The sequence below is a fragment of the Amborella trichopoda genome, chromosome 3, assembly GCF_054954075.1.
Source record: "Amborella trichopoda isolate Santa Cruz 75 chromosome 3, AtrichopodaSantaCruz75HAP2 v2.0, whole genome shotgun sequence".
In the NCBI taxonomy this organism is placed as follows: Eukaryota; Viridiplantae; Streptophyta; class Magnoliopsida; order Amborellales; family Amborellaceae; genus Amborella; species Amborella trichopoda.
Window position 1 is genome coordinate 11,793,555 of NC_142338.1, and position 144,179 is coordinate 11,937,733.

The following is a 144,179-nucleotide window of genomic DNA, read 5'->3' on the forward strand; positions in this document are numbered from 1 at the left end:
CCCTCAAGAAAAGGGGCTCTATCCCATGTTATGTGCAAGTAACTAGCAGGTCATGTCCAACTCATGTCCAACGTTTGGGGATTTATGTAGTGAATTTGTATGCTGGTTTTAGTAACTATAAGGCAGACCTGAGGTTGTGATCATCAAAATCTTGTCTCCTAAAAGGGAGACACACACATGTAAAAGTAAGAGAAAATTCATAAAGAGGGTGATCAGGCTTCAAAAGGTATCTAATTCTCATATATTTTGTGTGTCTGTTCACCCATGAACTCCAATTTATTGGGAAAATGGGTGAGAACTCGGCCACCAATTACATAAATGATTTTCTGGACATGTTGGCTGCTTTTTTTAATCGAAAATGATTCTAACGATGTGAGTGATATGAATAATTTCCTCTATGTCGATTTAAAGGCTCACTCGCGCCATTGTTACATGCATAATTGATATATAACAAAGTTTTACGTGATCAATGGGATGCTCTAGTCGTCCAATTTCACATCCAACCACTAGTATAATTGTGACCTTCTTGTACCAACTATAAACAACACTATTAAATACTTTCCCTTTCTACAATGGAGGTGACCACCATAATTTTTTTATTTACCCCGGTTAATCTTGAGCCTTCATCATTGAAAATGGATAGTGTATGTCTGACATTATGTCATATACCCTTGTTCTACATGCATGGTATATTTTTTCTTCCATATTGTTGCTGCTCCAACTACAACTTCTATCTTTCGTGATAAGAATAGAATTCAAGATATCATGTTATGGTACCCCACCACTTTGATCACGGCCCATTCTTAGAAAAATGAAAAATAAATTTTAAAACCACCTTGATCACGGCCCATTCCTATAAAAATGAAAAAGAAATTTTTTAAAAAAATCATAATACAACCCGTGATAAGAATGAAACTTAAGATATCACTTTAAGGTACCCCACTACCCATTCCTAAAAAAATACAAAAAAGAAAAAAAGAAAAAATTGCCTTGTTGAGTGAATCGATGGCTGTTGTCCTAGACTACTTTGTCCAAGAGGGAAAGGCCAATCCATACTTGGTTTGCAAGGACGCGGTTCTACAGGAGAGAAACATTCCGTGATCCCATTTGGGTGGTCATTAATGAGCTCTCCAAAAAACGCGCCCTGCGTCCAGTCCATCTCTCGAAAAGCAATCTTTATGTAATAAGATCCCGTATCGAATGTTCTCGAGGGATTATATTGTACAATTATGCCCTTGGATAGAAGAAGAGGTTTTTGTAAATCTCAAATTTTTGGATCTCATTTAAAAATATCTGGATGATAATTTTCTAAAAATAATATGATTTTCTAAATATAATTTTCTAAAATTTGCTTTTAGTCGTAGGTTGTTTTTTTCCTCTTGAGCGTACGTGGAATGCGTCTGAAATTTTCTTTATGAGGTTAGTTGCTCTGTCCGGAGAAATTAAATTAGTAAAATATGGCCAGGAAATATAGTATTTTTCACTAGAAAATACTCTAGAAGTATAAATTTTCTATGGGGTGATGTTTGTGTAAGGTGCCTATCTTGTACTATACAAGTAAGGCCTACATCTAATTTTTGCTGAAAGATCTAGTTTGGGTATCGAAAAACTCATAATAGCTTGAGAGTTATGTTCAAATCTAATTATAAAATTTTAAATTTTAAATATGTTGTAGATCGAGCGTATCTATAAATACTTAAAAATATTAAAACAGATTGTTCAGTTATAATATTTATTATTTTTAGGATTTAAAATTATTTATCTTTTTTAATATATATATATATATATATATATATATATATATATATATATATATATATATATATATATATATATATATGTATGTATGTGTGTGTGTGTGCGTGTGTGTGTGTGTGAGGCCCTAAGCAATCAAATTAAGGTACATCTCAAAAATTCACTAGAAGAGGTTGTTTCAATGCCCAACAATTTTCAAATCAATCATCTCAGCCTTAAGATGTATGGACATGAGAAAAAATGGATTTCAAATATTGGAAATAAGGCATCTTGTAAATTTGCAGTGCATTTTCTGAACCGTCAACTTCAAGATTTTCACGTGTTCATAGGTCTGCTCCACCTACATTATTTTTAAAGCTTTAGATTTTTATAATTAGATATATAAATAAATTTTCAGGTCATCACAAAGATTTCCAAACATCTTTTGACACTATTTGAATGTGAGCTTTACTTTCATCCTTTAGGCCGTGCTCTTGTACAAACCACACCTATGTCTTTATATTCGTGCATATCTGGTCATATTTTTTAAGGGTGAGGTCCGTATAAAATGTCAAATTTATACTATTGAATTAAGGTGTACCTCAAAACTATACTAAAAATGCAGTTTCGGTGCTACAAAGCCTTGCAATGATATGAAAAATTTATTGTTTCTCCAAATTATGAAATTTAAAGTTTCAGAAATGGTAACGATCTAGTAGATCTATAAGCTATTGAAAATATTGAAATCGGACGGTCCAAATAATGTGTTAGAAGATGAACTATTTTTAGTAATAGAAATCACCTTTCTTTTTCATGTCTATGAATCTCAAGGTCGAGATGATCTACTTGGGGGTTTTCTAGCACGTGAACAACCTTTTCTAGTGGGATGTTTAAGTGCACCTTACTTATAGAGTATAAGGTTGACATCTTATAAAAACTTTTTCCATTTTTTAAAGAAGAAAATTTATATAGAGTCTAGGATCTAAACAATCAAACTATAGCATACCTAATAAATTTCACTAGAAGAGGTTGTTTTGATGTGTAAATATCCTCAAATTGATCATCTCGACATCAAGATGCATGAACATGAGAAAAAAATATAGATTTCAAGTTTTGGAAATAGTGCATCTTGTAATGTATTTTTGAACCGTCAATTTACAAGATTTTCAAGTTTTTATAGATCTGCTCGATCTACACCACTTTTAATTAAAAACGAAAATATATTTTAAATCTGTCACAAATATTTCCAATATTGAAACGGCATGTCTCAAGACTATTTGGAGGTAGGCTCTAATTTGATTGTTTAGAGCCTGGCTATATACAAACCCCATCCTTTTTTAAACCCTCTTTTCTTCTAAATGTTGGCGCACTGTACAAAGTTGTGGCCTTATATAGGCGTATGGTTTGCATGCTCTAAACAGTCAAATTAGAGCCCACCTTCAAATAGTATCGAGAAATGTAGTTTCAATTCTAAAAATCTTTGACTAACCTTAAAATATATTTTTATCTTTAATTATTAATTTAAAGCTTAAAAAATAGTGTAGATTGAGCAGATCTTTGAAAATTTAAATAACTTAAAAAATTGACGGTCCAAATATATGTTACAAGATGGGCCATTCCAAAACTTGAAATCCATTTTTTTCTCAAGCTCATGCATATTGATGTCGAGATGATCAATTGGAAAATATTTGGTCATCAAACAACTTCTTCTAGTGAAATTTTTGAGGTACACTCTAATTTGATTGTTTAGAGCCTATGCTATATATAAACTTTTGCCCTTTATGCAAACCTTTCTTATGGCAGGAAAACAAAAAAAAACCGCATTGTCTATGCAATTTACCCCAACCAAATTTTTTCTCACACCTTTTTTCCCAAAAACAATCTTTCTATACAAATTCTCATACACAAAAATCATTTTGGACCCAATAGCACAAGCAAACAATCACACCCTCATAGCACCCAAAGTGCTGAACAGCCTTAAGACAACTACCATATCGAAGCACACTATCACATTGTCGGAGCGCCCAAAGTGCTAAACCACCTTAAGACAACTACGGGATCGAAACTGAGTATTGTCGGAACACCCTCTTGATAGTGTCGAAGCCGTGGAATCTAGTAACATCTCCTGTCGGACCACCTTTTGTATTTGCAAATACCAATCCGAACTTTTCATATGCCGGAGCCCTATTATCGTATCGGACCGCACTTTACATACTATTGGAGCCCTATTGCCGGATCACATTTACACAGGGCTGGAAAGCTACGGACCGCATTTACATGATGCCGGAGCCTCTATTTTGGTGGAATAGAGGAGAGATGCATAAGGTAAAAGTACGGGAGGGTAATTTCGGTATTTTTTATTTTCTATCGTAGAAGTATTTCTATAGAAATTGTATTTTGGGGGAAAAAGTGGGAAGAACAGTTAGATTGGAGGCAAGTTGCATATGGTTTGAGTTTTTTTTCGTAATTGTTTTTTAAAAAAAAAAAAAAAATCTCCTGCCTCTCTTTCTCTCTCTAAATAAACTTGGCACCATTCTATCACTCTACACGGTAAACGGAACATTCATTTATTTTTACCACCAACCAATCGTATTCAAGACCATAATGGAGGAGGTTGCCCACCGCTGGACCCGCGGTTGCCTCCCTTAAAAGCCGCTTCTGCAACCCACCCTTCTTTCTTCCCCTTCCTTTAAACCGTCATCACTCACCACTCTCTCTCCCCCCTCATTACTTTCTCTCTCTCTAAAATTCCATGATGGGCTCCAGGAGGCGCCTGGCTCCCCTCACAGAGGGTCCTTCCGACCAGGATGATCCCCTGGACCACGCCCCATATGCAAGCAGCTACCTGAAGAAGAAGCAGAGCAGCTCGAGGTCTTGGATGGAGTGGCTCAAAGAGCAGTTACCACTTCTCTCTCACAAGAAATCCAACCTCAAGATCCTCTTAGCCGTCTTGGGTTGCCCTCTCTCCCCACTTCCGCTCACACAAAGGAAAACCTCAGCGGTGGTTGCGCAGGTGAACTCTTCGGCGCAATACATAATCCGGCAGTTTGAGGCGGCGTCCGGGTGCAAACGGGCGGAGGAGGCTGTCAAGAACATGTATGTAATGGGGAAAGTGAAGATGGTGATGGTACAAGTAGAATGTGGGGCGAATTCATCGTATACGTTGTCTTCTTCTTTATCAGGTAGTGGTGGTGGGGTGGTGGAGGAAGGGTGCTTTGTTATATGGCAAATGGCGCCAGAGAAGTGGCTGATGGAGCTGGATGTTGGCACCCACAAGGTAGTGGCCGGCAGCGACGGCAAGATCGCGTGGCGCCACACCCCTTGGCTTCCCTCTCACGCCGCCAAGGGTGGCGTACGTCCCCTCCGCCGTATCCTTCAGGTATGTTATTATTTACCTACTTGTATGAATGGTAAATAGTCTCATTGTATACAATCTTTTTTTTTTTTTTAATTGGGTTTCAAACAGTATGCTTAGCTCCCTCTAAGTGCACAAACCCTCGATCAGCGCACTGGATGGTCAAGGGTCTGCTAGCATACTATTAGAAGCACAAATGTTATACCCTAGTTTAACATTCACTTTAATCTTCTGAAAGTGTTCTCCCCGTGAGCCACAAACCGTACAAAACGGTCTGAGGTGGACATTGGATGGTTGAGGGCTGGCTAGCATACTATTTGAAGCACAAATGTCTTACCATAGTAATAAGATTCCATCAAAGTGTTGTAAAACTGTTTTGAGATGAAAAAAAGTACATGATTGATTCCTTTGGGAATTTTCGAGATTCTTTTGCTTTGGCTGGTTCGGCTCTTGGTTCGGTGGTTTGGGCACAAGGACTTGCAGCTTAGGCTTCAAGGTTCGGACCCTAGCTAAACCACCCAACAAAAATAAAAACATCTTTTTTGGGTAAATAAATAAAAACAATGTTTTGCCTCTCTATGTATTTTAAATGAGAGCAACTTTGAATTTCCTTGAACTTATAAATTTATGTAAGATTTTTTTGTCCCGCAGGAAGATACTATCTATTTCCTCCCTTGGGAAAAATATATCCTGCTGACATTTTTTTTTTATCTCAAATAACATATCAGCACAAAAAAAATCCGAAATGAACTCTCTATGTACTCTATGTACTAAAAAATCCGAAATGAACTCTCTATGTACTAAAAAAAACTAATGCCTCAAGATTGAATAGAGACCATCTAATTTTTAAAAAGTTAGATCTAAGTATAAAAAAACTTAAAACTTTTAAAAATAATCTAGTAATTATTATGAGTTTCTCAAAATTTTAGACTAAAATAATTCCCCCAAGTAGGTGTTTTGAGTGAGGGAGGAGACGCACAGTATGCTCCCACAGGAACATAGGATATGAGCTGATTATATTATTGGTTAAAATAAATTCCTTTAGTTCGTTGAGATTACCCCAGCTGGGGAACTGTCCAACAAATGTAAGATACCTAGGTGCACATGCAGTACTTCTCTTTTCTAAAGCTTTTTCTTTTTTCTTTTTTCCTTTTTTTTTTTTTTTTCCTTTTTAAGACAGTTTTCAGTTAAGAACTATAATCTATATCATGAAAAAGGCACCTTTTTTATAATTTTACTGGGGAAATTCCTGTGGAAATAGTTCCACCAACCTCAACTTTTTTTTGTTAGATAAGTTCATTAAGAAGGCTTTTCTCTTTCTTTCCTTTTCTTTTCTTTTTTTTTTTTTTTTAAATGAAAAAGTCACCTTACGTTCATTAGAATTCTGTCCTGTAATGAAAAAGTCGCCTTTGATCATGTGTGATCATTCCCTCACGTGAAGAGATACCTCTCTTTCTTCGGTCGATTCAAAACCCGGAAATAGGTTTTGCTTCATCCGATTAGCCAAATCAAGCGATCCAGATCGAGTTTGACAAGTGTCCAAGTCGGGTTTGGGTTCAAATGACTTGGACTAGCCCAAGTCAAGTCTAAGTCGGGTTCGGTCCAAATCACTTGAACCCAACTCAAGTTTAGGTTTGGTCCAAGTCCATGTGACATTCAGTCAGGTCAAGGTCAGGGTCCATCTTGACCTGATCGGGTACTACCCCTACAGTCCACTTGAACTAGGACACTTCAACAAATCTATTTATTGGCCGACCTGCTCATTAAAACAAGGAATCCTCACGTGCAAAGAGCAGTAGATGTAGGGTAATAAATTGTTTGGTGTTTTGTATATTAATATTGTTGGAGTTTTTTTTTCACCCATCATTATTGCATAAAAGAGTCCCCCCGCGATATGTTTGGTCAGTTTGTGCATCATTTCGACTTCGACAATTATAGAATTGAAAAAGAGTGAGGAATTGTTGAGGTTTATATAAAGCACCTATTTTGTAACCGTAGAAATAAAGCACATCTTTAAATTTTATCTAGAGATGTGATTCTATCCTTAGTTATGAAATTCAAAATTTTAAAAATAGTATACTTCAATCCGATTTATAAATGCATAAAAATCTTACAAATAAAGGTTCAGATAACTTGTAACGAGGTGCATTAATTTAGGACTTAAGTTTTTTTTTTTTGTATATTCATACATCTCGAGGTCAAGATGATCAATTGAAAGAATTTATAATACTAAAACACTCTCTTCTAAAGGATTTTTTATGTGCACATTGCTAAATAGTATAAGGTATTCACCTTACTAAATAATACAAGGTTTAGACCTTATATAGACTTTGTCTCTTTGGAAGGGTAAAGGTACGTTGCAAATCCTAAAATTAGTGTACACGCAATAGATAGTCGAGTATTTACAAATCTGCCAAAATTTGCACTATTTTTGGAGTACAAATTTCATTATCAAGGAATTAAATAGATTCTCAAGGCCTAAAAGAATTTTCTCGCACCAAAAGAGCATTTAGCGGAGTTTCGAGGTTCTATTTATTTTTCAACATAAACAGACCACAAATACCCTTGTAGATCTCAAAAATAACATTAACAAAAAGTTGCTTGAGCATTTAAAAAAGGGCTCGATTTCTATGCGGCCAAACCCACATATATAGAAATGGGGGCGTTTTAATAAATCTATTTTTGAGATGGATTTTTAGACATAATGTAATCTCTAACATGGAGATCATGAATATGAATATGAAAAAATTAATAAATTTTAAAAATTAAAAATAATAATCATAGTAAGAAAACATTTGGACCATTAATTTCCATTGTTTTTAGATGGAATACCTACTTGTATCCATTTTTAAGATGGATGCTTTACACTTTCTGGATCGCATATGTAGAAATGCGGTCCAGCCAGCATAAAATAATTTTCCTTTAAAAGAATGATTGTCTACAACGAGATCATTTACTTTTTGTACAAAGAGGTCGCACTCATTCTTGTCCCTTAGATTTCAAAATGGGTGTTTGTAAGAGTGGCATTGAATAGACACAAAGTTCCACAAAAACAATTATCGAGCTTAATTACTCACCCTGAACCATCCAATTTGACATTTCATAAGTGAGAACAATTGTAACCTCTTTAAAATAAAGATAAATGATTTTTTTTTAGACAATCCCTTTAAAAAAACAAAGGCATATTTATAAGTTTAAATTATCTCCAATATTTAGGATTAAACAAGATTTTTTAATATTTGAATATACTTTTCAGAGTTTTTATGAAATATGGAAGTACTCTTCTTAGAATACATGGACAATATATAGTCAAAATCATTTTTTTAACATATAAAATTTTATGATCGATAAATTTTGGAGAGATTTCTAAGTTAACATGAGAGAGATGTATCTACAAGTGTATATATTAGGAAATTTATTTAAAGACCATGAAATAATGCGGAAGTATTGCATGTCCCACAACTTCTCAAATTTTACACCGAAGTCCTTTTTTTTTTTTTTTCGGTTCTAGTTGTGCCTCCATTTCGGTACTGCAAATATCAAGCCATCCTTTTTGAACTCTAGGGCAGTATGATGTCCCAGATATTGGAAAGCTCGGCAGTCTAATATTAAAAACATCATACTTCCTTTATGTTGGGGCAATTCAATAGTTCATATATCAGACCGCTCCATACTTATAACTTTTTTAAAAAAAAAGTTTGTACAGGGCTGATATATAGAACATAGGGCTGCATCTCATCTTTTCTTTTCTTTTCTTTTTCTTATATATTGTCAAAATCAAACCGCAATGGGAAATTAGCACTTAAAAGCCCCATTCAAATTCCTACTATCGCAACCTTAGGGCTTTTAAGCCCCAATTATTGGGCCGTTCGATTTTAACAAAATTGAGCTGCATTTAAATAAAGAAAGATAGAAAGATGAAATGAAGTGATCCAATATTGGAGACATCGGACTATTTCATATTTAAAAAATAAATTCATAAGTGGGGAGTTGTCTAATGTTTGGAACATCAAACTACCCTTATCTTAAAAGGGTGTACAATATTTTTAGTATTAAACAATTCTATAAATGTGGCTTTTTCCAATATTAAGCAATTCTAGCAATGTAGTTTTTTAGCATTTGGGGCATCATACTACTATAAAGTACATAAAATCAGAAGAACAAAAAAATTTAAAAATGATTTTGATGTTTGAAATATTGAACTTAGGGCAAAATGAAATACAAAATCACAAGAAAAAAGACATTGACTAAACTGTGGAACCTACAATAATTTCACATTTATTTTATGGGATTGTATACAATGAGACCATTTACCTTTTATATGAGGTGGTCACAATTATTATGTACAACCATCCGAAATGAAATCTTATAGCTTGGGTGTGTCACAAAATTCGAAAAAGAAAATTTAAATTTTGAGCTTGGTCAATGGAATAAATGCAGTCATCTAATTTCACATCCAATAGTCAAGATTAATTGTGACCACCTTGTACTTAAGATAAATGGTCTCATGTATATTTTTCCTTATTTTATGGTTCCTACATAAAATTTCCTATATATTACACCCTCCTCACAACCGTTCACTCTTTTTCATTTCTGTTGGGTGATTATGGTGCCTACGTGGCTCAAAAAATCCATTTTCAACAACAAAGTGTCCCCACCAAGCAATGCGGTTGATATGTCACCAAATCTTTCAAGTCAGGGTCCTAACTTAACATTATTACCATGAGGAACAAGTATTATTTCTTTTTAGGAACAAATTTTATAAAAATAAAATATTTAAAAATATTTACTTAATACCAAAAAGATTCAGCAAGAATTATAGCACGTTTGGTACGCATGAAAATCCTCTCGTGAAAGTATTTTAGGTGAAAATCTTCACCCAAAAAAACTCTTGATGCGTTTAAGTGTGTGAGTTTTTTCATACCAATTGGTCCCTCAATATTTTTTCACGCAAGTTAATGTGAAAAAACTCCCACACCTAATCATACAGTGGAGTTATTTTATATGAAAATAGTCTTTCATGAAAATAAATATACCGTTAATTTCTTCTCCTTTAAAAGACTGGACATATATTTGTGTAGAAAATCCCTGGAAACTAACACAAAGGCAACTTGATTAGGGACTGGATCCTTTTACAGTGGCGTCCACCTTCTTAGGGGCCGATTATGTCGGAGAGAAGCAGATTTCTGATGAGGATTGCTTCATGCTGAAATTGGCAGTTGATCGAGAAGCCCTTGTGGAGCGTAGTGACAGTGCAGCAGAGATCATCAAGCACAATCTAGTGGGTTACATGAGCCAACGAAGCGGGTTACTAGTTCACTTAGAGGACTCCTACCTCACTCGAATACAGCCCCCGGGATCTCAGGCTACATACTGGGAGACTACGATTGCTTCCTCAATTGGGGATTACAGAGCAATCGAAGGCATCATGGTTGCGCACTCAGGCCACTCCTCTGTGACCATAACAAGGTTTGGAGATGGTGTCAAGGTTGGAGGCGCAACCACACGAATGGAGGAGGCGTGGGCTATCGAGGATCTCGTCTTCAATGTGCCCGGCCTCTCAGTTGATTGCTTCATACCACCAGCTGAGGTCCACAAGGAATCCCTTCCTGATATAACCTCATCATCCTATCCTTGTTAGCTCCTCTTCGTTACTGAATGCTTGGAAGCTCCATGAAACAAGGTTCCTAGCTTATTAGTTCATGGGATATCCATCTAACAGGTTTTGGATTCAATTTCTTCATACAATCCCAACCTTCTATGCTGCATGTGCTCAAGGCAACCACAAAAGGCACTATTGTGAAGCCCCTAAAGGGGAGATGCTTTGATGTGCAAAACCTTGCACATAAGCATATAGATGTTGAATCTACACACTAGTTATGAACTTAGGCTGTACCCTTGTATCATTAAAATAAGGGGTGTAACTTTTAAGCATGTGTTTTAATGGAAAAGCATACATAAGACTATTTGTTTGTTACAAAGATGTCACAATCAACTATGATTGTTGGATGTAAAATGGGGTGGCTGGGGTTATTGCAATGATCGAGCTCAAAGCCCAAAGAAGAATTTTTAAACTTTAAGATACACGCTAAGGGAGAAAATTTTCGATAAGGTGTCGAGAAAATTTTCGAACTTTATGACACAGAGCTATCAATTTGTTTTTTTAACTTTATGACACACTCTGAGCTGTTGAATTGAAAGCGACTTGTTGAAGCGAGAGTGAGAGCCAAGCCTAGATATGAAAAGAGGTAAGTCATGAGACTGGTGATCACAAAGCTCAGATTTTGACTTATAAAACCCTATTTTTTTTAGAGAGAGAGTCAGCTTTTTGAAAACACGGTTCACGGTGTAACCTAAAAAGCCCCTACCACCCCTAATGCATCTATCCTTGTAAAACCAATAGATCCATACCCCAAACTTCTCATAAATTTGTTTTCTTCGCAAATCTCCTGTGCCTGGATATTCCAACTAATAATCTCTATTATAAGTAGAAGTAGACTCATGCCAAGCGGTAAACTCCTCCCTAGGGGTGGCAATAGGCCACCCTTGGTCCTAGCCTGGCCGGCCTTGATAGGGCCAAAAAGTCCCTGGCCTAAGCCTATAAAGGCCGGCTGAACCGAGATGTGCCAAACAAAATTGAAAACAAAACAAAAGAAAAAACAAAGAAAAAGACGGTCAAGCCGAGTCAGGCCCCGTATGGCCTTACCCTTGAGCCATGCTTGCCTAGCCTTGGCCTGGGCTTTGGGTCACGAAGCCCCAATTTTTTAGAGCCAGACTGATCGGGCCAGGCCACCCGGTCCATTGCCACCCTTACTCCTTCCCGACAGATGTAGAATCATCATCATCTTCTTCTTCTCTTCTACTTTCATCACTAATTATCAAAAATGCCCCCCTTCCTTTACATGCTCACCTAGCAGCTACTCTTGCTAAAGAATGAGTAGGCCGAGCAACGACCCCCTTTGACTATGCATCATCCTTCATCCCATTTTTCTTGACTATAGTATCCTTTGCTCTGTTTTCTCTTTTGAAGCCTGGATACGGTCCTTAAAAACCTTCATCACTTGAACAAGGGGTGTACCAAAGGTCAACCTCATGTATCATAAAACATGGATTCAATAGTCTTGTGTATTGCACAATGTGCACAACACAAACCACTCAATCTGAGCTATCTATGTACAAAGTGTAGCAATGATGCCCGCATTTATGATGAGCATTGTGCACCCGCGCGCCATACAATTTACACTACATTCTCCGAAATATATGTGCACAAAGCACTACATAATTGCAATTAGTACTCGGTCTTATATATTATGCACTGTACACAACACAAACCACTCAATGTGCACTATTCGTGTGCAAATTGTAGCAATGATGTCTGCACTTAGGACATGTGTTGTACACCTACACACCATGCAATTTGCACTATGTTCTCCAAAACATATGCGTACAAAACACTACATAAGTGTACTTAGTACTCAGTCTTGTGTACCGCGCACAATAGTTGCTGAGCCAATGGTCCTTATCAATAATTACTGAGCCAATAACTATTTCTCTTCCATTAAAAAAGAAATCCTTATCGATATTGTGCAAAATCTTCCCAAGGACACAAGCCTCATATTCTCTACTACTTGCATGGAACCCTTACCTTATTTTTATATCTATCCCCCCTTCTGAAACCCCGTTCCTTCTTTTTGTACTACTTCCTCTTTGATGTAATCTACTTCCCTAGACACCACCCACCTCCATCTTAATTCTTTTTTGAGAATTTTTTTTTTTTAATTTACTTTTTAATTCTTTAAAAGATAACTTTTCCTTGCTAGTCATATCCCTATCCCTATCATCATCAACTCGTTTTAGTGGGACTTGTAGAATCTTTTCCAAGCCCTTATAGAGTAATTTCCCCAATCTAACTCATTTGAAATGGCAAAAGCCCTATCACGTGATTGGTTTCTAATTGAGGAATTAAATTTGGGGCAAAGGAGTCATTAGAACATGAAGTAGCACTAAGGGAATCGTTTTCAAAACATTTCATGAGCCTCTATATCTGTTTGAATTTTAGAAAGGAATTTTAAAAGTTTGACCTGGAACCACTACCTCTGTTCAGCGGTCCATGTGTCCCTCGGAAATTGACAATCGGTTCATACACAAGATTCCATGCTCTTTTTGCCTAGTCACCCAGACCAAAAATATCATTAAAAGGAGGTTTAGAAGGACCCAACAACAAAAGTGGACATTCGTTTCGAAAGTATCTTTCAATATGCCTTCATCGACAAAAACTGAAAGAAGATCATCAAGGGTCATAACCTTAGTAATTCCACTGTATCAATGGTCATTTAAAAGTTCAGCGGCTGTAAAAGTGTGTAATACCATCATTCATTGCCCTTAAAGAAACTTAGACGATGTTGTGTTTGAGTACTATGGAAAAAGGGAGACACAAGAGAAAAAGAAAGGAAAAAGTAAAAGGGAATGACCTCAACTAAAACATAGCATGGTCGAGCCCAACCACATGATGAAGTGTTCCAGACCCACAACTTAATTTGAGAAGGATTTTCTTTATCCAAAAATTTTATATCATGATTCACTTTGTGAATAGTTACACGAAAAACGTTGCTGAGATATTGAAAACTTATAACTTACGGAAATGGGCATTTGAGAGTCCATTTCCGAGAAAGGATCGATTTGGAGCATTTATGTGCTCTAGATCAGTTTCTTTTTCAAATGGAATTGATCTTCAGTGACTAGTGTTGGCTTCAAAATATTCACAAATTATTGTATAGCGTTTTCAAACTCAATTTCAAACTTAATATTTTGTTTCAAAGAGTCTCTTGGGTCTCTTATTATTTTAGTCAACAGAAATTTACTATGATGTTGCATTTTAGTATGTCAGAACTAGGAGGCACACTTGAGTTGTGCTGGTTATTCCTAGCAAGGTTTGAGGTATTATGATCTTTAGGGAAAAGATGAATGTGGTTTATTAGGGAGTAAAAAATAAGCCTAATAATCTCTATATAGGGGGGTCAATCCTTTTAGTTGTCACCATTTGGGAAAATGGTAACAGGGATCTCCAAGAGAGAGATAAATCTTTTATAGAGAAAGGCATCAGCGAGATAAATCTCCAAGAGAGAGATAAATCTTCTATAGAGAAGGGCATCAGCAAGATAAATCTCGTATAGAGAGGGGCATCATCTCCGCGAGAGGCAATTTTTCATGGGGTTTTGGATTGGTTAGTTTTTCGCTTTTAAATAAAAAAAGTCATCTGATTGTGGTCAATGTTGTCTTCCAATAATGCAGCAGTCAAAAGATGGAGATTGATCAACATTATTGATTGGGGGAGCGGGTATAGAGGGAAAAATCAGCAAGGCTTTTTGCCGATGTTCAGAGAGAGATATGCATCTTGTGACCCCAAAATTATAATATTTTTGATAGTGGAGTTCGACTTGATGAGTCTATGATGTAACTCTTTTGAAGTGGTGAATTATGTAAAATATTGTCATATTATGGTGTTCTTTTGTTTTTACTCTTTATCTTGCAGGTATTTTATTGTTGAACTTGTCTATTTCACATTTAGAAGATTTTTTGACCATCTTGAATGAGATCAATGTATTTTGGTTTCTAGTTATGCAAATGAGGGGAACCCATGAGCCTAAAATGGATTGGCTTTTGTCCTTTATTGTCCCATATGCAGAATTGTAGTATCTGGATATCCTATACAATAGATTGTCTTTGTCCCTTGCAATTTGAGCAATTCCTGAACCATGGCAATTTGAGCAAATTTATATCACTTAATTGCTTCCTCAAACATATCTTAAAAATGCTTAAATTGCCATGATTCAGGAATGCGAAACAAGAACAAGTAGGGACATTTTAGTGATGCGATTGATCCTGAACAAGTAGAAGTACTCCGTCAAATTATTAAAATACCCTTGTTTGTCTATTGTTTTCAACTCTGTATATGGCAATATAGATATTTTTAAGGATATTTTTGAGAAAATACCTGAATTAAATGAAAATTTTAAAAACCCCATAGTGTTAACTAGGCTATTGTCACCCCCTCAATGATTTTGTCGAGGGTAATGACGATATTTTTGGAATAAAATATTTATAAATGTTTGTCCCATGAATCCTGCATTCTGAAAAGGGAAAATTAAGTAAAAAAATTCCTGTATATTTTATATTGAAAAATCCCACATATTTTATAATTTATATTGTAGTCCCATTTTGTCATAATTTTTATATTTCCAAACTACCCCTTATCCAGACCTTCAAGTTCCGAACTGAAACATTTCCTATTATTACTTTCCAAGAAAAATCAGTCTCCATGTATAAGCCTTTGCCATCCCTGAAAGAGTGGAAGTGCTTCTAGTAATAGGTTAGGTTAAGGTTGGAAGTACTTTTAGTAATAGGTTAGGTTAAGATTGCCCTAAGCCTAGCTAGGGGCTCTAGACGCCCAACCCAGACAAGAGCCGGTCCAAGGGGACATAGCCTTGGCCAAAGCTTGGGCTTGCTCTTGGCCTACACTGCCCGTTCCAGACCTAGCTGGGCCTAGCATATATTAAACTATTTCTACCATTGTTTTCCAGACCTAATATGAGATCGGATCGATAGGACTGTCGATCGGTTGTTTCACTGCAAATCTAGTTTAAGAAAAAATCGGTAAGAACTAATGTTTGATTGCTCTCAGCCGGTTCGACATACTGATTTCAACTAGTTCGACATGCCAACAACATTGGGCAATTTTTAATGTATTACATATTATGAAACTATTATTTATATATAGGGAAAAGTTTATATAGAGATGAGGCTCTAAACAATCAAATTTGAGCCAACCTAAAAAATTTCAATAGAAGAAGTTGTTTTAATGCTCAAATATTTTCAAATTGATCATCTCGACATAAAGATGTATGGACATGAGAAAAAATGGATTGCAAATTTTGAAAATAGTGTATTTTATAAAGCATTTTAGACCGTCAATATTTAAGATTTTCAAGTTTCATAAATATGTCGACCTACACTACTTTTGAAACTTTAAACTTTAGAAATAAACATAAAAATATATTTTAAGGCTATCACAAAGATTTTCAATATTAAAACCATATTTCTCGACACTATATGATGGTAGGTTCTAATTTGATTGTTTAAAGCCTAGGCTCTATACAAACCCACCTTTTATATATATATATATATATATATATATATATAAAATCTAATAAAATTTTTTCGATTAATAATTAATTAAACCTATTTTAACTAGACTAGACCGCCGCTCATTCGATAGCTAGTACAATCCTAATAAAACCTTTTTTTACCACTAGGTAGGCCTACGTAGCCGAAGGGAAAATTTAGCGGTCGGGTCATGCAGACCCGCTTGGCCCATTCTCCTCTACACCTCCATTTGCTTGCCGCCTTTCAATTTTGGTTCCATTTAAAGTCATAATCCTACTTGTCTCTCCGTCCCAGATCTCTCTCTCTCTCTCCATTTGCATCTTCCCCTTTCCTGCAGTCCCTGCTGATTTGTTTTGGTGGAATTAAGGCAAGGTCTCCACCACCCACCTGCTTATACATGGTTCTTTCTCTATCTTTATCTTTTTCTCTGTTGTTTTTATGGTTTCTATTGCAAATCTCTGTTGTAATAATTATTCTCGATTGAGCTTGAGCTGGTGAACCAATATCTGAATGAGTATGATTATTTCAAGTTCCTATTTGATATTAAACTCCGGTTTTATGAAACCGAATGTTATTTCTGTTCTTCTAATTCTATTTTGTGGTTTTATGAAACCGAATGTTATTTCCGTTGTTCTAATTCTATTTTGTTTGTGAATTTGTTGGTACCTTTTAATAGTAGAACCTTTGGTATTTTGATTATGTGAAGAGTATAAGAAGCATTTGATGTGGTCAAAATTGTGAAATTATTTCTAACATGCAACAGCTATCCTCTTACCAGAGTAGTACTCATGTTCTATTTGATGTTTGAAGCTTATAGACTTTTCCAGGCTCTGAAATGGAGGTACTGTTGCTTCTGCGCATGCTCATCGCCCTTTACTGAGGACTTCTGTCTCTTAAGATTATTTTCATTTTCACTTCAGTTTAGAAATTGGGTTCTAAGATGGGCTGATGGGTTTGTAAGATAAGATGTATGTTGTTGTATCTGCATGTTATGATGATTTTCAGGATTAACAGTATCGTTTTATCTGTGGGTGAACCCAAATTAAGATTTTTTATCATTTGTGTGGATGATAACATTGTTTACTTATGAAACTTATAGTAAATCAGGCTCGGTGAACTGAGAAGAACATAGGTTATTTGGAAATTTCACAGGCAATTGGAAATGAAGAAATGTAGAACTTTAACGCATTCATATTCTATTATTTGTGAAGTGAGGGGAAATGTAGAGTCAATTTGGTTCACGCTAGAATCTATATTGGGCCTGAAGATTTTGCAAGATTTCCTTTAGAAGCTTAAGAATTTATTGGTCTATTCTTATTATTGGTGCTTCTCACTTACCAATTCGGTTGCATTCGAGAAACTGGAGGATGGTTATTTAATCCCTATTCACACAAATAAATTTTGACGTACAAACTCAAAATGGAGAAAAATTCCCAGAAAGAGATTTGTTTGATGTGGGAAGAGCATCCTGCTGCTTCCAGGAAAAGCTTTTGTCATAAGAAATTTATTTCTCATTATAGTAGTGATAAAAAACTCGGCTGATTCCATTCGGACTCGACAGAGTTACTTCGACTCGACGCCTTTCTGAGCTGAGTACTCGAATTTTATTTTTAGGCCCTTTTTTTTGGTCCCTGAACACTGCCCAGGCAAATCCACTCAGACCCACCTGACCTACTCGGCTTGGGCAGGGCTTGAGTCAACAAGCCTGAGCTGAGTTTTTGAACCTTGCATTATTGGAAGCTCATTTATTGCTTCAAGCTGGTCATGATATCTCGTGCTCTGATGCTCATATATAGAGAAAATAGACTACATAATTTTTGTATATGAACATCCGGCTTGTGGGTGCTTCAATCTTTTGTATATCCATTTCATTAATACAACAGTTAACAATTTTAAAAAAAAAGACAAAAAGAAAAGAAGAGAAGACTGCATAACTTGCTCCATCAAGGAATGATGTTGGGAGTTCACGAATCCTTCCTTGGGAACAGGCCATGGGGTGACCTGTTGTTTGTGCCAAGGGGCACATTCTTGACTGTTGATTGATTACATTACCTCCTCACTGTTTTGCAAAGTGAGATTGTTTCATGGTAATCGTCTTCTTCCACTTGTACTTTTACAGCACTGTCTTGATTTATATTGGATGAAAGGATCAGTGGCCAGGCCCTTTTTGTTTTGTCAAGATTATGAAATACCCATGGTTGAGGCCTCAGCTAGAACTATGGATGCTTTGCCAATGAGTCAATCCCATCATAGGCCTATGCCTCTTTTCTAAAGAGGATAAACAGCTGCATCGAGAGTCTAAAGGATCACTGGAGGACCAGCTTTTGTTGTAGCCAATGTCCTGCTTTATTAAAGAAACAAGTATGGTGTACTTTTTTACTTTGTTGAACAGCTGCTTGCAGTTGAGGCTTTGGCAGGTTTACTGAAGGAAGCGTTAGATTGGAGCCTAGGCTAGTTTGATGTTTTCTCATCCTTAACAAATTTTTAGAGGCCATAAGGGTATTTTCATATCAAGTATCAGTTGATTTAATGAGGTAAAGGAGAAGACATCACGAGCGTGGTTGGTCTCCTTTGGACTGTACTATTACCTATATTCTTGAATTAAACTCTGTATTCTTAGTCTTCAGCTGCCAAGACAAACCTTAGAGCCTTGCATTTATGCATGAATAGAGATGAGAGAAATCTATTTGAGTGTTTTATAACATGCAAAATAGAACCAAAATAAACGAAATGGCTCCTCCAAAATCAATGACTTTGGGGGGTAGCTTTAGAAAGGCATAGTTTCAGTAAGTTAAATATAGAAGTTTTCATTTTCCTTTTTTTCTCTATGTGCCTAGACCATGGAGAAACGCCCCAACATTCTCTCACTGTCTTGTCAAGATTTTGGTTTTATATATCACTCACTTGTTAGTACAAGGAGCTTTCTCATGATCACTTGAGCTGTCCATCCTCAACAGTCCATCTACTCATATGATCCATCCACTTAATCGCAGCAACCACACACTTTCTCATGCTCATTACTGTCATGATGTAGTGCATGATCAATTGATCATGAACCACCTCACGAACTTCATGCAAATGCTTTTAAATCAAGGAATTCCCTTACAAGTATCCAACAATAAATAGTGTCCAACACCCCATATTAGTAATGCTATACATCTGCCGTTGCCAAATGGTGAATCTCCATCAAGGAAGTGAGCCATACTGAGAGATGCTGAGCTGCACAAATTACCTGACTAGCACATCGACTTCCTGCGGCTAGAGATAATGAGTAATATGTGTGCTAATGCACTCTAGTTGATGGTGGTTCAACTATATAACACTCCCTCCAAGGGAGTGTCACCACTTGTGCTGAAATGACCTAACCTTCTCAATCTTGGAGGCTGAAACTATCAGCTGCAGAGGCTAATGATCATTAAGAAACTACTCCATCACTAAGATACCATTGCATCACTAAGATGCTCATGCAACTAAGGCTATAGGCTCACTAAGATGCCACTTGATGATTAATATTTCATCTGACCGTAGAATGGTTAATGATTGCCGCACTGGGTTCATCTGAATAAAAGTCCAAAGTGCCACATAGATGTCATCAACTTACAAAGACTCGGAATCCCATAGGGGCAGGTAATGGCATGAGGTGTCACACTGGCACCAGTGCCATGAATGCGGGTAATATCACCAAGGATAGAATATACATTATGCCACAAAGGCTAGTGCAAGCACAAGGGCTACTCACGAAATCCTACAGTCATCATAATCATAAAGACTCTCCAAATGGGTAGCAAGGCTCCAATATGTCACTATGGCCTGCCACTAAGATTGGTATCATAATGACTTAGAAATGCGCATGAATCCATGGCCACTACACTCCTTTCAAATGGGTCTATATGAGTACCCTTTATTAGTGGATTAGTAATCACTAGTTTAGTAGGAGCCTAGGAGGATAGGTGAATCCTGTCTCCTTGTTTTCCACTTTGACTTCCACGGTACAATGGGTGTTTAGAAATGACTTTTGCCACTGGATCATAATGAATTATTATAGGCACATGTTTGACCTCGCTAGTGGCATTTTTACTAAGAAAGCGCCTTAAGAATATCTCTTCTCTTGAAACATGAAATAGTACAATATATTCTAATTCCATAGTGGAGTTGCTTCTTACTTCCCCTTGGTCACATGCCCAGCAAAGCTAAATACCCATCTTGGTGTGAATCTATATTCATCAACTTCTTCCAAATTAGCATCAGTAATGCGTCCGAGGATTAGATCCTCAGTGCCATAGCATTTATCAGAATGGCAAAATAGGATCGTGTAGCCGACCCTAATAGTTGGGATAAGGCTCTGGTGATGATGATGATGATGATGATTGGTAGCCTTAAGATATCCAATTACCTTCTTACAAATTCCCAATACTCCATTCCAATATTGCCATATATAGGCTAGCAACTCCTATTGTATAAACTATATCGGGTTTAACACAATTCATTAAATAATTAAGAGATCCTACAGTTTTCATCGGGTCTAAAATACTCATCATTAGCAAATGACCTATTCATTCTATTATCAAGATTAAGTTCGTACATGTTACCAACCAACCTTGATGGTGCCTTCTCCAAGAATATTTATGATAGATGAGCTGTCCATATAAAGCTTGCTGGCTTCCTCACTCTCCTCTTTGAACTCTATGATGTTGTTGTTCTTGGTGTTCATGATGTGCCAAGTAGCTCTTGAGTCCAACCACCATTCATAGGGGAGTTCACCTTCAGGGAGTCTTCAACAACACAAGCTATTAGTTTATTCATCATCTTTCTTTTTCTTTTTTTTGAATAAGTTGATTTTTGTATTAATGTCTAAACAGTTACAATCAAAGACTAGGCACAAAATATAGGCAAACCCAAAGAATGGGTGCCTTGTACAAAAGGCCCATGGGGCGCCCAGAAAATGCTCTACACCAATGATGATAAAAGGTGGGAAGGAAGCTTAGGAAATGCTTGCGGTCCCCTAGGGGGTGTTGAGGATAGCTCTTGCCCTTGCTAGTGCATCAACAACGTGATTGGCTTCCCTATGGATGTGACTCCAGGAGACCCTAGTAGTGCTGCAAATGTGAGCTATCTCCGCAAAAATGTGGTCTAGTCTCTACGCTCATGGGGCTACTCCAGAGGCCCCAATAATGGTGTTTCTAGAGTCTCCCTCAACCATTAACCGAGTACTCCATTCTGTGTCAAATCTACAAAGCCCTTCAAGAAGGGCAACAGCCTCCACAATAGTGGAGTCTGCAAAACCAATCGGCGAGGAGAAAGATAGGATGTTGAGACCTTCGGAATCTCAAAAAATGCCTCCAACACTTGAGGGGCCCAGGTTGCCAAGCGAGCAACCATCGAGGTTCAATTTGATATCCCCAAACTCAGGCAGCCTCCATAAAGAGGGTCAGTGAATCCTTTGGGCTGTGAAATTGAACAAGGTCTCCCAGTGATGGTGTAGGTCGGTGAAGGAGTAGTTGGTGAAAAATTTATGGTTGAGATCCCAAAAAGTAACAAGGGATCATTTCTTCTTGATGAGAACATAGATGATTCTCCCCTCTAAAGGTCTTATAATTTCTTTCTAACCATATGGTCCATAGAGTGGCTAAGATGGAGGCCCTTCAAAGGAGTTTCCCGGATTTTTCCCAAGGGGTGCCAAGGCAAGTAGAGAAAAGATGAGGGATGGTTTGAGGGGGTAACCCAAATCATAGTTGTTGGAAACGCTTGGGAACCCGAATCGTTTTAGGAATCGGAATCGCGGAATCGCAGTCGGCTAGAAGATTCCTGTCTTAGGAATTATTGCCCGTACAATAGGAATCGCTAGGAATGAGATTCCTAGTTTTTGAGAATCGTGTTTTGATGGAAATCGATTCAAGTCTCATCCACATGGAATTGAGATTCCGTCCTCCTTGTACTCAAGATTCCCATACCATTGGAATCGACATTCCAGAAGTCAAGATTCATTAATATACGTGATCGAGTTTTCGATATTTATGGAATCGAGTTTCTGACATATGTGGAACAAAGATATATTGTTGCTTCAAATCGTGATTCCAACATATTTGGAATCAAGTTTCTGAATTATATGGATAAGAGATCCATTCCAGTTTGAGATAGAGATTTACAATAATATGGACTATGGAATGTGTTTGACGACCCCTATCAGGAATCAAGATTTCATTTTTATGGAGAAGGAAGCCACAAGCATATCTTGAGCCTCATCAACTTTAAAACCTGTATTGGATGTCTCTTGTTAGAGGTTTCCCAAATTTTAAAGTGATTGTGTTGACTGTTGAACTTATGGTCGTTGAATACAAAAGACACGTATTTCTAAAGTGTGATTTTGACTTCATTATTATAAAGACAAAATAGGATTATGTCTACGCCATGGTTTTACTTTTAATTGTATGTGTTGTATATACCAGTTATATTTTAATAGCCATCCAGGGTGGCACAAGTAAAATAATGAAACCTTGCAACCACTAGAAGCATTCAAAGGAAGATTTCTATTCCAATTGACGTGGAATCAAGATTTAATCCTCGATGGAATCTATATTCCATATATTTGGGAACTTCTACCCACAATTAATGGGTTCAACTTTCTAAAGATGTGTTGGATCGAGATTCCAAAATTAAGGAATTAAGTTTCCTTGGTTCCGATAATGGTTTCTAAAGATGTGTTGAATCAAGATTCTGAAATATAGGAATCGAGTTTCCTTGGTTCCAAAAAATGGTTTCTAAAGATGTGTCGAATCGAGATTTTGAAATTAAGGAATCGAGTTGTCTTGGTTATGAAAAATGGTTTTCATGGAGATTCCTTAACGGAAGTGCGGAATCGGATTTCATAACCGGAAACACAAGGTCAGTAGAGAGATTCCGGTAACTATGACCCAAAGTACTGAAAAGGGGGAGCATGTTGGTCCACAGGGCTGTTGCGACCTCACAATGAAGGAATAGGTGTTGATTTGTCTGTTCGGCTTTCAAGCACATGGTGCATTTGTTTGGTAAGGAAAAGCCTTTGCGCTGCAGCTGGTCCAATGTAAGAGCCCTCTTGTGGAGGATAATCTAATTAAAAAATTGGATCTTGGGAGGTAAGAAGGAAACCCAGGCCTTTGCTATTGTTTGGATGCCCGCCTTGGTGGCGCCCCATGACAACTTACGGGCGGTGAAAAAAACCCTTGGGTGACGGTAAAATATGTAAATTTTCCCCCTTTTAGGGGATATTCTAAACCCCCAATAGAAATTCCATGGCCTCTAGTGTGAGAAAACCCCCTCAAAACCACTATTTTGTGATTTATTGAAAGATCGATAAATTTTTTATTTTTTTGGTTTCTTTCCAAAACGAAGGCAATAGTTCTTGGGTGGATTTGAAGCTTCTAGTAGTTGATTTTGAGAACTTTTGGCGACCCAATAGATGTGATTGCCCCGACATCGATTTGATTTTGATATTTTTTTAAATATTATCATTTTTTGTTTTTTTTGATAAAATAAAATATTATCATATTTGAAAGAGGGTTTTGATTTTATTTTGCTACAACATATTATGTTATGAATCATGTGTTTTTTCTTTTATTTTTTTTTTCTTTTAGGATATATTTACATGTTTGTAGTTAAAAGATTGAGTTTTTCGGTGATTAATTGAATTTTCTGACTTGGACGATGTTTGGGGTAATTGAATTTTTCTGACTTGGACGATGTTTGGGGTGGGGTGGCGTGGGGTGGCGTGGGGTGGGATAGGGTGGGGTGGGGTGGGGTGGGGTGGGGTGGGGGGGGGGGGGGGCGTGGGTTTGATTTTGGTGAGGGCACCCTGTCTCTCTGGGTGCCCGCCTAGGCGGCCAGGCACCCAAATCGCCTAGGCGCTCGAATCCATTTTTTTGAACATTGGCCTACTCTAATATAGCCGTCTGTTCCTAAGGCCTGCTTATCTGTTGTTACTCATACCTTCTTTGTTAGAGGCTTTTGTTTATGAGATTGCTGATTTGTCGTTGTTCAGGCTTGCCTTCTGTGTTCCAAACTCCAGCTGCTCTCTCTTAAAGCATCTTGAGTTTGATGGGGAGTGTGGAGAGAGAAAGTTGTATTTGACCTGTGCAACCTCTTCTGACAGGCACACCCTGACATATTTTACTTGTGCAGATACGCATAGTTGTATGCAGGTTGTACCATAGTTTTGTAACCCTATAAAATAGGGTATTATACACACATCTAAAGTGTGTTATGTAATACATCAATCCATGTGAATTGTTATGTAGCTTCTTCGTGAGATTGATAAAATACTTACAAAAGATTTTGAATTTGAATTCCTAACAATCAATTGTAATCCCTCTTGCCTCTTATGTTCGAATGAGTCCTTGTTGAATCTTTTCCTAGACTAGGCAGTACTTGAATTCAATGTGCTTTGTTTGCTCATAATAAACGGGATTTGTAGCGATGTCAATGGCAACTTTGTTATCACAGTAGAGTGTCAGGATCTTTTTAGTGAATACATAGATCCAAAAGAAGATATTTTAGCCATGTGTTGCTTCTTTGTTTTCCAGGAGATTGGATTGTCTCCTAACATTGTGCAGTACCCATTAGTCGAGCGCGAGTCATGGGATAACTTACCCAATTGGATTCGCAATAAGTTGTGAGTATGTTAGATGCAGAAAGAAGAACACTCTGACGTGGAGTGCCTTTTAAGTAACGTAGCACATGGATTGCTGCATCAAAATGTGGTTTTCGCTCAGTTAGCAAATCGGCAATTAATAGCCGATTTTTTGAAAAAATCGGAGATTTTTTTAAAAACGTTAAAAACGGCATTTTTTTGAAAAGTTCGTAAAAAAAAAACGTGTTTTCCATAATAACGTTAAAAACGCATTTTTTTTGAGAACGAATAAAACAGGCCCAAAAAAAATTCATTTTCTTGCTGATTTCCCAGAAAAAAATGCAAAAAAATAAAAAAAGCCATGTTTCCCTCTCTAGAACCACAAGCTTTTGAAACATGCAACTTATAGAGAAAACCCCCATTTAACTACAATCTTTTTCCTGATTTTACAGAGAAAAACCCAAAAGAATGAAAAGGGCCATGTTTCTCTCTCTAGAACCTCTGTGAAAAAATGATCTTATTTTTTTAACCTTTGGAAGAGGTACTTATGTGGCCGATTGATTCATGGAGCGTCTATGGATGCATATTATTTTCTTCTGAATTTTGATCCAAAGGAGATAATAATTATAAAAAGAACGCATGAGGAGCAGGAAGCTTAGATGTTCTAAAGCTCTATTTTCATGGGAGGGATGGGGAAGACGGTGTTGTTCTCATAAACATTGAGCTTCAATTGGCAGTTTAATTCCTTGTAATGTTTGTTTGCATTCATCAAATGCTACTAGCCCTCAAATGCTACTAGCCTTTTGGGTCTACTAGGTTTAATGGTTTATCAAGCACCTATCAAAAAAAGAAAAAATGGTCTTATTTTAAGAAGAAAAATTACATATTACAAAAGAAAAAAAATCACCTCTTCCTTTTCTCTCTCTAAAATCAGCTCCACCATCTCTTCTTGCCTTTTCAAATCTTGCTCTAGCCTAAAAAATACCCAAATCACTACAAGCAGAGCATTGATTAGGGTTTCTTTCTCTAAAATCTCTAAAATCAGGTCCACCATCTCTTCTTGCCTTTCCAAATCTTGTCTGAGCTCGGGATTTCTTTTTCTCTATAAAAGCAATGATCGCAAAATTTGCCCCATCCTGGTTAAGGTTTCTTTCCCACCCTTGATACAAAGCAACGAAGTCCAATGGTTTCCCTACTCGAGCCCTGTTTTAAGCTTCTTTAATACATTGTATGAGAGGGCAGGAGCCTTTTATATTACTCATTTCACAGAGATGAGGACAACAAAAATTATATACTCTAAGGATCACAGTGTACTTGTACACGAAAACATTATTGGGATTATTGTTAAGCTACCATTCTATTTTATGTTATTGGGATTATTATTAAGCTACTATGGTAGAAAACTAAAATCCAAATTATACATATATTTATTCGATTTTTTGACTCCAAATTTTTTAGCCTAGTCTGATATATTGGCGATATCTTTACATGAAGTATTTTTGCCGATCCGTATTTTTTATCCGATGTTTTCATTCGACTTTTTAAAATAAAAATGAAATTTTCCCGATCTTAAGGTAAGCCGATTTATTGAAAGTCCCCGACTTGCTAACTATGGGTTTTCGTGGTTGACTCATGAATTGGCTGTGAATATGGATTGAATATACAATATCAGGCCGAGTGATGGTAAGGTATATGCGACGTCCAACCAACCGGCGATAAGAAGTGGGGTCTTCTAAGCAAGGACCATCTGTAGAATTTAGTTTGAGGTTTTGTTCCATTGGAAATGCCATGGGGCGAGCAGCAAGGAAACCCATATCTTGAAGTATTCCAAGGGTATATTTTCATTGGGTAAGTACAATACCTTTTTTGATATGAGGACCTGAATGGCTAAAAAATATCGCAGAGGAACCAAATCTTTAATGTGAAAATACTTTCTGAGAAACTCTTAGAGAGAATCAATAGCAACTAAATCATTCCCATTAATCACAATATCATATGCGTACACAAGGACATAAGTTGCAGATGAGCCATTGTGACGAGTAAAGAGGGAATAGTTTGCTTTGGATTGAGTTTAACTAGCACTTAGTAAAGCATATGAAAACTTGGCGAACTACTGGTGTGAGGCTTGTTTAAGTCCATTAAGGCTTGTTCAAGCGACAAACTCTGTGCTCCCCCTTAATGTGAAAAAGCAAGTGGAATCTTCATGTAACCCTTTTCCTTCAAATCACCATGCAAAAAGGCATTTTGCACATCAAGTTGATGAAGGGACCAATCTCTGATAGTTGCCAGTGCAAGAAAACATTGAACGGTGTCCAGTTTGGCTATTGAGACAAATATCTCGGGATAATCAAGGCCTTCTAGCTGGTTGTAAGCTTTGGCAACTAGGTGAGCTTTGTAACGTTCCATAGTCTTGTCGGCTTTATACTTTCTTTTGTATATCCATTTGCAGCCAATGGGTGTTTTCCCAACTAGTAGTTCCACAAAAGACCATGTGTTATTTGCTTCAAGTGCAGAAATTTCATTGCTCATAGCTTCCCTCCAATGTGGATCAAGTGATGACGTATGCTCAATGGAAGAAGAGATGATAGCAGTAAAAGTGCTTCATGGCTGTCAGAGTTTGTCATAAGAAAGGACAACACTTAATGGATGACGACGAGTTTGGACCTGTTGCCAAGAGGACGTTGCTGCAACGGTAAAGCTCACAACAATGGAGCAATGATAATCCTCAAAATATGTTGGCTTTTTACGGGTTCGATCAGAGTGACGAAGAGCTGGAGGCATTGGTGCATAGACAGCAGGTAGAGCAATGGATGCATGGGGATCGACAGCTCTTGTAAGTTGTTGTTCAGGGGTGAGGGACTGTGTAGAGGGGTTGGGTGGAATGAAGGTTGAAGGAGTAGGTTCTCTATGGTTAATGGCATAGGTAGATCTGGTAATGGTAGAAGTATAACATTTTTTGAGGGATTTGGTGGTGGATCATTTTGAAATGGGATAATATGTTCATGAAATACAACATCTCGACTAGTAAATTTTTTATGATTGTCGAGGACATAAAAATGATAGGCTTTCTTGGCCATGTGGATAGCCAACAAATATGCATCTTTGAGCACGAGTATCAAACTTGTGTGATGGTGTACATTGTTTGTGTAACAAAGACAACCAAAAACCTTCAAATATTTGTATTTGGGTGGTGAATTGAAAAGAACTTATGAGGGTTTTTGCCATTTAGAATAGGAGTTGGTATCCTTTTGACTAAGTAAGCAAAAGTTAAGATGCAATCTCCCCAAAATTGAAGAGTTAAATTGCAATTGGAAACGCAAAGCCTCTGCAACCACAAGGAGGTGGCGATGTTTTCCTTCAGCAGCACCATTTTGTTGTGGTGTTGTTGAATATGAATGTTGATGGAACATACCTTTAGTTTGCAAAAAATGTTATACATCATTGGAGAAGAATTTAGTTCCATTGTCGGTGCAAAGGGACTTAATTGAACAATTAAATTGAGTTTTAACCAAGCAAAAAAGACTCTCAAGTGCTGATTAGTTTCAGATTTATGTCGCACTAAAAATACCCAATACTACGACTAAAATCATCAATTAGGGTTAAAAAATAGTGTGTGCCACAAAGGGATGGGGTAGCATAACCTACCCATACATCAAAATGAATGAGTTGAAAAGGTGCAGTGGTAGATCGTGAACTAAATGGTAAAGATAGCCGGGATTGTTTTGCCTTAGGGCATACATGACAATGGCAATCAACATAATAAAAAATATCAGAATGTTAATAAGAGTTTGTAACCGAGCATTGGACAGGTGGCCAAGATGTCAGTACCATATGTCCTTGGATTGTGGGTGTTGGGTAGCGGAAGCAATCATATTGTTAAAAGATTGGAGCCGATAAAGTCCAACCTGTCCTCTTTCGGCTGCAATTGTCTTCCTCGTTAACTAGTCTTAAAAAATACTATAGGATGCAAAAAATGTTGCTGAACAGTTGAGATGGAAAACAAGTTTCTTAACAGATAATAGATTGAATTTGAATGAACACATAAAACATTTTGTAAGGAGATCTTATCAGATTGGATAACTTACCAATGTGTAAAATAGATGCCATGCTACCACTGGGTAGTTGAACAAGATGGGTGGGTGATGAAGATGTTGATGAAATAATATCGTCTGTAGCACCACTATCAATTATCCAAAAATCATTGGAGGAAGGAAACTTAGAGCAACAAAGTAACTTACCAGCAAGAGTGGCCATAGTGGGTGAGCGAGAAAAACGGACTTGAGGAGAGAGTGGTTTATTCTAAAAGGAGAGATCTCACTCTTGCAGGGCCATGAGGGAGGAGGCGCAGGATACTCAGGCAATGCCTGCTCTGATACCATGTGAAAGTTGAAAAACTCCCAAGATGTGAAGATTGGAAAAACTCCCAAGAGATGTTTTGTTTTTATTCTATAATGCTTGTTTATATAGAGGTACAAGAGTTGTAATCCCATAATTGTAAGGATGTAATCCCTTGATTGTAGGGATTGAAAGTCAATAATAGAATCCCTTGATTGTAGGGATTGGAGATTGATACAATATTTATGAAATTATTTGAATTTGAATTCCTAACAATCGAATGAGTACAATCAAGGGATTCTAATTCAAGGGGGCTTAAGGCCCAAATATACAGAAGTACAATCTTCCTCTGCCCCTTCGTGGGTTTAACATGGTATCAGATTAGTGGAATTGACTTTCAATTCCTACAATCAAGGGATTATATTTGATTGTTAGGAATTCAAATTCAAGTCATTTGTAACTATTGTATCAATCTCCAATCCCTACAATCAAGGGATTCAATTATTGACTTTCAATCCCTACAATCAAGGGATTACAATTGACTCCCAATCCCTACAATTAAGGGATTCCATTATTGACTTTCAATCCGAACAATCAAGGGATTACAATTCTTGTACCTCTATATAAACAAACATTATAGAATGAAATCAAAACATATATTGGGAGTTTTTCCAATCTTCACTTCTTGGGAGTTTTCCCAACTTTTACATGGTATCAGAGCAGACATTGCCCGAGTATCCTATGCCTCCTCTCTCATAGACCTACAAGAGTGATGTCTCTCTTGGTCTCTTCTCTTAAAGTAAGCCAAAACCTCAAGTCTGTTTTTCTCATTCACTCACTATGGCCAATAATTCACACAACGAAATTGATGGTGTTCCTTCGTCAAACAACAATGTCAACACTCCATTGTTTTTACACCACTCTGATAGTCCAGGCACTGTCCTTGTCTCTCATCCTCTCACAGGTGATAACTATTCTACATGGTCTTGTGCTATGCGCATGGCCTAGGAGCGCCAAGAACAAATTGGCTTTTACTGATGGAATTCTGTTAGAACCAGAGCATTCTTCTCCTTCATTTTCCTTATGGAAAAGATGTAATGACATGGTATTGTCATGGCTACTTAATACCTTGTCTAAAGACCTCCATGAGAGTGTTGGTTATGCATCTACTGCTTTTGAAGGTTGGTTTGATCTACGAGACCACATTTCGCATGGCAATGCTCATCGCATTTTTCAACTCAAACAGTTTCTTGCTACTTTTCAACAAGGAGAGTTACTTGTTGGCAATTTCACCATGCTGAAACATACATGGGATGACTTATCTTCTCTCCATTCTTTCTCTCCATGTTCTTGTGGTATTATGAAAAATCTAACGGATTATCTCCAACAAGAATGCTTAATTCAGTTTTTGATGGGCCTAAATGACTCTTACAAATTGGTTTGCACCAACATCCTTCTCATGGAACCACCACCATCTGTTGCCAAAGCTTATTCTCTTGTTCTTCAAGAGGAAAGGCAAAGTGAGATTTATCTTACTGCATGGAGCACTAAGGCTAGCAACTCGAAGGGTGGGACCCATCCGCCATTACATTGTGATTACTGCCATCCACACAAAAGACCGTTGTTACAAGCACATTGTCTATCCCAAAGGCAGCCCAAGCCTCGTGCAAACAACGTGCAATCAGCCACACTTCCACCTAAGCAACCATCCCTACGTAGTGCACCACAGTTCACAGTCGAACAACATCGCCAATTGTTGAATCTCCTCCGAGCAGGTCATTCCAACCATTTGGCCGGTCTTGCTGGTAAGTTTCTTTGTTGCACGACTTTTCTTTCCTCCAATGATTTTTGGATAATTGATAGTGGTGCTATAGACCATATTATTTCATCATGATCTTCTTTTTCATCCATCCAACCTTCATCACTCACCAATCCTATTAAATTACCTGATGGAAGCATGGCATTTGTTTTACACATTAGCACTGTCGTCCTTTTTGATCAGATCTCCTTACAAAATGTTTTATGTGTTCCTTCACTCAAATTCAATCTATTATATGTTAAGAAACTTGTTTCTGATCTCATCTGTTCAGTTACATTTTTTGCCACCTACTGTGGTTTTCAAGACCAGTTAACGAGGAAGACGATTGGAGCGGGTAGAGAACAGGGTGGACTTTATCTGTTTCAATCTTCTAACAATGTGATTGCTTCCTCCACTCAACACCCACAATCCATGAATCTATGGCACTAGCATCTCAACCGTCCAATTCTAGGTTACAATCTCTTATGAAGAAACATTTTGATATTTTTTATTCTGTTGATTGCCATTGTCATGTATGCCCTAAGGCCAAACAATCTAGACTATCTTTTCCATTTAGTTCACGTTCTACCACTGCACCTTTTCAAATTATTCATTGCGATAGATGGGGAGGTTATGCTACCCGATCCCTTTCTGGCGCACGCTATATCTTAACCTTAGTTGACAATTTTAGTCGTAGTACTTGGATATTTTTAATGCGACATAAATCTGAAACTAATCACCACTGAAATTTGTTTTTTGCCTTGGTTAAAACACAATTTTATTGTTCAATTAAATCCCTTTGCACCGACAATGGAACTGAATTTTTCTCCAATGATATGCAACATTTTTTGCAAACTCAAGGTGCTTCCATCAACATTCATGTACATCAATACCAAAACAAAATGGTGTTGACATCACCACTTCCTTGAGGTTGCACAGGCTTTGTGTTTCCAAGGCAATTTACCCCTTCTATTTTGGGGAGATTGCATCTTAACTGCTGCTAACTTAATCAACACGATACCAACACCTATTCTAAATGGCAAAAGCCCTCATGAAGTTCTTTTCAATTCACCACCCAAATATAAATATTTAAAGGTTTTTGGTTGTCTTTGTTACACCCACAATGTACACCATCAACACAAGTTTGATACTCGTGCTCGAAGATGCATATTTGTTAGCTATCCCCATGGCCAAAAGCCTATCGTTTATATGACCTCGCCAAAATTTTTACCAGACGAGATGTTGTATGTCATGAACATATTTTCCCATTTCATAATGATTTGCCACCAAATCCCTCTAAAAATGTTATACCTCTATCATTACCAGATCTACCTAAACCATACACCACAGAAAACTCTACTCCTTCAACCTCCATTCCACCCAACCGCTCTACACAGGCCGTCACCCTTGAACACCTAACCACAAGAGCCGCTGACCCCCATGCATCCATTGCGCCACCTGCTGTCTACGCACCAACGCCTCCACCTCATCACTTTGATCGAACCTGTAAAAAGCGAACGTATTTGGAGGATTATCATTGCTCCATTGTTGTGCACTCTACCCTTGCTGCAACGTCCTCTCGGCAAACAAGTCCAAATTCCTCATCATTCATTGAGTGTTGTCCTTTCTTATGACAAACTTTCACAACCATGTTGCATTTTTGCTGCTACCATTTCTTGTTCTATTGAGCCTACATCCTTTAAACAAGCATCAATTGATCCACATTGGAGGGCAGCTATGAGCAACAAAATTTCAGCACTTGAAGCAAATAACAAATGGTCTCTTGTGAAACTACTTGTTGGGAAAACACCCATTTGTTTCAAATGGGTATACAAAATACATAGTAAAACGGACGGGGCTATTGAACGTGACAATGCTGGTTTAGTTGCCAAATGTTACAAACAGCGAGAAGGCCTTGATTATCACGAGACATTTGCTGCAGTAGACAGACTGGCCACTGTTTGATGTATTCTTGCATTGACAGCTATCAAAGCTTGGTCCCTTCACCAACTTGATGTGTAAAATGCCTTTTTGGATGGTGATTTGAAGAAAGAGGTATACATGAAGATTTCACCTGGTTTTTCACGTTAAGGGGAAGCACAAAGTTTGTCGCTTGAAAAAGTCCCTTTATGGACTTAAACAGTCCTCACGACAGTGGTTTGCCAAGTTTCCAGATACCTTATTGGGCACTGGTTGTACTCAATCCAAAGCTGACTATTCCCACTTTATCAGTCACAATGGCCCATCTTCCATGTATTACATTGTGTACATTGATGTTATTGTGATTATTGGGAACAATCCAACAACTATTGATTCTCTCAAAGAGTTTCTCAAAAAGGATTTTCACATTAAAGATTTGGGTCCTCTACGATATTTTTTAGGCATTGAGGTTCTCAGATCAACAAAGGGTATTTTACTTACCCAACAGAAGTATACCCTTGATATACTTGAAGATATGTGTCTCCTCACTGGTTGCCTCGTGGCATTTCCAATGGAACAAAACCTCAAACTAAATTCTACAGATGGTCCTTGCATAGAAGACCCCACTTTTTATCGTTGGTTGGTTGGACATCTCATACCTCATCATCACTCGGCCTGATATTATTTAATCCATTTTCTTAACCAGTTCATGAGACAACCACAGAAACAACATTTTGATGCAATCTGTGTACTATGTTACTTAAAAGGCACTCCAGGTCAGGGTATTCTTCTTTCTGCATTCAATACATTACAACTCGCTGCTTACTACGACTCCAATTGGGCAAGTTGTCCCATGACTCGTCGCTGGACTACTGGGTGTTGAACAATGTTGGGAGACAATCCAATCTCCTGAAAAAGAAAGAAGCAACACACTCTCTTGATCTTCTACTGAAGCTAAATATCGTTCCATGGCAGTCGCTTCTTGTGAATTAACATGGCAAAAATATCTTCTTTTGGATCTCAGTATTCACCACAAAGATCCTATGAGACTCTACTGTGATAACAAAGTTGCCATTCACATTGCTGCCAATCCCGTTTATCATGAGCAAACAAAGCACATCGAATTCGACTATCTTCTAGGCCTGGAAAAGATTCAACGGGGACTCATTCGAACAACATATGTTCCAACCAAGCATCAACGTGCCAACATCTTTATGAAAGCGCTAGGGAAAGACCAATTTCATTTTTTAGCATGCAAGTTTGGCATTCTTGATGCTCATGCTCCAACTTGAGGGGAAGTGTTAGCAATTCAAATTCAAATCTTTTGTTATTATTGTATCAATCTCCAATCCCTATAATCAAGGAATTCCATTCTTGTCTTTCAATCCCTACAATCAAGGGATTAAAATTGACTCCCAATCCCTACAATCAAGGGATTCCATTCTTGACTTTCAATCTGTACAATCAAGGGATTACAATTCTTGTATCCCTATATAAATATTTATCATAGAATGAAATCGTACATCTCTTGGAAGTTTTTTCAATCTTCACATCTTGGGAGTTATTCCAATTTCCATGCTTCTTTTGTTTCCTGCAATATATGACAATATTGCAGTTGAAGTTGAAGAGTCTTTTTAAACTTCTTTGTAGTAAATTTTTTCTCATTCCTTTTGGTCATTGCTAAATAGGCTTGATTTCTAACCTTTTCATTCTTCTCCATAGCTCTTATCATTTTTCTCCGCCTTTAAGTGTCCAAAGTCACCTAAAGTGTCAATTGCGCTTTTATGGAGCAATTTTTCTTTAATTCTTTCTAAGAGTTATAAAGGTTTTCTATTATCTTCATTTGTTGATGTTGACTAATGGGTTCATCAAAACCAGCAAGTTAGTTAGCCAAAAGTGTCAATTGCGCTTTTGAATAAAATTCGGAAGGAATAAATTTTGTAGTGGCCTTTTAAAAGAAAACTGAAGCTTTGGTACCACTTGTTGGAACAATGTAGAAATGGCTATAAGGGAATTAGACAAAACAAAAAGTGCAAGAAATTTAGTTCAATTGCCCACTTAGACGTATGATCAAACAGGTATGATGTGGACGGTGCAGCATAAAACAAAATCAAAGAAGCATCCATCTAGCATCTAAGGGCTCCCCCAAAGCTACTCAAGTATGACCCAATTCACACTCCCACCTTTTCATCGCATTCCAGTCATGTAGAATAAGCAAAAGGGGAAAGATGGTATGTGCTAACCATCAAGCTTGGTAATAGAGGCATGGGCACAATAAAATACTGCAATTTGATCAATTCGCACTAAGCTACAATTTGGTCGATCCACACTGCAATACACCTTGTATGCATGTAGGGAGAGAAGGAGATGAGGGAAGAGTGAGAGATAATGGCGGCATGGCTTCGCGTTGCTTGTGTCAAGGTGCTCCTTTTGGGGCTTTGGTGCACCCCATGTGACCAATGCACCACTGATTTCTAGTGAGAAGGGACAAGGGTGAGGAGTGTGGAAAACAAGTGCCCAACCTTCAACCCCAGCCCCTTACTTATAGAGCTTCTTTGTTCTAGCAATTGGAATTGGAGGTGTGAGTTTTCTAACACATGTCAAAGGAACCCATGCAAAATATTGCCAAAATAAACAAAATGACTCCTTCAAAATCAATGACTTTGAGGGTTTGTTTTGGTCATTTCGAAAGGGAAAATTCCAATAAGCAAATGATGAAAACTTTTTTTGTATATGTTCCCAAATCCCATGTCCCAACAATTGGCCCCCACAGATGGTGAACACTATTGTGCCTAAAGATTATATATGTTCAAGGACATGGTGTGTCAATAAAGTTTATGAAACTAGGCATATGTTGGCATGCCCTTGTACTGACACAAACTTGCACCATCTATTTGTTTATCCACCCCCACCTGTGTTTGTTTGACATGTTGTTGTTTGTGTCATTTGTATGGCTTCCCAGCTGAAACCGTGTTGAGCTGATACTTCACTTTTTATTATGGTTTTTCTTGTGAGTTTTAATTATTTTTGCTACAGTTACTGATTGAACATACTAGGTTTTCTTCATTTATCAAATATAGGCATTTGAAATCCAATGGATTTTTGGTTTCTTTGAAATATGATTATTATATTGCTCTTGTTATGGTTCCGGTATTTCCACATAAATTATGCTTGGTATGGCCTAAGTCATGGGAAGTTGGAAGTTGTCCATTTACAGACAACTTGCATGTTCATTGTTGCATTTGTGATCTAATTAAGAGTTGAGACCAACGATTCCTAACCTCTAAATACCATTTTGAAAATTGCAGGAATGGTACTACTGCTTCCATTAAAGCCTTTATTTCCTTTATTGAATGCTAGTTTGATTAAGAAAGAGTATGATACTTGTCCTATATTGGAAGATAAATTGTTTACAACTCTCAGAAGGTCTTTGCGTGGAAAGAGAGGAATCCACAAGCAAATCCGTCGGCCTCATTGCTGGCCTCTTTGTTCAAAAGCATTAGAATTTCAAGGTAATTCTCATCTCATGACATCTACTTGTAGCGCAGATATTTTTTTAGGTTAGTAGGGTTTGAATTTCGAACCCACAAACATGTTGCAACATTGACCCACGAATTTGAATGTATATAAGAGTAGATCTGATTGTAAGCATATCTTCTAAATCGTGTAATGAAGCTTTCTCCTTTGTTTTTGTTTCTCACGGGAAGGCATCAGTTACATATCTAACTTAATTCATGTATGACAAATTCTTTTATTCTCCATCAGCAAGCACTTCAAAAGGCTCTTAAGTTATATTTGCTTCTCTTGTTGGAGGTTTTTTGCTTTATTTTCCAATTCCCACGACTTCACTGGAAGTGACTGTATAACTGTATTCATGGGTAGTGGACACTGAGCTGGCTTGATGTCATGGTAATGTGGTTGTTCTGCTTTCCTGCATGAGTATGTGTTCTCTCCTTCATGACCTGGCTATTACATCTGCTAGTCTGTATTTTGATAATAATGGTGCCATCCATGTTACTTATAATCCTCTCCTTGACAAGAGTTAGGTAGATAGGTAGTTATTATGTGAAAGGTATTGTTTGTTCCCTGTCCCTGCATATCATCTGAGCAGTGTATCACCTACTTCTTTTTAAGGCAATGGCATGGATCTTTACTTTTTTATTCAGATTAATTTTTCTCTGATTGATCCATATGTTCAACTATTTAAGTGAGAATTGCATGTTAGCCGGTTTTAATGAATGTAGAAATACAATTTTGCATGCACATAACAGAATCCCTCTAGCCATTACTCATTTGTTTATCTAAGTCAACCGGTGTTCGCAAAATCATACTGGAATGGTTAACCGAACATGGGCCCGAAAGCAGTTTAACCAGCCTAATTGGTAAACTGGCCAATTCAACCGCTCTAACTGGGCAAGCTCTGGGCGATCAAAACAGTGTTGAAAAGAATAAAAAAGATACAAAAAAAGATCTACTAAAATATGAAAAGCATATAAAGAATGATTAAAACAAAACACATTCAAATGAGTTTGAAAATTAATAAAAAAAATGGATTTTAACGAATCAATTTGGGCCTAGGCGTATTTTTAAATATTTTTTGCAAAAGATGGGAAAAAAACAATTTTTAATCTTTACCATAATGTAAAGAATATTAAAAAATGCATTACAAATCAAATTCCTTATTTTTGGTAATTTATATACATTTTTTTTTTTTTTTTTAAATACTGGTTGATCACCAAAACCGCCCAAAACAGGAACTGGCCAGTTCCGATCTAACCTGGCGGTTAGCGGTTAGATCGTCTGGTTTTGCGAACACTGAAGTCAACTATTTAAGGTACCTCATCTTATGTTCTTCCTTGATACATTAATGAAACTCATAACATTCATTCTTGAACAAAATATTACTTAAACAGAACAAAATATTACTTAAACAACATGGAAGGAAAAAAGGATATTTGTTATTCATTGTACCACTATCGCTATTCCACTTCGTGAAGGTTCATGTGCTGTCAACAACAACTCTTTCAAGTACATGGGAAATTTATGCACCAGTTTTGGTATTTGATCGTTCTGAACTGTATGAATTTTGACATTTATGTCTGGATTATTATATTCTAATAGAGCTTTGTGTGGATGACTCATATACGTCAAATGACACTTGTCAAGCATATTGCTCTGTTGGTAGAGACCAAATACTATTATAACCACAGCATGTAGAAATTGAAAACCATCTCTTGAACAATTTGAAGATATATTTTGGAACCTTTACTTTTCGCCTCTCCATGAGCTGGAGGCATGTACCTGAACCTGATATGGTGTGCAACCTGGAAATTGAAAATCTTTGAAATTAAAGGTTTTCTTTCTTTTAGCAAAATGACTGACTGTTCTTTGCTTTTCACAGACTTCAAAGGCTTTGCAAAACCATTGCGTCTTTTGCCAGCCACAGGGGCGACTATTTGTACTGAATTGCCTGTAAAAGAACTATGTACATACTTGGAAGCAGAGCCATCTAGTTCTTTCTATATTGTGCAACTGAGTACAAGCAACGATTATGGCTCAGGTTTGAGCAGCCCAAATTCTACCATACTACTCTGCCTGATAGCTGAAGATGGAAATTCAATATTACAGAGGATACCTGCGGCCTTGCCTGTTACTCATGGGCCATCCGGGGACATGGTCGCCTCAGACTATCTTTGCTTCCAAAGAGGCTCTAATGATATGATATCCTTCAGAGGACCTAAACTGGGAGAAATTGATGCACTCTGGATTGGCCTTGAATCAGGTCGGTCTCATCTCAGGAAAGCCAGGAAAACATTCCAACTTTTTTCCATTGTGCAAACTCTATCATGGCAACCAATCTTACAAATATGTCAAAAAATGCTTGTCTTTCTCTAAGGCTCTCGAGTTCTAGAATAGTTATAAATTCTACAATGAATTTCAACATTCCAAACTACTGATCTTCTCTTTTGAGGCTCTCAGGTTCTTGGAGACTAGGAAGCCTCAGCTTAAGAGTCATCTTCTGCTCGAGTCAATGCTCAAACACTTCTTCAGAAGGAGAAATGGGCTCATGCATGGGATTTGAGTATGGCTTTGAGAGTCGGGATATATTGCTTGGAGATGCTGGTGTGTCCATGACCGAACTTAGACCCTGCCTCAAGAAAGAATTTTCTGGTATGGATGTCCCCAGCTTTCTCAACTCAGTTTCGGATCTACCAACATTGCAAAACTATGTGGCATCATTAGATGAAAGCATGAAGGAGTATGCAGATTTAAAGTTGTCCTTGTTATTGTATGATGCTATGCTCATCTTATTTGGTACATCAGCCATGGCATTATCTAATAATGAGAGGATTGCTTCTTCTTTCTTGGTTGGTGGGGTATGTGGCTTCCTATATCTCTTATTATTGCAGAGATCTGTTGACAAATTGCCTGGGCAAGGGGCTACTTCCTCAGTGAACAGTGAAGAGTCAGAAAAAGAGTATAATGCAGGCCAAGCAGTCCAAGGATTCAAGGGGCCATTAACAAGCCTGGCACTGACCTTGGGATTGGCCATAACTGGGACAAAATTTATCGTGTCAGGGAGCACATCAGTGGTATTAGCCCCACAGGAACTTTTGGTAGGCGTTGCTGGATTTCTTGCTTGTAAGATGGCTGTGGTTTTAGCAGCCTTCAAACCGTTGCAAACAGGATGGAGAGAGAATAAGTGAATGTGTGTATTTCGTAGATATACGGCTCTTTCAGCTTTGGTTATTGTTGTGGAGAACTAAGCTTCATTAGATTCTCACCGAGCTTTGAACATTGGTTCAAAAAAATTCAAAATGAGATGCACCCAGCTTCACATCCTCTTGTAAAAGTCTCAAAGCGCATTTCTCTACCTTGCAAAAATTATGTATGCCAAGACCCTGCTTTTCTCTCCTGAGATCTTTTGTTGCTAAATCATGTAGCCCCTACCAAGCTCCTTCATTCACTACAACCAAATTTATGCTTTCATCCTTGTTTGTATTCCCAAACAATTTAAAGCTTGCATCCTGGACTTCTTTCATTACAACTAAAGCCCTTTTGAAACTATGAGCACGTCATCTAACCTTCCAAATCTTAAAAAGAAAGTAAATTTGGTCTTCAAAATCTTGCACATGCCTCACATTTTTTTGGTCATTTTAACCATCCTGTTTACATTCGTATACAAACTAAGCCCAATCCAATCAATTTATGCATTGAATTGCTTCCCATTGGTGTCAAACCCTTTTCACATGCCTTCTATGCATTTAACCATGGTCTATGTTCGCATATATAATATGTAGCACTGTTATTAAGAATCTAACTTTAGTAGTACATGGGATCACATCCTGCAATCAACACCTCATCTCCAATGTAATTAGAAGTCAGATTCTTCAATTTGGGAAGCTTTGTTCTTGCATCACCTTGACTTTCCATTCTTGAATCATAATATTGTAAGGAATTTATTATTATTTTTTCTCAATGATTTGCTTTACATGGCTAGGTTTTCCACAAAACAAACTTAAAACTTCTTTCACTTCATCGAACTTCTTTATTTGAGCACGTAACCTGCACTTTTCTTTAAATCATTACATACTTCCCTTGAACTGTTGTCCCACTTGTTTGGAGCCAATACACGTTTGCTCTTTGTTGTAGTGCGCCTCCTTACTTCAATATTTCCGATATCTCAAAATCAACTTACCTATCATTTACAAATCAATTTGAAGAAACTCAAATGCCCAAGAACAATATTCATTACAATAAAATTGGGAATAATGAAAAAGGAGCTGAACAGAAATAATTAAGAAAACTAAAAACACAACAAAACACTAAAAACTATAACAAAAATGCCTTTCACCCTAATTGGGTTACATCCACCAACTATAAGGGATATGGATTTGTTTATTATTAGAGGATTACAAGATTTATGGCACTGCCGATTCCCCTCTCTAGTGCCATGAAACAACTATTGAACCGACATCTATTGTCAACTCCACGCAATTTGCCAATGAAACTATCTAACAATAGGGAACTTCTTAGGCAGGGTTTTGCGAAAACCCCCCATTTCAACCTCACTCAAAACTTCAAAAGTTCTAGGATGAATAAAATACAGGTACCCAAAACTTCCTCAATCCAGCAAGTAATCAAACACAAGTACCCAGAACTTCTTTAAGATTCTAGTAGATTACCGAACACAAGTACCTGGAACTTCTTTAAACCTTTCAGAAGATAACTTCTCAACAAAGAAGAACTTCCTATTTTCAAAAAACGTTTATCTTCCAACAAACAAACACACCCTAAGGTTATGACTCTTGATAGAGTGAAATAGTGAACGGAAATTTGTGCAGCTAACCCTGAATAGTTCGGGTAAGCTTGGATGATGATGACGATGGCGGTGATGATGGAGGATGATGATAATGACATTGACGATTTTTTTACTAACCCAAGTTATTTGAAGCTCGGGTGTGTAGTGTACTCCCTGTAAACTCACTTCTTCCATAAGTCGAGGTCAAGCAATTCGGCCGAGTTTGAGTGGACATGGCCCAATACCGCCACACTGATTTACATGGATTACATAACACAGTTATTTTCAAAAGATATATTTAGCAGCCAACATGTGTGTTTTCTACCTCGTATGATGTACAAATTGTTCATAATTGACAGGTCTATATGGAATTTTCACTCTACTGTCTTATATCAGCAGTGAACTTTAATTCCAAATAATTTGAAATAAGAAAATGTTGGTTACCCGATTCCTCCGTTAAATATTTGGTTACTAATAGATGCCAAGTTCCCTCACCAATGCCATTGAGCAGTACATGTCGTAAATTGAATCGGTAAGCGCATTGAGTATATCAGCCTTGCAAATATAATCATCCTCTATCCACTTCTGACGATATTTGGTTAATTCAGGAGTATTCTGCTTCATGTGGTGATAGTAACTCCAGTGTTTGTTCTGTGATTACGTATGCAACTTTAAGCATGATCAACAATAACATAAGGTTTTGTTGCCACCTCTTGAAAATAGTCCCATCAAAGCGAACAAGTATGCAAAATTCTGGTTTATAACTTTGATGGAACTCCCACTTGTTTCCATTGTACAATCTTGAAATGTTGGAAATTTGATGAGTGAAAAGGGGGCGGAAGTATTTCATAAGGAAATAATATGAAAATGAAAATAGGGATGAAAGACCTTGTTGTTAACGATCACGTTAAAAAATCACACTCTCAAAACTATATTTTGCCCCTTACTGTTGTTCATGGATGATATAGTTTAGATCAATGAGACCCGAAATGGTGTCAACACAAAGTTAGAAGTTTGGTGGGATGCTTTAGAATCTAAAGATTTTAAAATTAGCTTGACATGAATATAGTATATGGAATGCAAGTTTAGTAATAATAAGAGTAGAGACGAGGAAGTAGTTAAGATTGACGGTCAATGAACACTAAAAATAGCACACTTTCGATATCTTGGGTCAATAATCCATGAAAATAGAGAGATTGAGGAAGATATCGCACATTTAATTAGATATGGGTGGGCAAAGTGGAGATGCGTAACCGGAATTTTATGTAATCGCCGCATACCAATGAAGCTGAAGGGTAAGTTCTATAGGATAGCTGTGAGACCAACTTTACTTTGTGGGATGCAATGTTGGGGGCTCAAAAAGCAATATATCCATAGAATGAGTGTAGCTGAGATGATGATATTGAGATAGATGAGTGACAAGACAAGAAGGGATAGTATTCAAAATGAATATATTTAGGAGAATTTAAGTATGACACTAATAGACAATAAGCTGAGAAAGTAAACTTAGGTGGGCTGATCATGTGTGGGGCAAACCCATCATAACTTTTATTAAAAAGTGTGAGTTAGTTCAAGTGGAAGGCTAAAAAGTGATAAGGGATAAACTCAAAAAAACATGGTTGAAAGTAGTAAAAAAATATATAAGAATATTTGATCTCATTGATGCTACGACACTTTAAATAAAGCAGAATGGCATATCATGATTCCATTAGTTGAAAAAAAGTTTTGATGATAATGATGACTAGTGTAAAGTTATAAGATGCAAAAAAAAAATCAAAGATGCAAAAAAAAGTCAAATACTCACCCATTATTGTATGTTATAAGCAAACCTACGGAGCACAAGAGAGAGAAAGTAAGCTCATGTTTTTTGTAGAGAGAGAGAGAGAGAGAAGAACAAGTATAAAAGGTGCATAGAAAATGGGGAGTTCGACCCCTATGTCTAGAGTGAAACAGTGGATCTTAGAAGTGGCTATTATTCATGTGAACAATCACTACTGTTCAACTATGTGTCTTTTGGGTCTCCAACCGTCACAATAATCCAACAGCTATTATAACACCACACAGGAACAACCAATGGCTATGCATGCACCCCAATAGTCTAGTCTCAACGAGACTAGTATCAAAGCCGCCGTTGGACCACTTGCGTGCACGCACACAGCGCTTGCTGTACTCTTTATAAGTGAGCTCAGGGCTCCTCCTCTCCAAAAGTCTGACTGCAAAGTGCACCCTAACGTACGCACACATGTATGCACGTGTGTGTTGCACGCTTCTTGTCTTCTCGCCCTCTCCCTCTCTTTGTTATATATTAAACATGGGGCATGATAGTATTCCTATATAAAAGCCAGTCTAGCTCTATAACTATTATTCAATGTGGGACTAAAACCACCACTATCTATCTAATTACTAAGAACTTACGAAAAAATGCATTTGATACTATATTATTTTGCAATACTAACTAGTGTTTTTTCGTAACTAAAAATATTAACACAATAAAACATCATTTTGGATGGACCATTGTTTCGTTTTTTTGCATTTTTGTATTTTACTTAATTGTAATCATGTACATTGAGTTACAGTTCTTTTTTATTGGCTCATGTAGTACTTGTATTTGATATTGTTGCTTCATTATATGCTCTTAATAAATCTATTGTATGTTTTATATCTTGACGACATAGTAAGCATTGTTATTGTATTTATTGGAAATTCAAACAAAAATTTGTCAAGTACTACACTAATTATAATAGGTAAGGATATAAAATTATTGTACAATAGCTTTAAGTGAAAATAACCTCTACCCCTTTCTCCCAAATTTTCATACCATTAGTCCTTTTGGTTCACCAAAATCCCTTGTATCCCCTCAAGTTTAAAACTTTTGGACCGTTAGCCATCTAATTATGCTTTTATTTGTTCTTTTTACATATTTGATCTTTTTGTTTTACAAAATTGTAAAACCATACATTAGTCATCTATATATTTTTTTTGTCTTGATATACAAATTTTATTGACGATGACGATGATAATACAACAATATGTTAATTGTTAAATAGTTAACAATTGTGATAAAGATATTGATTAATTGCGATAAAGATCATATTGCAAGTTTAACAGATATTGATGCAATTGTAAAATAGGTCATAATATTAAAGAAAAAGTTATTTTCTTTCCAAGTTTAAATTTGTAGAGTGGGGGTCCACAAAAGTAAGATTGGTTTGGCGCAAAGGAAAGGAAAGGGAAGGTAGTTGACTAATGGATGAGTTTGACATTTTGTAAAACAAAAAGATCAAATTTGTAAAAAGAAACAAACAAATGTTTTTAGCTGGATCCAAAATGTTCATTGTACTTTAACTAACCTAATTTTTGGCAATCCACATTCCCGACCCGGTTTTTTTTTTGCATAAGACTTTTAACATATTTATTATGGATATTTTGGTTCATCAATATATTATTATGGAAAAGGTTTATGTAGAGCCAAGGCTATGATTTGATGCCCACATAAAAAATTTCACCATAAAAAATTTCACCAGAAGTGGTTGTTTTGATGTTAAAATTTCCTCAAATTGATTATCCACATCAAGATGCATGGACATGAGAAAAAAAAAAGGATTTTAGTTTTGAAAATAGTGCATCTTGTAACGTAATTTCCGGACCGTCAATTTTCAAGATTTCATAGATCCGCTCGATCTACACTATTTTTGAAACTCTAAATTTTATAATTAAAAATAAAATAATATTTTAAAGCTATCACAAAGATTTACAGTATTGAAACGACACTATTCGAAGTGTGATAAACTTGTGATTTTGCCAATGAGGTTGCAAGTCTGATAAACTCCAAGTTCTTGAAGACCTGTGCGTGGAGGAGGTCCTTGGCATTGCGTGTCTCGGTATCATCTGCCTCCGACACCGCATCACACAGTATCCGTGCTGATACTTCTGTTCTCCAAGTTTGTCCTCCGACACGAAGCGTACATTGAGATTTTGCTCGCACTGTATCGAAAGTAGCACCAGCCTTCGCCCTCCCCGAGGCGAGCCCCTCAGCCAACGAGCTTGCTCCTCCATGCGTGAAGAACGTCCCGACCGCAGGGTGCTCCAGGACCTTCGTTTGTGGGTGCCAACACCAGTCCCCCTCTTCTTTACCCCATCTCCGGCCCCTAGCTCCCTTTGCCGAGGTGTTTGTATGAACCAGAGAAAGCGGACGCCAGCCGCCTCGAGCCCCAAGTGCGACTGCCTCTATCTGGCCTGGTGTGAGCACACATTCAGTGCCAAAGGCCAGATAGGCCACCCACCTATTTTGCTGCCTATCCAGCCATTCTAGAGCTTCAATCCAGGGTTTCATGGCCTCTCCCTCACCACTACCAACCAATGGTGGCTAATCACTGGGCCGAGGGGCAACATCTTCCTGTAATCGTATTCATGTCCACCGTCATTTTCTTTGTGACCATTTCCATACTGTTTCTCCAAGAATTCAAAGTACTTACCCTTTGGATGATCGGAATATGACCATGTCGGAATCGGAGATATTCCGAACCAAGCGGTGACACCCAACTCAACGAGGGTGTAAACACCAATCTTGCACTTGGTCTCAAAGGGGTAGAGGTGGATAGCAAGGTGGGAAACCAGGCGGCGGAAGATGCTGAAGAAGGCGGCTCTGAGATAGCCAGGCGCTTTGCAAAGTGGAAGAAGGGGAGGATGTGGCCCGAGGCCAGCCATGGCACTGAGAGGAAGTGAAGCTTTGGTGGTGTGTCCATGGTGGTGGAGAGAGAGATATGGTGGTAGTGAGAGAAGACCATTTTGGAATGAGAAGAACGAAGATGCGTAACCCCTTTCCTATTAACTTATTTTATGTAAGAGGAGGTTACAACACTGGATAATAATGTCGCCTTATTTACACCGTTAAACGGAATAGTTTTTTTTGTTTTTTGGGTTAATTCAGTGGCGTTGACATAGGGTGGCAACAGGTCGGGCATGGGTCGGGTCCAGACCCGGACTCCAATAGGCTGTGATGGATCCATACCTGGATCTGGACCCGACGGATCCAAAGAAACTATACCCGTACCCACGACCCAACCGGTGCCCGGACTCCAACCACTCCCATCTTGCTCTCTGCTATCATCGCTCTATTGCCACCAAAGTCCCTATTGAAGCCTCCACCACCACTACTATCAGCACCGCTGCCAGCCCAACCACCACAATCTAGCCGCTACTCCTACCCACCAACATCGCCGCCACCACCGGCACCACATCCTACCCGCCACTCTACCACGACCACACCACTGCACCACCACTATCGCCTAGTTACCAGCCTAGCTATCACCACCACCACCACTGCTCCACCACCACTACTCTACCACAAGACCCTCAGGAGTAACAAACCAATGGAGATAGAGTGTATCTCACTCTAAAGACTAAACTCCCCCATCTTTCCTTCTTTCTCTCTAGAAATTGTTCCTTTTCTCTTTGAATTTAGCAAGATGGGATATTCCTCTCTCTAAACAACGCACATTCTATCTCTAGGTAGTTGCTCATATTTGAATTTGACACACTCTCTCTCTAACTTTCCAGGACCACCACCACGCTCACCATGTGCCTTGGGATGCATCAATGCCAGTCCGGCCTCACGTGGCCTTTGGTTTTTTTCAGTATAATATAATATATATATATATATATAATAAATTCGGGTTCGGGTATCCGTACTTGAATCCAAGACTATTCGGGTATCTTTTGTTGGACTTGGACCCTGGTTTTGAAGTAGATTAGGAATTAGATTTTTGAAAGTATTAGTAGGGTGATTTTATTGGTAGGAATAGAAATCATAATGGGGTGATTAGGTGTAGGAATGTTACCACCACGTGCGGATGCTACCACCACGACCCCAACCCTTTTTCTAGTTGATTGAATAGTTGTGTCGCCTTTCATGCAAAACATTTATGGTGTGAAGTTGTTCGCATGGTTGCGATCAATGTTATCATATTCGAAATTGGAGTTCTCTTTGGTTTGGTGAGAAAAGTGAAACAATTCGTGCTTCGGCCGATTTGGGAGAAGACTTTGGATTGTTTTAAAATTTAATATATATAAATTAGATATTTATATATAAAATAATGAAAAATTTTAAATACGAATTTTAAAAAAAAATCACTTTTATACAGATATTTCTTTGTTTTGACTGAAGAGGCCGAAGCTTTGACTGAATTGACTCGAAACCATTCGAAGCAATAGCACCAGGCAATGTTATCACATTCACTTTGTTTTGGTCAAAGAGGCTAAAGCTTTTGGATTTTAGCCATAAACCAAATAGAAGTGAAGCCCGATGCTGTCATTTTGGCTAGATTCGTACCGCTTCAAACTTCTTCTGTCAAAATTCTGACCGCTTCGGATCTGCTTCGGCCAGCAAAGAAACAACTATATAAATGTATTCTTTTTAATTTTTTAATTTTAATATTTCCGTTATTTGTATAGATTTTATATATAAATATAAAAAAAATTTATATTAATTTTTTTTTAAAAAAAAATCCGAAATCTTCTCCCGCATCAACCAAACTATCGAAATGCTTCATTTTTCTCACCAAATCAAAAAAAGACTTCTAAAATGAAATTAAAAACATTAAGGATTGTTTCTCTTGACTTCGGTCCAGGTCTGGAATCCAAAGGCTTCGGTTTCGGCCGCTATTGAGCCGAAGTGAAGCGAATCGAATATGAATACAATGATTGACTTTCTTGCCATGATATAATTATTCGCCTTTTTTTTACAGTTAAATAATTGTGTCGGTTTTCATGCAAAATATTTGTGGTGGAGAAGTTGCTGTAGAGGCTGTGACTTTTCTAGTCATATGAGGGGTGTGAGATACATGATAAAACACGTGATGCACGGTTCCCTATATTTAATATAAGGGAAATTTAATTGGTTGTTTTAATGAATTTCCCTAAAGGTGGCATTCAAGTATGAGTGCGTACAACTTACTCTTATGGTCTTAGGGACCATAATTGTATCTTTTCTCTTTAAGGACTTTTGGAGTATTTTTCAACACTTATATTTGATCGTGCAATTTTAAAATCTCTAAATCAAGTTTGGTTGCCAACCACTGATCTGAATTGGTTGGACCGATAAATTAAATTGGCCAAATCGGTAGAATGGTTTATTAAAATAGTCATTATCATAATAGTATTTTTTTAATTATTTGGAATAGACCACACAAATCTTGATCCGTCATCCTACTCTATCAAAAGCAAAAACACAAATTTAGAATTCATATAAAGTTTTTGGAATCGTTTTACACAAGATGCCTAGCTAATACAACCCATTTTCTTTACTCGAGCTTTGGACGAGTCAAGAAAAAATTTAAGATCCCCACGTTTTTTAGACCATGATTAGTTACAAAAAAAAAAAAAAAAAAAAATGTAGACGATCTAGGGGAGGGACTCAGATTACCCATCCACCAAATTTGATTTGGATTGTCAAAATGCATTCAATGATGGAGAGAGGCACTGAGCATTAGGTCATAGATTATTAAAACCGCGCGAATCTTGAGCACGGGAGTTGGCTTTAATGCATCCACCTTGTCATTGAGAGGCGCTTAGCATTCGGTAATAGATTATTATGACCACGTTAACCTTGTGATACGGGCCTAGTATGGGAGTGGGCTTGCTTTTTATGACATTGGCTTAGTGTAGATCGAACAAATCTATAAAAATTTGAATGACTTAAAAATTAACGGTCTAAAAATACGTCACAAGATATACTATTTTTAAAACTTTAAATCTATTTTTTTCTCAATTCTTGATGTCAAGATGATCAATTTTTGAGGAAGGCTTTAGTTTGATTGTTTAGAGCTTAAGCTCTACATAAACTTTTAGGAAAGTATAGAACGAGATTTTTTATCGTTGGTACAAGGTGGGGACATTAATCTTGACCATTGGATGTGAAATTGCGCGGCTGCAATTATTCCATTGACCATATTCAAACTTCAAAAGAAATTTTCTCGAATTTTGTAACACATCCAAGCTATCAAACTTCACATTGGATGATTGTAAATAATTGTGACCATCTTGTATCAAAGATAAATGAACTCATTGTATACAATCCCTAAATTTTTCTCATATTTTAAAGACGTGTATAATGAAAAAAGTACTAATACATTTAAATTTGAACACTTACAAAAAGGAAGGCATCACATTACGTAAAAAAGGGGGTGAGTATTTTAGAAAGAGAAGGGAAGAGGAACACGTTGGTAAAAAAAAGGGCGAATGTTTTAGAAAGAGAAGGGAAGAGGAGCACCTTTGTAAGGTTAAAAAGTTATGGTCCTCAAATTTGGGCAAGGCTTTAGAGAGAGAGTCACACTTCTATACGGACTTCAAATTTATGAGGACTATTGTATGTTTTGTAGTGAGTCTGTTAAGCTCCACATTATGTCAATTCCGCAATGCATTTCTCTAGCTATTGGGGAGAGTAATTGATTTCACAGTTTTGAAAGAAATTCTTGATAATATGTTTGATTTCCTGCTTATCATGTGCGTACCCAAACACCCAAACACTATAAATGACGAATTTCCTAGTAATCTATTTCCCTGTAATTGATTTACAGGTACCCAAATAGTATAAGGAGAGCACACCGCAAAAAAAGGGGTATCTTATGCAAACCTCACCCATAATAGAAACGGTTCTTGAGGATTAGATATTCACAAGCTAACTGTATATTCCAAAAAAATAAAAAATAAAGAGGGTATCTTATGCAAACCTCATCCTTTATGGAAACGGCGTGCCATTAGTTATTGAGGTTTAGAGATTCACAAGCTAACTGTATATTCCTATTGTTTCTGTCTGAAGGATTTATGCTTCATAGAGAAGAAGCTCCCTTTCTTCCTCTCTTTCTCTCACATGCTGATTCATATATTAGCATCTCTTCTCCCCATCAAACCTTCTCTAGCTTTTTCATATCCGCCCTCACTTTCTCTCAAGGTCTTCCCTTTTTCTCCCCTCTCAAAATTTGTATACACAGATTGCACCCAATAAGAACAATAGAAAATATTTTGAAAAAAATTGACAAAATATCCTGCATATTTGTCTAATATATATTTTATTATTTTTATTGAGTGTGCTATGTGAAAATGATTCTACAAAGCCCAAATTTCAAGTAAAAATGAATTTGTAAATTTAAAAATAGGAAAATTTACATATGAATACTATTTGAAATAGAAAAATAGTTCTCCATATTTTATATTTTACAATCAAGTCTCATTTTTTTAAAACATAAAGTATATTTTAATTATAAGTTTTTTTATACACCAAATTAAATTCAAATTTAGTTAGTATGTCTATGTTTTTCACCATCATATATCTACAAAAACTATTAGAAAATAAAAAAATAAAATTGAATTACGCTATAAAAACTTGGGTATATTGTTCCTTAATTGCTTGTGGACTTCGCAAAGGCAAGTTAGTTTTTGAGTATGTTGGACTCTTTATTTATTGGGTAATTTAGTAGGGAAGACATGCCCCTACCGTTTTTTCAATAGATTGGAGAGTTGCATTTTGAAGGCATTAATTGGAGGTGTCAACAGTAGGAATGAATACACCACGATGTGGTACCTGGGTGTGGGGATGCTACACCACGTCCCCAACCCTTTTTCTTTTTGGACTCTTTATTTGACACACAAATCTCTTACATTTTGAAGGTGTTAATTGGAGGTGTCAACAGTAAGAAGGGATACACTACAATGTGGTACGTAGGTGTAGGGATGCTACACCACGTCCACAACCCCATTCCTTTTTGAACTCTTTATTTGGCGCACAGATCTCACATATATGTTAAAACTTAGGGATGGACGATCTAAACAATGTGATACATAACATATTATTTTTAGAACATGAAATCCATTATTTTTTTTCACATCTATAATGGTCAAAATGAACAATTCAATTGTAATAATGTGATACATAACATATTGTTTTTAGAGCATGAAATCCATTAGTTTTTTCACATCTATAATGGTCAAGATGAACAATTCAATTGTTTTCCAACATCAATTTTCAGTTAAGTTAAATTTGAGATGGGACTTTATTTTTTCATAAGGTCTAAACCTTATTTTAACCTTTTCCAACTAAATTTGGATGCCGGCAAGACATCAAGTAATCAATCTAGAGAAAATTCAGAGACTGCAAAGAAAGCAAAGCCAAGAGAAAAATCTAAGTGAAAAAGTTTATGGAAAAAGATTTCCTTTCTCAGCAATTGTCTTGAATGCAGTTGACTTGAACATAACTGAAACAGCTAGGGTATATTCTCTGCAACGAGCAGTAGTAGAGACAGAGAGAGAGAGAGAGAGAGAGAGGTGCAACTTGACTGGAGAAGAGCAAGAAATTGTATATGGATTATTGGGGAAAGGCCCTAGAATGAAAAATAAATGAAATCTATATGGGAACAGATTAAAATAGTGCCTAGGCTATGAGAAGAGTAAGCCACACTCAAAATCTAACCGAAAATTGCATTGCAGGGGTCTATTTCCATACCTGTACCATTTTTCGAACTATAAATATGATAATCATTGGTGGAAATTGATGTTAGAGCTATCAGGGGGGTTTGATGCACGAAGTTTTTCCAGATAAGGTTTTGAGGAGAAGCTCTACTCTTCCATAACTGCCCAGGCTTTATAGAAACAGCATCCAATTTAGTTTTAGCGAAGATAACTGGATCTTTGCGTGTTAGTTTTCATTCACCCTCGAACCTTACCTTGCTGAAGTTGAAGAAACAATCAATAGGAAGTAAATTTTGAAGAAGGTAATGCAAAACAATACAAGGATTTGTCCACAAGAAACCCGAGCAGACGTCTCATTCTCAAGAATTTCTCAGCAACAAAAAACAATACTGAGAACAGAAGGAATAAAACCTAGTGGGAACAGAAATACAATTTGTTAAAAGGCTGTACAATCTCAGAGTCGAAAGGATCTAAGTAGTTGATAAACAGAGAACACCATGTACATGATATTCAGAACAGGGGTAAACGCATGCTTCACAACAGTCACGCCAATTGCCTCTCCTGAAAGAACTTCCCCAACTGCTGGTAAAGGCTTATTTGCTCCTCAATTGTAAGATTATTCAATATCTGGATCACAACCATCCATAAATGGATAATGTCATAAAAAAAGAACAATATTGCAATTTCTTAAAAGAATACGAAAAGATATGTGACAAGCTGATGTACCTGGTCCAATATCATCTCAACAGAAGTGCTTTGAGTTGCAATGAATGACTGATAATAGATGTAAGAAAACACAGCCATCACCATCTACAACAAAAAACAAAATACATACAATGATAAGAAAACACTCAATGCAGACCAATGCAAACACGGTTCTTTTCATGTGAAAACTACTGCCAGAATCAAGAAACATGGACAGATTCTCATTGATTCAAACAAGGGATAATCTACAAATAGCGAGACAGTACAAAGTACATAAAAATAATAAGAAACAACTACCCTCAAACTAATTAACGAATTACATATACTGATATACATCTCAACAACACTCAAACTTGCGCATCAGTAGAAATGAAGTAAAAGTTTGCTCAAAAGATAATCATGTTGCTGTTTATTAAGAGCTTCGGTAAATATCTCGGCAAATTGACTTTGAAGAAAGGTAAGGGAAAGTACAAAAGCCTTACCAATTATAATAGCAATCAGCCTCAATATGCTTGGTCCAATAATGGAATACAAGTTTTTTAGCAATCTTTATAGCACTATATTATCTCCATTGAGAGGTATAGGCAATAAATGAGGGACACCAAAATGAGAGAAAATCATGCAAAATCCAGAGAATCTCATCAGAGACAGTAGAACATGACACTCTGCTCTGCTTATTAATTTAGAATCTGCTCTGCTTATTAATTTAGAATCTACACTCTTGATTTCTTGCACCACCAAGAAAAAAGTAAATAACCAATACCCTGTAGCCGATCTGCATATGTCAGATCAGCCGCCCTACTCTTTGTCAATAAATGCAACAGACTGATGATCAGAGGATGCAGAGAAAAATTGACCACCATCAAGTGTTGACCAAATTATATCAGATGATGTGATGAACAATCATGAGTTGACTGAGGAGCATAAACAAACTCGCCAGCATGATAAATTGCATAACTGATATCTAGCCTGGTAATAGTTAACTCCACCAACTTACCACCAGTATGAAACACAGATCTGGGAGCTGTCCCCATTACATGTGGATAACTCAACATTAAGTTCTACTGGGGTATCTGCAATCTTGAAGTCAATGAGGTCAGCTCGAGAGAGAACACCACAAGCACACACGTGCTGATTAACAAAGATTCCTCGAGCAGACTGAGTACTCTCTAAACCAAGAAAATGCGATAACGGCCCCATCTGTCATTCGAAACTGCCATTATAAAATATGTCTCATATGAGAAATAGTATCTTATAATCGCTTGTAAGAACAATGTCATATACTAACTTCTCACCTGAGTGGTACACAGATAAGGATCAGTAGAACAATGAACCCCCTTAAACAACAGCCGGTCTAAAACAATCAAATTAAGCTCGAGAAGCTTGCTTGGAGCCATAAGAGGCCCCTTTAAGCCGACAAACTAAATTACGAGGAGTCACTTGTCTGGGTGGAGGCTTTATATAAATTTCTTCTTTGAAGAATGTATTAAAAAAACATTTCGACATCCATTTGATGAAAATCCCAATGTCTCCCATCTTTTCATATCCCCTCTTTCGAATGTCCCCTCCCACCTTTGCCCTACCTGCCCACAGCAGACTACTCCCCCCATCCCCAGTGCGGAACCCCCAAATTTTCTCTCCTCAGTGTCCCTCTCATTGGCTTCCGTTGACTCCAACTTTGTGGATGCTTTGGACCAAGCAAAAAGGTAACGCAGAAGAAGTCCTCAGGGTCATGGGATTCTGGTATAATGAGCCTCATGAAGCCCTCGAAGCATTTATCAAAGCAGATGGTGAATCAAGATCATCAAAGAAGGCCAAAGGCAAAGCCTCCGCACCTATCCTCAAGGGGGCCCATGAACTTTCTAACCTTACTTTCAGGGTGAGATACGAGAAAGGCGAATCCTCCGCCAACATAACCCTCACTTAAGTCGTTCGACCTGCCCTAATAGAAAGTCATTCTACTCTTCCCCCTCCATTCGATCAAGTGACTCCTATTCCCGTCCCTCGCTTTTGTGGCAGGGACACCTGCCTCCCTCTCCCAACAAGAGTCAAACCCTTGTGTCAAAAGTTTTTCGGCTAGGGTTTCGGCTAGGGACTGCTGGAAGGAAAGTTGCATGAAACAGATATATTGGGTCAGAAGCTTCAGTCAAATCGGTCCTGCCCGTTGCTCATCTAGGCAAAGCCCCTCCCCCCCTATCCTTGCAATGAAGATTCTAATGTGGAATATCCGGGGCCTCGGATACCCAGACAAATAGAGCCATGTGCACCAGTTAACATCTAAGCTTGCATTCTCTCTTCTTGGTTTGGTGGAAACCAAGCTCCCCTCTCCTTCCATATTTCACATCAGGCAAATATGGGGTTTCCGACCTTGCCAATAGGTTGCCCTTGGCGCATAACATTCTCCCATACTTCTTTTAGACATTCTCAGCTCCACATATTCTTGTACAGTCAAGGGGGATTGATTTCGTGAAAGATAGAGATCAGCAAATGGAAAACTACTTATTTTTATCCTTATAAGACCCGTCAATATGGTACCGAGGGTGTATTTAGAATATACCGGATCAGTATAGCTAGCCTTCCTCTGACACAACAATGCAGTTTCGACAAAAAAAAAAAGTTCCATAATTCCTTTCTTCCTTTTTTGTTCCATGTCTATGCAGAACTGTGTGTCATTCAATAAAAGATTATTGTAGTATAAGGTTTCATATTGCTTGCTTTGAAATCTAAATTGGTGGCATTTGGGTCCTTTGGGCCCCTACCCTGCACTCTTTGGTGGCCTCCCACATCGGCTAGTTTTTGCTCACTGTGACCTTATCTAGGAAGTCCGGCTTCCTTCACTGGAAATGCACTGTGGTCTACAGACCTAATAAAGATAGCAGGAGAGATGCCTTCTGGAGAGGGCCTCAAACTGCCTGACCTTGTCCTCCTCCATTTGGTGCCTAGGGAGAGACTTTAACATAACCCGATGGTCCCATGAACGGAACTTCCATGATCCAGCCATGGTCCAATTTTCAGACTTTATCTCCTACAATCACCTCATAGATATCCCTCTCGAAGGGGCTCAATTCATCTGGTCCAGCAACTCAGCTTGCCCTAGCCTTTCCAAACTAGACGGATTCTTAACCTCCATAGATTGGGATCACCTTTTTCCTAGAACCCACTCCATGGTACTCCCTAAACCCACCTTAGACCACCGACCCATTCTCCTTGACAACGAAGCTATCTCCCAGGGGCCTAAACCTTTTTGTTTCGAGATGGCTTGGTTCCAAGAGGCAAATTTCCCCTCCATAGTTTGTTTGCAATGGGGCTCCTTTGCTCCACTTGTGAAATGATGGGCAGGTTTCAGATTTCAAAAGAAACTCCAATTACTCAACTGGTTTTCTCAAATCATGGGGATCCCAACTGCCAGGAAATTTTTGCTCCCAGAAGTGGCCCTGCTGCAGTCAATTCAACATTGGGACTTCATTGAAGAACAGAGGACCCTCTTCCCCTCTGAACTGGAGGCTCACTCCAGGGACAAATTGGACTTCCATACCCTCTTAAAGAAATAAGAGATCTACTAGTCTCAGCGGGCTAAAGTCAAATAGTTAAAGCTTGGCGACCAAAATACTGCATATTTCCACAAAATAGCACACTGCCGAAGGGGAGAAAACTCCATTACTCATCTGAAGGAGAGGGAACAAATCCTAGACCAGCCGCATCTCATTGAGCAGGTCGTTATCCATTACTTCTCCCAACTCCTCTCCACTCCTGCACTGACTAGATCTGTAATGGCAGACCTTTCTTTCTTAACCATCCCCCCAAAACTGCAGCCTCCCTTGAATGCTCCTTTTCTAAGAACGAGGTCCTCCATGCCATTAGGGACCTCAGTAGCAACCGAGCCCCTCCTACCCTCACCTTGATATCTCCATCCATTGCAGCAAAGGCATGGTGCTCCTTCTTGCCTCCCAAGATCCAATTATTTAACTGGATCGCTCTCCATGAGATGGCTCTTACCTTAGATCAACTGCAGCGCAGAGGTTTACCCTTACCGAATAGATGAATCATGCGCCTGAAAGCCGAAGAGACAAATCAGCATCTCTTCTTACATTGCGAGGTCGCAACAGCCTTTTGGACCAACCTCTTGCTCCTCTTCAATTGGTAGTGGGTTACTCCCCAGTCTGTCCCTTATCTTTTCTCTACTTGCCTTCTCACCCGTGGGGCAAATCCAGAGAACTCCTTTTGAAGGCTTCCATCTCAGCCACTCTGTGAACTATATGGTTAGAGAGAAATAGTAGGATTTCAGAGGAGAAAGCCACCATCCTTGTTATCATCGGGAAGAAGCTGTCAATTAGAAACTTTTCACCAACTACTTCACCGATCTTTGCCATCACTGGGAGAACTTGCTGAATCTAAGAACCCAAAGGATTCCCCACGCCTCTTTACGGAGCCCACCTGACTTTGGGGTTACACAAACTAAATTTTGAGGGTCCCTCATTTGGCAACCAGGGTCCCTCATGCATTGAAGGCACATTTAGAGATTCTGAAGGCCTCAACATCCTATCCTTCTCTTTGCCCATTGGTTTTATGGACTCCACCACCGCGGAGGCCATCGCCCTTCTTGAAGGGCTTCGTAGATTTGATATGGACTAGAGTACTCAGTTAATGGTCTAGGGTGACTCTAGAAATACCATCACCTAGGCCACTGGAGTTGCCCCATGCCCATGCAGACTAGACAACATTTTTACCAAGATAGCTCACATTTGTGGCACTACCAAGGTCTCTTGGAGACACGTCCATAGGGAAGACAACGATGCCGCCGAAGTGTTAGCTAGGGCAGGAGCTATCCTCAACACCTCCTAGGGGTCTGCAGGCATTTTATAAACTTGCCTCCAACTTATTATATTATCACTAGTGTAGAGCATTTTTTGCGCCCCATGGGGTTTTTGTACAGGGCACCCACTCTCTAGGTTGCCTATATTTTGCACCTACTCTTTGCTTGTACTTCTTTATACATATTAATACAAAGTCAACTCATTCAAAAAAAAAAAACCCAATATCTCACAGCTGAAACTAATAAAACAACACAAACGGCAGCAAGTTAGGCGATAAATGCAAATGTTTCATCACAGACCAAATCATAAGCTAAGTTCGGCGATGAGTGCAAATGTTTAATCACAGTCCAAATCATATGCTTGTCTGGAGCCTTTACCTACAGGCCGAGATTCATGCTAACTGATGCAACCATTCGGTAACGCCCTAACCATATACATCCGTTTATAGCCAATGAGATTCTTTCCAGTTAGAAGAGTAACTAAGCCCCAAGTATCATTTTATTCCAAGTCTGAAGTTCCTTAGCCATTCAGGAGTCTTGTTTCACAGAAACTTTGTAACTACTAGATTCAAAAATAAAAGGTTAAGTAACAAGAGAAATGACAAAGAGATGCAGACTCAAAACCATAACAATCAAGTGGAAAAAATTCAACCAGGATTGAAGTAATGCACTAGTGGTCTCTATAATATGCCGGCTCTTATGTTCAACAACCCTATTTTGTTCCAAGTAGTGTATGTGTGCTCTGGTGGATGATACCCTAATGACTTAAAGAACTCTTGAAACTTCCAAGTATTCACCACCAGATTGGTTCTTGAGAGTCTTTTGGGTCGTTTGGTTCGCGTGAAATAGTTTGATAGGAAAATGTCTACACAAAAAATATCTACATACGCAAACAATCTACAAGAAAAGAATTACTCAAGCTTGTTTTTTCCTATGTTTGGTAAACACAGTTGGAAACCGGCAGAGTGAGAGAGAACACAACATGGAAAACAGGCATCTATAAATACATTGCAAGGACACTTAGAAATATTGTAGGAATATAATCAATTAATCATATTTGACAGAATTTATAAGAAAAAAGAAGGGAAGTTATAGACACCCCCTGGACTATGCTTTCCAGGCATGCTCCCCCCAATTACTTTTTAAACCACACCACTACGACTTATTTTTGCATCCACCCCCAAATAAGAAAGTAGTTTCTTGGGACAAAAATACCCCATATATAAACTAGAATTTGAGATCGTTGCTCTCTCTAAAATTTTGGTGATAATTTATATCTTTAAAACTTAAAATTTGATAAAATTTCTCTATAAAAATTTTTAAATATTCTCTCTAAAACTTAAAATTTCAGATAGTATCTCTTTAAAAATTTTGAGATAGTTTAAACTTTAAACACTCTAAAAATTTAAGTTAGTTTCTCTCCCTCAAAATTTTGATATAGTTTCTCTCTAAAACTTGAAATTTGATATAGTTCTTCTCTAAAAATTTTGAGATGGTTTCTCTCTAAAACTTGAAATTTGATATAGTTTTTCTGTCTAAAAACTTTGCTATAATTTCTCTCTAAAATAAATTTGAGAGTTTTTCTATCTAAAATTTTGAGATAGTTTATCTCAAAATTTGAAATTTGAGTAGCTTCTCTCTATACAAACTTCGAAATAGTTCTTTCAAAAACAAGAAATTTGTTATAGTTTCTCTAAAACTTTTGATGTATTTTGTCCCTTTAAAACTGGAACTTTGATATAGTTTCTCCCTCTAAAAACTTTGAGAGAGTCACTCCCTCTAAAACAAATTTGAGATAGTTTCTCTCTCTAAAAAATTTGAGATAGTTTCTCTCAATAATTTTGGAATTTGAGTAGCTTCTTTCTCTAAAAGCTTTTGAGATACCTTCCCTCTAAAAAATTCAAGATAGTTTCTCTCTCTAAAATTTTGAGATAGTTTCTCTCTCTAAACTTTAAAATTTGATATAGTTTCTCTCTAAAATATTTTAGACTAGTTCTCTATCTAAAATTTAAAATTTGAGATCATTTCTCTTAAAAATATTTGAGAAAGTTTCTCTCCATTCTCCAAAATTTTGAAATTTGAGATTCTTCTTTTTATAAAAATTTTACTATTGTCTCTTCCAAAAAGTTTTAATATAGTTTCTATCTAAAAATTTTGAGATAGTTTCTCTCTAAAAATTTTGAAATAGTTTTTCTCTAAAACTTGAAATTTGATATATTTTCTCTCTCTAAAAACTTTGAGATAGTCTAAATCTGAAACTGAAAATTTAAGATCACTTCTCTCTAAAAAATTTGACATAGTTTCTCTCTCTAAATTTGAAATTTGAGATAGCTTCTCTTCCTAAAAGTTTTGACATAGTTTCCCTTCTAAATATTTTACGATAGTCTAAATTTTTGAAATGGCTTCTCTCCAAAACTTAAAATTTGAAATAATTTCTCTCTAAAAATTATGAGATAGTTTCCATTTGTAAAACATTTAAGATAGTTTCTCCCTCTAAAAGTTTTTAGATAGTTTATTTATTTAAAATTTGAAATTTGATATGGTTTCTCTCTCTAACATTTCAAGATAGTTTATCTAAACATGAAATTTGATATAGTTTCTCACTCTAAAAATTTTGATATGGTTTCTCTATCTAAAATTTTGAAATTTGAGATAGCCTCCCTCTCTAAAAACTTTTAAGAGAGGGGCTATCCAAAACTTTGAAGAAAGTTTCTCTCTAAAAATTTTGAGATAAGATTATCTAAAATTATAGTTTCTCACTCTAAACATTTTGAGATAGTTTCTCTTTGTATAACTTAAAATTGGAGATGGTTTCTCTCTCTAAAAATTTTGAGATAGTTTCTCTCTTTAAAACTTAAATTTTGAGATAGTATATAATTCAAGTCTAATGAGAAAAATAACTCTGTATAATTCTCTCTCCCCCCCCCCGGGCATGAGGTAAGGGATTTTTTCATATGGAAAGAGTCATTTCATGGCAAATATTTTTCACATGGAAGAAATTTTCACATGTTTAAAAGTACAAACCAAATATTTGTAACCTCAGTTTTCATATAAAAAAAATTTCCAGGAATTATTTGCATATGAACGAAACGACCCCTGAATGTCCTTTCCAAACTCATTCAAAAATATGTTCTTTCCAAACTAGGTTTGAATCATTTCGTAGAAGGTAAACAAAAACATCACAGAAACCAGATTTGCTTTTCAGAATCCACAGACTATCAGGAACCAATTTTTTGGATAAAACAAGAGAGGGCCCCGAACCATTAGAATGATCAAGAGCAATAATATTCTTGCTCAGAATTTCAGAGACATGAGACGGTAATGCTGACAGTTTGGCAAGATGCACTTATCACAGTCTAATTCAATATAAGATCTTATCTGGTTCATTATTGACGATTGCACGAGTGGTAAGAACCCAGAAAGACTGAGAAGAACGGGATAATACACTAGGTATACTTGACAAAAAAATGGTCTGAAAGTGCTTGAAAAAACTGTAAATGTGCCCCCTTAAAATGAGATGCATGAAACACTGCATAAGAAGCTGCTATGGCCTGAGTCTGAAATGATTTTGATGTTGAAGAATTCATGATACTAGAAGAGTCTGGAATGAGGCCCCAAAGAACTTGAAAAAGTAGATCTACAATAGCAGATCGGATAGAAATAGAAAAAACCTCTTAAGACCTCATATACACTTGAAACTTCTTTGGTTTAGTTTCAAAAACCTCCGAATGTATACAATATAAAACTAGAGAAGAAAATACCAAAAGAAGTTAGGGTTTCAAGAGATAAAGTGGTACCAACACTTGTGCAGACTGCTACAGTGGTGCTACAGTAGTTACCACAGTACTGCTACGGTACTCACTGGGAACAATCATTAGTAATGCTAAAGTGCAGCTGAACTATGAACAAATTCAGATTTTTTCTCCAAACTCAAAAGATAGGTTACCGTAAGAGTATTAAATTGATCCTTATATGCTGGACTAATTCTTGCTACATGTTAAAACAGACTATGTTTTGATTCCTATAAAGAATATGACAAACTACTCCCAAACTAAATAATAATTTATGTAGACTGAACTACAAGACTAGTATCAGTCTGAATGTTAACCATACAAAATAAATTTAAACCCACAATTTTCAAGATAAGATTGATTGTTTTCTAGCTCTAGTAAATTTCAAGCTTTTTCATAGACTCACCCCTTTGAAACTGTTACATAAAAAATTTCAATAAACACAGATAGATCTAGGGCACTGTTATAGTAACAAACTAGATTGCAGTACGTTGCATGAATAGTAACAAACTAGATTGCACCCACAAGGCACCTACTTGCAGGTGTCAAACATCTCCCTAAATCATGAAAGAATATTAGCTACCTGCGAAATTTGACCAGCCAATTAGAGAAAAAGGTACTTATTGTAGTAGGCCACAGAAATTAGACAGAGATCATTGTTTTTTGTGGGAACCAGCAAACTACAAGAGTTCAGAAATATTTTAATAGACTCACTAAAAATGATCAAGAATAAAATAATGACTGATAGAGAAACAGAAAGGCTGCTCGTAATGGTATTTGGAACTAATACTACCATTGGTGGCGACTGATGAAAGAAACTAATGACTAGACAATTGAAAATAAACTAGTTCGGTGAATACATGACCTGAAAGAACAAATCGAAGTTTAGTAGTCAGGGAACTGAGGACCCAGCAGATCCAAGGCTTGAATAGCACACTAACCTGCCCAAGACTTAAAAAATACAAAAAACAACTAAGTCATCAATAATCTAATCCTTAAGCCCCATAATATAGAGATCATGGAAGCAGTCACAAGCAGCCTTCAGTCTTAAATTTGCAAGATAATTATCAGAGAACACTAAAACGCCACACTACAAGGTTTTGTGGTATGTGGGCAACCATGAGATTGACACAATGAGGTTGAATCTCCATTCCTTGCCCTGCATCTCACCTCATGGCTCTTCAAGGCACCGATAACAAAAGGAGAATAGCTCGAAATAAACAGATAATTGAATTCTTTTACATGGTACCATACTCAATTTCTAAATACACCTCAGGTCTATACTAATAAGAATTAATCCTAATGCTTGGAACTTGAAACATCATTTTTTGACAGCCCCACTCAGTAACGAACAGCAAAAGGACATGAAGCCCACAATTAAATGGAGATCTTCAGATTAACCCACATTATTGCTGATATCTTTATTAAGATTAACTCTCATCACTGCTCTTGCTATGGAATATGGGAGGCTCATATTTTTGTGTTATTTGGATTAAAAACACACGTAACAATAAAATTAAACTATTTCTAAGGAGCAAATAGAAATGGAAGGTGTTTCACTCAAAAGTACACAAAAGTAATCAGCACAGGATCATGAAAACTAAAACTAATTAAGGTATAGACATGAAAAGCAGAAGGCTGGACAAGAATAAGTTGGAAATTTTGGTCAAAACTTCATCACGAATCCACTAAGGAGAAATTTGCAATTTCCATAAGTCACCTCTGGGTGCATAGTAATTTCAGTTAAAAAAAAAAGAAAAGAGAGGTTTTCAAATATTTAAAGTTAGCATCACTAGTAAAAGATTTTAGGCAAAAAAGCACTGCACTCTTACACAGCAGGGGCAACCCGATTCCTGATTTTTTGGGGTTCAAATAGATTAATAGGTTAATAGAAGTAAGTTGGGCACCAAACAAGCTCTTAGAAAATCCAATCGTCAGCCAAACACACATCAAGTAAGGAAAAATAAAGAAAAAAATAGAAGAAGTACACATGGTACATAATAGAAAATCATTCAGGTCCTGAGAAATATGTACCTGGCAGTCCATCCGGTCAGTGATTCCACCATGACCAGGAATACTATCACCAAAGTCCTATATCAGAAAATATGACATTGAGTTTTTAAACTTTAAGTTCACAATGCAGGTCTAATGAATTGTACATGTACATCTAAGAATCTCGTAAAATTAACCTTAATTTTGAAAGCCCGCTTAAAACCGCTTGCAAAAAAACCTCCGAAAGGTGCTATACTTGATGCAAAGAGGCCAAGTGCTAGAGCATGCTTCTGAACGGGTAATACTGACACTTCATTCCAAGGAAACTGCAAGAAAAAAGAGGACAATCTATAAATGTGTATCCCATGAAAATTGAATAATCTAATACCTATATCTTGTAGAAATGTTAATAGAAAATATTTGAACATATGCCTCATCAAGAACAAGAAATGTACATCCCTAGTGCACAAACCTCAAATGCAAGATAAATATTCTGTGAGCTGCCCAACCTATGGAAAAGTTGTGCACCAGAGAACCTGCAATGCCCAATCTGGACAGACCACATTCACCGACAGGGGAGGGGCATTTTTGTTATGTTTCCTTCTTTTTTTCTTTTTTTTTTTTGTATGCATAGGTTCAACACACCGAAAAACACCGAGTAGCGCCTAGGCGGCCGGGGGGGTCTAGACCGCCAGCGCCTAGGTGGGTGCCTAGGCGGTGCCCAGAACCTGGGCGGCCCAGGTTCAAAAGGGGGCAAATGGTGTCCAGTAACCTGTTTTAGGTACATAATTTGTACAAAATATGCATATTCATGCATTTTTTATAATCAAAACAAAACAAAAACACCAAAAATACCCCACCCGATGGGAATTTTTTCACCTAGTCGGGCTCAGTCCCCTGGGCGTCTGCTCAAGTACCCTAGCCGCCCGCCTAGGCAAGTACTAGACGGGTGCCTAGGGCCCCAATGCAGACGCCCAGGGACAGCCCGCCTAATGGCTTGAGCGCACCGCCCAGGCCCCCCATCCTGCCTAGGCGGCCACCTAGGTGCTGGGCGCACCGCTTTTCGAATCAATGACACACCTAGACTATATGGTATATAGCAGTATTATATACAACATTGTTGGGCAATACCATACTACTATACTATGCTACTAAACTATACAGCATTGCTATACAATATTATATCTGCTATACTAGATGCTAGGGAATCTAGACTCCATGTTAACTCATGACTCCCATCAATAGGAAGGATCGAGATTCCAAAATTTAGGAATCGCAAGGGAAGGAGATCCTCTTCCCTGGAGTACAAGATCAGCATGCCAGAGCACAATTTACCACTTGGTACGTGGATGCCAATAAGAGGATTAGGCGACAGCGATATTGTGAAGAGACAACCAAATCCAACAATGCTTTACTACTACCCCATCTCATGATGATGAGCAAGAGATAATCAATCATACCTTAATTAGCTGAATTTGTAGATATTTCAAAAGTTTCATAGACAGTTTCAAAGTTCACACGTGTCTACTCAAAAACTAAAAAGAAGATCAAATCTTTAAAATGATGCAATCAATAGTTAGTACGGATAAAGAAGATTTCAGAAGAATTTGCTCTGTTATGTATATCGATGTGGGTCCAACACAAGTATGGCAACCAAATAAAACAACCCAAGTATAAAATAGTACGAAGGCATTCAGTGAGGAAATTAGGCCACGCCAATGATGGCCAAGAACTTTCATGATCACGTATTCATCATGATTTTTTTGCTTGGAGTTCAGACTGCTGGAGAACTAACAGGAAAAACTCCTCAGGGAAAGTAGAATACAAGTCAATAGAAGTGGATGCCGAAATTAAAGAAATGGTGATAGGCAACCAGGTGACCAGGTAGAATCCCACCCTCATCTTGATGAGGGGTGAGATCCAATAGCCACAAAGTCTTACTACAAGAATGTAGGAAAGTCACACTAGATCATTCCCCTGTAAATACATAGATAAATATGTATGCACATACAAATATAGACACAAAGGCATTCACATAACTGACCCACACAAGCTGACATATATACTGATATAGGTTTAAATGAACTGCTGCACATATGCACCAGTATCTGTACACTACGGTTACGTCCAATGTGCTGTTTAACATATTGATACTTATATACATCATTTTAATTTTTATTAGTACATAATGCACTGTATGAAAAGCATAGGAGCAGATAAAAACAGGGCAGACAAACTATCAAGACAATGGGACATGGCTAAGGAGTATCCAACTGCATCAAGAACTTGCTGGGGCATATCATGTAAAGATGTTCTTTATACCATATCAATACCTATGCAGACAACTGTAGTTGTAAGTATGCTACCCTAAAACATCAATATCAAAACTCAAAATTCTCAGAAATTGTGCCATCCCCACTACCAGTCCCACTCTGTTCTTCTAAGGTGAAATTTTTTTGGGTCGAAGCAATAAAGCAAAATACCATGGATCTCTTCACCAGAGCCATTTAGAAACAAGCACAAATATCTACCATATGTGAAAAGGAATAATTAGAGATTCTCTTGTATATCTACCTAATTTCAACTCTATGTAAATTAGAAAAAATAGGCCGGTTGTAGAAAAGAAACATGTCCAAAACTCTACAATAAAAGATGAACAACAAAAAGCGAATGTGGCAGATGCAAATACAAGCACAAGTTAAATAGTCTAGCTGGTCTGAAGCAAGCCCGTTGCATTTCAACTAATATTTTTGCAGAATGCCTTCCAGATGTCTACAGACAAGAGTGTCCTTTATAGTTGAATTAACAGCAGTCGTTAAGCACAAACAACTAAAAATACTCACCCAATCAGGTAACCATCCTTCTAAAGAGTAGTATTTTGGCTTGAACATAGGGCCTGGATCACAATAAAGCCATCCAGTAGATAAATCCTGCAAAAATTTCATCAAATAGTGTCATGATCACATAAGATGCTCTCTAGATGGGACAATTATAATTTACTCGGAATATATCGGTCCAAAATGCAGTTCAGCAGTACCTTTCTTGGACACGTCAGCCATTGGAAACGCCCCATTACATTTGCTAGCTGCACAGATAAAATGTACAAAGACAATTTAATTTATAAATTTAATATCTCATGTCTGCATCAACCGATAATGGCTCATAGGCTCTAGCCCTTTGACCGCCGCTTCACTATTTACAATCAATATGGTCAATATGTGTCACAATTATTAAGAATTCTATGCATGTCTAAATACGTATTTGGTGTTCCATGAATTATCTAAGGCAAAAGATTGTTCTTTCATCTCTTGAGGTGCATATTATCTGTCGGAGAATGCAAGGATGAAATTGTTTTGTTCTTCCACTTCATACATGCATGTGAAGGTCATGATGCATACAATATTTTATAAGAATGATCACATGTTGCACTGTGGGCTCAAACATGCATCTTTCACGCTGAATATTATCTCATGATGCGTACGACTGGGAAATCAGGCATTTATTTCAAAGATATTAAGACCAAATCAGACCAGTTGGAATGGAAATTGGTGGCCCCACAAGTCGGACCAGGAATCCCAATCCACTGGGTCCATTGAATTGGAAACGGAAGACTGTCCGGTTCGCTACCTGGACAGGCCAGTTCAACCAAGCCAAACTCGAGCCGGTCAGACCCGACATGAACAGTATAAACAGAAAAAACAAAATTGCTTTCAGTTTTCAGGCCATTTTTGCCTACTTTGACTAGCATTTTTTTTTTAGCATTTCACCTATTCTTAGGCGCAATTTGGCCTAAACCAACATTTTAGTTAGTTATGGGGCTTAAAAAACGATTTTACAGATTTCAAAGAAAGAGAAAGACAGCCGATTTTGCTCACCCATCTGTCTACCGAAATCCCTAAAATCTCAATATCATTTTCTGGTGACCATTGGGTCATTTTCTGGTGACTTCCAGGGCTCCATCAACCTTACATATAGGTATATTGTATTTCTATTTTGCTTGCTTTGATTGATTCAGATTTAAAAAAGGTTGTAAAACAAAAATGTTTTCTAGGGGTTTTTGGGAAAAAAAAAATTTTGAAAACATAGCAAGGCAATATTTTTAGGGACGTGATAGTAGGTTTGTTGTAGCCATTATATTGGCTTTTTGGGTTAAATTTTGAGGGTTTTGGATGTATTTTATGCATTTATGATATAGATAATCGGTGTTATCAGTTTCTTGCTCATTCCCATTTTCTCTTTTTGGTTCATCAATACTTCAATGGAACTATTGAAATAGTTCCTATGGTTTGATTATGCATTTATGATATGGATAATCGGTGTTATCAGTTTCTTGTTCATTCCCATTTTCTCTTTTTGGTTCTTCAATACTTCAATGGAACGCTTGAAATAGTTCCTATGGTTTGTTTTTGAGTTTTTTTTTTTTTTGATATGAATAATTGGCATTTCTTCCCAAAAAAAAAAAGGACATGGATAACTAGTGTTTTCTGTGTTTGTTCTTTTTATTTTTTGGGTGATCCTATTATTTCTATGAAAAAATGGATGTTATAATGGGTTTATCTTAGTGTTAAGGTTTTTGGTTAAATACTTGACGGGTTTTTTGCTTTTGGAATGAACAAGGGTTTTTGCATAGGTCTTTCGACAAAAATAAGGGTTTTAAATTTTAATACTTTTATTATCCGTTATCCTATAAATCTAGAATAGACATTTCAATTTATATATGTATTACATACTAAAAGTTTGCAATGGATTTGTGTGTCATTTTTTATGTAGGATTGTTGCACTTTGCACATGGTTGAAATATCTTGGTTAGAGAATTGTTAATTAGTGGGAGTGGCAGTCTGTAAATTTCGCGGTTGGTAGTTTGGGTTGGTGTAATTGGTGGTGGTTTTGATGTTGTAGACCAACCAATGAGGAGAGGGGAGAATGAACCAACTAAGAGTGCCACTAGCAGGCTTAGGAGGCAGGGTTATAGGATAATTTCCCACAAAGCACAAGATGTGCCTAGCCAACAATTAAAACCAAGTTGCCAGGGGTGAATGCAGTAAAAAGGGCGGTGGCAGGGTGGATGTATTGATGCTGCTATAGCTTTTCATGGAATTAATTCCTTCTACTTTCAGCCTATGTTGAATGAGGTGACATTCATAAGCCTGGAGTTAGAGGCCCTAGCTTCCATGAAGCTAAAAGTTGGCTTTCGAAGAAGAATGTGGAAGACGCAAAGGGCTGCATAGAGACGTACAAAGACATCTAGGGTAGCCATATAAGATAGATCATGGCTGATAGGCAGACTGGAGGGAGAGATTGACAACTAATCAACTTTTTGTTGCATTGGTACAAGGTCATCACATTCCTGTAGTCAGTAGACGACTTAGATTATTGCAAAAACAGGAACAACATTGTTATATTTATTCAAGAAGGTTGTTGATGATGTGGGGCCACACAACATGATACAATTTATAACAAATAGTCCAGCCACATACTCCCCCAGGTGGCTGTTGGTAACTACTCTCAGGTCATTAAGATTTATCTGCTACGTTCACAATTCCATTTTTTTCATTTGTTCAATAGATATTGATTCCATAGCATCTATATCTTAAAGTTTAACATAATCTAATAATTTCCCCATTAATTAATTTCAACTGAATGGTAGATGCTCCCAACCATCAATAGCTCGATATTTGTATCCTTAGCTAAACTTGTGGTGCAAGTGGTTACGAGGGAAATTGGAGTATGTTTGGCACATTCATACAGATAGGCAAACAAGGTGGAGAGTAAGAGGCTAAATGATTTAGTCTTCATGAAGTGAGGATTAGCAAGGAAATGGGTTGTCTAAGAAAGCATAGGGAGAGTTTGGACACATGGTATAAACACTCGTGATGATATCCTCCCAGGTAATTTAATTTATCTGGTTCTAGGTTCAAAGTTCCAGTTTTTTCATTTGTGTAATTTAGATTGATTTAAACCAATCTCTCTTTGCTTCTACACATTTACGACCAAATGGAAGGAAAATTTGGTAGTGATGCTTTTAATGTCAAAAGTGACATTCGTATCCTTACCAAATTTGCAATGCATGTGTTTGCTAGAGAAATTGGAATTTCAACACATTGTTTATACGGATAGGCAAAACAAGGTGGAGCATATGACGCTAATTGACTCTGTCTTCATGCACTACAATATAAAAACAACACAAGGAGGTAACCTTCAGTGCTTCAATTTGCATTATTTAACAGTTTTTATATTCAAGATTCCTAGGCTCCTATTCAAGTATGTTTTTACTATGGCTTGGGAGAAATATAAGATCTTGGGAAATTTAATAAGTTATCCATAAGAGATGAACAATTTAGCTCCTTATTTATATCATTTGATTTAATTTCAAAATACCCAAAAAAATACATGATCTTGAGTAAGAATAGTTGCAAATGAGTAGAATGTTAAATAATTTATATCTTACGGGTACTTTGATAAATTTCCCTAAAATCCTTCTCCTAGGGGGTGAAGGGAGGATAGAGTGGGTTTCACCAAAGAAGAAATCAATAATGATGATGGAGGAGGTCGTAATGAAGTAGGAGACAAAGAAGGAAATAAAGAAGAAGACTACACATGACTTGCATTTACATATTTTGCATTATGTATTACTATTACTTAATCCTTTTGAAGGGGATGTTTTGCAACTTTGGATGCCCTTATGGTTTGTCTTTGTGATAGAGTGCGAGGCAATTATCTAGTGGGGCTCTGTATTGATAATGGGATTCACTTTACTAATTTACTTGTTTAGTACCCTTCAAAATTTCAAATGCAATGTTTAATTGTTTTTCCCTTAATGAGTTACTGTCCTAATAGACTGCTTCATGTGATATGCACTATTAGTTTGTAATTTTGGTTTCTAATAATCTTCTTTTAGGATTTTATAATTTCCTTAGTTCCAAAAAAGTGATTCTTTCAGACTTCTTCTAAAACTTTATAGGTTTTTCCTATTTTTCTCAATTTATCTAAATTTTTCTCGGTTTCAATTATTTTTAAAATTTGACCAGTCTAATCTGTGAGCCTATCCGATTCAACTAGTGAAACCGAACCAATGCCTCCATTGAATTGACAGCTGGTCCAATCTTGATATGGTTTGGATACACAGAATCAACAAAGCCCACATATATAAATTAAGAATTGAGCTTCCAATTTTTCAAAGATCTTAAGAACAAGTCATAATGCAGCTGCCAAAATACCCAAACATGCCCTTCAAAATAATGAATAACAGCCCATAAAACAACAAGGAAGCTTACCACAAATGCAGAGATAATCGTTGTCACAGAAGCTCCAATGAAACCCTCCCAGGTTTTTTTAGGAGATAACTTTATCAACGGTGTGCGACCAAAAAAAAACCCAAAAAAATAGGCAGCAATATCGTTGATCACAATAAGTGATGCTGGCAAGAGGAACCTACAAGGACATATACCATCATAAGAGATTAAAAGACAAAAAACTCGATAAGAGGCCCCCCCATAACAAATCTAGTTAAACTATTTAACATTGTCATTGACCATTACAGACAAAAGAAATAATAGACGAGAAAATCAATACTATGAAAGAAGTCCCAAGCCACAGAAGCAGTATGGAAAAAGTAATCATACCCACACAACAGTCAACTTCAGCTTTTAGCGAAACAGTAGCATCTTTAAGAAAGATACCACTCAAAACTCTATTAAAAGATAAATTTAGTAGATCCAAGTACTCTACCCCACCAAGGAACACCCTCCCATGGTTGGACGTTCAATCATTTGTCAAAAGAAAAGGCCCTTCCCACTTTGCCCACAGCCGCGCAGGGCCAGTGCCAACTTATCTTACCATTATATTCTTCACGATTCCTAGAAAGATGCTGATAGACAATGATGAGAATCACTTTGCCATGCCTGATGCTCAACTATTCTAGTCATATACCCTGCCCTGGTTGTCAAATCTGAGACCAGGTATGCTAAATTTACAATTTAAATTGAGTCACTTTTTTCTATTGGTAAGTAGATTAAATCATTTAAAAATGTCTCCTCAATGGCAAGAATCATACCCTAATAATTGATAGCCAAATCATACGGTACAAATCAGGCATATATAAAGTCCCATATTGTTTATTTTCCTTGGTCCGCATTATCATCATACCGTACAATAAGTGATATTGTACAAAATCATGTATAAGGACATGAGTCTATTTAGTCAGTTTGATTTGGCTCTCGCAAAATTCTAGACCTTTATGGACTTCTAGGGAATGTTTGATGATTAAAACTCCCAGCTCAAGAAGCTAAAAGTTCCAGTTTACTGTAGCATTTCCTAGTTTGATGATTAAACTTCCAGCTCGAGAAGCTAAAACTCTCTCTCTAAACCCTCTCTAACATGCCCTTTCTCTCTCTAAATATGTCCTTTCTCTTCTAACTCCTCTCTCTCTAATCTTGTCCTTTCTCTCCAGCTCTCTCTAATCATTTCCTTTCTCTCTATAGCCCTGCCCTTTCTCTTCCTCTCTAAATCCTCTCTCTCTAACCATGCCTTTTTCCTCTTTAAATCCCTTCTCTAACTTTGTCCTTTTTGTCTCCCTCTAAGTCCTCTCTCTCTAGAAATGTTTTAAAAAACGGTCCGCCTGGCGCCTAGGCGGCTTGGACCAAAAATCCGCCCGCCTAGACCTAGGCAGCTCTACATGGGCGGATGTACTTGAGCGGGCGCCCAAGCAGGCTAAGCGGGTGCCTGGGCGGCTAGGCAATTTTCGTTTTTTTTTAAATTACGGGGCGCCCGAGGTTCTGGGCATTCTGGGCGCCCGCCTAGGCGCTAGGTGATGGGCGCCAGGCAGGCCGCCTAGGGGCTGCCTATCGCTTTTTGAAACCTTGCTCTCTAGTCGTTCCCTTTCTCTCTCTAACTCTATTCTCTTTCTAAATGTGCTCATGCTCTGTAATTGTGCCCTCTTCTCTCTCTAGGTCCTCTCTATCTCTAACTATCCCATTTGTCTAACTCCTCTCTCTAAGTGCCATTTCTCTCTCTAATCGTCTCTCTTCTCTCTCTCTCTAACTGTGCCCTTTCTCTCTGAAGCTTTGTTTGATCAATGAAGTCTATTCTCTATATCTGATAACTTCAAGACAGATTATCAAACAATTATTCAAGAACTTGTAGACATCAACAGTTCCAGCTTCCAGGGAACTAGAACTTCCAGGTTCCAGTGCCTCCCCAGCTTCAATTACCAAGTGTGCCCCTAGTGATCCACTTTGCCCAGCTCTAGCTTTCTGTCCATTCACCACTTGTTCACCATCACATATCAACCCAAACAATTTTAGTACAGAAAGGTTCGCTCTGCCCATGTGGTTCGCCATCAAAACCCCATATTCGAATTGCACCTCATATTTGCGAGTTCCAAGGGATATAGTGATTTCTCATCCCAATGCCCAAAAGATAGAAAATCACACTCTTTCACATGTGTCACACTGGTTTCAGCATATCTAAAGATTGCAACGTTCGCCCTCACCTAGTGGATCAGTCAAGTGCCATGGGAATCCAGGTTGTAGACATTAACATCCAATTGTCTGTCACCATTCAAAACCCAATTCGTTATTTCTCCCACATACAAAGTATGGATATGTCTTTTAGAAGATTGAAGTCAAGAAAATAATTAGAGAATATTCGGAAAATAGAATAAAAAGGTTTAATTTAAGGGTGATGTAACAAGAGTTTATTTGGCTTCTTTTTTTTAGCAATTTTCACATATGACCAGTTATGCATTGTGATCCATTGAAGGAAACTAAAAGGTTTAAGTAACAGTCATGTAACAAGGAGTCTTTGGCATCTTAGCAATTTTCAGATATGACCATTTATTCATGTCAGCCCTTTTTAGTTTTGACCATTTCTACCTGTTAGTCTTTTCCCATTAAAAAGAGTAATAAAGATTCTGCATGACGAATGGGAAAACCAAGAGACATTTAACAAAAGGTCCTAGCCAGTACCATGTTGATCAAATTCGGAACACATAGTTGTCCTGTGTATCATATTCAGCACATGGTTCGTGGATAACAAAATGATTTTAACCATTCAACATCTTTAGCACAAGGGAATAACGTTTCATAATACGTGTGTTTTGTGCCGAAGAAAACGAGACAATATAATGTATTGGTCCATTGTAAATATAAATGGTATGGCTGCTGATGTTGGTAATACTGTATGAGTTATGTCTTTTTTCTGGTAAGTATGTGCACTATATGTTATTCCTTCTATCTTGCCATATAGAATGAACAGGAAAGAAAGAGAAGTGTGAGTGTGTGTGAGAGAGAGAGAGAGATTCTCAACTATATCGATGGATATATGAGTGAGGGGCCAAGACCATGAAGAAACAATACACTAGCACTCAAAGCAAGTCATTACTGTTCCTGCACCAAAATGACCAAGAGAATGGCCATCCACAACAATTGTTGAAGGCACAAATAAACTAGATGTACCCTAAAGCTTCATTGCTTGAAAAAATCATTCCCCGCTACCCTCTCTGTCATTAAAAACTCGTTTTCCACATCACTCACCCATCAATGACAAAAGATGATTCAACCTCTCTAGCAGGACCTTAAATCGAGCTAAACCATCTCCACATACCTGAACCTTTCCCTTTGCATGATGGCTCACTTTGGGGTGGGTTCCAGAAAGATTAGTGGGTTGGAAAAGCAGTACCTTGTAGCTGGAAAGCGATCTGATCACTCTCATAAATAAATATTGCAGTCAGTAGCTAACCTATAGGCCACATTTTGCCACTATGTTTGTTTTTTTTTTTTTTTTTTTTTTTTTTTTTTTTTTTTAATATGGGTGGGGTCGAAGGTTGCGGTCTCTGGGGTGGGTTCGGAGTTACTCTGCTGCAGGCAATGCAAAACAGAACAAAACAGATTTACTTTTGAAAGTCTATTTCATGCAACTCTGTTCACAAACATACTAAGGTGTTCATGCTATCTGTCACATGAATATGATAAATAAAGATATATAGGTCAAATAGATTCCGCAGTTTACATTCATATACTTTGTAGCATGGGCCAATGGTGGCCAAGTATGCTTTTGTGGGCAGTGATATTTGAGGGGACAAATCAAAATATCAATGCCCCTGGGGCATAGAAGGTAATTCACAATAGGATAAGGCAGCAGTAGCTTATAGGTGCTGGTTGATAGAAGAATTCAGAGTCCCTTCAGGACCATTTTGTGAGGACTACGTAAGGTGATGGAATGCTGCTTCTAGTTCTGGAGAGTACTAACTAGATGCCTCCACTAAAACCAAGAAGAGGTTAGAAGAATTAGTGGGCCTCTGTGGGATACTCAACAATTACTATATACCATTTGACCACAAAATTCCAAGTTGGCCAAACTGCATGCTGCATTTCTAAGGATTTGGGAGGTGAACAGGGAGCATAAAGGGCCCAATGATTATATAGTGCAAAACGTCTTAGGAAGGAATACATGCATTGAAAATTATAACACACATCCACGAGAAAATTGAATTACTTTCTTTGGTGGATATTATCCCGTGGAGGTGAACTTAGGTTACGTCCATGATACCTTGCTCTTATGAGAGAGGTCAAGGATTTGAGCATCATGAAAAACATGCCGGCTTACCATGCAGAAACAAAAAACCAAAATAAAAAAATGGAATAGTTCAAAGACAAGTTGGTGGAAGTGTACAAGATGAAGTCATGTTTCTACTTTGTAGGGCTTCACTCCAGAATAAATATTTCAATCTCGTTGAGAAACATATACATGCAGACATAAATGCGTATATAAGTCACACATACACAAATGCATAAATACACACTTCTCATTTTCATAATGCATACAGCAATAATTGTTGATAATCACATAAAGCAATAATTGTGGATAATCACCAACACAAACTTATAGATAAAAAACTTGAATAATGCAATTGCCATGTACTGCCAAAAGTCCATCTTTCTTAAACTTGAATTGGGAATAATTATTGTGGATAATCACCAACAGAATATGGGATCATTTATAATCATACACCACCAAAAGTCCATCTTTCTTGAACTTGAATAATGCAATTGCCATATGCAGCCTGAGGGCTGTGGTATAGTTATGTAAAGCACCCGACCAGTGGGCTACCTCATCCCACCCCTCATGGGATATTTTTGTTAACATATCTATAAATTAATATGTTGTCACCAATTCCTGAAAAAGGTGCCACATGCTACCTAGATAAAATGTAGACACCCAAGTGGGCAATTTCAAATATGCTATTGATAGGACGAGTGATATGAATGACAATCTTGAACACCACAGAGACCCAACGACAATTGATATTTTTGTCTTCGAAAGAAAGAGGAAGAAGATTAGACAGGGGAGAAGTCTAAGTTGCAAGTCCTTCAGAAAAATGAATTCTACGATGCAGGCATTTCCCTTGACGCATTCATAACCAAGTTCACAAATTCTAAATCATCTGAAAGATCACTACTAGTATCAAAGGAAGCAGCAATGAGAATCTTGTTACCAGAAGATTCCTTCAAAGATATTTCCCACTGTGAAAGAAGATTGGGCAAACACCACAAAAAGAATCATGTGTGTCCAAGCAAACCGGCCAAATTGATATTTGTACATTCTCTTCTTCAGGGTAAGAATGAAACAGACAATACCTGTGCTCAAAACATAGAAAAAAGTCATTTTGGCATTCCCATGCAATTATACATTCAATGAAAAGAACATCAGAGAACATCAGTTTTTGGTCTTTTCTGTCCTTGGCTAATTATCAGTTCTTGTCCAGTAAATGAAGATAACATAGAATATCTTTTTTTATGCATCTTACGGTGGCAAAGTGTCAAGAAACTATGGGCAAGCTACGCTAACTGAAGATACAACGTGATACAAATTTTGAGAACAAATATTGGAATAGACAAGCTCCACATATTCCAGAGTAGAGAGGAGTTGCCTTTTAGTGATGGTAAAAAGCATGGCAAGAAGCAGGATAGAAGCAACAGAAGGATTTACCTGCTATATATAAGAAATAGCATATAAACATCTGATATTTTATAAGGCCGCTGACAAGTTGATATAGGAATTTATCTGAAGTTACAGTGTTGACAAGCTGCCGACTGAGGAAGCGACCATATACATACAACATCACTGTGAAGAAAAAATGCCTGAAAAAATTGAACAAGGAAATTAAATACAAAAGAGGACACAAGAGAAAATATCTATTAAAAAATTATGCAAAGTCCTCCAAAATATTATTATCTCTTCTTTTAAGCAGAAGCAGGTACCACATCTAATCCCTACAAGTGTCTAAAAAATTGATCTTAAACACTAATCCCCACATTCAATCAGCATTAACAGCATACACGCATTGATCATCAATAAATGAGACATGCATAAATTGTAGAATAAAACTAATGCGAATAGTATTGCAAAAAAGACCATCCATTCAGGTAAGACAACACTAATGCTCAACGGAAAGGGCATGATTGACTTGTTTACTCACCAATTCAAAAGCCTGAAGCCTGGAAGATGCCTATCTTCATGGGCTCGCCTCCCTAAGTTGAAAAGTTCCATTGCCATGAATATCTGGATGACAACGATCATTGCCCATATGTAAAGGTGGCCCATGTATATTATGAATGCAAACCCTCCAATCATCCAAACGGATGACCGTATACGTGTCCACATCGATTTATACTTGCTCTTATCATCGATGAGAAGATGAGCTCCTCCTCCATTGGCTTTATTCACTTCTTGAGGGACCTAAAATAATTTTCAGCATTGCACTCCATCAAGAAACCATGCATAAACTTTTAATGATGCCAAATTATTTTAAAGCGATTCGCACTCCAGTTCTTCTGAAGTGAAATAGAATAGCTAACCTATTACAAAATTCAAAGGAGAAAAGGCAAAGAAAAAAACATTAATTCAAGAAAGATGAAGGAGAAAATCGGGAAACGCTAGATATAGCAAATATTAATCTAACTAGTGACAAATAAGGAGAAAAGATAAGGAAAAGCTCTCCAAGTAAACAATACAAAAAATAAATACAACTCAAAGAAAGAAAGGAAAAAAAAATTATTAAAGAAGAACACCAAATACTACAATGCACAGTAGAATTTAATTAAACGGAAGAAAAGGAACAAAATGTACATAGCACCACAAGATAAATATTCAGTCAAATGGAGTAAAGAATCTAAAGGAAGGACAAGCAGCCAGAATACAAGAGAAGTGAATAGTGAAGGACTTATGGTACAGTAACTGCACTGGCCACGAAAGAGAGAGTTCTGGATTCTTCGGAACACCATAGACTACTAAAAAAAGGGATGGAACAACTACCAAATCCAATTCACAAGATAATATGCCTGAAAAGAGAGAAATTATACCAAAAGCGATGCATAAAAAGAGAAACAATCAAACATTCCAGGAAATAATTGGCAGAAAACCAGAAATTGGAAACAAACTAACCTCACTGGAGCGTCTTCGTTGCCGTACTCGACCACCACCAGCAGACGAAGAAGAGGGTACCCCAGCAGAGGCGTCCCTATGCGACATCTCTCTCTACCCTGACCTCAAGCAAAACACTGCAGCTCCGCCAAAAGCCCCCAATCTAACCATAACGCAACTGCAAGCGCATATCTCTCTAGCTGACGAATAAGGAAATCTATTGTTCGGGTTATATTCCGGGCTCTTACCGCATCTTAAGAATGCCAGCAGAGAGCAAGAGAAGATAGAGAATCCACAAGGCAATGTCGGGCAGCAAAAGATAGAGCGCGTGCAGAGAGAGAAGGGGGCATAGAGAATCTACAAGGCAATGTCCGCCAGCAAAAGATATGAATGCAGAGAGAGAGAGAGAGAGAGTGAGTGAGTGAGAGAAGAATCAGTTTTAGTCGGGGGGAAATTTTGGTAGGGCCCTAAGAGAGAGAATGACAGAGGGACGCATCATCGATAATAGTCATCCTAGAGAGAGAAAGTAGAGAGAGTTGATAACGAGACGGGAAAATGTCGTGCGTGCTACGTAGTTTGAACCCGACCACGGGTTCGTTATTCACAAACAAAATACGCAAAATAAAACATAGCCACCAGTAATTTTTTACCAATAAAATACGAAAATAGTTTTTTTGACAAATAAATTACTAGAAATAAAATATAAAACCTAAAAATACAATTGAGTTAACCTTTTTAAATTTGCTCTCCCAAACGGCACCATCTGCCTCCCTCGTTCTTTAGACATCTCTTTTATGTACGAGTACTATGCTTCTTTCACTCTTTAGAAGAACCACCGTTCATATATCAATATCAATTTCAATCTCACACCAAAATATCTCAATCCTCATCAAATATAGGATTTTTTTATGTTGGTGATTTTGGATAACTCCAAATCCAACAAAAAAAAACATGGGTTACATTTCGGTAAACAAGATGGACACAGGTCGCATTCGTATCACTAGATCGAACCCATCATATCCTCTCTGTCTCTCTATCTAAACTCTTTATCATTTGATCGATTGCTTCAATCCTCTCTCTCTCTAAACTCACTCCAAGCGTTAGTGCAACCTCTCTCTCTCTCTCTAAACTCACTAATCCTTGAATCCGATCACACGAATAGCTCTCTTTCTCAGTATTGACGAGTAAAGAATCGATGCCCTTCTCCAATTATAGGAGAAGGTATCCCCATTATCGAGTGTTGTTGCCGTGTAAGGGGAATGGTTTCGTACCCCTCGATTCCCGTTAATTGAAGGTGAATTATGAGCTGCACTTTGTTCTTGTTGCCAATTTGCAAGAAAAACTTGAAAATGTCAATTTTAAAAGTAGCATTTTTTTTTTTTATGCAATTCTTGAAGTATATAGCATCCATCTTAAAGATGGATGTAAATAGGTGGTCCATCTAAAAACAATTGAAACTAACTGTAAAAATGGTTTTTTAATAAATTTATTAGAGATAACATGTCTTTCAAAATTAAGTCCAAAAATCCATCTCAAAAATTGATTTTTAAGAGGCGACTTATTTCTATATGGACTCATAAAAACCGTGGCCTTAACTAAAAGAGAGAATCGAGAAACATTTTTTACCAAGGGTACAAGGAGGTTAGAGTCAACCGTGGCGTTGATAATGAAGTCTGATAGTTAGGATGTCATCATTTATTGGACTCAATGTTAAAACTAAAGAAAGTTTTTCCAACTTTATGATGTTGGAAATTAGTGAGTGGTTTGGGACAAGGTAATGAAAGTTATGAAATACTTTTTAACTTCAGGATAGGAAAACTTTGCTTTTATGTGATGGCATTTACCTCTTACTAATCGAATTTAAGTCCCCCAAGCAAATTTGTTCCCAAAATATAAACAAATACCTAACTAAATATTATCTTGCCTATAAAAATAGACAAGTAGTGAAAGATCTAGAGCACCTGACTTGCATCTTTTATAGCGAGAGAAAGTTCGCATAACATCTAAAATTGTGCAAATTTCAGTAGAAAACTTCTCTTCAAAATATAAAGTCATGTATTGAGAGAGAGAGAAAATCATTCACCTTCACTCAATGTAATTATTCATTACACAGATAAAGAGTTGTGAATCTTCGTTTCTTAGAGTTAACCATAAAAAACAGTTCATTGGTCGCAACTTACATCCAACTAGATTTTTGATAATCATGGTTTATTGGAGTCCTTTAGGGCTTCCAAAATTCCTTTCGGGTTACAAAAAATCAACTATTACACGTGTATAGGCTAAGGGCACCTCCTGCACTGATGTGAGCTTGCAAAATACACAGTGCACCTCAAGCATCCTTGCACCCCAAGAATGTGATTTATCTCTCTTATTCGATTTCTCTTCTCATTTAATCTCTGTTTTTCTCATATGCTTTAGTTTTAAAAAGAAAACATGAGAGGATGCAAGAATGTGGTTGAGTTTCTAGATGGAGAATGTGAGAGTGGAGTTAAACATGTTGAGTTTTAGAGAGATAATGTGAGAGAAAGGAACAACGAGATCGGTTCTTAGATAGTGAGAGAGGGGAGAGCATAAAGACATTGGGTTTTGAGAGAGAGAGACAAGGGGAGGCAACAAGCCATGGGAAAATGTGTAAGGTAAAAAATTTAAAAAAATTGGCCCTACATTTTATTTCAAAGAGGGAAAAAAATGTCCATTTGCCCCTCTACAAAAGTGGGAGAACCAAAATAAAAAATAAATTATCAAAAAGTCTAATATCTGAAAAATAATATTCATAAGGTTTTTTTTTTTTTCCCTTAAAAATCCCTAAAAAATATATGCAAACTCATGTTTCACATGTCGGGGATACGAGATCAATAAAAGTATTTGATGAAAAGGCTAATTCATAAAAAAAAAAAGAGTCCTAAGAAGCCCCAAATCCTAGATATTTAAAAAACTAAAAAATGAAGTTTATAAGGCACTTCTACAATTGCTTCCCCTCATGCATTAGACATCAGATGAATGTTTAAAATGAGGGTCGCACTAAGATTCAAAGGGAAAATTACAAAACCTCGAGTATATTATCTATGCAATTCACCCTCAGCTAACTTTTTCTCTCACCTTTTTTCCCCACAACTACCTTTCCTCCCAAAACCCCCTCAATCCAAACAAAACGAAAAAAAAGACTAAACTACCCCTCTCTCTCCTCGTGGCTTTTACCAACAACTCTCTCCCCATGCGCTTCGGTAGTTCATTTAAACGCTCCGGCAATGAGAACAATTGCTCTGGTAATGCAAGAACTCGCTCCGGTAGTACACCTTCTGGAGCCAAAGCGGTCCGACGGTTGGATAGTTCACTCCGGTAATGAGGACACGCGCTCCAGCAATGCAATGACTCGCTCCAACAATACATTTTTTGGAGCCACATATTATTCGACAATGAAGACAAACGCTCCGGCAATACACCTTTTGGAGCCACATCGCTCTGGCGGTTGAATTGGTCGTTCTGGCAATATGTTACTTGGGACTGCCAATTGATTTTTTTTTTTTTGTTTTTATGGTACAGAAACGGTATTTCCATCCAAAAAATAACAACTTTTTACCTCGGAGGGGTTTTGCGGGTAAAGGTGGTTGTGAGGAAAAAAAATGTGAAAAAAGGTTAATTGCATAGTACACTTGGGGGGGGTTTTGTAATTTTCCCGATTTAAGATTAGAGTGTCTTAAAATTCTATTGAAAACAATGTAATGACTCCTGAGAAATAGTAGTTTTATATAAGAAAATGAAACCAAAATCAAGCGTTTGTAGTCCAACGGTTAGGATAAGTGCCTTCCAAGCAATTGACCCGGGTTCAACGCCTGCCAAACGCAATCGTTTTTTAACAAAAACAGTTTTAAAATTCATTTTATTGGCAAGAGCCGAATTACATTCAAAATTTCGAAAATCATTTTTGTGATGAAGGATTGTTGATGGATAATTGGACCTTAATATAGGACTATTGTCATAGTAAATCGTTGTATATAATTGAAGGAAAAGTATACAATGAGACCATTTTTTTTTGTTAAAGGTGGTCACTATTAATCTTGACCATTGGATGTGAATTTAGATGGCTGTATTTATTTCATTGACCAAGTAATTCAAACTTCAAAAGAAATTTTCTCAATTGTTGATACACATCCAACGTATCAAATTTCACATCAAATGGTTGTAAGTAATTGTGACTTTCATGTATATAAATGGTCTCATTGTATACAATCCCATAATTGAAACACGGACTATAGACACAAAACAGATCATATTCGATTTCTAACATCATTTTTGTCATTATCAGTGGATAATTAATGACTCTCGGCAAACACATTCATTTTTTAACAAAAACAATTTTAAAATTCATTTCATTGGCAAGAGCCGAACTACATTCAAAATTTCGAAAATCATTTGTGATGAAGGATTATTGATGGATAATTGGACCTTAATTTACAGAGTCATCGTAAATCGTTGTATATAACTGAAGGAAAAGTATACAATGAGACCATTTATTTTTGTTATAAGGTGGTCACCATTAATCTTGACCATGGGATGTAAATTTAGATGGCTGTACTTATTTCATTGACCAAATAATTCAGACTGCAAAAGAAATTTTCTTGAATTTTGGGACATATCCAACCTATCAAATTTCACATCATATGGTTGTAAGTAATTGTGACCTTATATATATAAATGGTCTCATTGTATACAATCCCATAATTGAAACACGGACTACAGACACAAAAAGGATCATATTCGATTTCTATCATCAATTTTGTCATTATCAGTGGATAATTAATGACAATAATAGAGACACAATATGGATTGCATTCAACTTTAGAAAGGAATTGAATCATGTACACCCATGGACAGTATATATGCCTCCTTCCAAGGACCTAAATTGAATGCAGGCGCATTTGAGAGCTACAAATTAATTTGTAAATTGTTATTCTTTCACATGAAAAATTGGGGCGTAGATGCATTTTTAACACACCATTTCTAATATCGTTGTTGTCATTTATAAATGGATGATTGGACGCCATTCTGAAGCATGGACTGCAGAAACAAAATCGGATTAGATATGATTTCTAACATCAAGTATGCCATTATCAATGGATGATCCAAAATTATAGAGACAACATTCAATTTCATAGAAGGGAGGTATATTATGTACATCATTTAACCTTTGAAAAAGTACAAATGCATCATTCTAACGGTCTAAATTGAATCTAAGCCCATTTAAGGGTTATAAATTAATTTGTATATTTTTTATTCTTATTTATAAATTCAACTCCTACGAAAAATTGGGCCTTGTATGTTTTACTAGGCAATTTCGAATATTGTTGTTGTCATTATAAATGGATGATAGAACAGCATTAGGGAGCATGGATGATAGACACATAGCGGGATCATATTTGACTTCTAATATCAATTTTGTCTTTTTCTTTGAATAGTTTAGTGGAGAAGACAGGCCCCTACCTATTTTTTTCAATAGATTAGAGAGTTACATTTTGAAAGTTTTATTGAGGGTGTTAGCGGTAGGAATGGATACCACGATGTGGTAATTGGATGTAGATATCAAATTTGTCTTTATCAATGGATAATTGAACCAAAATTATACGGACACATTATAAAGTGCATTCAATCCTAGAAAGGGATCAATTTTGTCTTTATCAATGGATAATTGAACCAAAATTATTAACACAATATAGATTGCATTCAATTCTAGAAAGGGAAAGTATGGTATCCACAACATGTAAACCCTTGAAAAGTACATAAACATCCTTCCAACAGCCAAAATTGAATGAATTCCTATTTGAGGCCTAGAAATTAATTTATACAGTTGTATTCTGAGGACAGGGGGATAAATGGTAGGAAATTGGCCCTATCCTAGGCCCCACAGCCTAGCACAAGGGGACCAAGCCCTCACATGACCTTGAGGGTTGTGAGCAAGTTAGGTAGATGGAGGTGGAAGACCCAGATTGGTCGCCACCTCCTCAGGGTGGGTTCCACACCCATTTACTTATATATTGACCCTCCTTTAATCATTTTAAGGTATGAATCCCATCATTTTACTATGAAACTCTAACTTTGCCCCTAATATATCTCTTTGCCCTCAAACCCTAATAAATTTAGTTCAATTAAACCCCAACCCTAGGCCTTCTAGGGTTTCTCTGCAACCTAAAAACTTCAGTCTACCTCTCCCGTATATAATGCGACCATTTACTTTTAATACAAGATGGTCACAATTAATCTTGACCATTGAATGTGAAATTGGGTGGCTGCATTTATTTTATTAACTAAACTCAAAGTTCAAAAGAAAATTTGTTGAACTTTATAAGACACCCAAGCTATTAGATTTCACATCAGATGGTTGTAATTGTGATCTCCCTATACTAAAAGTATGATCTCATTATATACAATCCCTTAAAATACACCATTCCCCTATTAAACTCCATTAGCCCTAGATTCACAGAAGGTCCACTCTTATTCCTGTAGAGAATGAGTATCACTATCCTTTCCATCTCTAGAAATCAATTAGGTTGGATCGCCTATGCCATGAAACGCCATTGAATGGTTGGCCGGAAGAAGAACTGAAAGAGGAAGAGAAAAGGACAATTCAAGATTCTGTGGTGTAGATGAACCACCATCCAATCCTAGGGCATGATGATGAGGAGGTTTAGGTGCCTGGTTGGGGTAGAGAAGACGGCTTAGGATTAGAAAAGGGGTAGAGGTGGATCAATGGGTGCTAGCATACATGGCTTCTACCCAAAACAAGACATCCTCATCAGAGGGGTTCTCCAATGTTTCAACTTTATTTATTTTTTTTCTATAAAGCCTAGGCTTTACGAGGACAAAGTAAAACCTCACCTCGAATCATCGTCTGGAAAGCACTTTGAACATCAAAAATCTCCATGATGGCTCTAAAATCAATTTCTAACACTGATTACAAAAATTGAAGTTAAAAAAGTAGTACATATCTTACGGATTTGTGAACACTTATTTTTAAGGTGAAATAAATGGTCTAAATAATGTGTTACAAAATACACTATTTTTAGAGATTGAAATCCTATTTTTTTTTTCACAACTATAATGGCTAAAGTTATGATGATCAATTTAAAAGCTTTTCAACACTACAACTGCAAATTTTGATGAGTTTTAAGATAAAGCTTTACTAATTTTGATAGGACTGAAGCCCTGTCAAACCATTTTCTTTTATCTTAAAATTTACAACAATTAAAACATTCAATAGTTATGTTCCTTTATCCAAGGAGCTTCTTGTTTGTCAAAGTACATGTAGGGCCACCAACAGTCCTATGCTACACTAGCTTTCAAGATAAGGCTAGTGGGCGTAGGCCCAAAGTTTGGTCCAAATTGTTTTTAGGCCAAGCTTGGGCCAGCTGGACTCAGCTACAAAAACCTTAAAACTAAATATTTTATATATCAAATAATTTTTATTTATCACATTTTACCTGATTTTTTTAGGGAAGGCCAAGTTCAGACCACAATGCCATGGCTATTGCGGGCCTCAGCCTAGGCCCAAAATTAAATTTTTGGGTTAGAACTAAGCATACTCCCTTTCTTGCCGGGGTCGAGCAAGGGCTGGCCCAACCCATTGGCCTTAAGTAGAAGAAGCGCCAAGAGGGCTCAAATCATTCCCAATCCAAACACGCATTTAACATGCCTGTTGAAGAAAGTGCAATTAACATGGCACAGGCATTTGCAAATCGGTCAGATGCGTGAGAGAGATTTTCTACAACATTTACACTCAATTCGGACATGCCAATTATTCACAAGTCCCATTATTAAATCGACTTATTTATGAACAGAAAATAGAGCATAAAGCTTTAACCCCACCTGAACACACTTTTGACATTTCCTAGGTTTTCGAACTCCAAAAACTTAGTTGCAGTTTGCAACCAATGTAGGAAGCATTCAAATGCTTTGATGGCTTTCAACAAGCACAAATGCATCTTGAGCATACTCGAGAGAATTAAATAATGGACATTTTCTATTGCTACATACAAGAAGTAAGAATACAACTGTAGATGTCAATTGCTTCCCAAGTAAATTGATGTGAATGGAACATCCAACGTACATCATCTACCGCTATGAATGGAACATCCAAAGTTCATCATCTATCGCTGTGAATAGAATATCCAAAGTATACCATCTGTCTAATTGCCAGACATACACTGAAAACAGTGACACCGAAAACCAAACCCTTCATAAAGGATGGACTGTCGAGCATTGTGGCTCATACTAGCATCTATATAGCAAATCCGGAGTTCTTCACCTGATAAAAACACAGTATTGAGATAAATGGAGTACAGATGTCATTAAAAATGACAAGAGGCCTAATGCTGAAGTGGTAAGAAGCATGAACACATGAAAACCCCAGTCGTGCAAGTTGCCAAGTCCTTCTCTGAAGACTGAAACCATACCATGTGATGGAGTCCACAAACAGTACGCTACATGCAATGTCAGCCATGTGCACAGAACCACATGGTTAAGAGGAACTGTTCCTCCATTTAAGCAGACAATGATGGACTTGAACGAAGGAACAATTCAACCAGCACATCCATTCTTGAGAATGGATGGTTGAGAATGTGTACAATGCTGTTTCTGCACTACATATATGCTGTAAACTTGCCATTTAGACATGACCACATACTTAGAAATCTGTGAAACTAGAAATATATAATACAAATACAAATTTACATATACGTTCCTTGGTTATAAAGTGTGTAAGTGCATGCCAAAGGGTGTCAGTAATGGTGTAAGTATCCATGTGTTTGTGTACCATATAACAAATAGCACGGCAGTCTTAATATGCATGGCTTACAATTCAATGAAACTTGGGAAGTGGAAAACCTGAAAAAGTAAGTGAATTACCCAAACCATGGCTAAAAACACGACACAACAAAAGAAATGCAGAGGATATTTGGCCCCATAGTTTCAATGTTCTAATGATGTCAGAATCATCTATTGAAAAAACTACGAAAATTAGAAATAGTCCAATTTGTTAATAACTTTAAAAGACCAGATCCAAGACTTGCATGAGGTAGTGCTTAACCAACACATTTGAAATAGAATATAAATGAACCTAAATATATCAATCCAAGATGCCAAACATGTGCAATGAAAACCAGGCCACTCTCTCTGTAATGCATATAATCCATAAATGGAAGCTGAATGGTCCAAGCACATAAACTAGAGTGTTCATTCTCTTGGAAAGGCCGTCAGTATCTGACTCTATTACAATAAAAGGTCTTCAAATTTGAACACTTGCAACCTGGATGATGAATATATGGTCAATAAATAATTCAGCGCATAAGTACCAAATAATAACAAAAATGGAAGTTGTAAGTCTTGCTGAAACCCCCATCTAAACTTCAAATAACCAACTGAAAGTAATAACCATTTGTGGGGCCCAGTGGTCCCTAACTCACAAATGAGGGTGGCACAGTGATCCAAAAGGAAAGCATGGGAGGTGGAGCTAAGGGCTGTTGCTATATTCCAAGGAAAAGCCAAGGCCCTGCATGACTGGACATGCCTTAGATCGGGATTTCTGCCTAGTGGCTCCATTCTAGCAATGCAATAAGGTGGACACTATGTCCTTAATGACTCGCCTAGTTGAGTCAAGGACCAATGCTCCTCATGTCGTTGAACATGGAAAGGCAGTTACCTATAGCTAAGGTCAGGATGGTCTTTTGAAGCCTTAGAGAGGCATTAAATAAGTCCTCGAGATACTTGGCCGAAAACAAGATACCTGCCAGCTTTTGGAGGAAGTCCGTGTAACCAATACTTACATCCATATATACACTTTTTTTCTTGTGTAAAATACAATCATTTGACTTGGTTTTGGTCTAAGAAGGGTGAGGACCTTAAACTTTCCCTTAACCCGTCCCAAACTCTAGTAAAGGAAGTGGGTTGTGTTAAGTAGGCAGTCAACGTAAAACTTTGTCAAAACCTTTCACGAATTTGGAATCTGTGATATTTACTTATGCTAAAGCATTCCTCGTAATCAATACGTTGTGCTGAAACCCGGGAATAGTGAGAAATGAGCATGGGTTAGCTAGAGCGTTCCCTAGAATCGACACGCTGCAACACCGCCCCTCTGCGGTGAAAAATACGTAAGGGTTCCTGCGACATTATGGACGAGTGCCAGTAAAGAAGCAAGTCCAAGAGAATAGAATTCGCCTAGCCACATGGACTGTAGGAATACTTATATGTAAGAGTATGGAGTTAGTGCATACAATAAGATGGAGAGTAAACATAGCTTATCTAAATGAAATTAAGTGAAAAGGAGAAAAAAGTAAGAAATAAATGGGTAAAAACTTTAGTCAATAGAAAAGGATAGTAATAGAAATGGAGGTAGGCCTATTAGTAGAGAAAAAAATGCCGGTAAGCATATTAGTAGACAAAGATTTAAAAGATAAAGTTGTTAATGTCAAGAGAGTAAGTGACAGGCACAAGTAGGACTAGAGGATCGAATTAGGAGACAATTTTAGGAGGACATGGATGGACTTGTGCAAGACATACCAAATGGAGAGCAGACCTTTTTAAGAGGGGACTTAAATGGACATGTAGGGAAGGAAAATAGAGGATGCAAAGGGGTACATGGAGGATGTGGGTTAGGTGAAGGAAATGAGATGGGTGAGCTATTCTAGAATTTGCTATGGCCTATTGCCTAGCAATAGCAAACACACTTTAAAAAGCGATATGAACATTTAATAACCTATAAAAGTGTATCACATAAAAGCCAAATAAACCTCTTCTTAGTTAAGAAGATAGATTGACCATGTAAAGATTGTAAGGTTATCCCACGAGAGAGTTTAATCACTCAACATAGGCTCGTGTTTATGGATGTCTGCGTAAAGACATAGAAGAGAAGGGATGAAATTAATAGGTGTCCAAGAACTAGGTTGTAGGATTTAAAAAATGAGAAAATAGACTTATTTAGGGATAAATTAGTTAAAGAAGGAAAATGGAACTTTGAACATGAGGTCATTGTTATGTGGAATGAGATAGTTGACTATCTTAAGAACGCGACAAGGATGTTTTAGGCAAATCTAGAGGAAAAGGAAATTCCAATAAGGAAACTTGGTGGTGGAGTGATGAGGTTCAAAAGGCCATTAGTGAAAAACGATCATATTGTAAAACTTGCAATGTAATAGCAATGATTAAAACTTAAAAAAATATAAAAATATTAAGAAAAATGCTAAACAAATATTACGTAAGGCTAAACTTAAAGCATATTACAATCTATACAATAAACTAGAAACAAGAAAAAGTGAAAAAGATGTCATCAAATTAGCAAAAATGAGAGAGAAAAAGTGTGGGGATCTAAACCAATTAAATCCATTAAGAATGAGGATCAAAGGGTCTCAGTGAAGGATTAAAAAGTCAACAAAAGGTGGAAAGTTTATTTTCAAAAATTATTAAATAACGAACACAATGGGAACATTGTGGTAGAAGGAACCATTGACATAAATGAGGGCGTAGGTCATAGATACATTCGTACGATTAGGATATCAGAAGTAAAATAAGGATGAAGATAAGAAAGGGCTTTAAGACCAGATGGTATTCCGATAAAGGTTTTAAAATGCATGGGGAAGATTGGTAATGATTGGTTGACCAAGTTGTTCAACATAGCATAGAGAACAAAGAAAATAACTGCAGCATGAAGGAAAAGTATTGTAGTACCTGTTTACAAGAATAAAAGACATATACAAATTTGTGGGAACTATCGAAGGATCAAACTTATGAGCCACACTATGCAGCTGTGGAAGGGAGTGACTGAGCAACGACTAAGGCATGAAATGAGAGTATCAGAAAACCAATTCAATTTTATACTAAGAAGGTGAACAATTGACTCTTTTTTCCTACTCAGGCAACTGGTTGAGAAGTTTAGGGTGGAGGTAAAATACCTCTATATGGTCTTTATTGATCTAGAGAAAGCTTATGATAGAGTACCTCAAGATTTGATTTAATGGGGTATTGGAAAAGAAATGAGTCTCCAGACACCATATTGACTTGGTGAGAGATGTACGAGAGAGTGCTAACTAGTGTACGAACCACTGGTGGAGAGACGAGTGAATTTTTAGTGACAATAAGTCTACATTAGGGGTCAGTATTGAGCTCATACCTCTTTGTCTTAGTTATGGACGAATTAACTAGGCACCTACAAGATGACGTACTATGGTGCATGTTGTTCGCAAATGGTATAGTTTTGATCAATGAGACTCGAAATGACACAACACAAAATTAGAACTTAGGAGGGATGCTCTAGAATCTAAACGTTTTAAAATTAACCGGATTAAGAAAGAGTATATGGAATGCAAGTTTTGTAAAAACAAGAGTACAAACAAGGAAGTAGTTAAGATTGACGGCTAAGAAATACCAAAAAGAGTGCACTTTTGATATCTTGGGTCAATAATCCAGGAAAATGGAAAGATGTAGCACATAATTTGAGCTGGGTGGGAAAATTGTAGATGTGCAACTGGAGCTTTATGTTATCGCTGCATACCAATGAAGTTAAAAGGGCAAGTTCATAGCATTGCTTTATGGGGCAGAATGTTGGGCGGTCAAGAAACAACATACCCATAGAATGAGTGTAGCTGAGATGAGGATGTTGAGATGGATGAATGACAAGACAAGAGGGGATAGACTTTGAAATAAATACATTTAGGAGAATTTAAGTGTGGCACCAAAAGTTAATAAGATGAGAGAAAGTAAACTTAGGTGAGCTGGCTATACATGGTGTAAACACAATACAACACATGTTAGGATATGCGAGTTAGTTCAAGTGGAAGGCTAAAAAAGGGCAAGGGGTAGGCTCAAAAGGGTATGGTTGGAAGTAGTGAGAAAAGATATGGGGACTTATGGCCTCACTGAGGGCATGGCCCATGACCCTTAATAGAGCAGAATGACGCATTAAGATTCGTGTAGCCGACTCCAATTAGTTGGGAAAAGGCTTTGACGATGACGATGATGATGATTTGACTTGGTTTATGAGTAACCGTGGAATAGTTCAGACCGACTGCCACCTTAGAGATTTTAGGTGCTATGGGTTGTTTGGTTTTTAATCTCACACCGGACCTTGCAAACCTCCTATGGACTTTGAAGCCCTTCTTTTGCTCTTCTAATAGGAAAAACAATCATAGATAGGGTTAAAGTTGTAAAGCTCATCGATAGCCCTCCAACGAGTGATAATACGCTCAAAGCATAATTACGAGTAGATCTTTATGGCCTAAATACGTAGGAGTGTTCAATATGACCATATTTGGTTACGCACTAAACATAGTTAACTCTCCTCTTGCCTGAGCAGTTATTGTTTGTCTGGAAGTGCAGACAAGCGTTGTTTCTTTAATAGGTGGGTTTCACCATTGTGGGAGCATTGAGGTAGAGTAGTAGGACTTGAAAAACTATTTCATTGTGGAAATAGTGCAAAAACATAAATAGTGCAGCTCCAACCAGAATGAAAGCATTTTTAAGGTATTTTGGTAGGAATTTATGTTGGGGTTTGTGGCCTTTAAAAGCTTAGAGAGATGTAAATAGAATTAATTATAGCGGATTCTGCACTTCAGTGGGAGTGTGTGCGTTTGACTTGACCTAGGGATGGACGGTCTATAGCCCAAGTCATATTTAAAACCCTTATCCCTGAGCATAGGCATTACCGCTGAGGGTTTATTGTGGGTCATCTTTGTTGAGGTTATAGAGATGCCAAGTTATGTTGTTTGTAGGCCAGGAGAGTTGTGTGACATCCTGTATGTAGAGGAAGGGTCTATGATAGCGAGAGCCAAATCTTCAACAAAACCTCCGCATAATATGCACATATGACAACCACATTTAGGGAAACAACCTTATATATAGAGACACATGTACATGTGCATAGAGACAACCCCCGAGCACTAAAGTGATATATGCATTTTGACTGGCTCTTAAAAGGGGGAACCTGTAATCCACATACTAGGATTCTGGTTTCATTGTTTATTGACTATCTTTGATGAGTCAATCATGAGCCCCTGCACTTGACTGTAGGTCATGGGTCTTGTTGCGTTGGTTTGATAAGATAGTAGAGGATCATGGAACCTGACACAAGTGGAGTGCCCAGAGATTCACTTGTTTTTTACCTATTAGGTACCAATCCTCTTATATTACGTATTTCTTAATGTTTTAAATGTTTTAAACTTCAAAAATATTGATTTCAACTAAAATTGTGTAATTGTGATTTTTGGATGTTATTCAAATTTTAAAAGTGTTTTTAAATGCATGAAAAAACACTATAGGGTATTTTTATAATTTTCCCAGCATGGGTATCTTGGAAATTTTTTTTCTTTTGGTGGGACCCACATGAGGGGATACGGGCTGCACCACACGTGTGAGGCCCGCATAGGGGCGTCACACGGGGCCCACATTGGCCACACACCCCTCTTTACGGGATGTCGCATTATTAGGGATTTATGAGGTGTCTTTTTTTAAAGTGATGAAAAATATTTTTTAGTTGAAAATATCTTTCAAGAAAACAATTTATGAGATTTTGTGGTATCTAAATTATCTTTGACCAATATTTAGTACTATTTAATTTCCTTTATTATCCCTTAGTGAGAGAAAAGGAATTCTAGATAATTCTAGAAGATAAGTTTAAATGATTATCGATCTAGATAAAGATAGAACTGGATAACAGGGGATAAGGTTCTTAAATATCTTCTTTAAATTATGATGGCTGATCTTAGAGATGGATGACTCAAATTATTTCTCTCACCTCATATCATTATCATCAACACATCAGAGCGTTTTCTCAACTACTTGGGGTCGGCTACATAAATCCTGATCCGCTATTTTGCTCTATTAAAAGTCATACCTTTAGTGAGGCTATAAGTCCCTATATCTTTTCTCACTACTTCCAACAATGTCCTTTTGGGCATATCCCTTGCACTTTTTGAGCCTTTTATTTGAACTAACTTGCACCTCTCAACAAGTGTTGTCCTGGGTTTGAGCTGCACATGGCTTGCCCATTTAAGTGTATTTTCTCTCATCTTATTGCCTATTGGTGCCACACCTAAATTCTCCTATTTCGAATTGTATCCCTTCTTGTCTTGCCACTCATCCATCTCAACATCCTCATCTCAGCATCACTCATTCTATGGGTATGTTGTTTCTTGACCTCCCAACTTTCCACCCATAAAGCAAAGCTGGTCTCACTGCTGTCCTATAGAACTTGCCCTTCAGTTTCATTGGTATGCGACGATCACATAAAACTCCGGTTATACATCTCCAATTCGCCCACCCAACTCTAATTCTATGTGCGACATCTTCCTCAATCGCTCCATTTTTCATGGATTATCGACCCAAGTTATCGAAAGTGTATTCTTTTAAGTATTTCTTGATCGTCAATCTTAACTATTTCCTCGTCTGTACTCTGATTATTATTAAACTTGCATTCCATATTCTCGCCTTAGTCTTGCTAATTTTAAAACCTTTAGATTTTAGAGCATCCCTCCAAAATTTTGACTTTGTGTTGGGGCCATTTTGGGTTTTATCTCACCTCACAGATTACCTAAATACTCATAATGTTGAATCCTAATCCGGCTAGGACTCCCTAGGGCCCTTGAGGCCTATATAAAGGGAGAGTCACCCCCTCATTCTCTACACATCTCTCCAACCACTCTCCCTCTCCTTCTCTCTCTCTTCTCCATGCCTCAACTCTTTCTATATATATATATATATATATATATATATAGGGAAAGGATCATGTCAGCCCATGGGATGACTGCTATAGTGTTAGCCAACGGCCCAGATTGAATCTGGGCCCGATCCAATGGTTACGACCTCATTTTGTATTTGAATTTTTATCTTATTGTCAACAAATCCAAATCACTTGAAATTTGGAGTGTCTATACTTCAAAAATAGGATACTCTAATGAAAATATGAAAAAAATAATTTGCAAAATATAAATTGACCAAAATACCACTGAAACTTTTCAGGGGTATTTTGGTCAATTTATATATTGCGAATTATTTTTTATAGATTTTTATTAGGTGCGCCTTGATGAGAAGAACGAAGGTCTAAAATTTCACGTGATTTGGATTTGTAGAAAAAATAAAATTAAAACTGAAATATGAAATGAGATCATAACCGTCAGATCGAACCATATTCAATTTGGGTCGTTGGCTGACACTGTAGCAGTCAGCCTGTGGGCTGACAGAATCCATTCCCATATATATGTATATATATATATATAAGGTTGCATGCCACCCCGCTTAAGTGCTAGGGTAGCATATGCACCTACCAAGAAGAGAGAGAAGAAAGGGCCATGCCCAGCCCTCAGCTAAAGGCTAGGGGAGGTGCCATATTTTTCTGGCATATGCTCCAAGGTTGAAAAAGGGTTCTTTGTGAAACTCTAATTGTAATCCTAGCTCTCTTGCCCCATAAGTTTTAGACCAGTATGTCCCAGAGGCGCTTTCCATTTCAAATTAGTGGATTCAACAGGTTTCAGGATCAAGGACACCATTGGTCAGGTGATCGGGTGTGGGGCATGCTAAGCACTATGTGAGTAACCCTAGGCAAAAGTCTAGTAAGTCTTCCCATAATTATTTGATCTATTTTTCAAATGTTCTTGTCTTATTTACAGGTCTTGAAATTATTGTGTAAATGCAATTTTCATACATCTCCTATTATCTCTAACTCTACTATCCACAAAAAGCCAAGGATTTTGCAATGGTAGGCATGATTGTCGATGTCAAGTCTTTGGCAGAAAGCCTTTATCATCAGCATACTGAGAATATTTGGCTATTAAAGTTATTGGTTTTAAATAAGAATGCAAAAAGTATAACACATCATCATCATCAAAGCCTTTTCTCAACTAATTGGGGTCAGCTACACAAATCCTTGTCCGCCGTTCTGCTCTATCAAGAGCTATACCCTCAGTGAGGCCAAAAGTCCCCATCTCTTTTCTCAACAAATGCAATTCCAAAAATTACCCTTGTTTCTATTAACAATTTAAGCATGTATGATATATTCGTGATCTAAATTATGCATTTGCACATAAGGGATAATTTAGTCATTTTTCACCAATCAAAATAATTTAGTCATTTATCTGGGATTTATATGATAAAAGTTAACCCTTACAGAAGATGATGAAACATCTCTCTGATTCTAGAACTTGCAGTTTCACATAGGTCAGGTCAACGTGTAAGCATGGGTCAGGTTCTTGTTGTAGATCGCACCGAATCCCTTTTAACCAATGCAGAGACATCCTTGCTTAAGGTGACAAGTCCCTTAATGCAGGCAAGGTGTTGCTTCAATCAAGACATACCTCCATTTGAAACTTGTTTACAAAATTACCCAAAAAAAACCTTATTTCTGAAATTTGTTTCGTAAAGAAACATAAACCCAAACTGGATCCCCATGATTCTATAATCTGATGCATTTCTAAAAACGTAAAATACAATAAAACTTCGATAAATAACAAAACTTCTTTTAAACCCAATCATGAAAAAAATGAAGTTTTTGGGGCAAACCAATGAGTATACTCCTTTTCTAGCCTCACTTGAAGTTCCACAAAGTATCAAAACTATATAAGTTGGATTGGGTGTGATTTCTTGCAAAACATTATCTTCCAACCTTGAAAAAGTTATTCATACCTTCCAAATCTAGGTTTTCTAAAAGAAGTGTTTATGCCTACCTCAAGCTAGCTTGCCTAAGGTGGACAACTTCGCATAGGTGGAGTGAATTGGTTTTGTCCTGCCTTGAAAGGACACCCATGTGCCACCTCAGCCTGCCTTTTAAAATGCCGAATAGAATCACTATCACTAGACTTCTAAACAATTACACATCAAATAAGAAAGTGGAACAATATCGAAACAAAACCAGCAAAATTGATCCAATGCAAGAGAGATATTGAAGCAAGAAATAAAATTCGACAGTGGAAAGTAAAAGTCAAGCAAAAGCAACGCGATTTTTAATAGCATATGAGATTTTTAATAGCATATGAGACAACTGAAGATCATATTGAAATTTAACAAGGCCAACAGACTAAAAATTCTGAAGTTTTCCCACAGAGATATATCTAAGCAACCATAGGGGCACACAAAATTAGGGACAAGTAAATAAAAATTTACTAGCATATCAACCCGCTAGAAGTTGCACACAAATTTAAATATGACAAATTACACAAATAATATTTGAGATTTCCATAATGTGCTCTATCTAAGCAAGAAAAGAGGAAGAAAAACAACATTAGAAAGAAAACCCACCACCCGTTTCTCCACTCGAAAACGTAGGGTAGATTTTTACAAACCCCACAGATCAGTTAAAAAGAAAATGATTTGAAGCTCAAAAATTGCTCCAATTCATTTCCCCCTCAGCAATAAGACTTTGAAGTATTTATTTCAGGGACAATCAAATCTAGAATTTTAAGAGCTCAAAATCATTTTTTTATTGCTCACAATGTGAATCAAAGATGATAGGAAATTTTCCAATGTGTTTTATGGGAAAGAGACCATCTACATGTGTGTGGGACGAGTATGTGAGTGTGCAGAGATTGAGATTGAGAGTTTGGGGGGGGGGGGTGTGTGTGTGTGTATATAGGAATGAGAGAAATATGGATGAAGAAAGTGGCATGAAGTTCCTCGCACCTTCAAAAAGAGTTCATAGAGCAGAGACAGACACAGCTGCACCTTTAAAGGGGTGGGTGAATAGGAGAGAGAAAATGGGAGGGTGTGCTGGGCGACAGCTCCTCATAAGCTGAGAGAGTAATTTGGAGCAGAGAGAAAGGTATTATGATCAAGTTCTTTATTGGTATTAGATTAGCCCGTTGAGGTAAACATGACAAGGAAGAGTGAGAGAGAGAGGAGGGAGGGAGGGAGGGAGAGAGAGAATTCAAACTATGATCACCAGGCACCTCTTTGGTATTAGATTCAATGGTTAGTAACTGGAGAGAGAGAGAGAGAGAGAGAGAGAGGGGGGGGGGGGGGGGGGGGGGGGTGGGTCAAATTATCATGATCAAGTTCTTCTTTTGGTATTATATTAGCCAGTTGAGGTAGACATAACAAGGAAGAGAGAGAGAGAATTCGAACTATAATGTGAGAGAGAGAGGTCAAAGTATCATAATCAAGTTCTTTATTGGTATTAGATTAGCTAGTTGAGGTAGGTATGACAAGGTAGAGAGAGAGAAAGAGAATTCGAACTATGATGACCAGGCACCTCTTTGGTATTAGATTTACTGGTCAGTAACTGGAGTATTTTTCTTTCTTATTTTTAGAAGTCTCTAAACAATTTCAATCTCCAGAGTCCATTGAATAGACAGTGGAGAGGTGTAAGGAAACAACAGTTTTGATGTCTGACCATCAAAAACTCTCTTTTATATACAGTTCTTGCATTTTACGTCCAATCAACTTCAAAGGTACCATACTCATAGCACCCCTTGTACGTCCTGAGTGCATATTCTACAATACTGTTTCCAATTATACTTGCTCAAGAAGCATGAATTTTAAATAATGGAAATAACAACTCCGAATACTACATCAGTTTCAGATAAACCATTTCATAAGAATAGCTCAATGCATTCTGGCTTTGATATTGTAAAAAGTACAGCAATAATGGCCATCGAAAATAATTCCTACTGATCATAACACATTTAAGACAAAGCAAGTATTATACGAAATAGTCAAAATAAGACAACAATGTATTAAGTATTGACCTGCTTCAATATCTCGGAGGGCTTTTAACCTTGCATTTACATCTTCCAACCACAGGATATGAACATTTGGATCTGCAAGGAAATATTTCATTGCAGTCGCCAATTGTTAAATAATATTGAAACAGAGATAAATAAATAACAAGTAGGACAAAAGTGCATTCATATTTTCAGTTGTAAATGTGTGGGCAATTGGACACCTAAATCACATTCTTGAAATTTAACATAGATCACAAAGTAGACATAGAATATAATAAATAGGTGCAGCACATAAGTCCTCTTATGTATGTTTCATTTAAGCTTTTTACACTATGTAAGACACAATGCTGTTGTTCTACTGTTGTAAGGGGTATTTTGGCCACCATTATTGTATTATATTTGATTTTTATTGGGAGTTTTTTATACTTTTAGTTGCCCCATATGATAATCACATTAGTAGTTATACAAACATATTAAGAAAAACACAGTTACCATGCACACAATAAGGTTCTTTATGATTGGTAATGCTAAGTTTCATATTCTGATGCAAATGACGGTTAATTCAAAATTTTAATTCTATTCTCTCTTATAATAGGGAGAGAGCTTGAAATTTTTTATTTATCAATGATTAATTTGGAGCATATTGGCTTAAGAGGACTAGAAAGGAATTCTATTTTATATTTTGGACATGGGTGTTTCCTACTATCTAGGCTCTCCTTTAGTTGCTGATTTTCGCTTGTTCAAGGATCAGAAAAGAGGGTAGAATAATTTCCAAGTCCTGCACCATATCTCATTGTACGCCTACTTGGAACATCATGCATGACTGTCACATGATACCAATTTAAGATATCAACATTTATCTCACAGATCTCAAGGAAGCAGATAAAGATGTTGAAAACATTGTGATCGTACAACTGGATGTCATTTTCATAGACCTTGATGCAGTCACATATCGTTGTTTCTATTCATCAGTTCTGACCTATTCCTCGGTTTCTCAGTTTTGAAAGGATAGATATCCTTGTTCTTCCAAAGAACTTTTGCAGAATAATCTAGAGCTGACATCATCCATACAAATTATTGATGTCAATCACACAGACAATTGTGACATCCCAACTTAGTTGAGGGTTCCCTCAAAATCAATGACTTAAGTTCTAGGCATCCATGTTAGGGGTTTTGCAATCAGAATGAAGTTCCTCGAGTCAAAGGAGGCTTTTTGGCATGGATTAGGACAATCCAGACATTGGAGAATCTCTATTCTGACAGGTTCTCCAAACGCATAAGACTACCTCTGAAGTTTCAATGCCTGAGACTAAAAGGATCAAAAGAAATCTGGTTTTTTCATATTTGGTTGGGTGTGAGTCCCATTTCATGTTATTCTTTCATATGTTTTAGATCTCCACAAATGCGGTATCCATTACAAGTCTGTTCAACCTACACTGTACACCACTTGAGGACCTATTTCTTTGATATTTGAGTGAGTTTTTTTATTTTTATTTATTTTTTTCATTTCAGGGTTTTTTAGCATTTTTGTTTTATTGTTTTCTGTTATCAAGGTCAATTTGAACGAAAAAAATTTCTGCCTTTCCCTTGCTTCATGATCTCAGTCAACGCCGAGGTGGGAACATCAGATTATTCAATATGAGGATTCCAATGTTTGCAGCGCGATTGTTGAGCTGAATAGGAATAACTACTTGGTATTGCTGCATGGCCACATTCAATAAAAATTGTGCTTTCTAGAACATAAGAGATAGGTCACTTTGATAGGATTACATACGCTCTGGGCTCATCGAACCAAGTAACCAGACTGGTTAGTGGCATGGCTTCTCAACTCCTTATATAGCAGCTTAAAGACCAAATGTAATTCCTAAAATCACCTATGCCATTCAATGAATCAGTCAATGGGAACATTCCTAGAAGAACAATGTGGCAAGAATAATTGCAACTGAGAGACATCTCACATTATCGACAAGGAAAGATAAACTTGAAGAGCATCGTGAGGCTCTGGGCTGTAGGTGGGAAGAAGAGATCAATTTATGTACCTCCTTGTCCACTTGTGCAGAGGCATTAAAGAAGAGGAACTAGTGTATGGCAGCTAAGATAGTCATGGTATACATGGTGAACTTGATAAAGTCAAAGCGATAAGCCAAGTCATTGCCAAGGCAAGGCTGACTTCTCCAAATTTCACAATATCTACAACGAATGAGACAAGGAGCAACACCATGCTTCAAATATTAATATTCAAGACAATCCAACACCAGTGGCAGCCTATAGGAGTTGCGCCACCTTTTGCTGACACTAGCAGAACAGGACCTGGTGGATGAAGTTCTGGCTCTTACCATCCATGTTGTTGTCATTGCAATTGACAACGAACTACCAAAACTAACTGCCAAGTCTTTCATGATAAAGTATCTATCACCTCTCCTCAGCCTCTGTCAGTCTGGTAGCCACATGAGACTAGACAGCAACATAGAACAGAAGGTTGACCAACTTGTACAGCTTCTGAATACGATGTAGGTACACTCAGCCAGCTGAGTCTCCTTCCCTCCACTTCCCGATCTAGGTGATCAGCTCTCCTTCATTGCTTTTACTTCGGTGATGGACTCCAGCCACTGCACACATAACTAGTAGGCCACCTAACCTCTGCTTTTCATCTCCTTTATTCATCTGAGTTTCTATCTCTTTTGAAGGGAAACTAGCATTTATGGTTTTAAAGAATGCTCAGAAAAATGGAATCGGGACCTGCTCAGTCCCCACTAAATCGATACAGAATGGTGATTCCGGATTGCCCGACTTAGGGTAATCCAATGGGGAAAAAATAAAAAAAAAAGGAAACAAATTTAAAGATGGGTATGTTTATGTTTGGTATTTTTGCAAAAAACATTTGCTTAAAAAGTCAAAATCATTTGTCAAAAACCCATCCCAAAACTAAACATACTAGAAATCATATTTGCAGTTCATCATCATCCTCAAAGCCCTTTCCCAACTATTTGGGGTCGGCTACAAGAATCCTGGTCCACCATTCTGCTCTATCAAGGGCCGTACCCTTGTCACTTACAGGGAATGCGCTAGCATAAGCAGATAATGTATGTTCAGAATTCATGATAAGTTTTAGCAAAGTTTTACATTGCCTGTCTACCTAACACAACCAGCTTCCTTTACTTGAGCTTTGGACAGGTTAGGAAAAAGTTTAACATCCTCACCCTTCTTAGACCAAATATCAAATGCAATGACTAAATACACGACATAGTAGGAATCGGACTTGGGCTTGAGTGATTAGCAATTGACATCAAGCAATGCTACATCTCAAGTTCGATTCCTATCACTGATCTACCCTTCCCCCCCCCCCCCCCACCAAACAAAAAAGAAGAAAAAATACAAGACATGGTTATCATAACTAGCACAACTGAACAACAAAATTGAATGGCTGTACAAAGCCAGTGAAGGATAATCGCTCATCTTCCCGTGACAAATCATATTTTCAGTTCCAAAACTTAATTGTTTCAATTAGGTGACTCCATTGCTTGCTCATTTTGACAAGTGCAAAAAAGGCTAGCTATGGGAGATGTTGATGACATTAACAAGGAAGGACTGGAAATCCCTTCCCCTCTCTATCCTTTTCTCTCACCCCAACCCCCATCCTACCCTGTCACTTTCTCTCTCTAGTCAATTGTTGCATGCACCTGCTTGTATGTGCAATTGCAAGACCTGATGCATAGAATCCAAATTAAATGAAACCATTAATTATCAAATTACAAATCATCATCATCAGAGCCTTGAACCAACTATTAGGGGTCGGCTCTAATTATCAAAGGTACCATAATCTACCTCTAAGTTAATGACACTCACTTCCGACCATAACTTTTGTAACATGTAACAGGTTATTCATCAGATGACATCTACCAGCTATCATCATCCATAAAATACTACTAATAATAATCAGATTCTTGCAGCTTTTCTCTGGCAATGTGAAAACATTATGAGAATTCTGCTGCCCAATATTATTTTCCTCACTGCCATGATTTCACAATTCCATTATAATAAATTTTCTGTAAACTCGATTTCATTTTAGATATCTGATACCAGTGCTAAACTTCAAGGAAAAATTCTGATATAATATATCGTTCAATGAGAATTGTATACTACAATGCTATAGAACTATAGTTAAAAGTATAACTACTCTTACTCTTAAATGCCCACACAAATGATCCCAAAAGCATACATACACATGCATAACAACATAACTCAATGATCTTCCTGCATGCAGTCAAGGCATCAATTTTTAGAGAATGTTAACCAGCCTCATGTTTTATATTAATAAATCCTACTATTCTAATCCACCACTATGGACAAAGAGTGATCCACAGAAAGTAATCAATTTCGCTGAGCTTTAACCTCAATTATTGCTGTCATCTTCAAGTGTATATAAAGATATGTAACTCCAACAATATCTTTAGAGGAACCTTTAAATTATTAACCAAAACATAACATTATATTGGCTTACCCAGAGGTCAGCTGGAAATAGAAGGCAATAAATGAGGATAGGAAGCATGGGAATACCACAATCATGATTGTAGAAGGATGGCAAAATATAGACTGCATTGCCCACTGCTGCTTCAGCCAAAACAGAGGCTGCGGCCATGGAAAGAAGATCTCCGGAAATTCCTCCAGCCAGTTCTATGCGAAATGCATTAATACGAATCCGTGCCAAAACACCAACATACCACTGCTTAGTGAGAACTTGGCATGTCAAAGTTGTAAACAAGCAAAAGAGGCTGCTAGGAATAAGCAAAAAAAGGATTTTAGGACAAAACAGATCACATATTGTGGAATTAAGGATACTGGCTATCTTTTCGTCCTTGAACCCTGCTTCCATGAAAGTGCATCTCAACAATTCAAATTCCTCTTCCATCTATCAAACAGATAAGTAGCACCACAGATATGTGTATAAGAGAATGGAAACATGCATGTTGTAAACAATACTTAAAAAAATGATGGGTTTTTTATTTATTTTTGATAATGTATGATGATGTTTTTGTTGACATGAAGGAAGCAATTCTCCTTGTTTTCAATTGTGGAAAGATTCTCATTAATTGCTCAAAACTACCATTGGCACTGATTCATTTAAACATGCTTTCAACAATATATATACTCTTTTCCAAGTGCACAGAAATTGTTCATAGCTGAGGCACTCAAGAACATGTGAAGTATTTACCCTGGCAATCATGCCTGGGGACAAACTGGCTGGCTGCAGTATGTCAAGGCAGTCTGCAGGTTCTGCTCCAGATAATACCATACAGGCAAGACGTTTCACTAGAAAAGGATACTTCAGGCCATTCATTCTGCAGAAAATAATTAACAAATAGATGAGAATCAGATCATCATTAGGTGTTTTCGACAGATTATCACTGTCAAGTTATAAACACTATACTAAATGAGATCGCTGTGCTTAATATATCCAAATTTATAAATGGATTGTTAATGTGCCAAACCACAGGACCACTAAAATGGTGAAATCCGAAATAAAATATGGTGAAAAGATTAATAATGACAATGAGTAGCTCTCCAATATGCAATGTTTTAAAAAGCGGTCCGCCTGGCGCCTAGGCAGCCTAGACCAAAAATCCGCATGCCTAGACCCAGGCGGCCCTACAAGGGCGGATGTACCTAAGCGGGTGTCCAGGCAGGCTAGGCAGGTGCCCAGGGCCGTAAGGCCTTTTTCATTTTTTAAAATCGCCCAAAAGGGTAAAAGGGGTCATTTTGACCCCTAAGGTTGTATAAAAACGTTATGGGGTTTATTTTCAACCCCAAAGTGAAAAAAAAAAAAAAAAAAACCCTCAATATGTGAAGACCCCCAAAGTGAAAAAAACTACGGGCCGCCAAAGGTTCTGGGCACCCGACTAGGCGCTGAGGGCCAGGCAGGCCACTTAGCGTTTTCTGAAACCTTGCCAATATGACGACTGGTACAAGCTCTCCAGACTTGACTAATATATCAATGCTTATTCATCTGGCCAGGTCAAACATTCATGAGCAACAAACTGCATTAATGTAGGGAAATGGAATGAGAACAGAAAAACATCAACAATTCAGGGAAACATAGGCAATCCCTTGAAGTGGTCTGAAGTTCTCTTACACCAGGGTACACCACAGCAAAAAAGCTTCTGTCTTTTCAAACAAGTCATGTGAATGACCACTCAAGGGCCCCGCGCAACTCTTAAATAATGTTTATTAGTTGTTCAAGGACATTAAATGCCCATACAATCAATAAAATGAGCCCAAATTCCTAAGTTAATCACAAATTTATGATGACAATTTTACCCCTAATTATAACCCCTCTCTCTTTAATCTCTCCATTCACTTGTGATTAATATGCCCCAATCACATATGGCATATGAATCATCAACATCATTACAACATGAGTCATAGCAAATAGGCTACTGAATAGAAACCATGTAGAAGAAGATCAGTCATTACTATTTCTTGCCCAATTTTTACTTCCACTATATTGTCAATAAAATATCTTGCCTTAGCCAATCTAGAGACCAATACCAAACTCTTTCTCATGTCTGGAGCATTAAGAGTTTGCTTTAAGATCATGCTATTTCCAATCTCTAACTGAAGGGCACAATCACCAATACCCAATATTTTGGTCTTCTAATTACCTCTCATGAAGATATGCTGATCCCTTGGGACAACAGGCTTAAAGTTTCTAAAGCCATCCTCGGTGTGAGATATGGACAGTGGACCCCGAGTGAAAACACAATGATCCCTCCTTAGGGTCAGCTAGCATAGTCTCAACAACCACAAGTATGCTCCCTATCACCTTTGGGAGTCACATCCATCAGTACTTTGCAATATTTAGTTGTGACCAAACTGTTTGCAATTACAACACTGGGTGTTCTTTAACTACTTCTTTTTTTAGGTCCACTATTCCCCTTTTGATTATCATTTCTCTTATTTTTGCTCTTGCCCTTTCCCTTCTTTTTCTTGAATGAACCAGAGTTGGGTTTTAGATTTACCGTGTTCATGAAGTCATCGAAGGCTGCAGTATCATGGGTTGTCCTTCGATCTTCTTCTGCTTTAAGCGAGGTGATGATCTCATCCAGCTTTGGTGTGCTCTCCTACGCAGTGACGGCTGAGTTGAAAGCTTCCCAAGAAGTCGGTGTTTGAGTAGATGGAAAACTTGCATATTCTCATCTGGCTTTATTTGGACAACCTCAAGTTCTCGAATCAGCAATTTGAAAGTTTGGATGTGCTCGGCCAACTTTTCTCCTTTCATTTTTAAGTCAGAGTACTATTTCATAGAAAGAGGCTTTCTGGTGAGGGAAGGAGTAGCGCAATCCTTTTCGAATTTTTGGTGGATATCTTTTTGCAGTTTTTAAGGTCTCATACTCAAGAGCGTGGGAGTCATCCATAGCCATCAGAAGGAGATTCTTAGTCATGATGTTTTTACGCTCCCACTAAGAAGCATTTCCTCTTGGTTCAAGTGGGGGGTTTTCTATGAGCAACTAACTGAGCCCTTCCTCAAAGAGGACTTAACCTATCCTTCTTTCCAACTCGCATAGTTCTTTTCATCGAAGCTTCAGTTTTTAAAAGTGCAGCCATAAAGCCCTTGGCTGCCATGTCCTTGACTCAAGAAAAAAAAAAAATTGCTTAAACTATGGTAGTAAAAGGACTTGTTCTAATACCAATGAAAGTTGTGGCTATGTAGAACTCCAAAGTATAAATTCAAAACTTTTTTTATTAATAACTAGAATTTCTACTTACAATTGCCACAATATATCGTAGAAATAAAAAGTAAACCTACTACAATCTAGTATCTTTTGCTTTTAATGCCAAAATAAAATTTATTAAAAAAAGGTTGAATTCAAACTTCTGAAATTGCATTCTAATACAAATAGATTTTCTATAAATAAATATAAATCTAGAATTTCTAATCTGAAAATAAATAAATTAGACAGGGAAGACTTACTTCAACTAAGGTCACCCCTTTAGAACTTAGTACACCCCAAACCCAATTACCACACCTATGGTGCAGTTCTTGAACCTTTGGTCATGCTGAATTCTATATATTGTGAAGCTCCTCAGGCAAAGCCCTTTAAAGAATTGGGGTATGAGAGCATGAATTGGGTCTAGGGTTTTTCTGAACACTCTTAGGGTATGCCACTAAGTAACACCACCCTGCTACAACCTAGGCTGGGTGTGCTCCTTTCTCGAGGGCTAGGGTTGCGTACCAGCCTAAGAATCCTTGGATGGTGCGTGCTACCCTCTAAGGAAGAGAGATGAGAGAAATTATAGAGAAAGCTGAGAACTTCAAAAAAATATATATATATAGAGAAAGATGAGATGTGGAAAGGAGAGATATAGAGAGGCTACCAAATTGAATTGATGAAATAAGGGGTGACCCCCTAATTTATAGTTTTCAAGAGGTCTAGGAAATACTTGTCTTAACTAGACTTCAATTTAACCAATAGAATTCCTGAAAATCTGTGAGGTGAGAGAAAAATAAATCTGAGCCATCCATCCCAAAAACAACTATTATGATTTAGTGAGGAATTTTTAGGAACCTTATCCCCTAAGTCTTTAACCCATATCTGCTTCTAATGAGACTTCTATTTTAATTTCAATTCTGATTTAAGTAAGAGTCTTAGTCCAAGTAGGAATCCTAATCTAAAGAGGACTACTAATATAATAAGGATTCCTTACAATAAATAATATTTTAATATGAATTCTGATTTAAGTAGGAGCCCTAGTCCAAATAGGAATTCTAATCCAAACAAGACAATTAGGACTCCTCAAAATAAATAATATTGTAATGCAAATTCTAATCTAAGTGGGAAACCTAGTGCACGTAGGAATAGGAATCCTAATCCAAACAAGACTCCTAGTAGAATCAGGACCCCTTAAAATAAATAATACTTTTAACATTTTAATAAATATTTTGAATTAAATAGGGGCATCTCACTTTGTGTGTGAGACATGTGGCCCTTGTAGGCCCCATGTCACACCCCTATGTGGCCTACCCACATGGGGCAACTGAGCATGTGCCTACCCCCCCACAGCCACCCCAATGTTGATCCCACTCAAAACCAGGCCCTCACTAAATCGTAAAATATCAATTTTTCCATTTCTAGGTTTTTATAGCATAAAACAATTTTTTAAAGAAAATTCTAAAAATTTCTAAAAAAATTACATAATCACAGTTAAAGCTGAAAAAAATAGTACTGAGGTACCAAAACATTTCTAAATAATACTTAGAAATACATCTAGAAGTGGATCGGTACTAATGGGTCAAGAAAAATGACCATCAGGGCAGTCCACCCAAGTCAGAAACTGTGATCCATTACTAACTTCCCAAACCAACCCAATAGGACCATGACCCAAAGTAATCCGTAGAGGCTCGTGATTGGCCCATCAAAGTTGGCCAATAAATATTGGAACCACGATTTCAATATGTGGATTACAGGGCCCCCACCCACCACAAGAGCAAGTCAGATACACGTATCATTATAGTGGAAGGGGGATTCTCTCACATATACATGTACATCTCTACAGGGTTGCTTCCAAGAATGTGGCTGTTGTGTGTACATTCCTTGCGAAAATCTATTAGGGATTTATGGCCCTTACTCTCGCAAGCTTACAACCACACACAGGAGACCACGGAGTTCTCTTGGCCTACCAACCATCCTTGAGCATCTATCCGACCTCAACAAAGATGACCTTCTAGAAACCTTTAACATATGCTCAACAAGAAGTGCCTAAAATTCTGCCATGGAAGAGTCATAACATCCCATTCCCTCTGCGTACGATATAATCATTGAGCGCTCTGCATTGCAAAGGAGAACCACTATCATACTCAGCACCGGCTAATCAAGTGACCAACCATCTAGGTACACAATGAACAAAGAGCATTCAGAGCCACCATATGAACTAACTTCTCTCATTGATAAAATCAAGAAGACCATCTTGAGAAAAACGTGAGAACCCTGATGGCCCATTCAAAACCAAAAATCTCCAACACAAACCCTCAATTATATATTACAAAAATCACAGTGAAGTAAATGATCCACAGATTCCTCCAATTCCTACACAAAATATGCATATCCGGAAATCCCATGCCCTGGAGGCTAAGACAATCAAATTTCAAGGTCATAACCAGATATGACAAAAACCCAAACATGACGATGTTGTACAGTGCAGGGATGCTTCAAGTACCCGATGTATTGCCAATACACAGGTGCCAGCTGTAATGCCACGATAAAAAGATTTAACTGAGAATGCACCTCCAGTCTCCAATGACCGGAGCATCTCAATATCCCCCCTCATCAGAACACAAATTGGTCATTAGAAATTTGAAATCGTTGGTCAACTTGGTCCCTGCCAAAACCGAGTTGATCACCAAGTTGAACAGTTCCCATAGAAATTTGGGCAAGTTTTTCAACTTTCCAGTGACTAGGAATAAAAAGCAATGCTATCCATGATGGGGTTTGCAAATGGCTTGTCATCAAATTATAACACATGCTACCACTTTCTAGGTGACATTCCGATGATAAAATAACACTTAAAATATTAGATATGCATAAACTTAAGAGCACATTTAAGTTCATCCATAAAAAGCAACAAAAGGATGACTTGAGTTGACCAGATAGGTTTCCCAAGTTGAAAATAATTTTATTCACTGATATCATCCTTCAAAGCTCTCAAAATATCGCCCAACTATGTGATCTCAATGTCATCTTTGAACCAGTGAAACTTCAGGCACCAAGTCACCATACTGGAGTTCCATTCATAAAAATTCACACATGCTACCAGTGGATTTAGTACAAATCCAAGGAGATTGGGAAAAAAACACCCTAAGAGAACATTTCCATACCAATTGTCATGCCAAAAGCTGATGAACCAACTGTCTCCAACCCCAAATCTGATGAGGCAAGAGAGAGTTTTACTTCACGCCCCTTCTTCATGCTCCAGACACTCTCACTGATGGCCTCATCCTTCTAGTCTTCCACCCAAACCTTGAAAACCCATACCTCACTTTGACCACCATGGTCCAAAGACTACCATCATTCTTGACCAGCCTTCACAACCACTTCCCCATTAATGATATTCCATTCTCAGATCTTCAATCTCAAAGTGTTTGTCAAAGGTTACAACATCCAAAGCCCTCTCATGAATGCACATTTTACAGAACAAATAAAGAGAACTTATTTTACCCAAAAATAAACATGAAATTATACTTATGATTTGCAAAATATGTTGTCACCTCCTATCATAAATCATGTGCCAAAGATGAATGAAAAAGAGAAACTTAGAATATTATGGTATTTATAGTATAATATAGTATATACATAAATTATAGTAGTAGATCATAGCATAATTGTATATTGTGTATAGTATAGCAGTTATTTATAGTATATATTATAGACTATATTGTATAGCACGGTCGGGATTGAGATCCCAATAATAAGCATTGTAAGGACGGTGCTCCCTATTATAGGGATCCTCTAGCCTTTTATGTTCCCATACTTCCGATCTCCCAATAGCCCCCAATCCCAGCTACTATATGCCAAAGGACAGTTATGCCTCTGACATGTATAATCAACACAAGAATGAGTGCTGATAGACAATCATTATTGGCTCCCAAGTCATCTGCAACTAGCACATTCATGTACAATTTATTCTGAAGACTCCGTTTTCTTTTGACACTTGAATTATTTTGATGTCTATAACAGAAGGGACATCTAAGAAATCGATCCAACTTAATTAAAGAATAAGAACTTAAAAAAAGTGAACCACATAGAATTGGCAGTCCTGAACCAGATTGAATACAAGTAGGCTGAAACATAGAGACAGTAGGAACGGATAAAAACATTTAAAAAGGCAGCCAATCTAAAGTTCTAGAACAGAATTGTTAGAATACTTACCTACAGTGCTCATCGAATGTTGACCAATCTGCTCGTTTCTCAATTTCAAAGAAACCCTAATAAGACAATATTAGCCCAGAAATAAATCAATGAGCTGATTCAATAAAAATTGCCTCAAAGTTATAACATATTTCCACTCTGAGTCATCTGATGTTATGACTTTCATGGTTAGCTCTCAATATTAATTGATAAAGATTTTTTCGAAGGCCATCTTTCCATGTTAATATGACTATTGCAAGATAAAGAAAAGAGCCCTATACACAAACCAATTGGAGACCGTTTGTAAAAGAAAATCCATCTAAATACTGCATTTTAAAAGAAAAAAACTCATTTTACCTAATTCTCAGTTAAGGTGACCCATAGTCCATGATTTGTGACACAATGAGATCAAGTGCAGAATCATCCTTCTTCTAGAATCAATTAAAGTTGGATTGTATAGAATGTGTTTGCCCTGTTTCTGAGGTGAGGAAGTTCATTGCTAATTGCCATAATGCAGTAAACTGACACATATAATACAATCACACATAGACAGACCCATGTGTATGCATGTACATGCAAGGAAAACATCCAAAGGGAGCACCAGATGGGGCTCACAGCTAGAAGTCTCTCTGGAAAAATGAGATGTGCAACGTATTAAAAACCACACAGTACAGAAGTTTTTTAAAACTTTCTTGAGGTCTTACTTTAGTTGTTCATTGATGCAAATACATGGGATGTTTGAAACAAATTGTCCAGTGGACAAGAAAATGTGCTGCTCATTAAATGGCAAGCCACCACCTATGATTTCTAATATCCATGCAAACTACATCACAAACACAACTTGCTCATTTACCTTGTAGGCTTATCGGCATGGGCAGTGGTTTAAAGATGCATCTGCTTTCCTAAGCAAACAGAGATTGACAAATCTCTCTGATCAAGTCTTTTTAGATTGTATAAGATGTAAAATAAATAAAATCCATAGGCCCATATAGCAGCATTATTAGAGTCCATTCTTTCAATCAATCGTTATCTTAGTAGTTCATGTTCATTAAACAACATCCACTGCAGTTAAAAAACTACATGTGTCCCTACTGTGCATATAGCAGGTGCATTTGAGGTCAATATCTCAGTTAAAGGAGCACAAATTCTTCATTCTTGCACAGTAATACACTGTCCTTGCTTAGGTAGTGATGGGATGGTCCACTGTCTTAGTGGTGCTGATAACGAATCAGAATAGACCCATTCGAATCCAAACAGATCTAACAAGAAAGATCACAAATTGCGTTCAACTGATTCAGCATCCATCTTACACCTTAAGCATATGTTTGGAATTACCATACCTCGATTCACCAGATGATCATGGGTAAGCACATTTTCTAACATCACTAGCCAAGAAAAGCTTGAATTTTGGTAGGGCCGAGCAATTTCCACATATTGCAGATCTGGTTTGTTTCCTCCACTCCAGGCAGAGTCCTGTTTAACTGAGATGCTGCCTTGATTACCTGGGGCCCCAGATTAGTTCATCCTCACTGTTCGCTAGAACTATTGTCTGCTTTAGTTGCTGCAGCAGCATGGCCATTTCCAATATTTCATGATCTTTCATACCTTTCCTAAAGTTTGGTTTTTAATCCTTAACCACGTACAACTTATGCAGCAGAGACTGTTTTGTTCCCAGCAAGCACAAAAAGTATGGGTTATTGTTTTCCAACCACGCTATACCCCAACCACTTCTCCAGCAAAATATTCTTTTTACCCTTTCCAGTCTTGATTCTGATGTTATTGAGAAACAGGGATCTGCAATCATTGATACCAATCCACACCCTTGACATTCTTCCTCTAACTTAAAAATCCATAATAAACCAACCCCGTCCATCCGAGCTATACTTATTCCTTACTACTTGCTTCCACAGATGCTCCCCTTGTGACGTCATTCTCCACCATCACTTTGCTAACAATGTTTTCTTAGTTTCTTTAATCTTCCCACTTCCCAACCGTCCACTTCTAAACGTTGTTGCCAATGTTTCAAAAAGCGGACCGCCCAGCACCTACCTAGGTGGTTTTGGGGGCCTAGGCGCATCGCCCAGGCCTAGGTGCCCAAAAAAAGCAGATATCCCTGGGCACCCGCCTAGGCGGCTGCCACCCCGGCCACCTAGGTGCTGCCTAGCGCTTTCTGAAACACTAGTTGTTGCTTTTCCCGAGGATACCAGTTGATCCTCTTCTCTTCTGATCCTTCCCACAAAAATATTCTCAAGTTTTTATCTATTTTGTTCAATTGATGAGGTGCTTAAAACAACAACATGTAGTACATTGAGAGGTTGGGCAGCATTGACTTGATAAGAGTTGTTAAGTTACCAATCAATAGGCAAGCAAGGCCTATTCAATTGTAGACATATGTTGTATCTATGCATGTGTGTGAATATTCATATTCCTGAAGTAAAATATGTCAAAAATGTACTTACAAACAAACGTATAACGTATATATTCATCCACGTTTTGCATGTATGTATGGACAAATGCATGTAGGTATTTAAGTATGTAGGCACCCAAACTTTATGTGAAAATATAACTTGAAGTTGGAAGAAACAATCCCCAGAAGGAAAATTAAGTTCCTTCTCTAATGACATGGCATGGTATTAAAATTAAACCAAATCAGGACTCTATTATGCATGCATTTTACTATAAGCAAAGAAACATGCAGCTGCATTCCAATTGAAAAACCTTTGAATGTTCTTCACATTCCACGCTACAAAAGCGAAAACTTCTATCAAGGCCTGAAGACCCAGGAGATGATTCATTACAAGCATAATGTGCAGTAATAGGCTCATGCAAGAGTGAGATCTCTTCATTGGACATGCTACGCCAAGAGGATGCAGATGTTCTCATCCCCACGCACTTCAGGCAAAAATAGCAAACCTGAAAATGGATAAAAGAGCTTCAGAGTGTGCAAAGTATGAAAGCTAAAATTATGTTTAGATCAAAAGATTTACAAAGTAAAACTGCTTATGAGGTATCTCTATGACATGATTTATTTATAAAAGAAGATTATAAGCCAGATGAGAGGAACTCCGTTCTTACATCAAATAATAGTTTCATTTGGAAGTTAATATAGAGTACACAATGACTATAGACTGTATTGCTGAAGGCATAAGGTGAACAAAATGTAACCTCTACAAAAAGGGGAGGATACCCCTAATACACCATAACATAAAATACAAAATGAAAGGCCCCTGATGTCTAAGGATGCATGCTGAGATTTTATATTTAATGCCTGCTGCCATGAGGGGCATCCCATAGATCTGCATAATATGAGAGCATTTATGAAGGACCGGGCATATAGTACATTTTCCACAAAATTAATGCTATGCCATCATTACCCTCTTATCAAGATTCAAACTCAATACGTCCTGTCCAAGAGAGTCATCTTCAACAGGCATGTGCTTCATGAATGCACCATGCATAAATCCGAATGCCTATCAAGAAAAATATGAGCTTCAGCCCACCTGAAGTCATGGACATTCAAAGGATCATCACATATTATAATTTCATCCCATTTGCCTTTCTTTAAAATAGTAATAATAATAATAATAAACCTTTCTTTGGAAGGAGCTAATGAACACCAATAAGCTTTGCTTCCCTGAGTAGTCATCGAAGTTAAGCTTTCAAATTGATAAAGATGATTAACACCAGATGCTTAACTCAACATTGCAAACCTAGTTTAGGCCCAATGGCTTTGAACCAGTGGTTTAAAAAACAGATCGGTGCCCCGGATCGGGCACCCAAAAAATCCATCCGGATCGGGAATCGGTTGAATCGGTCTAAATAAACCTTAAAAAAAATTATTAAAAATCATTATAAATGTTGTTTTTAGGAATCCAATAAGAAATAGGGTACTACATTATTAACTTTCATTTTTTTCATCAATATGTGGATATTGAGATGTTCTTTCCTTGTATGAACTTATGTTAACCATTAAATTTACATCACACAAAAAAAAACTCATAGAATTATCACGGATGAAGAATGGATTAAAATAAAGAATGGATTAAATTGTAAATGGACTACAATAAAGAATGGATTAAATTGATGAAAAAATAGCCACAAAAATCTTGAATTGGCAGAAAACCCTAATCCGCTAAAAAAAAAACCCAAATTACTACAACCTAACTAGCTATAATCCAAAATTATTACAACCAAACTAACTATAATATTATATACTGAATTGAAATGGTTGGTTTACATTTTATAATTATTTTATTATAAAAATAATAACAAATCCAAAATATCTTACAATATCATCTAATTTAAAATATATTATTGACAACTGTAAGAAGAAAAATTACATTACATAATATATAATGCAAATAAATTAATACATAAAATAAAAGATTTCGTAATCAATGTAGAAATTATTAGAATGGTACCAATTTTCGAAATAACACTTTAATTTTTCAAAAATCTAATTTTTTAAGTTTCAAAAGTCAAATTTGTTTAGGTTTCTAGAATAATTGCAGCTCAAATGCGTGCTTGAAAAACATGATACTTGTTGTATTATTTTTTAGAGAAAATATCTCCATAGACCCCATTTTCAACTTTCATTTCTCCATTGACCTTAGGTTGCAAAACCTATCTTACTACATAGAAGTTCACACTATTATATCTCCTAACCCCCAAACAAACCTAGAAAAGACCTGGTTTCTGAACCCCTCTCTCTCTTAACGTGATCCCTCTCTCTCTCCCCCATCAACCTCCCAAACCCCTCTCTCTCTCTATCTCCCACCTCACCTGCTCACAGGAAACCATTTTTGGCCGGCCACCATTTTGGCAGGAATCTTGACCGAGATTTGCAGGGAGAACCCACAAATTTCAATCTTTTTGGCCGGCCACCATTTTGGCCGGAATCTTGACTGGAATTTGCAAGGAGAACCCACAAATTTCAATCTTTTTGGTCGGCCACCATTTGGGCAGGAATCTTGACCGAGATTTGCAGGGAGAACCCACAAATTCCGATTTAGGGTTTCACAGACTGAATCTTTTTGGCTGGCCACCATTTTGGCATCTTGATCGGGATTTGCAGGGAGAACCCACAATTTTTTGGTTTAGGGTTTCACAGACTGAATCTTTTTGGCCGGCCACCATTTTGGCCAGAATCTTGATCGAATTTGCAAGGAGAATCCCACGCCCTTGGCGATCTCGGCAACCTCGTCCTGCCTCCTCAGCCCTAGCAAAGAGTTCCCCCTCTCGATCCCCTGAACTATCTCCAAGCGAGAGTCAGAGTCTTCGAGTGTTTGCCTTTGAAGGGCCAATGCAGAGGTGTAGCAGCTTATAGCATCGTCATAGTGAGAGAGGGCAAAGTGCATGTCACCCAAGCAGATGAGGCCTGAAAATGAGGCATGGGCTAGCTCTAGGTCAATTCCTAAATCAAGAAGAGGATTGGAGGAGGAAGAGAGGAAGTGGTTCACAACTTGAATTGCTTCTTCATAGTTCCCATGCTCCATCAATTGTTGTTGTTGTGATGTTGTTCTTCTTATGGCTGCCTGGAATTGACAGTACTTATCATCACTCACTATCTCCTCCTCCATTACCATGCCTGATGTTAATCTTCTTAGGAGGAGGAGAGCAGCTGCAGGATGCTGATGAAGTCGAATGCTTGAGATTCATTTCACAGCGTTCATGGATATAAAAAAGCGGCCAAAACGCAAGGTTTCCGGTGAGCTCCTGGACAGTCTAGAGAGAGAAATAATGAGGAAAGAGTTTGAAACACGCTAGGAGAGAGAGTTAAAAAAAAAAAGTCTTTTTCAATTTGTTTGGGTTAAAAGTTGGGATAAAAATAGATAAAGTTATTTGGGGGGTTAGCAGATAGGTTTTGAATTTTTGGGTTCAAGAAGAAATGCAAGTTGAAAACGGGGTCCATGGAGATATTTTCCCTATTTTTTATTTATTTTTTGTTAATAAATACTTGTTGTATTACCTTTTTTTTTTTTTTTTTGACAAGAAAAATAAGAAGACGGTGCTGCCCAAGTAACTTTTACTTTTTTTTCAAGGTAAATTTATTTTATTGTTATAATTTTTATTTTTTTGCCAAGGTAACTTTTTTTTGTCAATGTAATTTTTATTTTTTTGTCAATATAACTTTTGTTTTATTTTTTTGACAAAAAATTATTTTTTGGAAAGGTAACTTTTTTTTTTGGTATGTGGTTAGAGAGAGACGCATGCGTTTGTTAAAGATAGAGAGAGACGTTTGTGTTTGTTAAAGATAGAGAGAGAAGAACGTTAGTGCGTTTTAGAGAGAGAGGAACTTTTAACATTAACTTAGAGGGAGAAGAGCGTGGGGATTTGGTGCAATGTTGGGCATTGCGAATTGTCCCACATCAAAGAGATGTGGGGCAAAAAATGTGTATATAAAGGTTTGCAATAGCCCCCCTTGCAAAGGGTTGGTTAAAATGGGGGCTTCCTGTTTGTCCGCACGTCGGGGCCCGCGAGGCCCACGATTTGTCCACGTGCCTGGGCCCATGGAGGCGGACGATTTGTGATGTCATCAGCATGATGTCATGTGATGGATTGGCTGATCTTGTGACCCCGTCATACAGGCGATTCTTGCCGATCTGTGACATCATACGGGCGGTTCACTGTTCAAAACCGACGATTCCCCTCTAGAACCGGGCGATACACCGTTTTACATAGGAATCGACACACGATGACCGATTTCCATGTCAATTCGGGCGAGTCCGTTGCGACTTGCCGATTTTTAAAACACTGCTTTGAACCATATCCCACGAAGAATCTTCTTAGTTCCACCAAATGAAGAAGTTGGTTTTAAAACCATGGTATGCATCTCTCAACATGGTCTTTCTTTACTCTTGACCTGGTTTCTGTGAACCCTAGGATTGGAATTTGTGTTGGATGGAACTCACAAGTTTCTTGAAAGAAAACAACAGAAAAGGAACATAATTACACACATGTTTGTGTGTGGCCACCTGATATGCATAAGATTGACATATGAACTAGACATCACTATTCAATAATGTTTGGTGCAAATGGGAAGGAAGGGTAGGGTGTCCTCTTTTCAAAGAAACCTTAGGTGCAGGAAGTCTGATGAACAAAATGTATAATGCTAATAAGCCTCGGGTCAGAATTCATTTCACCCAACTCTCATTTACCAAACAGGATTATTTGGTACGATACCCGTGGATTTCTCATTGAGATATCCCTTTCCACCCAAGATATTCCATTTGGGGGCCCAACTTGCGTGGCAATTATGGTCCATCTCACCCTCCAAGAGCCTTAGCACTTGGGCAATTGGCTGCCTAGACAAGGCTCTCACTGGGAACACTTGCACAACCATGGTATTAAGCTTCAAACCTATGTCATCTATACTGAAACGCAAAGCAAATGGTGGACCATTTGCTTTGGCAATGTACCTACTCATGCTAGGTTTGGTGCTGCTTCATGAACCTAACAGATTTTGTGTTTGTTTGGCCATGCCTGAGTCAGTAAATGATCTCCTATGTTGAAAGAGCTCCCTCCTTTGAAAGCTCTGCCTCCCATATTTTCTATGGGATCAATGGAAGGAGAGGAAAAAAATAACTTGATTGGGGTACAATGTCAAAATAATTGGATAGACAATCCAAGCCAATTGTTCCAACCCCGCCCCCACGCAAAAAAAAAAAAAGCCACCACCATTAAATAAATAATAAAAACCAATAACAACTCTACAGTTAGTGTTATTAAACTACATTCTAACAGTAGCTCATTTGGGGTACCCTAGATTGTCCAAGGAGGATGGGGTGTTTAGAGACTGCAATGACAACAATGGCACCACTTTGAAATCCTTTAAGGGCCCTGCAGGCATATGTCAGTCCAATAAAGCAAAGATGATAACCTTATTGACAGGCTTGAAACTATTTTTCTCTGGAACACTTATGGCCAAAGGTGATTCACTTAATATGATGCTATAGGCCCTCGCCCTTGGTGAGAGACTCCATATCCAAGGCGAGATGTTGCTTCTTCAGCATGTACACAAGGAATCCAATGGAATCACCAATAGCCTCATCAAGGAGAGACAATCTCACATCTTCACATATTGACTAGTTATAAGTGTATCTAGACTCACTTGATCTCTTCAAATATTTTTCTTTTGTCACCTTTATTTCCTCCCACTTTGTCCCTTCGTATATTCCCGTTTGTATGGGATCATTTTTGAGCTCAACAAGATCTAAAAACATGGTTATATATCTCAAAAAAGAGTTGCTCTTAGAACCCATAGCTGAATCTCAATGCGCCCACGTGGGCTGAATTATCCAACCCCATGGTTGTGACCATTGTTTAGAAACTTGGTCAATCCTACTCATACTCACCTGAATCACACAGAACAAGCACCCGCCAGTTCTAGATGTTCTTGACCCAGATGATACGAGTCTTACCAAGTCTGACAGGATCTCACCAACCCTTGACCGAGTCCGTTCAAGTCTTTGAAAAAACCAAGGAATCCTGACCCGTCATACTTCAGACTTAGCTAACCGATTCGGACCTTTTGAGTTCTGTGTTTTTAAACATTGATTGTGACCCATTTACAACACCTGTTAGGAGGTGCAAGTTAGTTCAAGTGGAAGGCTAAAAAAAGGCAAGAGGTAGGTCCAAAAAGGACATGGTTGGAAGTAGTGAGAAAAGATATGGAGACTTACGGCCTCACTGAGGGTATGGCCATTGATAGCGCAAAATCGTGGACCACGATTAGTGTAGCCAACCCCAAATAGCAAGGTAAAGGCTCTAATGATGATGATGGTGATTGTGACCCATGTAGATGAAACTATGACTTAGACTAATGGTCGTTATCTCATGTCATCTGGGTTAAGTCAACCTTGGGACCCATCAGGTCAACTCGACCCAGGTCTTGGACATGCCCCCTAGGCCCTACAAGTGAAGCACTGGTCCAGGGGATCTGAACCCGACCACGTCTAAGTCCATTCCTGTGTTGGATCCCCAGTTGGGTTAGGTTGATCCAAGGGAGAACTGAGGTCAATCTGGTGGGTAGGTCCAAGTCGACCTAACCCAAACCAGGTCTAGGTAGGGGTCGACTGACCCGAAACAAACCGTAGGCCGTGGATGTCTCAATAAACCTCAAGTAGAGTTTTTTTCTATTTGTGATCAAGTACCTTGAGTAGTGGTTGTGAACCTTAAAATGTGCAATAAGAGCATAGGATAACAAGCAACATGTGAAAAAACAAAATTGTAGGTCGTGTTCATATGTAGCCTCACAAACTCGAGAAAGGTTGCAAGCCTCGAGATGTCCAATAGGGGGCTATAGTTTCAGGCAATACAACCTTGGGTGGATTATGGCTAGGTTTGGATTCCCCAAATGGATAATCTTCAGGAAATATATCCATCTTTTACTTGCTAACTGTTATCTCCCAATGGTTCATAATTTATAAGTCACTGGATGTTTGTTAGTATATTACCTTGAGGTAAGATTCCAAGGACCTTCAATGAGATTTTATGTTGTGTTTAAGGTATCCACAACTTCTTTTTTTCCATTGGTGGCCCTTCCAAAGTAAAAAATATTTCTATTGTCTTTGGGACTATAGCTTATGTGGCTTGTAACTTGCTAGATGTTAAATGCATGGTACATATTAACAAAGTCAAAGTATAGAAAGAAATATTACATCACATGACAATTAGAGTAGAATACCAAAAAGGTAACATCCTTAAATCTTCTAGGATAGGTTTTTAAAACAAACTAGTATGTTTATTTAAGAATCTTCAGATTTCAATAAAAATTTGTGTTACCCAAGCCATATTAAAGTTTGAGGATTTTTCCTTAGTATGACTAAGATGGATTCTAAAACCATGTGTTTAAAAGAACATGGTTTAAAAAAAGGCCCGACTCAGTGCCTTGAGGTGGCTGAGGCCTTAGGTTGCTTGCCTGCGAGTCAAGGCCCCTCTAGATGCCATTCTCTGCAGGCAGCACCTTGACAAGGTGCCCGCCTTGGACAGTTTGTGTGTGTGATATATATATATATATATATATATATATATATATATATATATATAAAGAGAGAGAGAGAGAGAGAGGCAGTACACCTTTAGAGAAGCATCGGGAGCCTTCCTGCTCTTCAGCCAAGTAAATGCAACTGCCTGGTGTAACTATATAGATGCAGTTAATGATCATAAAGGGCTCACCATCACCAACCTAGACATCAACCTGCTCATGTCCACCTCCAATATAGCCCCATAACGTCAAGAAATGTACCACTTTCTCTAGAAAATGACACAGTCTTCTATGGAACCATCTCTTCATAAGACCCAACCAATGTTCATAATCATCCTCTTTTCTTCCAACTACAAACCCTCTCTGAGATCTCGTACATCGTTTCAGCCCATCACTCACAGTATTTCAAAACCCCTAATCCTCTCACCATATCTCCCATCCAATAATAGCACTAGCTCAAAGAATATATCATATAATACCTCAAACTATACCTAAAGTGCTTCTCAAGAGCCCTATTAAACACAACAATATTATCTTTCAACACCGATCTATCACTTGATTCCTAAAGCATCTTCTAGAACATTCTTTTTAAAGAAATGTATCTTCTAGAATATTCACTATATAAGCTGCCTCCAGACTTCTAGAAATATCATATATCGGCCCCCTATTCTATATAGGACAATTAGTACAATGTACCCCCTCCTTTTCTTCTAATACTCAAAAATACCCAAAACACCATCTTTCTATCAATAAAAACCTCCTGTCAAATTACCCGATCAAGGGTAAATAATTGACCTATGCCCACTGAAAACAACTGCCATTAATTCAATCGATAAGTCAACCAGTTCCATTCCCATATAGCGAAATGGGTAGACCCTCCCCCATTCATCTTACCAAGTCATGCAACCTTTTAAATGATTGCCTCCCTAGAGGGTCGGTATGGATCCTACCCCTACCTGTTTACCATCCACTCATCCCTTGGTAGAATCTTGCATATAGAAAATAAATCCCATCATGAAGCTACAATTTGGAATAGCACGCACTTCATTTCATGTACCAACCACTTTTGATGAAAAATGCGCCAAGCATTCTCTTCGGTTGCCACCCATCCCTTCCAATCATGCCTTCGCCATTATTGGAATTGAAACTGAGATATTGATGCAAGTTCTTCCCTTCTGAATCAGATAGATTCAGATCTGAAAGAGGATGAAAATAAGTTCATTTAAAATTGACTCTTTGTTTTTCTATTACAGGTGTTCCAGAAATGTCCGCGATCAAATAAATACCTCTACCAACGAGTGGATCAAATGTAGTTGGAAAATGGAAAGATTTGTACAAGTTATATGTTTTCCTTTTTAAGAATGTTAACTTTATATATAAGATAAAGATTTACAAAAGGACCAAAAAAAATGGCATCCTACAGCATTGTACAAGTTGTACGTTTCGTCACCATTTTGTGGAAAATCGTTTCACAGTTCATTTGAAGGTCAGACGCAAATTGAAAGCTAAGAAATGGCAATTCTAAAGATCACCAGGGGGAAATAGAGATGTCTCTTATATTACCCGTAATATGTGGAAGTGTCGACGTAATGTCATAGAGTCATTCGATCTGAGTGTTGCATGAAGAACATAAGCCAAATGACAAAATGGGGAGACCTAGGATGTAGAAAATCATAGGATGAGTGATTCGACAACCAGAAAACACGTCACTACATCCATAGGAACCCTTTTCCATGCAATCTTCTTTTTTCTACATCCCTTGCGATAAAATCTCCAAGACCACTTTTGCTATGGCTTGATAACATGAGAGTAATGGCATGACTAACAAACATCCTTTTTCCACCACTAGGACAGTAAGTTGGCCATAGATCAACCTCACCCCCACCCCCACCCCCACCGCCCCCCGCCCCCCCCCCCCTCAAGTCAATTGTTGCTTAAATCCTTTCCTGCCCCAAAGGCGATATTTCTCTGCTAGCATGACCATCACACTACGTCAAACACCATTTTCAATTTTTCTGGAAGACTTCTTCTAGGAAAAAAGGACCAGTAAGTCCATAATCAAGAGACATCTTGAATTGCAAAAGCTGCACCTCTGAATGTCCTTGACTTCCTCTGCCGTTAATACATGACACCTTCATTTCCTATGTTTGTTGAATTAGTCCCCTTGCAATGGATCTAAATTTTATGCAAGGAAGAACCCCATCAATAGAAAGCAAATTAAATATCCGAGGTTAACTATCTCCACTTATAGTCCCTTACTTTCTTCAAGCAATGAAAGAAAAAAAAATGGAACAGTCACTGTTGGCAGAAATTGATTGGAAAATATGCTAAAACCTTGGGAATCATAAATGAATATTTGTATATAACCAAAAAGAAGATAAATGATATAAGAAAGTAAATACAACAAAAATGGGAGAGAATTGGAACAAAATGTTACACAATCCAAAGTAGCTACAAGCTTAGCTTATATTTAGGCAAAAGAATTGAAGTGAAAATATGAACAGAGTAGAAGAAAGTATTCAATTCAGGGTATCATGTTTTTGCAAACCTTTGGGGCACAAGAATATAGCAAATCCTGAAATCATGCACCTTCGTCATGCTCTACAATGCATAAAGGAGTAATGTCGTGACAAAAGTTTTTACGTAGAGAAATAAAGCATAACCAGGTACATTCACAGAAAATAAATGTTGTTTTCTCTTGAAGGGATTTTCTTCTCCCTCATGACGATCTATACAAAAGGGCAAGTGTGAATCATGAGCATTGACAGTTCAAATTATATTTAGAATAGACATGTATTACATCCAAATCATGTGTACTTTAGGTACACAGGCAGCCATCAACCATCCATACCACACAAAGGAAGAGAAGGGCGGAGATGAATCACTCTAAGTACATCACATACTTTGAACAACAACAATATTATTTTTAAGACCAAAATGTAGCACTTATCCCTATGAAATGAACATTCTTAAGCAGCGAAAAGCACAAGGAATTCAAAACAAAATTCCTTCAAAAATATATACAATTCAAAACCATTAAAAAAATGTATATATAATCACTTTCACACCTTGTGGAGGTACGCGGGGGAGGGATGCGCGACCACAGGCTGCGCCTTGTGGATAAGATCCCCTAAACTGATTTTTCTGGTTGCAAAAATCCCCCTGCCTGCTTTCTCTGTGAATCCCACTCGAATAGGGGGAGGAAGGGGAGCCATGGCTTCTCCTTCTTGTCCTTGGTTTGTGGAGAACCATAAAACTCTGGTTAGGAAGCTTAGACTCCTCTTGTCCTTCATCAGAAGCCATTGTCGACGCGAAATGTTGAGCGGTGACATGGTTGTATCATATATCCAAATGGAGCAAGGAGTTTCAGGAGATGGTTTTTAAGAGTTCAGTGGTTAGGGATTTGCGCCGTGGCGCGTATGAGTTCAATATATAGTGTTTGGGTGGATATTGGGTCATGCCGACGGGTCGACACGACCGGGTCATGGTCCACTTGACTTTGACCCACCGTACTAGGTTAGGTCGGGTCTGGGATGAGTCCAACCCCACCTCACCTGCTAGAGATTACATATTAGTATTGTATTGTATAAAATGTATAAAAAAAATTATATGTTTTTTATTTATGAATGAACACAAACCCGATCGAAGCTGGTTTGTTGGAATTGGGTCCAATTGACTTGGACCTGAAATGTGCCTGGATCTAGTTTACGTCCGATCCTTACTTATATGTAGTCAGCTCGGGTCTGGGTCGAGGTCGACCCACAGCCGACCTTCCTCCCCCTGATATTTAGAGTTTGGACTTCAAGTAACAATGCCGGGGCATGAGCATAGTAAGAACGATATACTATGATCCCTTAACCATGTGCAAATGCAGTCATGAAAGTTATCACCATCCAAATAAGGATGATGATGGATTTATATATATATATATATATATATATGGGAAAAGATGGTATTAGCCCACTAGCTTATATGGACATATGAGCCCAACGTTTCTGATTGAATTTGGACCGATCTGACGATTACGAATGTCCAGTCGTATTTGAATTTTAATTTTTTTTCTACTAATCCAAATCACTTGAAATTTTAGATGATTGTTCATAAAAAATAGGTAAATCTTTGAAAAATATCAAAAAAATTATTTTACATGAAATAAATTAACTAAAATACCCCCGAAAATCTTTGGAGGGTATTTTAGTCTTTTTTTTCACGAATAAATTTTTTCCATTTCTATTATGTACACGTTGATGAAAAGAACACACAACGTGATCGTCAGATCGGCCCAGATTCAATCTAGGCTGTTAGGCTCATATGTTCATATGAGCTAGTGGGCTAATCTCATCTTTTCCATATATATATATATATATATATATATATATATATATATATATATATATATATATGTGTGTGTGTGTGTGTGTGTGTGTGTATGTGTGTGTGTGTGGTCAAGCCCTACCCTCGTGATCACATATTTCATACAGCAGGGGACTTGTTATATAGTATGAGAATTTTACATGTGGGGTATTGAGGTATAAGAAAGGTGATGACTTTAAACTTTTCCTCAACCTGTCCCAAGCCCAAGTAAAGGATGTGGTTATGCTAGAAAGACAACCAACATAAAACTTTGCTAAAACAATCCACAAATCTTGAATCTACATCGATTGCATATTTCATTGCCTCCCTTACTATGCAGGTTCTTAAGGACTTCATCTGTCTAGGTGATTGATGCACCTCTAAAAGACTTTATCAAAGTATTTCTTGAAAATGTAATCATCCGCTATTATATAATTTGTCTTGTTTTTAGGAATCCATGACAATAATCCTTGATACTGCAAATCCATGAATTTTTTTGGATTTCAAATATATAAGATTCTTAATTTCCTCCTATCCAAACAGGCCCCTAAAGCTTTTATGTCTCATTTGTTGGTTCCACTGCGCTCTTTACTGTACCTATAGACGACCAGCATGTGTGGTACCACGGTTTTGGCCATGTCAAGTCTATCTCATTAAGTTGCAGCACTTCTTGGTCTTCTTCTCTTCACTACTTTTCCATTTTAGGAGGAAAGGTATTCTGCTTATTTCTTTATATGAAATGGTTGCATGTTCACTTCTAATGGGATATCAACCACAGATGCCAAGGTGGTTACATGTTACAAAATTATTATTTTAAAGCATTTCATTAATTTTTTTCACTTTTCTTGATATGTGTATAGTTTTTCATCTTGATTTTTCCAATTTTCTAGACTTGTCTTATCTTAATCTTTTTGTTGAGTTGGACTTACTGACCATTAGCAAATAGTCGGGAATAACATGTAATTGTTCAGTTTATGCTTGAATGGCGTTCTCGAGTCCCGTTATAAGGAACTCTACTCTTATATATGGCTCTACGGGGATTATCACCGTCATTTTTTAACATAGGATACATAACTAGCATCAACATACAGTTCCCAGATTGGGTCTTCAATGATGACAAGGTTATCAATAGGCAAATCTGTATTCACTAGCGCATTGCGAGGTAATACTTACTTGGCTAAGTGGTCGACAATTGCTTGCGCCATAATTGACTTTTAAGTGGTCGACGATTGCTTGCCCCATAATTGACTTTTATGTGGTGTATTCAATCTCGAACTAAATTGGATGCATTCCCCATTTACCTAAGCATCCATTAAGGCCGGATTACATACCATTTTTTTTTTTTAGGTGAATATCTCGAATACAAAATTGGAAATATCCATATTGGGTATCACTTGTTGGTGTGCAACAAAATGAATTGCCCCAATTTTTTAGTAGCCCACAACAGTGAAAGCAATATTTCTCAATTGTTGTGACCATACTACTATAGCTTGCTCCCACTCTTCTTCCTTTAATGGAACGTGTATAGGAAGAAGGCTTATCATGGGCAGGCGCCTCAATTTTTGAGTTCTCCACACAAGCGTGCAAAGCAATGTTTTTCAATGATTCGGATCATACTGCTCATGAACTGCTCCCATGTTTCTTCTTTTATATTAAATAGAAACAAGGCTTGTCATAGATAGAAGGATTAAGAACCGCAGCATTTACCTGGTAGTCTCCTTGGAACTTCTGCTCCCATATCAAAGGTTTGACCTTCTTCAATAAACTATTGAAGGTTGCACGCTTGTTTTCCAATCGAGGGACAACTAGGGCTGGCAATTGGATGGTTGGCCTGGCCCGGCCTAGTTAACTAGCCCCAAAACTTGAGGGCCGGACCACCATGGCCCAATGACAAGGTCGGGCTGAACTTGGGCCAGGGCCTCTTTGGCCTTTTCAGGGCAAAGCAAGGCTGGGGGTAGGCCCTGTAGGGACTAGGGCAGGCTCGAGCCCGGCCTATTGCCACCCATAGAGACAACTTCTATGTCCCTTTGGCAAACGATGAAGTTGGATATCTTTCATGATGCGACCCCAAAAGCATAATTTTGAAGGTTCAAAGCAAGCTAATATTTGGTTCAAATCAAGCTAATATTTGAGTATAACCTGGTTGGGTAGTCATTTCTAGCCTTAGATTTGCTGAAATGTCATCAACATAATTTTTTTTTTTTTTTATGTCCATCATATTGTGGAATATAAGGGTCATAGCTCGCTTGTAAATGGCCCCAGTATTCTTAAGGCTAAAGGGCCCTATAACATGTCCCCTTGGCGTAGTATATGTATATGTAATCTTTTTTGCCATATTGATTTGATTGTATCCCAAAAAGTCATCTATGAAGAACAACATCTAGTGTTTAGTAGTGCTATTGACTAGGGTATCCATATTTGACAAAGAAAAGCATGCTTTGGACGCGCATTATTGAGATCCCTATGAGTCCAGGTCCGGGTCCAAGTTTTGGACCCAGCGGGTCTAGTTTAGGTCCAAAACCTTAGACCTAAGTCAGATCTAGGTCGGGTTTGAGTCCAGGTAGAACGACCCAGACCCAACCTGAACATATCCACACACAAACACACATGTATATGTATATGTATATGTATATGTATATGTATGTGTATATAAATTATTTTTTAACATATATAATATTTTGTTAAATTTGTCTATATATGTATGGTGTGTGTGCATGTGTGTATTTTTTGAATATTTTTTTAAAGGATTTTTTTTTTTAGGTTCTAGACTCTAGCCCGACCCAAGCCCAAACTAGGTTGAGTCTGGGTCCAAGTTTTGGACCAATGTGTCGGGTCCAAGTCCAAAACCATGGATCTGAATTGGGTCTGGCTCGGGTCGGGTCGGGGCTAGGTCGACCCGACCCAACCCGACCCATTGCCACCCCTAGAAGGGTGACAAAAATGCACAACACATATTCATGCTGCATATTTAAAAGAAATGAATAACACATTTAAGCAAAACAAACAATGCCTTGAGACATAGATGTATAGGGTTTTTTTATTTCTGGGTAATACAATCACCTATAGATACCCTACATCTGTTAGGGTATGGATATTTATATTGATATACATCATTATGAATACATACCAGTCTGGATATGTATCTGTATGGGTATATATCTCTTAATAAGATTATGTATTTCTTGATTATAATAAGATTAGTTAGTAATTATCAATAATTGTTAGTATCTATCCAGAACTGTTATTAACCGTATATTTAAACGTGGTCTTGTATATTCTTTATCAATGAATATACAGAGAGTTCTCTGAAGTATTATGAAATTCTAACATGATATCAATGCTATAGACTCTTCGACCTCATATCAAAGCTTGTCCCTCAGATCTGAGGTCTGACGTAACCTCTTTGCCCAGTCTATCAGCATCGAGGCCTCAAATTTGCTTGGGAAATTTCATTTTGCTTCCAGTAAACCTCTTATTTGTCGAGTTCTGTTTCGACTCTCTGATCAGAGCCCTTCAATCAAGTCGTGTTTCAACCCTCCAATCTGATATATCGAGTCGTGTTTCTACTCTCTGAGATTTCCCTGGAGAGAGTCACTTGGCATCTAATCTATCGAGTCATATTTCGACTCTATGAGATTTCCGTGGAGAGAGTCACTTGGTAACTGAGATTGCTGCTGAATCAATCATAGTTGATTGATGGCATCTGTTCGTATTCTAGCATGCAGATTTGCTGCTGTTTGTTTTGTGGTTAAGGATCAATCTACTCAAATTCATTGTCAAAACAAGTCTTGTATCACCCATCTGACTTTTGTTTCTACTTGGATATTTTCTCTCTGGATTCTTCAACCTCAGATCTGAGGTTGGGAACTGGCAGATATTGAAAGAAAGACCTCTATGATCTGTTACCAGGGAATACGTTTTTTTTTCTTCACTCATTTCTTTTGGCAAAATATCACTTATATGTGGTCTTTATTATAATAAGATAAATTTCAAAATAAAATCAGCATAACAATAAAACCAAGATCTTAATAACTTGATGTCATTGAAACAACCATGCACTATGCTTGAGAATAAAGATAAGATTGCAAGAAACAAAAGGAAGAGTGCCGGAAATTACCTCAACCGGGCTTATTACACCATACATAGAGTCACCACCTTCTAATGGCGCGGGATCAACGGTCTAGCTTCAATCTCGAAGCGAGAAAGCAAATTTCGGCCCAACCACACCAATGGAACATGAACCCCTTTGATCATAAACTCAAACTCTAATTGAATTCTGTTAGCAACCTAGTTTGAGAGAGATGAATTCTCTTTTTGCTAAACCCTAAAACGCTTAGCCATAAATCCATATTTGAGAGATAGAAGAGAGAGGAACTCAATGACTTAAACCCTTAGGTTCTTTCACAATGTGGGAGAGAGAGATCAAACGTGAGAGAAAGAAACTTTCTTAAGAGAGAGAAATAGAAAGATAAAGTATAGAGATTTGTTTTGGTAGAGACAATCCATTTTTATAGGCTTTGAATAAGATTAGGGTTTTTTAGGGTTTCCTTTGGCTTGCCTCTTCTTGTGAGATCGGACATAGACCGTCGATCAAGGGTGACTTGTGAGGTGAGAGATTTAAGCCATCCATTCCATAGATAGGTCATCAACATTATGGAAGATGCATGAACTGTTATCCCCTTTTTTTAAACTATTTTTTCATCAATAGAAATTAAATAAATTAAATCTAATCAAAATATTGTGCATACCATAAAATAGCACAAGTCTACTCAATCTTTCCACAAAATCTTTCAAAGATATATCAAATCAATATTTAGTCAATATCTTCCAACCATATAGCCACATGTCATAGCACCAAAAAATAGGAAAGAGAATAAGGGTGGGGCGTGCCACCCAAGGAATGACTCATGGGCCCCAACTTCTAAAATATGACGAGCCCATATGCACAATGGAGCTCCATGATAGTTATATAGATATTTAAAATTAATAAAAAGATTTTATAATATTATTTGAATATTTAAACAATTGTAAAATCAATACCTTTAATTTCATAAATCCAAAAATTATAAATAAAATATCCAGAGGCTCATAAAAATTTAAATAATAATCTTAAAATAATTTTCATCATAAAACAAACATAATTAAATTAATTTGATGGGAAAATGATCCATATGGTTTAGGAATCAACAATCATGGGGCACTCCACTTTCAACTGTGGACTACAAACCACACTTGCTTTATCAGAACGACCCAGTGTTTCCCATAACTCACAATCCAAGCAGGTGCTCCTTAGCGGGTCACCAAAGTCCGGCCGATCAGCCAAGGGATCACAATCACAGTCTGTGGATTTTAGGTCCTCCCCTAGAGACAAGTCAAGGTCACCAAGACCTTATGCGACCACAGCTCTATGACGCATAGGGGTATGCGACCACAACTCTATGACGCATAGGGGTATCTCTCGCACATGCATACGCTTCACCCTAAAAGGTGGATTTTTGGCTTTCCCAAACGATCTATCGAAATACATGCCGTGTGATGGTACATAGATGAGGTTTTGACCTCTGTCTCTGTAGGCCACCATCACACACAAGGGTCACACAGTCCCTCGGCTCACTTATTTGGGCATATTCTCTGACCTCATCAAGGGCTAACCCATAAACCATCATTGGTTTGTTCTTCATGCCCAAGTAACATGGGTTTTTTCCAACCGATTGGCTTAGATCGTTAAACACAGATCAGTATCAGCAAACCATCGTTTCTTAATATGGTCCACGAGGGACCACACTCGCACTGAGTTCACGTTCCACTAGATCATATCATTTTACAAGCACTCATAAGGCTTTTAAAAGCCACATAAACCCAACAGATCTAAGGTTGGGAATTTGCGAGTCGGGAATTGGTGAGTTGGGAACTGGCGAGTCGTATTACAAGTTTCGACTCATTCGTTCTTTGATTTGTTCCTTCGCTAGTAACTCATTCTCTCTCTAAATATTGGGTATTAAAATAGGTCTCGGAGTTTTGTTTGCTTTGGCGTCGCTCTGTCTTTTGAATTGACGTCTCTCTCAAACGTATGTTTCATTGTTCTGTCTTTTGAAACCTTGCATCATCATCTTCATACCTTGCAAATTTTTGTTGCATTGTTAAACCTCTATTACAAACTTCGGTTGCATCAATATCCCATCGTCCCTTGCAAGCAATGCAAACTTCCTGTGTTTACCTTGCATTGACTTGAGACAATGCAAACTTTTGTTGCTTCCAAGCATTAATAACTCATCCTTTGCATTAAACTTCTGATCTTCCGCAGTGTGCTCCAAGATCTCTTGCACGCTGGCTCTTAAATAAGAATAATAATAATATCTTTCGTTGGATTTGCAAGCAAGGGTCAGGAGTTGACTCTACGTACTGACTTGGACTTTTTGTTAAAGTTCTTTGACTTGGGCTCTTGAAATCTCTATCAACGAGGTGTGTTTTAAGAGAGGAGAAACATTACTTGACGAACAAGTTAGAAAGAGAAAGTGACTCTTTTTGAAGAAAAAGAAAAAGGAAAAAAAAAAAAAACCCTCGGAAATGATCTTTTTTTATGTTCGAGTTATCTGTTACTTGATCCAGATGTTTCGAATGCCTGTTTGTTTCCTGTTGATCGAGTTTTTCATTACTCGATCCCGTTTGTTCCTGAGGCCGTCTGTTCCTTTGTTCATGAGGCTTGCCACTTTCTATGCTTGTTGTTTAAGCCATCTGAGCATGGAAACCACTACTTCTATCGGTCAAGCCATGCACCTAAAGACTTCAAAGTCCAACTGAAGACTTCAAGATCCAACTCGTTCATTTTTGCAACTTAATATTGTTCAAACTCCAGCTGCTTTGTATCAAAGCATCTTGACTTTAAGGGAGAGTATTAACGTATGATATCTATATTTATATACATCATTATGAGTACATATCAGTACATATATGTATCTGTATGGGTATATATCTCTTAATAAGATTAGGTGTCTCTTGATTATGATAATATTAGTTAGTCATTATCAATAGTTGTTGGTATCTATCCAGAACTACTATTAGCCGTATATTTATAAGGGGTCTTGTATATACTTTATCAATCAATATAACATAACTCTCGAGTATTTTGAAATTCTAACAACATCCACCCTTAGATAAGGAGGAGTGAGGCATCTTTGTTTAATCAAATACAATGGCTAAGTAGAAATGGATAAAGTATGGCTGCTAAAAGAAGAGGGGCTACGACAATGTATGTGTAGATAATGTGTCGCTCATGTATGGACCCAAGTACAAATGGGGGTCCTCTCCATTCTTTTGAAAGGCTCCAAGTTCTATGATATCTCTCTTGATATATCGCCTTTCTCTATTCTCCAACTCTCCTTTCTTGTACTTTCTACTACTAAGCTTCCTTGCTTTTATAGTGATATTCATCTATCATTAGGTGGTTATGGTTTGTGCGAGCTGTAATATCTTTCTATTTTCTTTTGGAAGGCCAAGAAGAATTGGTAAGCATCTTCAAAGGAATATTCGGATAGTACCCTCAGTATAGAAGCATAAGACATGATATTTTTACATTTATATCATTTATGACTTCTTACTAGAAAGATCCGAACTTGTTGTGAGGGCGATGCGAGTATAGGCTTTTATTATTAATTTAGTCTTCTACGATAGACATTATAGGAGTATATACATATTATATTACCAAGAGTCAGACTACTAAGGTCATGGGCTACATTGGGCATGAGCTATTATTCGCATGAGCTCAATATTTGGCCTTACTCTGGCATGTGCATGGCTTACAAACACCATTTCATGGGTTTTTAAAAAATTTGAAATGGTTTTGTTAGGTGTGTGCACAAGTGGAAAGTTGCACTCTTGTGAGTAGGTGCAAAAGTGGCAAACATCCACAAACAAGACAACAATCATTTTCTAAGTCAAGCCTTAATCATTAGGAATGGGGTAATGGTGCTAGCATCCCTATATCTAGTCACCAAATTGTGTTTTTCATTCTTACGAATAACACCACCGCACTAACACTTTCAAAAATCTAACTCCTAATTAACTTAAAAAAAACGGGTAGAGACATGTCTTCCCTATTGAATTACCCCAACAAAACTCTTACTTAGAGTAGAAAAAAAAACCCTCTAGATCAATAGCCTCAAAGATTGAGGAGAGAAGACACAAGCATCTTCGTGCAATCAGGGCCCTAACTTTGGGTACCAAGCGTGAGAACTCAGCCTCTAGGCATTTTATTTATTTTTGTTCTCCTCTTTGTTTGTTTCTTCTTTTCTAAAATCTATTTAAAAAATCTTTCCATTATTTTCCTACAGATTTTAAAGGGCTTTACTTTGATTTATGCAAGCCTAAGCTGGCTCGGCCGATATATCACAAGAAGGAAGTCTTTGGAGGCTGATTTCTCATAATATGCAATTTGACAGGACCCATCTCTATTTATGTTGTAATTATATATGTGTGTGTGAGAGATTTAAAGTCAACTACTTTTCAAAATACTAAGGTTAAAGTTAGAATATGTTGTGAACGGTGGATTAATTTTCTCTAAAAGCTAGGGATATTTGTATTATTAAAGTTACAAGACACTTGCTTCCTAAACTCCAGTGTACTTTTGTGAAAATTTCTAAGTATTGTTACTTAATAATTAAGTTAAACTAAAATATAGCTTTGGAAAATTTTTATACAAGATTGGAACATTACTTGTAAAAATAAGGTTGCATTGATCTACACCATCTAATTTATTTGGCTATTGTAAATTTTATAATATTGTTTTTTGACACTGCCTTAAAGATGTGGCAAATCTACAACGTCCAACTAAAATAGACAAGAGTAGAACATCACAACCTTATTTCTACAATGAGGTTGCCACCTTATATAAAACCCCACCCTTGAATTTTTTACACCAAACAAAAAATGAAGCTTTTATTTATACACCCATCGTAATCTAATATTGAAGATTGTTATAATCAATCTCATTATGTTAGGAGTATATATTTGAATCCTTTTCTTGGATATACTTTATTTTGACTCTGGCAAACAAAAAATAGAAAAAAACTGAAAATTAGTTTTACGGGGGAAGATGTCATTAGGTCGCACACATGGAATATATGAAACTAAAATCAGTTTTTGTTTTTTTAAACCTTGATATCAATTATCCAAAATGTGTAATTAAACAAATCCCATTTGGATGATGTCCTTGGGTCGCATACATGGAATATATTGAAAGAGTGGGTGTACTCGAGCTTTCCCCTATTCTAAATGAACATACAAATTTGACATTCTTTCCACATCATAAGTGTTTGAAAATCCACAGCCACTCGATTATTGCCATCGTGATATCTAGGAGTTCTTCTGAGTAGAGTTCCCAACTTGTTGGCCCTGCTTTCATTGACCTTCTTGATAATAGGGTGGTCTTCTCCTCGACTTTCAAGATGCCTTCATCAAGTAGGTTTTAGATCTTGTGCCTAAGAGTGAGGCATTCCTCTTGTCGTAGGCATTATTTCTAGAGCACGGCATATTGTAGAAATGCATATTTCGCAATAAATATATATTTTAAATATAATTTGATCATAATTTTTAGAGAATATTAATCTTTAACATGGAGGTCATGAATATGAAAAAAAAAAAAAAAATTAAAAATTAGAAATAATATTTACATTAAGAAAACACTTGTTTTAGATGAACCAGCTGTTTGCATTCATCTTTAAGATGGAAGTTCTATACTTCTAGACTACATATTGTAGAAATGTGGTCTAGCCCGCATGAAACAATTTTTCTGATTTCTATGCCACTCACTCCACTTAGACTTATCCTGTAAGGGAAGGAAGGAAATCAAGCTGTATGCAATTCAACGATCCTATGCTCAAGTAGTTTTCTAAGGATGCTACTCATTGGCTTGTTGATGGGTGTGATTATCTAAGAGTGGTACTTTGTTCATGCCATGTGTGTGAATGAGACTTGATTGGCTCGATCGGTTTCAAACTCTTTGCACACCTCTTTGCCGATTCATAGTGTTTGACTCTTTCTAACATGGAGTAAAATGAAAAGGGCATATGCCCTTGGCTGAAGAATGTCTTGATGGTGAGGTTGATCTTTGTGGGATCAGAGAGTGGGTACTCAAGGACCTGAGAAGTGTTCTCTTTAAAGTGCACGACGTAGTCAATGACTGATTCGCCAAGTTTTTACCTTGTAGGGGTTAGTTCACCTAGGGAGACTGGCATAGGTCATACCCCATGATAATGGTGAATTGTCGGAACATTTAACTAGGAGGGCTTTGGATGAGTCTTCATGATCCCTTTATGACACAAGAGGGGCTCATCAGAGAAGGTATACTGAAATATTGCTTTAAGTTGGTTAGGCCTGAATCACAGAGCCAACACTGAGAGTGGGTAGGCCTGGACATGCCCGTCTGAATCCCCTTTCCCAAAAACTTATTCTTGAACCCAGGCTTTATGAATCTCATTGGTAAATCTTCGAGATTTTCCTAGGTATTCTTGTACAAAGTCCTTGAGGGTCTGGAAATGGTAAATCCTCATTCTCTTGTGAAGGGCTTTCATATTTTCTTCCATTTTGGTTAACTTAGCCATCAGCACCAGAGTGACTGGGCATGGCTGGCTGGTTGCCTATCTTGGACTAGAGTACATGGATTAGCAGTCTACAACTCACCTGCGGTGTCTGCTGGAGCTGTTGGGTAGGTTGCCCCATGGGTGGAACTCGGGGAAGTGGCTAGTTTTGATGTGTTGGTTATTGGCTAGTGAGGATGTTGAGTGAAATTGTTCATTCGTCGGATGTCCGAATGATGTACTACTGACTTGCTAAGCTATTGAAGGAAACTTACAAGACCAGTTCTCCAATGGATATTTGGGATCAGCCCCCATAATTGCTATGATAGCTAGAGGTTCAATGGGAGGACCTAGGCCTTTGAGGTGGCTTGGTTTATTGGGTCCAGGTCTCCTTGGCATGAAGGCTGGTGGCTAGAACCAGAATTCTAGCTATATGCTCTAGTTATGGGAATGGACATTGGTCTGTGCTTGACCGCAAGAGTTAACTCAGCTAGGGCTAGCTAGTACGAGGTTGTTCGAGGGTCCCACCTCCACTCAACTAGACTAACTTGGTTGAGTAGCTACTAGCTCCTGTGGGAGTGCTCCATGGCTCACCCCTCGTCTATTTAGCGTGTTGTGGACCATCTCAATATGGTGGCCCATGGTTCCTGGGTATTACTGACCATGATACCTAGTTGTATTCCTATGTGGGTGGAGGTCTGACCTCGCCACTATGGTGTCATGGATTCGAAGGGCATGTTTCCCCTGGTCTGATGGTTCAATGTCCCCAGACCTAGAAGGGGATGAAGCCACAGACTCACTATGTGAGCTGTACCTCACCCGAGTTTGGTTATGGGACATGGGAGTTGGTTTAGCTTAACCTAGCATAAACGAGCTAAGCATAGCACCCAACAAAAAGGTTTTAACCAATTCAACATAATTTCTATACTTGAAGGTACAAGACACTTGCTTCCAAAATGACAATATAGTTTTGTGAAAATTTCTAGGTATTGTTACTTAATAATTAAGTTGTATTAATTTTGAAAAATTACTTATAGACATAAGGTTGCACTGATCTACTCCATTCATTTTATTTGCCCAGTATAAATTTCATACTACAAAAGACATGTAACTTATTTACACTGTCTTAATGACATGTCAAATCTACAATATCCAACTAAAATAGATGGTACAGAACATTGCAATCTTATTTTTATAATGAGGTTGCCACCATATATAACCACACCCTTTAATTTTTTTACACCAAAAAAAAATTAAGTGTTTATTTAGGAAAAAGTTTATATAAGGATGCAACCATATAATGTAGAACTATGGATGCACCTCAAAAATCCATTGAAAAAGGTAGTTTTAATGTAGAAAAACCCATTGATTGATCATCTCGACATCGAGATGTACGACCATGAAAAATAAACAGATTTTAAGTCTCAGAAATAGTGCATTTTACAACATATTATCCACACCGTCTATTTTCAAGATTTTCATATGTTTATAGATCTACTTGATTTTAACCATTTTTTAAATTTAAAATTTCATAATTAGATCTAAAAATAGATTTTAAAATAATCCTAAAAATATTTTATATCAAAATTATATACCATGATAAAATTTGAAGGTGCACCTTACCTCTACAACTACGGATGCATCCATATGCCAACTGCACCCTTTTATTTATAAACCCATCAAGATCTAAAGTTGACTTTTGCTTTTTAGTGGTTCTTAATTATAATCAAGCTCATTATGTTAGGAGTATTTATTTGAATCGTTTTCTTGAATACAGATCATCATGACTCTAGCAAACACTCCAATGAAAGTTTTGGAAAAATATATATATATATATAAATTAAATGTACCAAGGGATGATAAAATTGGGTAATATCGACCATATATTTTGGTGCAGTACTCGAGCAAAGGTTAGATATTTCCAAAACAATATTTCTTTCAAAGTATTTATCTATTATTTTTATTAGTCATTTAAAAATGTGTAATTAAATAAATCCCATCAGATGATGTCCTTGTATCTCATACTAAAGCTTGGGTGTAGTCGCAAGTGTCTACAACCACTTGATCATTCTCATCGCAATATTGAGCATTGTGTATGTAGTTTTTTATTTGGGTAGTTCAATAGAGATGGAGTCCCTAATCCATAATAAAATAAAATTCAATACGTAGACAACCTGCCACTTTAACCTCCTAGCCGTGACTCCATCCTTTATGCATCTCTCGCATGTATCTAGTGGCCCCATGCTAATTTTTGTTTTCATGTGGCCGTAAACAGCAAGTTTGCAAGAAACAAAATAGGGCTTGCACATAAAATAAAATATGGCATTTGGCTAGGCTAAGCATATAATGTCTTTCTTGGCAGTGAGTCGATTTTATGCGTATATGCTATGTGGAATATGTACTTTTACTTCTTTTTTTAATTATTTAATATATATAATATATGTGCTCCTACATCAAGATTCTATCCATGAAGAACAGGCCAATGCCCATTGGGGATCCATGTACACAAAGATTCTCGTGTTGATCGCCTGCAACAAGACACCACATCTAGTTATCAGACAAATGAGCATCTCATTTCTCATCTTCAAATCGTATGTGATTTGTACTTTGGAATAAACCTCACATGATAAAGAACTCACATAATGCCCTAATCCACCATGCCCCATCTTTCTCACTCTACCATCTCAATTAGAAACCTTTTATACATTTCTTTCTCTCTCTAAAAGCCCAATTGGAAGGCTCCTATACATTTTTTTCTCTCTCTCATCATCGGATTCTTTTTTCAATTATTTGGGGTCTGCTATTTCTTGCTCTCTTCAACTATTATCTCAATTGTAAACCTCTTATATATTTCTCTCTGATAGCCCAATTAGAAGGCTCTTATATATTTCTCGCTCTCTCTCGCTCTCATCGTCATCAGAGCTTTTTTCTAACTATTTTGGATCGGCTATTTCTGTCTCTCCAACAGCTAAATTGGAAGGTCCCATTCTTTCTTACAACAGTGAAGCAAGGTTACCCATTGAGAGAAGAAAGGAGCATCAAGGTTACCCATTGAGGGAAGAAAGGAGAAAATTTTGCATGCAACTAGCATGCCAATCTAGTGAGGAGAAAACATTGCATTTTGAAGAAGTTAGGAGGAGAGAGAAAATGGGGTCCATGGCTTTTGGAAAGCCTATGGTATGGGGGCAAGGCAGCAAGGAGATGGTTAGAGTTGGTGAGAGTGCAGGAAGCAAGAAGATAAGGGTGGTAGAAGTAGGGTTTGGTGGTGTGGAAGAGATTGTTAAGAAGCAATCATCATACATGGCAAAGAGGCAGAGGGGACCTCTCAATAAGCCGCAGCCGCAAGGTGGAGGCTTCCTCGAGCAAGCGTATGACAGATGCCGGCAGATCTGCAAAGAGTATGCTAAGACTTTTTATCTAGGTCAGTGTCAAACTTCCTTGTAATAAAGATAAATAGTCTCATAGTATACAATCCTTATATATTTATGTTGTTTATCGGATATATCATACTTTTTTCTTGAGCTTTTGAATGTATCATGCATTGCTCATCCTTGTTGCCTAAAATTTGTTTAGGGACACTGCTGATGACCCCGGAACGACGCAGAGCAATCTGGGCCATCTATGGTGAGATTCTAAATCGTTTTTTCTTGCGACTAACCACAGTCGAATCCTACTGCTGAACTAACTCCCATTCAATCATGACCGTTCATCAAAACCAAGTATGATAATCGTGCGACTTGATCCAACGCATGTGCTGCTGTAGGAGAGAGCACTTTATGCATGAATATTTCATGTACAAATGCACTTGATCTCCATCAAGTGGTTCAACCAAATCTATACTTAATCAAGGTTTAAGGCACCCTACTAATAACCTAATTGAGATTAAAAGTAATAAGCAAATCTACTCTACACTTAATCAAGGTTAGCATTTTTTGTTACTGTTAATGGGTGGTGAAGACCGGCTCTCTTATGGTCATGTTAAACAAGCATCCACATAATTTATGTAAAATTTTAAATGGTGAGGTTTGTATAAGGTGCCCACATTATATTTATACACGCACGGCGCAACTCTAAATTTTGCTAGAAGATGTGGTACGATGTCTTGAAAAATCCAGGCTTAACACTAATTATGAATTTCAAAATTTCAAAAATGGTGTTGATCGAACATATCTATAAGCACTTGAAAGTTTTGAAAATAGACAGTCAAGATAATTGTTACAAGTATTTCTAGGGCTTAAAAATTCTTTTTTTCTTTATATGCATACATCAGGAGGTTGAGATGATGAATTGAAACGTTTTCCAACTTCAAAAAGTTCTTTTTTATTGGATTCTTGAGGTGCACCAAACTTCTATTGTATAAGGTGGCAAGCTTATACAAACTTTTTCATATTGTATATAATAAAATTGGAGAGAACAGTGTGGTGCAGGAGGACAGATGAGCTGGTTGATGGCCCGAATGCGGACCACATGAGCGTCAGGGTCCTAGATAGGTGGGAAGAGAGGCTCCAAGACATCTTCAGCGGCTGCCCTTATGACATGCTTGACGCTGCTCTTGCTGATACTCTTTGTAAATTCCCCGTAGATATCAAGGTGAAAATTTTGGTTGTTGGTTGCTTCATAATTCATTTGATGAACTACTCTTGTGAACTCACTCATCACCAATGTTTTAAAAACCAATGATTTTCGATTTAGACCAGGACTGAAATGGATCTTGAATGGTATAGGTCCCAACCCCATTCTCCCTTAAACACCCCCCCACAATAGTTTTATTTTTTTAAAATTAAATCCTATGAATATCTATGTTAATTTTGTATTTTATTTTATTTATCTTTAAAGAAATTTTAATTTTTTTTTATGTGACCATGGTGGTAGGAGTAGATAAAAAATTACAATAAAAATTTTTAGTTATTTTATTTATTCTATTATGTCTAATTAAACTCCCACATAAGAAATCTACATTTTCTTATGTCCGATTAGTTTTATATTTTATTTCCCACCATTGAGCTAAGATCATGGTGGTAGGAATTCGAATATTGATGTATGTTTAGACTTTTAGTAACTAACAAATTATTGTAACCACATATAATCTGATTTTTCTTGCAATTTCAAACAACTATTGGTAGCGTGATGGTAGGAGTGATGCACACGGGTAGTTCGATTGGGTACCCTACTTGGTCCATGCACTTGGTGGGAAGCGCTGTCAGGCCGGGCCCTGGAAAGGCCCAAAAAAGCCGGTCCAGCCCGAAAATATGTCAAAAAGACTGGCTCAGCCCTGAAAAACTCGATTGGGCTGGGCCTGGGCCCGGTCTGGCCCATTAAGAATATTTTTTTTTTCCTCTCTCCCCCTCTTCCTCTCTCTCTTTTGTTCTTTTTTTATCCCACTCTTATAATAAGAAATAAGCCAAAAAACATAAATATATATATATATATATATATATATATATATATATATATATATATATATATATATATATATATATATGCTAAAATATCTTTTTAAAATTTTAATATTTCAATCTAATTTTAATATTTTTTGAAAAATAAAAATAAAAAAATGAAAAAAGGGTTTCTAAATGGACCAGGCCGGAGAAACAACATTGTTTATTGGGCCGTCCCATAAAACTCGGAAATTTGCAAACGGGACGGGCTACCTGATAAGCCCTACGCCCAGGCCGAGGCCCGTAGTAGGCCCGGTAGGGCAGCGATCGCTCTATGGAATTGGAACCCAACATTAGCGACAGAAAAGGAGCTCCACTCTAACCATTCTATGACTTATAAAGGAAGACATCTCTATTTAAAGAGTTGACACAGTACTCATAATTTATGATGTAATGGAGCTATGTCTTCAAGTGAGACACTAGGCTCCATTTGAAGTGTCAGAGTAATACTACTAACTACTGAGAGTAACAGGAAATGGGAGTTTCATCTCCCTAAATTCTAGGATTAATCAATCATAAGTTTGCACTAATAAAGTCTCCAAATCAAATCATCAGAGAAAAAGAGTCCCGAAAACCTTGCTCTAAACCGCTTCAGCCATTTATGTGGGCTGCGGCCATCTGCACCATCCATTTATTCTGCAACCTAAATTTTAAGAAAAATTACGTTTGTACCACAATATTTTATATTTTCTATATTTTTGTTCAATTTTATGTGAAATTTACATGGAAGACAGTATATTTGTTTTTTAGTTTCTGTTATTACGGCTCTATCGAATAGTTTTCATTATTGCCACCGTGTCTATTTTTTCATGTCAAAACTGCGATTTTTTAAAATTACAATTTTACCCTTTTTCAGTTGTTGAATAACCGAATTCAAAGTTTTTTCAGTTGTTGAACAACCGAATTCAATAACAAAAAACGGGGCCAATTTCGGTTTTTTAATAACCAAAAATTCAAAATGTTCAGTTCTTCAATAGCCTAAATTTTTTTTCTCTCTTATGGGTCTACATATCCTCTCTCTTGACATTATATGGGTAAAAATGGTTTTTTTAAAAAAAAACTCTCTCTCTCCCCTTCACCGAGCATCTATTTTTTGGTAAGTTCATAATTCCTAAAATTTCTTCTAAATTTAGGGGCTCAAACTACTTTCTTCCCCTTGATTTTATTAAATAATCATGACTTCAAAGAGGTAGAGAGAATACGTCACACTATTTCTCCTAATCTTCTCATCTCATAATCCCTAAGATTTCTCCTAAATTTAGGCGTTCAAACTAGTTGAATTCAGTTGTTGTAAAGTAAAGTCGTCTTTTTTTTAAAATTTCGGTTTTGACATGAAAAAAATGGACACGGTAGTAATAACAAAAACTATTCGGTAGAGCCTTAATAACGGAAACTATAACATATATGTATGTAATTTTCTCTTGTTTTTTTTTCAAAGTTATCCCTCGATCAGATATTAGCAACATGGGACAAGTTTATATTTTCAGGCTTCCCATGCTTCAGTTGCTTGTATAACCTCTAAAGTTTCGCCTCATAAACAATAAATATTTGATCTCTGTCTTCTCTTTCTTTTCCTGACCCAAATTTATGACAAGGAAATCAAATTCCGGCCACAAAAGCTAAGATTCTTGCTGGAAAAAAACCATCCATATGCTGAATCTCCAATGCTCTTCAACTTACAAGAACCCACCTGTCACAGCACCCTTGAAACAGTGGCAAACTTCTTTCATAGCTACGGTAGTGAGCATAAACGATAAACTGCGTACATTCAGAGAGAGAAAAATCAAGCTCGTAGAAGCCATGAATAAGAAACAGAGAGGAGGCAATCCATCCAAACCAGTGTTCACAAAATCTGCGGAGTAGTTTCTACTCGGCCGAGTTACTTGAGCTCAGGCTCAGGCTCGGGCCTTTATCCAGCCCGAGTTGTCGATTTTCAACTCAAGCATGTTTAAAATTAAAAAAAAAAAAATTAAAAAATTTAAAAATATATCTAATGTATTTGAGATATGTTTTTTTTTTGTTTTTTATCATTTTGGAAAAAATTGAAAAGTGTTTTGGCCATAAATACTTATTTTTAAAATTTTCTATCTTTTTGGATTATTTCAAAAATACCCCAGTCATGATTTTTTAAAGTCTATTTTTTACTATTTTTTAACACGATTTTGAAATGTTTTGCTTAATCATACTTTAAGCATATACTTTCAATTTTTTAAAAAAAATTTATAATTTTTGTAGTTTTTTAACTTTTTTTTGCTGCTACAGTACTATATTACTTGGTCCAAGTCCAACTTTTAAGGCATGTACAAGCTCTCCCACATCGCAGCATCCCAATCCCCACCTCTCCCTTTCGAGTTCCTATTTAAAAGTTCGCAAAAGAAAGAAAAACTTTATATTTGGCAGCGACTAGGTATAGGGAATTTATATATATGCTACCTCTCTCCTAACTGTGGTTGAAATGGTCCAAGCACAATCTCACACCTAAACATTATTGTTTTTTTAAAAAAAATTATACAAATCATATTAACACCAAATTTGGGTCATCCAATCCTCTCGTAAGTTTGCACATACAAAAAATATTTAAAATTATTTTTGAAAAAATAAAATGATCAAAATACCCCATAAAATTTCAATGGCAATTTGGTTATTTTATTTTTATGAAATATTTTTAATATTCTTTTAAGTAGGCCCCATTGATATGACTACAGTCAATAAATTTCATATTCATCTGATTTGTAGAAAAATAACAATAATAATAATATGAGCTATTGAAGAGACGATAGAAGGCATGATAGAAGAATACAAAATATATGATCACAGACAACAAATATATTTTTTAGAAAGGGAAAGTATATAAAGACACCATTTAGCTTTGTTACAAGATGGTCACAATTAACCTTGATCATTGTGTATGAAATTGGGTAACTACATTTATTTCATTGACTAAGCTCAAAATTCGAAAGAAATTTTCTCGAATTATGTAACACACTTGAGCTATCAGATTTTACATCAGATGGTGGTAAGTAATTGTGGTCCCGTTATTAAAGATAAATGGTCTCATTGTATACAATCCCTTTTAAAAAATACCTTCGGACATAATGTTCATTTCTTTTACATGTTGATGTAGCCATTTGAAGAGATGATAGAAGGCATGAGGATGGATTTGTGGAAGTGCAGATACCAAAGCTTTGAAGAGCTGTACCTATACTGCTACAGGGTGGCTGGAACGGTTGGACTGATGAGTGTTCCGATCATGGGAATTGCCCCTGACTCCCCAGCGTCCACTCGTGGCATCTACGATGCCGCTCTCTTTCTCGGAATTGGAAATCAGCTTGCCAACATCCTTAGGGACGTCGGAGAGGAGTAAGCCCAGCATTTCACATTTATCGCAATTTTTTTCTTTTTCTCTTGCCAGAAGATCAAACATGCACAAAGAGAGTTACAGAAATTTAAACTAACAACATAATTACCTATATTAATGATGCAGTGCACAACGAGGGAGAGTGTATCTTCCTCAAGATGAACTGGCGCAATTCGGGCTATCAGATGCCGATGTGATGTCGAGAAAGGTAACAGATGGTTGGAGGGCATTCATGAAGCAACAGATCGCTAGGGCCAGGTTCTACTTTGACCAGGCCGAAATAGGTGCCTCTCACTTGGACAAAGATAGCCGATGGCCGGTAAATGCATATTTGAGATGAAGATAAAGTATATCATGCACCGCTTTGTATAGTATATGGTACACCAGAAAAACATCCACCATTCGCTTTCCATGCGCGAAATGGAGATCGATCATAGCCCCTAAACAAGAAAAATTAATCGATACAATAATTCTCCACTTTTCATCATCTTGGATTGATAGTGGATGTCTGTACCATATGCTTCCCACTGTATATATAAATGCAACACTTGTTTTACAATAATCATTATCATCATCCAAGCTTTATCCCAATTCTTGATTATCATTAACCTTATAATTTTGGACACAGATTTGGTCGTCATTGATGCTGTACAGTAAAATCCTGGACGCCATAGAGGAAAACGACTATGACAACTTAACGAAGCGGGCATACGTCGGAAGGGCAAAGAAGCTACTCACATTACCTCTTGCTTACATGAGATCACTCGCAGTGCCAAGCTTGGCTTTGTAATGAGTATGAGGAGAAGGCAAAGCATAGCAGGCCAATGTATAAAATTTTTAATGGGAAATTATGCTCTTCCCATCAATAAAATCCTAATTCATCATTCTCAGTAAAGAACTGCGCTGAAATGAGGGAGATTGCATTGGCTTGTTGACAGTCTCAGTAGATCAGTGAAGAACCAATTCAATTTCCTTTTTCAAACTTCATGAAACAGAAGAAACTGTTCTCAGTAGATCAGTGAAGAACCAATTCAATTTCCTTTTTCAAACTTCATGAAACAGAAGAAACTGTTTTTAGATGGCAGAATTTAATGTCATGGATAGAGTTTGGTTTTTTTTTTTTGGGTAGTTCAATAGTAGGATTTGAACTTAAGATGTTGCATTGCTTGAAGACAACAACTAACCACTCAAACCCAAGCCAAGCTCTTATAATTACCATACATGAAATAGCAGAGGACCAGTCTATTTACTATCCTTATTGACAGTTATGGAAGCTATAATTATTTTAATGTAATTTTATCACGATAAGAAAATCACAGAGCTGATAATATCCTTAATATAACTTTTCAAGAAGGTATATGTGTTGAATATAACTGAAATTATCATCGTAAAATTGGGCTCCATTTTATCACCGCACAATAATGCATCCTCCATGGTAGACTTTTTAAAGCAAAAGTTTGAAATGCTTGTCTGTCTTCTCACAAATAT

At 37.3% G+C, this 144,179-nt stretch overlaps 6 protein-coding genes across 43 annotated transcripts; 3 read left to right on the forward strand and 3 right to left on the reverse strand.

Annotated features, from left to right (window-relative positions):
• Positions 1–4,178: 4,178 nt before the first annotated feature.
• LOC18432619 (lipase (DUF620)) lies at positions 4,179–11,070 on the forward strand. The gene is made up of 2 exons (XM_006842720.4): positions 4,179–5,113; positions 10,209–11,070. Exons 1-2 carry the CDS (start codon positions 4,487–4,489, stop codon positions 10,728–10,730), a joined length of 1,149 nt encoding a protein of 382 aa, XP_006842783.4. The 5' UTR covers positions 4,179–4,486; the 3' UTR covers positions 10,731–11,070.
• A 5,328-nt stretch (positions 11,071–16,398) lies between these two features.
• LOC18432618 (Lipase/lipooxygenase, PLAT/LH2 family protein) lies at positions 16,399–39,750 on the forward strand. 3 transcript variants are annotated; one of them, XM_006842719.4, is made up of 4 exons: positions 16,399–16,652; positions 36,216–36,419; positions 38,309–38,689; positions 38,887–39,750. In XM_006842719.4, the coding sequence occupies exons 2-4, from the start codon at positions 36,218–36,220 to the stop codon at positions 39,612–39,614; spliced, it is 1,311 nt and encodes a 436-aa protein (XP_006842782.2). In that variant the 5' UTR covers positions 16,399–16,652; positions 36,216–36,217; the 3' UTR covers positions 39,615–39,750. The 3 variants fall into 3 exon arrangements, with proteins under 3 accessions (XP_006842782.2, XP_020521904.1, XP_088719535.1); XM_020666245.2 differs by having other exon boundaries at positions 16,510–16,619; XM_088863409.1 differs by having other exon boundaries at positions 16,646–17,093.
• A 5,210-nt stretch (positions 39,751–44,960) lies between these two features.
• LOC105420522 (anthocyanidin 3-O-glucosyltransferase-like) lies at positions 44,961–45,542 on the reverse strand. The gene has a single exon (XM_011624492.1). The coding sequence runs from the start codon at positions 45,540–45,542 to the stop codon at positions 44,961–44,963; it is 582 nt and encodes a 193-aa protein (XP_011622794.1).
• A 6,455-nt stretch (positions 45,543–51,997) lies between these two features.
• Positions 51,998–78,266, reverse strand: LOC18432616 (phosphatidate cytidylyltransferase 1). Of its 3 annotated transcripts, XR_016053043.1 has the most exons (13): positions 77,417–78,126; positions 76,452–76,711; positions 75,962–76,113; positions 75,468–75,609; positions 70,249–70,405; positions 66,012–66,059; positions 65,818–65,904; positions 63,172–63,300; positions 63,017–63,073; positions 61,848–61,933; positions 61,519–61,565; positions 52,400–52,483; positions 51,998–52,300 (listed from the first exon to the last, which is right to left on the reverse strand). XR_016053043.1 is itself a non-coding variant. In XM_088863410.1 (12 exons), the coding sequence occupies exons 2-12, from the start codon at positions 77,501–77,503 to the stop codon at positions 52,217–52,219; spliced, it is 1,287 nt and encodes a 428-aa protein (XP_088719536.1). In that variant the 5' UTR covers positions 77,504–77,908; positions 78,127–78,266; the 3' UTR covers positions 51,998–52,216. The 3 variants fall into 3 exon arrangements, 2 of the variants coding, with proteins under 2 accessions (XP_088719536.1, XP_006842780.1); XM_088863410.1 differs by lacking the exons at positions 61,519–61,565; positions 61,848–61,933 and adding an exon at positions 78,127–78,266 and having other exon boundaries at positions 77,417–77,908; XM_006842717.4 differs by lacking the exons at positions 61,519–61,565; positions 61,848–61,933.
• A 3,794-nt stretch (positions 78,267–82,060) lies between these two features.
• Positions 82,061–122,385, reverse strand: SDG38 (SET domain protein 38). 34 transcript variants are annotated; one of them, XM_020666259.2, is made up of 9 exons: positions 122,037–122,384; positions 111,702–111,896; positions 109,005–109,060; positions 102,296–102,422; positions 101,923–101,992; positions 101,641–101,820; positions 97,108–97,179; positions 95,092–95,188; positions 82,061–82,453 (listed from the first exon to the last, which is right to left on the reverse strand). In XM_020666259.2, the coding sequence occupies exons 1-9, from the start codon at positions 122,298–122,300 to the stop codon at positions 82,294–82,296; spliced, it is 1,221 nt and encodes a 406-aa protein (XP_020521918.2). In that variant the 5' UTR covers positions 122,301–122,384; the 3' UTR covers positions 82,061–82,293. The 34 variants fall into 34 exon arrangements, 22 of the variants coding, with proteins under 22 accessions (XP_020521918.2, XP_088719548.1, XP_020521922.2 ...); XM_088863422.1 differs by having other exon boundaries at positions 111,782–111,896; positions 122,037–122,379; XR_016053049.1 differs by lacking the exon at positions 82,061–82,453 and adding an exon at positions 85,392–85,694 and having other exon boundaries at positions 95,092–95,184; positions 102,408–102,422.
• A 14,360-nt stretch (positions 122,386–136,745) lies between these two features.
• On the forward strand, positions 136,746–143,586 carry LOC18432609 (phytoene synthase 2, chloroplastic). Its single transcript, XM_020666277.2, has 6 exons — positions 136,746–137,316; positions 137,469–137,519; positions 138,313–138,485; positions 142,458–142,693; positions 142,818–143,010; positions 143,320–143,586. Exons 1-6 carry the CDS (start codon positions 136,974–136,976, stop codon positions 143,479–143,481), a joined length of 1,158 nt encoding a protein of 385 aa, XP_020521936.2. The 5' UTR covers positions 136,746–136,973; the 3' UTR covers positions 143,482–143,586.
• The last annotated feature ends 593 nt before the right edge of the window (positions 143,587–144,179 follow it).

Coding starts and splice junctions, on each gene's coding strand:
- LOC105420522 (XM_011624492.1), bottom strand. CDS start 45,542: ATGAAACCCTGGATTGAAGCTCTAGAATGGCTGGATAGGCAGCAAAAT.
- LOC18432619 (XM_006842720.4), top strand. CDS start 4,487: ATGATGGGCTCCAGGAGGCGCCTGGCTCCCCTCACAGAGGGTCCTTCC. Junction 5,114..10,208: donor CCCTCCGCCGTATCCTTCAG/GTATGTTATTAT, acceptor CAACTTGATTAG/GGACTGGATCCTTTTACAGT.
- SDG38 (XM_088863411.1), bottom strand. CDS start 122,300: ATGTCACCGCTCAACATTTCGCGTCGACAATGGCTTCTGATGAAGGAC. Junction 101,993..102,295: donor CCCCAGGCATGATTGCCAGG/GTAAATACTTCA, acceptor TCTGTTTGATAG/ATGGAAGAGGAATTTGAATT. Junction 97,180..101,640: donor CTTCTACAATCATGATTGTG/GTATTCCCATGC, acceptor ATTTCCTTGCAG/ATCCAAATGTTCATATCCTG.
- LOC18432609 (XM_020666277.2), top strand. CDS start 136,974: ATGCAACTAGCATGCCAATCTAGTGAGGAGAAAACATTGCATTTTGAA. Junction 137,520..138,312: donor AGCAATCTGGGCCATCTATG/GTGAGATTCTAA, acceptor TGGAGAGAACAG/TGTGGTGCAGGAGGACAGAT. Junction 143,011..143,319: donor ACAAAGATAGCCGATGGCCG/GTAAATGCATAT, acceptor TTTTGGACACAG/ATTTGGTCGTCATTGATGCT.
- LOC18432616 (XM_088863410.1), bottom strand. CDS start 77,503: ATGTCGCATAGGGACGCCTCTGCTGGGGTACCCTCTTCTTCGTCTGCT. Junction 63,301..65,817: donor AAGGATGGTTACCTGATTGG/GTGAGTATTTTT, acceptor TTTTTCTTGCAG/TTTCCTTGGAATGAAGTGTC. Junction 52,484..63,016: donor CTGACCGGATGGACTGCCAG/GTACATATTTCT, acceptor TTTTTGTTGTAG/ATGGTGATGGCTGTGTTTTC.
- LOC18432618 (XM_006842719.4), top strand. CDS start 36,218: ATGGTACTACTGCTTCCATTAAAGCCTTTATTTCCTTTATTGAATGCT. Junction 36,420..38,308: donor AAAAGCATTAGAATTTCAAG/GTAATTCTCATC, acceptor TGCTTTTCACAG/ACTTCAAAGGCTTTGCAAAA. Junction 38,690..38,886: donor CTGGATTGGCCTTGAATCAG/GTCGGTCTCATC, acceptor TGAGGCTCTCAG/GTTCTTGGAGACTAGGAAGC.